The sequence below is a fragment of the Rana temporaria genome, chromosome 2 (genome assembly GCF_905171775.1).
Source record: "Rana temporaria chromosome 2, aRanTem1.1, whole genome shotgun sequence".
NCBI lineage: Eukaryota > Metazoa > Chordata > Amphibia > Anura > Ranidae > Rana > Rana temporaria.
The window spans coordinates 210,536,994-210,640,980 of record NC_053490.1 but is presented as its reverse complement, the minus strand read 5'-3'; the positions used below and the strand labels follow the sequence as shown (position 1 = coordinate 210,640,980).

Below are 103,987 nucleotides of genomic sequence, written 5' to 3'. Positions count from 1 at the left end.
CGTTTGCAGTGCATTTTTCTATACGTTTTTTGGACTTGGCTTTCTTGGCTTAAAGGGGCACAGTGCAGTGCCTTTGAAGCGCGTTTGTATCGCGTTCCCTGCATTTTCGGTGCAGAAAAATGCAGCATGCTCTACCTTTTTTTAACTGCTCTAAACTGCACTACAATGATGGGAACTATGGGCCAGATTCACAAAAGAGATACGACGGCGTATCTCCTGATATGCCGTCGTATCTCTGTGTTATGGCTGTCCTAACTATGCGACTGATTCATAGAATCAGTTACGCATAGCTAGCCCTAAGATCCGACAGGTGTAATTGAATTACACTGTCGGATCTTAAGGATGCAATTCTAGGCCGGCCGCTAGGTGGCGAGGCCATTGCGGCCGGCGTAGAATATGCAAATGAATACTTACGGCGATCCCCGAATGTCCAAACGGCCCGTCGATCTAACTGTACGTCGTTTCCGTCGAGTTACGCCGCATAAAATTAGGGCGTTTGCCTATAGGATTTCTTTGATTTTGGGCTGTCTATGCAGTTGGAGTTTGCAGTTTGGGCTGTCTATGCAGCCGTTCAAAATGCATCCAAATACGTGAAAGGAACCTAAAGGGGCACGGTATGTGTGAAGCACATTTGTAGCGTGTTCCCTGCTGCAAGCAAGATGTATTTTTCTGCACTACGCATGCACAGAAAGTGCACAAACGCATGTAAATGCACTGTAACGCAGTGCACATAAAAGCCTAAAGACAGAAGTGACCGCAAATGATATGCACGCTTAGGAAAAATACTTTGCAAATGGCTGTAAATATGTGTCAAATGCACTTCACTACACGTGCAAAAATGCACAGTAAGCGCACACTTTCTGGTGTCAATGAGCGCCTAAAGTTTTTTGCAATTGTGTTTATGGAGGTGAGGACACATTCTGAGGTAGCTGATGTACAGGTAGCTGAGAAAGGCTGCCATTTTTCTCATCATTATCACTACCTAAACCCACAGGTGTAAAGCCTAGACTGGCACACAGGGTGCTAGGCAGCAGTGGCAGGTATTCAGGTGTCCATAGGAATAGTTGTGGGAGGGATGGCAGGGACATATATATTTGCTGTAGCCATTCATAGTGACAACACACAGTAGCAGTGAGGAGGGAAGGGAAGGAAAAGTGCGGGAGTGAGGCAGCCGGTGCTCGGGAGGCGGGACAGTGCTGAGGAGAGCAGGACACAACTCTCTGCTTCCCAATACACAGACAGCCAGAGCTTTGACACATAGCACCTTGTATGATACACAGCACCTTGTATGATACACAGAACATCCTCACATCATGGCTGCTAAACACCACGCCGAACACAGGAAAATCTCAGAGCTGCAGACCAAGGTATTCATTTCACTCTCCATTCATTTCATCTGAAAACCTTTTCTGCTTTTATCGCACTGTTTGTCTTATTTGCATGCCCTGGTGGACCTGTTTTGTGAGGTAAGTTTGGGAAGGTGTATGTATAAAGAGCCTCATGAGAAATGTGCATGGTTTATTACAATGTGCAGTGAGTGAGCAGACTGAGGTATGCCATTCATAGTGTACACAGGACCCAGGACTTCCCTGACCGTGTGTGTGGTGAGGCTTCGGTTACCATGGAGACAAGCTTGGCTGGGGCAGCACTTATAGTGTACATAACTAGCTGTTTTCACTTTTCTGACTATGTTTCGTTTTACACCATATATTAAAGGAGTTGTAAAGGAATTTTTTTATTTTTATTTTAAATAACAAACATGTTATACTTACCTTCACTGTGCAGTTCGTTTTGCACACAGTGGCCCTGATCCTGGTCTTCTGGGGTCCCTCGGCGGCTGTCGCGGCTCCTCCCCGCAACAACTACACATATACATGCGAGCAAGCTCGCATGGTGTGTAGCTGTTGCGGGTGCGGTCCCGTGATACAGAGACTGTATCACTCGGCCCCGCCCCCTGGCGACCCGCGTCATTGGATGTGATTGACAGCAGCGCCAGCCAATGGCTACGCTGCTTTCAACCCATCCACTGCGGCCAATCAATGGCCAGGCTTCGACTCGAGGAGGATGATGGGGGCGAGCGCGGGACTTTCGAAGGGTCAGGTAAGTAAAACGGGGGCTCGGGGGGGGGGGGGGCGGCATCATCTGATGTTTTTTCACCTTAATGCATAGAATGCATTAAGGTGATTTTTTTTTTACCTTCACAACCCCTTTAAGGCCATTTTACGTTGGGGGGGGGGGGGGGGGGGGGGGATATATATAGGCAGTTAAGCCGCTGTGCTACTGTACCCAGAATAAGCTCCCAACTGAAAGGTCACATTCCCTATAACATCCCCACTTACCTGAATCGCATGTTGCTTCTCCCTTTCAGCCATCTTTCAGTGTTTAAATTCAGAGCGACTATGCGGGCAGAAACCCCTTCAACTGTAAACTCCACCCCTTTCTCTTTAGGGTCCATATCCTTCTATTAGTGTGCCACCGCTTCTTCTCTGTACGTAAAAAGTGAATAACAAATGCAGTCCTTTACTTTTGGGAGGGCCCCAGCATGAACCCCTGAGTTCTAAGGATGTGACCCCCCCCCCCCCCCCAATTGAAGTACTACAAGTCCCAGCAAGAACCCCTGACATCTAAGGATGTGACCCCCCAAAAGTGAATGACTACAAGTCCCAGCATGAATTCCTTAGATCTAAGGATGGGACTCCCTCCAAAATGAAAGGACTAGATCTCACGGGTTCATGCTGGGACTTGTAGTCCTCCACTAGTTCAGGGGAGGCAGGGGGTGTCACATCCTCAGCTCTGAGGGGCTCATACTGGGACCTGTAGTCCTTTACTTTTGGGATGGAGTCACATCCACCAAATGGGAAGGACTACACGTCCCAGCATCCCAGCAAAGAGTTGTATGGGTCTCTGCAGTGCCCGGCTCCCTCATGACAGACACAATTCCAATCTATCCCTGGCTCCTGGCCTCACCTCAGTTTTGAGAGTTGCTCTCAACTGAGTGACTCCTAGCAGTTCCCTTTCCCCTCCCTTCCCTTCCCTCTGAGCATGCCGTACCACCAGAGAAGATGGAGGAGGTGGGTGGAGCTTAAGCTCTAGGAGCAGAGGAGGACGTTAAATCCTCCTACAGTTTAAATGCTGGGGCCTCGGCTTAAAGCCTCATACACACGATCGGATTATCCGACGGGAATTGTGTGACGACAGGCTGCTGTCGGAAAATCCGACCATTTGTACGCTCCATCGGACAATTGTTGTCGCATTTTCCGCGGGCAAATGTGGTATGGCATGCTTTAAAATTGTCTGCCAACAATTGTGTGTTGTCGGATTTTTTAATTGTGTGTACACAAGGCAGTTGGACAAAACTCCAAAGTACAAAACACGCATGCTCCGAAGCAATGCTCACCATAACACAACATTAGCAGAAGTTGTCCAAAGGGTGGCGCTAAAGAGCTGAAAAAACACGTTGTTTCGTGTTTGTTGGTCAACAATTCTATTCCGTTTGTATGTAATACAAGTTCCTGGCCAATGCCCCTCGGACAAAAGTCCTACGCTTTGTCTGTGAAAATCTGACGTGTGTTTGAGGCTTATCTCTGCATTAGAGCAGGGACGATAAGTCACTGGTTGCTAGACACCAGGCCCTGCAGCCCTAGCAACCAGTGAGCAGTCGAGCCAGTGGTGGAGCAAACTACGGGTCTTGACTGGCCGGGATTAATACTGGCAGTTAGTAAAGCGGCACAGTCTGTGGCGGCCTTTTTTGGGGGCTTCAAAACAGCGGCCCTGTCCGCCCCTGTTTCTTGCAATCCTCGCTAGTGTCCCTTCTGCCTAGCGGACGGTGCCACCCCCTATAAAATTCCGCCCAAGACAAACGCCATGTTTGCCCCGCGGTAGATATGCCCCTGGTGAGAGGAACTCCCACTCAATAGAGCTCAAGTGTGGTGGTGAAATCAAATCACCATAGTTGTAGTCTAATATTTATTTCCTGTAGCCCAAAATGGAAGGTCTGGTACCTCCGTGTGGACCTGGGGTTAGGAAACAATGCAGGAGTCTGTGCAGTGCAGCCATGGTGCGCTAATTACGGTTGCAATGTTCTGCAGGCTTCAAAGCAAAATAATAATAAATACATATTTTTTATTTATTACTATGGGTACATTTATAAAATTTTTGCAAAAGGCGGACTGTGCTTTTAAACATGTCAGAGTGTTTTGGAGAGTATTGAATTAACATTTTCATCATTTTAGTTTTGAGTATGTTTCATTGGGTGTTCTTTACCTATTGTGAAAAAGTTAACATATTGGCCCGGATTCAGGTAGATTTGCCCCTTAGTTACGGAGGCGCAGGGCAGCGTTTTTGCCCTGCGCCCCCGCAAATTTCCTGCGCTACCCGCGATTCACGGAGCAGTAGCTCCGTAAATTGCGTGTGCGCTGTGTAAACTTGCCCTGCGTAAGGGCGCCTAATGTAAATGATCCCGTAGGGGGCTGGAATCATTTAAATTAGGCGCGCTCCCGCGCCGAGCGTAGAGCGCATGCTCCGTCTGGAAACTTTCCCGACGTGCATTGAGGCAAATGACGTTGCAAGGACGTCATTTGCTTCAAAGTGAACGTGAATGGCGTCCGGCGCCATTCACGAATCACTTACTCAAATGACGTAGATTTCAAATTTCGCGACGCGGGAACGACGGGTATTCTTTAGCATTGGCTGCCCCTGCTTTTAGGATGTGCAACCTTACGCGAAACCCGACGTACGCAAACTACGTAAATTGCGTACGCAGTGCTCGCGCAACGTTGTGAATCGGTGTTAGTATGCAATTTGCATACTATACACTGAGCACAACGGGAACGCCACCTAGCGGCCATCGCTAGAATGCAGCCTAAGATATGCGTGGCATAAGAGCCTTATGCCACGCAGATTTTAGGCTGCAGTCGGCGTTACGATGTTCCTGAATCAGGAGCATTCGTAACGCCGGGGCAAGTAAGCAATTGCGCTGTGTAACCTATGGTTACACAGGCGCAATTGCTTCTTGCATCTGGGCCATTGTGCATAAGAAAACTAGGGAAGTGTTAAATTGCAATGGTGAACAGGATCACTGAACATAGTTTTTTTAAATTTGGTGGGAAAAAAAAGTATCTATTTATAAAAAATCCTTGTAGAGATTGGAATATTGAATATGTGTTGCTCATAGATATTGCTGTTTGCCCATCATCATTGCAGTGACATTTTAAGCAAAGCTCAGTATACCAAAGCATCATAGTGTCATACATGTGAAGTTTGTGTTGTGTAACCATGACGTGGGTGGCTTTGTCAGCATGGTTCATAAGGCCCCTTTCACACTGCTGCGTGATTTTGTGGCAACTTTACCACGATTTTGTGGCCGCGATTTCACGGAATGCCTGTGTAAATATAGGTCTATGGACCTCAACTCCTTTCAAAGTCAGACCAAAGTAGTACAGGGACTATTTTAAAAGTCATTGCGACTTAAAGCGGAGCTCCACCCTAAAGTGTAACTCACGCTGATCGGAACCCTCCCCCCTCCGGTGTCACATTTGACACCTTTCAGGGGGAGGGGGGTGCAGATACCTGTCTAAAGACAGGTATTTGCACCCACTTCCGGCCACAACAGTCTCGGGCAGACTGCGGGCATGACTCCAGACCTCCTCTGGTCCTCCTCCAGACCCTGCACCTTTTGCTTCCCAGTTCTGCCCCCAGCTTCTTCACGACAGCAGCACAAGGTCTGGGGAGGTGCACTGTGATGTAAGGGAGGGTGACTCCTGATGGTGGTGGGGGCTCTTGACATCTGATGTAAAGGGAGGTGGGGTGCACTGGACATCGTGCTTATAATTATTATGAGAATAATACACTTCTATGCCAGGTAAAAAGGGGGGTCACACACAGCTGGTATCATGAGTTATTACTAAAACCAGTAATAATCAAATGAGGCAATTATTTAATATGATACATTTTATATAATACAGAGTAAATACTTTGTAGAGCCACCATTCGCTGCAATTACAGCTGCAAGTCTTTGCACATGTAGAGAGTGACATTTTTGCCCATTCTTCTTTGCAAAATATCTCAAGCTCTGTCAGATTGGATGGAGAATGTCTGTGAACAGCAATTTTCAACTATTGCCACAGATTCTCAATTGGATTTAGATTCTGTACTTCGGGCCATTCTAACACATGAATATGCTTTGATCTAAACCATTCCATTGTAGCTCTGGCTGTATATTTAGGGTCATTGTCCTGCTGGAAGGTGAACCTTCTCCCTAGTCTCAAGTCTTTTGCAGACTCTGAAGCCTCATACACACGACCGAGAAACTCGACGGGCGAAACACATCGAGTTCCTCGTCGAGTTCCTTGTTAGGCTTGTCGAAGAACTCGACAAGCTTGCTTTGCGTACACACAGTCAAGCCAAAATCTCCTCGTTCTCAAACACGGGGACATACAACAAATACAACGGCAGGGGAAGTTCGATTCCACTGACACAACTCTTGGGGCTGCTTTTGCTAATTTCATGTGTTTGCGTGTTAAATAAAAGTTTGGTAAGAGACGATTTGCACTTTTCAGTCTGTTTCAGCTTTAAAAATGTGTTATCTCCATTACAAACGCTACTTTTACTCCCGTCTCATACTTTAATCTGAGCAAGCGCGGGTTTCTTAGCATACAGACGTCCGAGTTTCTCATTGGAAACCAGCCCGACGAGGAACTTGACGAGCCAAATCAGACTCCTGTCGAGAAAATAGAGAACATGCTCTCTTTTTGGCTCGTCGAGGTTCTCGACAGTTTCCTCGACGAAAATGTACACACGACCGGTTTCCTCGGCAAAAAATATCTCCCAGCAAGGTTCTTGATGGTTTTTGCCGAGGAACTCGGTCGTGTGTACGAGGCTTGACAAGTTTTCTTCTAAGATTGCCCTGTATTTGACTCCATCCATCTTCCCATCAACTATAACCAGCTTCCCTGTCCCTGCTGAAGAAAAGCATCCCCACAACATGATGCTGCCACCACCATGTTTAGGGTGGGGATGGTGTGTTCAAAGTGATGTGCAGTGTTGGTTTTCTGCCACACATAACGTTTTGCTTTTATGCCATAAAGCAAATTTTTGTCTCATCTGACCAGAGCACTTTCTTCCACATGCTTGCTGTGTCCCCCACAAGGTTTCTCGCAAACTGGACTTCTTATGGCTTTCTTTCAACAATGGCTTTCGTCTTGCCACTCTCCCATGAAGGCCAGATTTGTGGAGTGCACGACTAATAGTTGTCCTGTGGACAGATTCTCCCACCTGAGTTGTGAATCTCTGCAGCTCCTTCAGAGTTACCATGGGCCTCTTGGCTGCATCTCTGAATAACCATGTCTGGCTGCATCTCTGATTAACTGGTTCGGCTATCCTAACTGGACATCATATAACATCTTTCAGGATAACAGCCGGCGTGCGCCCCGTGCAGGCGCTGCGATTGGTGGTACGGAATGTCGGTCTGATACCGATTTTGGTAAAGAGCCTCTGACGGAGGCTCTTTACTGCATGATCAGCTGTGTCCGAGCACAGCTGATCACAGTGTAAACCGGAAAAGTCGTTTATCGGCTTTACCTAACTTGCGTCTGACAGACGCGAGTAGAGGAGAGCTGATTGGCTGCTCTCCTGACAGCGCAGCCCCCCTGCAGATGCCCACCCAGGACCACCAGGGATGCTGATCATGCATGGCCACCAGGTATGCCACCCTGGACCACCAGGGATGTCAAAATTGTGGCTGGCCCCTTTCCACCCAAACTCCATGCTGTGGAGTACTGACGCTCCCCGCTCAACACTATAACTGTTGGGACCTATGTCACTTTTGTGCACCCTTTGATGAGCCACATTATTATACCCTCTTACCTCTCCTACCTCATTGACAACTTAATTTCTGTTCACGCCCAGGACAGTTTGACCTCGCAGATGTCTCACTTTTGGATGGAAAGAGCCCTGTTTCACTTTGGTCAGTTGGTGGACACCAGAACTAGAATATTACGGACCTTCCAGGACCTGAAGGATGCCTATGACTGCAGGACACCTATGACTAGGCAGGCTTTCTTTAGTTATTTACAAATAAGGCATTTTGCACAGTCCTTAGCGACTAACCCCTAATTTTCCCGTCTAAAGGACATTGAAAAAATCTGCTTGGAGAGTCCGTCCTTTAAGGATATGATTTCTTGTATTTACCAGCTTCTAATTACGTATCTATCATCGCCTGGGCCTTGTCTTGCCTAAGTTGGAGTAGGTCTTGGGTGAGAAGCTACTTCTGAAAACGTGGCAACTTATTTGGTCACAGGTGTCCAAGGGCTCGATCTGTAATGTGTGTAAAGAGAACCAATATAAGTTTCTCTATCAGTTATTCATAATAGATTATATCCAACTCTTGGTGGAACACCCAAAAAGGTTGGCACCTCATCCCAGATAATTAGATAAGTCAAGTAGGAAAGAGAAAGGGATTTTAACGGTGCTTTACAGATAATAATGAGAACCATTAGTTGAAAAAAAGTTATACAAATTTTAATAAGAATCTATTTCTAATTCTTATTAAAATGTATATAACTTTTTTTCAACTAATGATTCTCATTATTATATGTAAAGCACCGTTAAAATCCCTTTCTCTTTCCCACTTGACCTTTCTCTATCAGTGGTACCAAACCCCAGACTTGCTCCATTCCATATATCCTTCTGCCGATCGCTGGTGCTGCCACTGTAATAAAGACATAGGTACATTATATCACATTTACTGGTCTTGCCCATTGAGCATCCCCTATTGGCAGATCATTTATTCCCTCCTCGTTTCCATCTTTGGGTACTGGGTGCCTTTCAATCCTAAAACCTTTCTCCTGGGTCTCCTACCAGCTTCCTTTCCTAAATTGTCTAAAAAACTCCATACACACATGCTGACTGCTGCACGATGCTTGGTTGCTCCTAAATGGAAGAAACAGGAGCCTCCCATTCTGTTTGATTTGCACTCCAGGATCCGAGACTTGAAGAGGATGGAATACCTGACTGCTTCGTTAACTGACTCCCTCATAACTGGGTATGGGAATTGTGGGATCTTTTGGAAGCTCCCCCAACTTTACGTTTCCCTAAAATAGTGACACGGTATGTGGATGGTGACTTTGGTGGGGTCCTGCTCCTGACAGGTGGATGTTCTCTACTACCCTCTCTCCTTTCTCTCTCTTCTTCTTCTTGCTCTTCTGTATCTGTTTGCTTTTTACTATTGTGCTCAATACAGTGCATTTTGCTGCTTGGTTATGCATGACAGGGTGGCTGGGACTTTGTTGAGATACTGCTGCTTTGAGCAGCCATTACCAGGCTTGATGTTAATGAATGTTATATTTATCTTTGGGATCCATTACTTTTACTGTGCTTTCCCATTGAATACTTTGCAAGTTGGCATTTTTTGGGCTTTTGTCAAACTAATTGTCTTATTCCTTTCTGTTTTTACTATTGCAAAATAATAAAAATAGACAGACGAGTATTATATATTGTGCTAATGTATAACAAGCTTAATGCTACACTACCGTATATACTCGAGTATAAGCTGAGTTTTTCAGCACATTTTTTTGTACTGAAAATGCCCCCCTCGGCTTTTACTCGAGTTAAGTTTTTGCGCCTGATCTCCCGGACTTTGGGGACCCCTGGACCCCAAACTTGGCACACATGCAGCCCCACTCTTCCTCTACAAGTGTGCAAAGTTTGTTGTCCGGAGGACCTACGGCCAGGGAGCACCGATTTTTCAAATCCAGGCACCCCTCCCATGTTAAACAGTCAATGCTCCAGTGACTTTGGGGACCCGGTACCAACCGGTCGTAGGTTCCCTGGACCTGAAACTTAGCACGCATGTAGCTCCATTTCTCCGCTACACATGTGCAAAGTTTGTTGTCTGGAGGACCTATGACTGGGGAGCATTTTTCCAAGCTTGGCACTCCTTCCATAGACTCCCATGTTAAACATCAGTCTAGTCATGGACACAGTGAGGCACGGACACCGTGAGGCATGCACATGGACACAGTGAGGTATGCAGATGGACACCCTAGGCTTATACTCGAGTCAATATGTTTTCCCAGTTTTTTGTGGTAAAATTAGGTGCCTCTGCTTATAGTCGGGTCGGCTTATACTCGAGTATACGGTAAAATTGTATTCATAGATTAACACAAAGCATATCTACCTTGAGATCTTTTGATCTTCCTTATATGGAAATTGCTTGTACTGTAATTATTTTGGCATATGTTGACTCTTTTTGTACCTAATAAAAATAGTTTGTAAACAAATTAATAAAAATTGTCAGTTTTAAAAAAAAAGAAAAATAGAGACTAGGGCCGAAACAAATCGATCATGAAAATAGTTGTCAACTATTTTCATAATCGATTAATCGGCCAGTTGATTAGTTGGCCTGCATATAGTATGCATTATTTGTTTACATATCAGGAAATACAGCACAGCACACATACAGCTCAGTACACATACATGTCACTAAGTGCCTGAGAATTTGTGAATGTGAAAATGTGAGGAGCAATGCCTCATTGGACATGTAGTCCTGGGCAGGAAGTGAGTGGTTCTAAAGGCAGACGTTTTTTTACCTTGCTATAGCAGGCGCTCTATACTATAATTTGCAGCTTGCTATTGAGGCACTCTGAAGGCAGGAGGAGCCAGAAGCATCGGTGAGGGACCCCAGAAGTGGAGGATCTGGGCTGCTCTGTGCAAAACCATTACACAGATCAGGTAAGTATAACAAGTTTGTTAAAAAAAAAATCACTTTAAAGTGGAGGTTCACCCGGAAATGAAAATTCTTAACCTTAGATTGATGCTCATTTTGTCTAGGGGAATCGGGTAGTTTTTTGAAAATCGGAGCCGTACTTACCGTTTTCGAGATGCATCTTCTCCGCCGCTTCCAGGTATGGGCTGCGGGGCTGGGCGTTCCTAATTGATTGACAGGCTTCTATCGCGTCACGATTTTCCGAAAGTAGCCAGACGTCGGTGCGCAGGCGCCGTATAGTGCCGCACCGACGTTCGGCTTCTTTCGGCTACTCGTGACGCGATAGATGTGACCGTCGGAAGCCTGTCAATCAAGTAGGAACGCCCAGTCCCGAAGACCATACCCGGGAGCGGTGGAGAAGATGCATCTCTAAAACGGTAAGTACGGCTTCGATTTTAAAAAAACTACCCGATTCCCCTTGACAAAATGAGCATCAATCTAAGGTTAAAATTTTTTTTTTAGGGTGAACTCCCGCTTTAAAGACTCTGTGCAGGGAAGATCAGCATCTGAATCCAGAGAAAGTGGAGGTAATAGAAGGCATTACAATTACTGTAGTTGGTTATTTATATTTACCACTGCATATGGATATTTAAGAATAAATTGCCCTTTTTTTTATTTACATATTAACTAAATTGTACACCACACTTTTTTTTCAGATTATCCGATTAGTCGATTAATCGAAACAATAATTGGCCAACTAATCGATTATGAAAATAATCGTTAGTTGCAGCCCTAATAGAGACAGATCTGTCTTTAAACCACCAATGAGGTCCCCCCACACATTCATTCCTCATCCTTACGCTACCTGGCTATATTTTATGTGTCATTATAAGTAACAATTGTCCCCCTGCATGTGTCCTGTTCACAGCAGCCAAGAAAAAATCTAGGCATTTTGGGATGCGTTTTTAAAGCTTGTCAAACTTGTCAAAAGCTTATATGGCTTTCGGGGAGCATTTTTATCTCACCTTTAACACGAGTTAAACACGACACAAACTCAACTGACAACTTGCAATATCTCCATTGGTGTGTTTATTACACGTTAGTATTTTGAGCAAATGTGAACAAGGCCTTATTTTCTTCAATTAATACTACCACAATTTTAGTGCTTTCAGATTTGAATGCATAAGTCCTCATGCTCATATTCAAAATTCATTCACAATTTTTTTTCTCACCCCTCCCCTAACAAAGTGCCCCTGGGCTGTCCTTCTCCCCCTCCCTGCATGTACCATTTATAAAGGCAATAGACTTATATTTTTGGTACAAATTATTTTTTAATACAGAACTACAAAAACAAACACATTTGTAAAAGTTCACATAGGATCAGTTAGAAAAAAAAAAAGAATCACAAAAAAGGATACTCATAGGAACCATCTCTATCATCCTTAAAGTGATGCCACAAAATTCTCATCTTGCATCATGGAAAGACCTTTTCTGCCTTCAAGTGAGTGAGTGAGAAACTTATATAGCGCAACACATGCAAACTGAATCGCCTCTGGGCGCTTAGTATCCCTTTTCTGAGTGAGACTTTTGCCCTCAGAAGAGATGGGTTTTGATTTTTCCTCTGGAGGCCAAGTGTTTCACCTCCAATCGGATGCTGGTTGGTAAAGCGTTCCATAGTCTGGGTCCTTGGACTGCAAATCTCCGTTCTCCTTTGGACTTGTATCTGGCTTTGGGTATCTGGAGTAGATTTTGGTTGGTGGATAGCAGAACGCGATTGGGGTTGTGAGCTTTTAGTTTTTCACATAGATATTGTGGGGCATTTCCTTGAACGCACTTATGCGTTAGACAGAGTGCCCTGAAAGTGATTCTGTCTTTTACTGGCAACCAATGAAGCGATCTCAGTGAAGGTGAGATTGATTCCCATGTTTTTTTTCCAGTCACCAGTCGAGCGGCCGTATTTTGAACGACTTGCAGACAAGCGATTTGGTATTTAGGGAGTCCAAGATACAGGGCATTTGCATAGTCAAGTCTGGAGTTGATAATTGTTCCCACCACGACTGCTATGTCTTCTTTTGGGATGAAGGGAATGAGTCTGTGTAGTAGGCGCAGCAGATGGTGCGATCCGCTGACTACTGACCCTATTTGTGCATCCATTGTCATGTAGGTGTCGAAAATCACCCCGAGACTTTTGACTTTGGTGCTAGGGGTGATGGTTTTACCCAGAATGGGCGGGGGTGTCCATGTTGTTGCGGGATGATTCTTTAGATTGGCGTAAAACAGGAGAAGTTCTGTTTTCGAGCCGTTGAGTTTAAGATAACTCTTGGTCATTCAAGTGGTGTTTATGCATGTAATGTCTTGTTTCTTGTAGGTTGATGAACTTCAGAATACTAACCAAGGCCTAAAAGAGCACATTCTGCACTTAACAGAAAATAAGGTGGTTGTGAACAGTCAGGTAGATACCCTGACCAGGAAAAATGAACAGCTCTGCAAAGAACTCACAGAGATAGACAAGATGGCAGAGCAGCTGGAGAAAGAGAAGGAACAGACTTTAGAAGCTGCAGAAGAAGAACTGGAGAAAGTAATGGTGGGTGTTTTAAAAATACATATACTTTTAAATGCTCTGTTTTCATTAAATATTTTTCACATGGGGCATATCTGTACCTCTGTGGGCAGTCAGATGTAAATCTTCTTTTTAACCCGTCAGCCATCCGATTCGCAAGACTGATGGGGAACGGATCTGTCTGTTCTTAGCATACAGGTGTCAGACACATATCCGTTAACACCCACCACTCCATAGAGGGCAAGGCAAAGGTTTCCACTAATACACTGTCAGGTGTCTTGTCTGCCATCATCCCGGATATATAGCACAAAAATGTGTATCCCCCATACTAAACTGGGACTATATCGGCAAGCAGTACACCACAGACATATATGATAAAATATACATCAGTTTATTCTTAAAATTGTTTTTAAATTATTGCCAAAAAATGAAAACAAAGCAGCGTAAACATACACTCCGTAAAAAAAACAGCTTATTATACAGACATCTCATTGTTGGTTGACAAACGTTTAATGTTTGCTGTTTCCACCCGATGCGTTTCCGTTCTCTGACCCTTCCTCAGGGATTTAGATTAGGCTCCATGTACACAGGACGTTTTTACAACTGCTCCTAAATGATTAAACTTGACAGATAGTAACTCACGTTTAAAACATCCGTTTTGCCACGTTTACATGCCTCATTTAGCGGTGTTTTGGCGCGTTTGCGCTTAGAAGCGTTTTTTTTAAATGACAAAAAACGCCTATATACGAAACGCAGCTAAATGCAGGTTACCACATTTAGCCACGTTTTGTCACGTTTGGCATCCGAAACGTGGAAATCTTCTGCGTCTGAACCCATTTTTTGGCTTTCAAAGGAACTCCTGACAGGCAGACTCAATCGGTTTGCCTGTGGGAAAGAGGTCTAATATATCAAAATATGGAAGTATTTTGCCTAATGATTAGTGACAGAAGTATATCTTTCTACATTTATATTGTTCTTGAAGACACTCTGTCACTTTCCTACTCAGGGCAGTGTAAGGCCCCGTACACACGACCGAGTTTCTCGGCAAAAACCAGCAAGAAACTTGCTGGGAGATATTTTTTTGCCGAGGAAACCGGTCGTGTGTACATTTTCGTCGAGAAACTCGATGAGCCAAAAAGAGAGCATGTTCTCTATTTCCTTGACGGGAATGGGGAAAATTGGCTTGTCGAGTTCCTCGACAGCCTAACAAGGAACTCGACGAGGAAAACGATGTGTTTCACCCGTTGAGTTCCTCGGTCGTGTGTACGAGGCTTCAGGATTTTTTTGTAAGCCACTGCTGTGTTGCAGCCCTGAGACCAGACTGTGCAAACTGTTTTGAAGCATTGTTAATTTTTTTTCTTACAAGAGAATCTGTCATTTTTCCCTAAAAGGGCACATTGGTAGTGTGTGTTAAGTGTAAAAGGAGGTGTACTTTAACATGAATCCATCACCAGATAACGTAAAATGATGTGAACATCAAAGCAGCTACCATGTGGCACCTGAACATAAAGTCCATATTTACATAGAGACCAACTCCATAGTCCCTTATGTGACATTGCTAAGACCTGATATTGCACCTTGGGATCTGGGGTGGAAGTTGCCTCTTTCCCAAAACTAGATTGTTGCTAGCTATGTAAATTTGTGTGGCTGTGCAGATGCCCCCCCCAGCACCTCCTTATACTTATCTAAGCCTAATCTAGATTCAGCGATGTGCATGAGAGCAGCTACTGCTCTCTTCCTCCTTATTGGCTCAGAGACAACAGCGAGAGCAATTGTCTCCTGCTGCTGTCCATCACAGCTGGTGGGGGTGCGACTGAGCCTTACTTTAGGTGTCTATGGACACACTGAGTAATCTCGGGATCAAACCAGCATAAATTCCCCCATAGCAAGTGGCTTGCTATGATGGCCACTCAGCAGGTGGGAGGAGCCAGGAGCACCAGCAAGGGACCCAAGAAGAGGAGGATTAGGCTGCTCTGTGCAAAACCACACATAGCACATACGTAAAACATGTTTGTTATTGAAAAAAAAAAATAACGGTTTACAATCACTTTAACTTTTTTGCTTTCAGATAGATAAATGGTAATAGATTAGCTCAGATACTGAAGGCATGCTAATTTTTTTTTTGAGAAGTGTTATACTTCTTCAGCACATCATAACTCCCTGCCATATGACACTGCACACCTGTGATTGCCACACACAACATGTCATACAGGCAAGATAGTCCAAGGAGCCCTGTGAGAATAATGCAGAACCTTGCCCAGCAATTTTTTGCAGTGCTTGGACTGGTTACAAGTGTACTTTTAATATCAATGAACATTGAAAAGTATAGCTATACTTATTGTACTGCAATACGGGATGCATTAAAACATTTACTTACTGCAGTAGGTGTTCCAACCAGCCATTACATTGTGCCCAGTCCTAAAAGGGTAAACATGGCAATTTTTAAACACGTTATGGCAATTTAATTACTATTATGCATAACATTTCATCTAATATTTTAAGACCAGGACACTCACATTTCACATCAATAATATATCTTACCAACGTGTGTAGCTGTTCCTGCTACTAATAATTACAGTATTCACCTGTGTTGTCAAACATTATTCTATATTTATTTTACTTTATTCACTGTTTATTTCTATGTAATCAATTGTCTTGTGTTATGTCACTAAAAAGTCATTAAATGTAGTAAGAGTGTATATTAAATCTGTATTAAATGGTGAAAAGAGATCTGTTCTTTAACCAAGTTTTTTTTTCTCAAGTTTTCATTAAACTGCTTAAAACATTTTTTTGTGCTTTCAGGTTGAAGTTAGAAGAAAACAAAAAACAATTGACAGCTTAAATCTCACAATCAAAAATCTAAAATCAGTGAGTAAAATGTTTGTCTAGTTGTATCTATGAGACTGATTTAGTAAAAAAGTTGAGATTGTTTACACAAAAAAGTGAAAATTCACTTCAGTTATGCAATCAAGTGCTGATGAAACAATAGTTACTTTCTACATGATTGGATAATTGTAATTATTCACTCTTTTTTTGTGTGTGTGTGAAAATCCTCAAGTCCTTTAGGCTTCATGTACACTGCTACTGATAAACGGAAGTTTAGTAGCGGTTGGGTGTTTTTTTCATTTGCCCCTGAACACTACTCTGTTATCTTAGTCGTTCCTAGACAGTTGAGTTTGGAAGCATTTTTTGGAAAGCAAAAAAAATGCGTTCAGGACGGATGTTCAGAGGCATTTGTAACGCCAAATGGCTGTAAAATTTTCTAAACAGGGTAACTCGTGTTTAGCTGCGTTTCGTTTACAGGGGTTTTTCATTTTTGACTATTTGGGAAAAAAAATAAAACATTTTTTCAAACGCTTCCTCAGCAAGTGAGCCAACGAGGAGAGAGCGGGGGACGGGGCCAAGTCACGCTTCGTGTGAATGGGCAATGTCCATTCACAGAAGTGTGGCTTGGTAGCGAGCCTGCTTGAGTGCCCCCATGGCTTGCCAGTGGGAGACCAAAAAATAAGAGGATCGAGGCTGCTCTACTTATTTTTTCATTTTAACCTTTAGAACCACTTTAAGATATTTTTTGGGGACACCGAATATAGCAAAGTTCCATGCAAACTAAAAAACAGAAAAAAAATCACATAACCTATCAGAGATGTGACCAGGCTCTTCTCCATTTACAGCATTGTACAGAGTAAACTCCATGGGATGCTAATGGCCTCCACACTGTTAACACTGCATTTTTATGACTGGCAGGTAGTATGCAGAGTGCAGTGTGGAGTAAACTTTTGGTAGAAAGCCCACGGCAAGGGGTCAGCTGTCCAAAGTGACATTTAAACTGAGAAACCAGTACTACAAGGCAAAAGTGCTATTTGTTGAACTTGCTGAATTTGATTTTGAAAGGACTCCGCCTTTAGTGAGTGCAGGAAACTCTTAATAATAGTTCCGAAGCCTAATATTTTTGTGTTAATAGAGCATTTGACGTTATACACTGTATTTTTGTTTTCAAAACAGGATGCTAACGTTACTAAAGAACATTTAGAAAAAGTAGAAGCTGAACTCGAAGAAAGGAAACAAGAGAACAAAGCTGTAAATGCCCTATTAAATCAGCTGCAGGACGACAACAGCAGATTAAGCAAAAAAGTAGAAAGACTTGAGAAAACAGGTATTTTTTCAGTCACTTTATTAAACACAACATTCATGAAAAGACCTTTGTGTACATTATGTAAGCCCTAACAATATACGTACTCCCTTTTTGTCGATCAAATATGCCATTGAAAGAGTTTTGTTATCTATGATAACCAAGAAAAAGTCAGTTGGACCTGCCAAAAGTTTTGTGAACTGATGTCTTCCTGTGATCTTTGCTTTGTTGCATTCTTATCGGTGCAACATCGGTGCCTGACCTCACAAATGCGCTTCTGAAAAAATGGTCAAACATTCCCAAAGACACACTCCTAAACCTTGTGGGCAGACTTACCATGTCTAGGTGTGGCCTAAATAATCAATAAGTCATGTAAAGCACACTACTGTTCACCAATGAAAGTAGAGAGAAGAAGCAATGTGTACATTTCAAGGTAATCTAGAATGAGCTTGCAGAAGACTAAGAACTTTTTCCTCACTTCCATTTAATGGTGCTAGTCCCTCAGCCAGTCTTAAGCCAATTGCATAATACTAGCACTGTCACTTGTAAGCAAAAAAAGTGAAAAGGGAAGAGTAAGGGCTTGTGTACAGATGCGTTGCTCTTTGAAGAGCGATCTGCAATGGATATCTTTTCAGAGAGTGGTGCAAGTGTGACTGATTCAGGAGGTAATACTGTTTTTTTTTTTTTTCACGCCCAAATATGCTTTTTGAATGAAATACATTTGGCTCGCAGTAGAGGAGTGCCCCCATGTCACATTTGGTAATGGTGATGCCCACCGAACAAAACGACAAAGAGAATTTTTTTAGGTTAAAGTAAAGCATTGCGGCTAATTCATGTGTACACTCCTGTCCAGTTGCCTTTGCAGCTTAAGGGGGTAACAGTAAAAAAACGCAACTCAACCATCTTTTTTTACCAAGAAAAACAATTTCAACTGGAATTAGGTTTTAACATTATACAGTGTATATACATAGTAAACAAAATACAGACTATTCGTCTAAACAAAATTAATACAATTGACTCTAAATTATTGTAGTTTTCCTTTAAAGACATTTATTACACTAAATAGTGTATTATATAACTTTTTATATATTTTTTTATATTAATATAACCGTTTGATTATAATTTTATTTCCTAATTTAATAGAAAAGAAGAACATTTTTGTAACTGAAAAGAATAAGGCATCATCTCCCTCTAAACTGGACTCATTTGTTAAAAGCCTTGAGGAAGAAAGAGATCATTACAAGAGGGAAGCAGAGCATTTGAGGAAAATGCTTAGAGGTCGTAGTAGCAGTCCTAAACGCAGTCCCTCTCGGGTGAGTAAAAACCTGTTAAAAAAAAAAAATCTGTTACATGAACGTAGAAAGTATCCTTTTATCTGGTCACATTATTAGAGTACTTGATCATCTTTATTCTTGTTTTATCTTCAGTCTTGTTTAGTGGTCATACTTATTTCAGTATCTGGATCTTAAGTGTAATATTGAGTGCTACTTTATGTGAAGGCCTGGTAACATTTGCATTTTTACTTCCCATGAGGAAATGTGAGAATCAGCATCAGTTTTCTATAGTTTTACAGAAAAACAGCAAAGGCTTATGCAGACTTGGTATGTTAGGCAAAGTTAGAACCAGCACAAGGTTAATATCAAATGTGGTCTTAGGCTGGATTCACACCTAGGCACTTTTAGTGCTTTTTGCATTTTGCAGATTTGCACTACAGTATATTTAACGTGGTTTCCTATGGAACACGTTCTGTAGTGCAAGATGCAAAAAACACTAAAAATGCCATAGGTGTGAATCCAGCCTTAGTAGGTTATCTAGTGAATTATGACATTAGCAGAGGACAGCATACTGCCCATTTTCAAAGAAAATATGTTGCATTTAATGCATGTTTTACTTACAAAAGTGATTTTAAAGTTCTGAGAAAATTATTCTTTGGAAAGTGCAGTGAGATATGCCAGTGACAATTTAGAGGTAACATCCATATTACACGGAAAAGAAAACGTGGGGTGGTAGTTGGCATTTTGACGCAGGCTCAGTGTTAATATTGCATGAGATATGAGATATTGGTGAGATCCGTCAGCATAAAGTGATCTTATGGTGTCGTCTGCCTGGGTCAAACCCAGTGTGGGTCTCCTTTCCAAACCCTAAACTTTTTATTGGAATTATTGTGGACTTTAGAATTTAGCTTCTCCACAGCAGTGTAAATTATAGTATGGAGCTTTTTTTTTTACCTGAATAGTTTATTATGACAAACAGTACCGTAGGCGTTGGATCTATTGTGAAAAGCTTGATAGTCCAGAATTCTAGCCATTCTCGTTCTCATAACATCACAACAGGGAGGAGAAATGCAAAAGGCTTGATACAATAAAGCAGATAAAGCAGATAAGGAATATGAAAATTCACTTATTATTGAAGATATTTTGTTATTAATAATCTGACTCTTCTGTATGTATTTTGAAAAATAAACACTTCCAGCGTGATTCACTGTACATTTAGTATGAGCAGACATACAAAAAATAAAAAATAATAATACTTCTTCAGCATTTTCCAAACTAAGATTAGATGTGTAATGTCATTATATTCTTTTTCAGCAAAAGGTTGTTCAGGAAAGAGATGACCTCCAGGACATGCTAGCAAAGTATGAACGACACATGGCGGAAATCCAGGCTAATGTCAAAGTGCTGACATCAGAGCGAGACAAAAGCAATGCTCTTTATGAGAAGGTAACTTTTTAAAATCAAATTTTTGGCATTTGATCATTGTTCATTTATCAGGTGATTGCGATATCAAAATGAAGGAACAATCATGGGAATTCAGTGAAGCTCTAATGACACTTTCCTGACGGTAGTCCTCTTTAGAACTGCCTGCAACTAATTCCGGGAAGCATAGAATCCGGTGCAGCTGTGCAGGGTAGCCAATCTAAATTCAGCTTGTTTATTTAAGCTTTGGCAATAAAACATGGAAGCTGATTGCTTTCTATATAGAGCTGCATCACATTTTGCACTCTCCAGTTTTAGTAAATCCCCCCTATACTCTAAATACAGGTCCGTATGGGCACTCCTCTAATTGATTTATGTACCTGTCTGTAACAGGTACATGAATTGGCCACATGAACCATCAATTTCGCTGCAGCAGGCTGAATTCTAAGGGGTGTTTAGGAAACCCTTTATGTATTCCCTCAAACATTTGTATTGTAGTAAGCAGCAATAATTAGCCAGCAAGACACACAAATGAGCATTTATTACGCAAATTAGCTACAAGTTTAAATGCAAATTAGTTTGTCTAGCAAAGTCTTTGTGACACTGTGCCTATAATCCTGGTCAGACAAATGAGACAGATTTGCACTGACGATAAGACATATTTTCAATCAATAATTAAAATGCACAATTAAAAAAAGTGGTCAGGACAAGCTTTATTCTTTGGCCATGCCACTTTAGAACAGCAGAAAGAGGAATTTATGAATGGAGCTGCCTAATTTTAATGAATCTGTCTCGCTGCTCTTGTTTAGCACTGCCCTACTTAGCAACAGAATTAATAAATGCACCCCACAGTACTGTATATAGCAGCATAGTTGCCAGCCACCACTTTTTTTTACATAATAGGTTGTCAGTACAATACAAAGGAGGTTATTTACAAAAGGCAAATCCACTTTGCACTACACGTGCAGTTGCTGTACATCTAAGGGGAACATGCAAGGAAAATAAAAAACAGCATTTAAGCTTGGATATGATTGGATGATAAAATCAGAAGAACTTCCCCTCATTTGAGATCTTCCCCTCAGATCTACAGTGACTGCACTTACAAGTGCACTTGCAGTGCAAAGTGGATTTGCCTTTCGGAAATAACCCCCAAAGTGTCAGGCCCCGTACACACGACCAGTTTCCTCGGCAGAATTCAGCTTCCGACCGAGTTTCTGGTTGAATTCTGCCGAGAAACCCGGCCGTGTGTACACTTTCGGCCGAGGAAGCCGACGAGGAGCTCGGCGAGGAAATAGAGAACATGTTCTCTATTTCCTTGTTGTTCTATGGGAGCTCTCGTCCCGCCGAGCTCCTCGGCGGCTTCAGTGCTGAACTGGCCGAGGAACTCGATGTGTTTGGCACGTCGAGTTCCTCGGCCGTGTGTACGAGGCCTAACTGGATGAACAGTGTGTGACAGAACTGAAACTGTGAGCGAAAGACTGGGTAATGATATTGTTAATGTGTTTATGACACAGTTGTATTTAGAGCAAACTCTCTAAAGTACAAAATAAATCTTTAAATTAGAATTGCTCCCACGCCCTGATATAGGTGCTTTAAATATTCTTCAGAGTATGATACATTTGTGGTTGGTTCTTGGAAAGTATGATGCTGAAATATATTTCCCTAACTAACTTGAAATTTAAAAAGAAATAAAATGACAGCATGATGGTAGTTAGTGCACATGTTTTAGGATGCATGTAAAATACATATTGTATTTTATAACGCCATACTAATCAGAGGGATCAAAATTTGGTCTTTCAGACCAACCTTAAAACTATTTGCTAAAGTTGAGACAAAAGATGCAGACACCCTTATCCAGGGCCGTCTTTAATATTGATTGGACCATGGGCATACATTTTCTTGTCCCCCCCCCCCCCCCCCCCCCCCACCCCCCCCCCCCCCCTGTATGCAAATTTGCTCTCCACCCCAACGTTCCAAAAAACAAACAAACGCACACATAGACTTATGTATTGGATTGTATTGCAACTGTACTTTCTGCCATCATGTTGTAAAGGGCTGCACAATCTGTGCTATATAAATCCAGAGGAGTCCAGGATGATGAGGGTTTTGCGGTAAGGGAGTCCAGGATGATTTGGGGGGGGGGAGTCCAGGATGATGGGGGAGCGATAGGGGAGTCCAGGATAGTTGGGGGGGGGGGGGGGGGGTAGAGGAGTCTAGGATGATTGGGGGGGGGGAGAGGTTGGGGAGTTCAGGATGATTGGGTGAGGGTAGAGACAGGGGAGTCCAGGATGATTGGGGGGGAGATAGGGGAGTTCCGGATGATTGGGGGGGGGGGGTAGGGGAGTTCAGGATGATTGGGTGGAAGGAGAGGGATAGGGGAGTCCAGGATGATTGGGGGGGGGGAGATAGGAGAGTCCAGGATGATGGGGGAGGGGGGGTGGAGGAGTCCAGGAAGATGGGGGGGAAAAGGAGCACTCCAGGATGATGGGGGGGCGGGGGAATAGATAGAGGAGTCCAGGATGATGGGGGGAGGGAGGAGATAGAGGAGTCCAGGATGATGGGGGGAGGGAGGAGATAGAGGAGTTCAGGATGATGGGGGGGGAGGAATGAGGAGTTCAGGATGACACACGGCTTGGGAGCATGTACTGTACAGTACTGAGGTGTTTGTATCATACAGGGCACAGAAAAGATCAGCACAAGGGACAGTACTTGCATATCGCCCCCGAAAGTAACCATTTATTGGTCACCTTTGCACAAATCTTTCTTTGCTTACCTCTGCACCCCCAATCCACAGTTCACCTCTGTACCCCCCGTCCACCTCTTTACCACTCCCCCATCCAAAGTTCACCTCCGTATCCCCCATCCACCGCTCACCTCTGTACCACCCATCCACAGCTCACTCCTGTACCCTCCATCCACAGCTCCCCTCTGTACGCCCCCATCCACAGCTCACCTCTGTACCCCCCCCATCCACCGCTCACCTCTGTACCCCCCTATGCATAGCTCACCTCTGTACCACCCATCCACAGCTCACTCCTCTACCCCCCTATCCCCAGCTCCCCTCTGTACCCCCCATTCACAGCTCACCTCTGTACCCTCCATTCACCTCTGTACCCACCCATCCACCACCCACCTCTGTACCAGCTTACACAACATGCCCCCTACACAACTCTCACCTCATTTCACAAATTCACCTTTTCCCTTCACTACACCTCCAACCCCATTCTCTCCATCCTCCCCCCTTTCTCTCCACCGTTCTTTCTCACGTGTTTGCAGAAGCTTCACGGTGGTGCAACACAGTGCAGTCTCCGCCTATCAGACCTGTAGCCCACAGCCAGAACACCTCACTCAACTGTGTGCTACACAGGTCTGTCAGGCGGGGGTGTGGTCGGAAGGAACATGGAGAGCCGTTCTGCCTCCTTCCCTGTCCTGCAGCTTCTGACTGAGGGAGAAGTGGGATGAGCAGGCTCTAGCACATGCAGCCCGCAGCTGTGCCACTTTCCTCTCATAATGAGGCTGCTTGGGAGAAGGGGTAAATCAGCTGTACCCACTACTTCAGGAAAACTGCGGGCAGCTCAACTGCTTTGGGCCCCACAACAATGATAGGGCCCAGCTGCACCTTTTGCCCCGCGTTAAAGACAGCTCTGCTGTACTTTCTTATTCTTCTGTTATGTGACATGAAAAATTATAGTCTACACACCATTATAGTTTGCCCCGTAAAGTTAAACAGTTAAATGTTAAGGGGTGCTGCTCTGGAAAATAATGAACTCTTTGCATTTGTATTATTTAAAGTTATATAACCTGTAAATTGTACAGACTAGGTAATAAAGTCGGTGGTTTACACATTTTAAACATCATTACCTTACAGAAAAATAAATGCAAGGTGATCATAACTAGACCAGTGAACTGCTAATAGTGTTCATGAGTGGAAGTTGCTGAAAGACCCCAATAATATCCATTAACACAAAGAATGTGCTGGGGCTGCTAATTAGTTCTGTTTGCTCCTTAAGCAGTTCACACCAGAACACGGATCAGGAAAGCATTGTTCCGTACATGTTTACCACACCATATTCGAAACCCCCTGCAGTTTCAATTTGCAGTGGGTTTCAATATTAATTTAATGACTCCCCAAACGCAGGTCGCAAATGCAGTGCATTTCCCTTCACCGGATCGCATGGTACAGTAGAACCATGTGATGCAGTTCCTGTGCGTTTTATATAGTAGTACATGCACTACTTTTGGTGCAGTCTGGCACGATTTCAGCCCAAATAAATGGCCTGAAATTGCACTGCATCGCATGGGAATCACACAGGAACGCACAGCATGTTTCAATGTGAGTCATGGTCAGAACCAGCCTTAAGAGAAACCAGTGACGCCCTGTTTGTTTCATCTGAGTTTACAAATTAAAGCCAATACATGAATAAAGTATACAGAGAAAAGAGCAAAGCTTGAATGCAAATGTGGATTGCAATATGTTGGACGTACCTCGCGTGAGTTGCATGTAAGGGTTGGAGAACATATTAGCAACATTCGACGTGGCATTAAAACTCATAGTGTTTCTAAGCACTTTAGAGAATGCCATGGCAGAGATCCCAAAGATCTTAAATTTTGGGGCATTGAAAAGGTCACCAAACATTGGAGAGGAGGACATTACATACGACAGCTTAGCCGTCGTGAATCTTTTTGGATTTATGAAACCAAGGTTTCGGCTCCACTAGGCCTCAATGTCGAATTCGACCTTAATTGTTTTATTTCTAATCGCTAATTTTGTATTTTGTATCATTCAGTATTTGGGGAATATTTTTAATTTTTAAATACATTTTAGCATTTTTATCTTTTTTAATATTAATATTTAATGTTATATATCTTTATCTTTTACATTTTCATATGACTAGATTCTGTGTGTATATTATTGTAATGTTATATATACTTATTGCAGACTTGTTCTGTGTGTATATTATTGTAATATTATATATACTTATTGCAGACTTGTTCTGTATAAAAAAGGGATTAAGATTTTTAATTTTCCTTTCATATAAATGTTTTTAATACGTTGTAAACTATACTGGATTTATCTGCTAAGTTTAGTGGTATCCTTTATTGTAATGGTGAGGCGATCGTGGTTGACGTCACGTTTAAAATAATTTTTAAATTATTTTTTTCCATATTCATAAACCTGCCGGTCCTTCTTTAATTAGGTGGACCGTTTTCTTCCCGTGCTTTGTGCTTTTGCATATTAGTTGCCTTTCTATTAATTGGCCACTAGATGGCGCGGGTTAGCAGGAATTGGTGTGTTGCGATGGCAACCATACACTATATATGACGCCGCGGGACGTTCACGTTAGCCTCTCTACCCCACGCTGAGGAAGTTCCGCCCATAGGAACGTAACGCGTACGAGGGGGAGGAGCTTCGTGACGTCACCCGCGCTCGCCGACCCAACGCTGACGTGTGAGCTGTGTTAGATCCGGAAGCCCTGGAGCTCCGTGCTGTGCTGCCACGCTCTACACTCGGCTCTGAGTGTTATTTAATGTGAGTTCATTTTGATTTATATTGTTCATTAAATCCAGTTTTAAGACAGAGAGCACTAGTTTGTCCCCTTTCTGTTTTATATAAATTCTCCATGGTCTCTGGGAGTGCTGAGCCGTTTTTGCTGCCTGCTGCCTGCTGTACATCTTTATAACTTGGAAGTGTCCTGTGCTTGCCTTGGAGGTTTTCAAAAAGCTTTGTGACCTAGCCATGGTCGAATGGCTGAGGTGAGGGGCCATCTGTAGTTAGTGGTGGAGGAACCTTTCCTGTTGATCACCGTTTCTGATGTTCATCACTAATAGTCACTTCATTATTTGGAGCACTTTTGGATTTTTCACTGATGCACTTTATGGACTTTTCTTTGTGTCATTATCAGAATCTTTATATTTGATCACTTTTGATGTTATTTAAATTTTATGTCTTTGCGCTGCACTTTATTACCATTGATCACTATTGGGATTTTGTATTTGAATTTATCCATCAGTGCTGGCTTGCAATTTTTTAGGTTTATTTAGTTTTAATTTTTCCAGCGCTGAATTCCTTTACTAATTTTGGTATCACTCTTAATTCATTTATATTCACGCCGCAGGAATGGATGTTTTCTCTTATCTGGAGAACCGGGAGATTGTTCTCACCGATGTATTCTCCAAAATCAGTACCACCTCAGATTCAGGAGACCTGATTCTTCCTTTTAAGAAGTTAGGTCATCTTTTTGAAAAAAAGATAAAAACCTGGTGGGACATTGTGACCTTTGAACAATATCTAGAGACTAAAATTATCCCCAGAAGATTAAGGTGGGATTTACCACCAAATGATGGTCTGGTGGATGACGAGTCTAACCTAGAATGGTTCAATTTCTTTACAACTAAAGGTTTTGAGTTAATCAAATTTTTACTTTCCCGCAAGCAGCGGAAAAAGAAATGGCTTGAAAGCCAGATTAAGGTTATCTCTGACCATGTAGAGCAATTTAAGGATGCTCCAGAATTTTTGCGCCTCTCCGGTGAATTGAAAACCAAACTTGTAAAATGGGACAAGGAAATTCAGGAGAAAAAGCGTAAGAAATTCTTACGGGATGTGGAAGATTTTGGAGCACCTAATGTTTACAAATGGCAGCTTTTGAACTCTCAGACTTCTGATCAAGTTCAGTCTTTGCCTATGGATACCCTAGAACCAGTATCTACCCCTGGGGTACAGAATCCACAGAGTTTTTGGGTTCCCAGTACTACTCACACTGAGACCCCAACAGGTTCGGTAACACCTACAGGGAGAGGATCTGGTAAGACTAGGGGAAGGGGGAAGAATAGGAATGGTAAGGGTAGAGGGGGCCACCTGGCTGAAAAATCTGCCCACACCTCAGCTTCTCGAGAGACCCCCCCCTGGAGGACTGTGTCCAACAGAGGGAGGGGTCAACCTAGGGGGAGAGGGGGTTTTTCATATGGTTCTCACCCAAAACCATCTTCTACACTACCTACGTATAACTATTATGCACCCCTACAAAATTATTGGGAGGGACCTCCCCCTCCCACTAATCAACATCATTTTTTAGGACAGGGGAGGACCCCTTGGAGGGGACCTCCGCCCTGCCCACCAGCATGGACTGGCGAATGGATGGAACCTCCGCCCATCCCTTACCCTCCTCCTTCAGTTTATGCACCCCCCACAATGGGACAGTCTCGACCAAAACGAAAAAACCAAGAGGAGTCAGAGGGGGGAGACGAATCCAAAAGGCCAAGGTCATGATTGGTACCGGGATTTTCAATCTTAGTGGGGTGACCCTTACTGGAGATGAAATGAGGGTTTTGGACAAAGGTCTGAAATTCGCACCAATACGTAATTTAAATAAATTCGAAACATATGTGAACGTCCAGAAATATGTGAGGAATTTAAATTTAAAAAAATACTTTCTCTCTAATCCTATGGAAAGGACTCTCGCTATGGCTTCTAAGCATTCGGGTTTGAGAAATAAGTCTGTTTTTAATCCCCATAATACTGACACCAAACATCTGGAAGTCTTTCGGAATTTGGTATGTAAAGATCTTGATAATCTTAGGATCAGAAAAGTGAGAGATTCTCAGTGTATCCAAAGAGGTATAGTCTCGTTGGAACAACGTAATAATATTGTAATCCGCCCCGCTGATAAGGGGGGTGGTTTGGTGGTCCTCAGCAAGGCCTATTATTTTGAGGAGATGTGTAGGTTGCTGGGTGACCATGACACGTATCTTTTGTTACGTAGTGACCCAATGGTTAAATATAAAAATGAGCTTCATTTTTTGATTAAGGGAGGTAAGGATTCGGGTATTTTGAACAAAAAGGAGGCGGCCTATTTAGACCCTTTCCATTGTCGGACCCCGATAATTTATTTCCTTCCTAAATTGCATAAAGACGCAGAACGACCTCCTGGCCGTCCAATTGTAAATGGAATTGATTCCGTTACGTCCCGTTTGGGACAATACCTGGATGTCTTTTTGCAGCCTTTGGTACATAAGTTACCTGCTTATCTTCGGGATACAAAGCAAATTATTCAGATCCTGAACTCTATCCCTTGTACAGAGAGTACTATATTGGTAACTGCCGATGTAGGCTCTTTGTATACCATAATTGGGCACGATGCAGCTTTGGCGTCAGTGGCATGGGCATTGGAGTCCACTGATTTGAATCCTGAACATATTAGTTTTCTTTTAGACAGTTTGAGATTTTGTCTATTGAAGAATTATTTTTGGTTCAATAAGGATTTCTTCCTACAGCAGCGAGGAGTTGCGATGGGAGCTCGTTTTGCTCCCAGTGTGGCCAATTTATTTATGGCCCACTGGGAGCGGGATGTAGTCTTCCACGATACACCGCCTCAGCTCCTCTGCTATCGCAGATATATAGACGATTTAGTGATGGTTTGGGAGGGTGATATGCCCTCATTGGAGACCTTTATGGCTAAACTAAACTCCAATGACAAAGGTATTGTCCTAACTTGGACAGTTTCCCCTGAACAGGTAATTTTCCTAGATCTTGAGATCTTTAAATCTGGATCTAAGTTGGCTACTAGAAATCACTTTAAGGCTGTTGATCGAAATGGGTATATCCCTTTAACTAGCTGCCATCATAAATTGTGGCTATGCAATATTCCTCGTGGCCAGTTCGTCAGACTTCGTAGGAATTGTACTTTGGATTCCGATTATGCTGTACAGTCTGAGGAATTGGCCACTAGATTTGTATCTAAAGGCTATTCCAGGTCCTCCGTGATTCAGGAGATGGAGAGGGTCAAAAACCTAGATAGGAATCTGATTATTATGGATAAACCTCCGACGGCTGAAATAGATAGATCTAATTACAAAATGTTGTTGGATTATAACATCCAACACAAAAAGTTTGAAAGGATTGTGGCCAAGCACTGGCCTGTCTTAAAGGGAGATGTGGTCCTAGGTCCGGTTCTTCCAGAACGTCCACAGTTTGTGTACAGGAAGGCCCCTTCACTTAGGGATCGGTTGGCTCCAGGGGTGATAGATCCACCAGTCATCCCGAGACCCAAACTTTTTAATTTCTTATCTGGTTTCTATGCCTGTGGCAGATGCGCAACTTGTAAACATGCCAAACGTAATATCAAGAAACGTAAGTCCTTTATTTCCAATATTACCGGAATGGAATATCCAATCAAGCAATTAATTACCTGCTCGACTACGGGCGTGGTTTATATGCTTGAATGCAAATGTGGATTGCAATATGTTGGACGTACCTCGCGTGAGTTGCATGTAAGGGTTGGAGAACATATTAGCAACATTCGACGTGGCATTAAAACTCATAGTGTTTCTAAGCACTTTAGAGAATGCCATGGCAGAGATCCCAAAGATCTTAAATTTTGGGGCATTGAAAAGGTCACCAAACATTGGAGAGGAGGACATTACATACGACAGCTTAGCCGTCGTGAATCTTTTTGGATTTATGAAACCAAGGTTTCGGCTCCACTAGGCCTCAATGTCGAATTCGACCTTAATTGTTTTATTTCTAATCGCTAATTTTGTATTTTGTATCATTCAGTATTTGGGGAATATTTTTAATTTTTAAATAAATTTTAGCATTTTTATCTTTTTTAATATTAATATTTAATGTTATATATCTTTATCTTTTACATTTTCATATGACTAGATTCTGTGTGTATATTATTGTAATGTTATATATACTTATTGCAGACTTGTTCTGTGTGTATATTATTGTAATATTATATATACTTATTGCAGACTTGTTCTGTATAAAAAGGGATTAAGATTTTTAATTTTCCTTTCATATAAATGTTTTTAATACGTTGTAAACTATACTGGATTTATCTGCTAAGTTTAGTGGTATCCTTTATTGTAATGGTGAGGCGATCGTGGTTGACGTCACGTTTAAAATAATTTTTAAATTATTTTTTTCCATATTCATAAACCTGCCGGTCCTTCTTTAATTAGGTGGACCGTTTTCTTCCCGTGCTTTGTGCTTTTGCATATTAGTTGCCTTTCTATTAATTGGCCACTAGATGGCGCGGGTTAGCAGGAATTGGTGTGTTGCGATGGCAACCATACACTATATATGACGCCGCGGGACGTTCACGTTAGCCTCTCTACCCCACGCTGAGGAAGTTCCGCCCATAGGAACATAACGCGTACGAGGGGGAGGAGCTTCGTGACGTCACCCGCGCTCGCCGACCCAACGCTGACGTGTGAGCTGTGTTAGATCCGGAAGCCCTGGAGCTCCGTGCTGTGCTGCCACGCTCTACACTCGGCTCTGAGTGTTATTTAATGTGAGTTCATTTTGATTTATATTGTTCATTAAATCCAGTTTTAAGACAGAGAGCACTAGTTTGTCCCCTTTCTGTTTTATATAAATTCTCCATGGTCTCTGGGAGTGCTGAGCCGTTTTTGCTGCCTGCTGCCTGCTGTACATCTTTATAACTTGGAAGTGTCCTGTGCTTGCCTTGGAGGTTTTCAAAAAGCTTTGTGACCTAGCCATGGTCGAATGGCTGAGGTGAGGGGCCATCTGTAGTTAGTGGTGGAGGAACCTTTCCTGTTGATCACCGTTTCTGATGTTCATCACTAATAGTCACTTCATTATTTGGAGCACTTTTGGATTTTTCACTGATGCACTTTATGGACTTTTCTTTGTGTCATTATCAGAATCTTTATATTTGATCACTTTTGATGTTATTTAAATTTTATGTCTTTGCGCTGCACTTTATTACCATTGAGCCCAAATAAATGGCCTGAAATTGCACTGCATCGCATGGGAATCACACAGGAACGCACAGCATGTTTCAATGTGAGTCATGGTCAGAACCAGCCTTAAGAGAAACCAGTGACGCCCTGTTTGTTTCATCTGAGTTTACAAATTAAAGCCAATACATGAATAAAGTATACAGAGAAAAGAGCAAAAGATACAGAGAAAATATGTTTTATTTATTAAGAAAGCATAAAGTACAACAATTGTAAACCACAGCAACTAGGATTAGTGTTTAGTTTGGTATAATAAGGCTGGTAACTTTTCAAGGGCCTTTAACAATACTAATTTATATAATATATGTTGTTCATTTGTTAGGCTCAACAAGAAATTACTCAGCTTCGAAGAGAGCTCATGAGGTCTCCAAAGACACCCAAAGCCAGCTTAACTGCTCAAACTATTCTGCGACGTGTGGAGGCTGAACGTGACAGCGCCATTTCCGATTTGCGCCGAATGACTACAGAGCGAGATAGCCTAAGAGAGAGGATGAAGGTAAGCAGTGGAATGTGTATATATACTATTTAGTATACAGTATTGGCTTTAAATATATATGCCAGGAAAAAAAAGCAATACAATAATATTGAGCATATACATTTTGTATGTATATATTTATATTTCCTCTGCATATAAATTCAGGAAGTAACAATCACAGGATTTTGAAAAATTTGCCGCCCTCTGATTGCTTCACATCGGTTGAACTTTGCTGCAGGTGCGAATAATTGTGTCCATGGCATGTAAACAACCCCTGTCCGCTGCCTATTGCAGCTTAAGTCTAAACGAAGCCTAAAAAAAAACCATTGGTTTTACAGCTGCACAAACACCCCTGATAATTTCATAGTTTGTTGGACAGCTTGGTGTACTTATACGGGTGAATACTTGCATGCTGCTACAAGGGGATGCACAGGTGTTGCATGAATTCCCATGCCAGAGGTCCTATAGATGTCCCTTGGTACAAGCTCCATGGACACTGTGTCCCAAAAGACATCTATGGGAATTCTGTCATTAGGATGCATGCAACACATGTGCATCCTCATGCTGGCAAAATGCAGTTCTGCACAGGGCATGCAAGTATTCGCCCCTGTGAGGCCTAATTGTGGGATTAAAAAAAAAAAGACATGTGACATAAAAAGAGTAATTTATTGAATACTCTCAATAAAAGTTTTAACACTACGCAATACAGTATCTTTTCACACTGGCACAATAGCATTCTATATAAAGGTGATTAATAACATACTACCTGGGACTAGAATTTAAAGTGGTTGTAAACCTCAGACATGAAATATGAACTAAGCTTTTCCCTCTGTAGTGTATTCTTATATCAAATAAGAGCACTAATACCCGATTAACAACTTTGCAGTTTGCATATTCCAGCTGCATTTTGCATTTTTCAATACACATTTTTGATCCATTGAAGTCTATGAAACCAAAAACCAGAAAAAGTCCCTGGCCCTTTGCATAAAATGTACAGATGTGGATTACATCCATAGGAAACCATGTTAAATGGACTGTAGTGTGTTTCTGCAAAACTGAAAACGCAATAAAAAATGCATAGGTGTGAACCAGGCCTAAGTGTAATTTCCGTCTGCTGCTTCGTCTCTCTGAAATCAGCATGAATCACTTCTGACAATTTTTCCTGACACCAAGAGAAAAAAGGTGACGGGGAGCCTGCAAACAGTTTGCTGAAGACAAGCAGACTAAGGACATTGATTACTGGAACCATGTCCTGTATTCTGATGAGACTAAGATAAACTTATTTGGTTCAGATGGTGTCAAGAGGACAGCGGCAACCTGTGAAGCTCTGGTGAACTCCATGCCCAAGAGGGTTAAGGCAGTGCTGGAAAATAATGGTGGCCACACAAAATATTGACACGTTGGGCCCAATTTGGACATTAATTTAGACATTAATGGCTGTGTGTTGAGTTATTTTGAGGGGACATCAAGTTTACAGTGTTATACAAGCTGTACACTCACTACTTTACATTTTAGCAAAGTGTCATTTCTTCAGAGTCGGTTCACACTAGGGCGACACGACTTCCAGTGCGACTTTCAGAGGCGACTCCGACACGACTTGAGCATGAACCACAGGGCGATCTGGGGCGATTTACAACATGACTTGAAGTTGTCTCCAGGACAGGAGACTTTCCAGTGGCCAATCAAATAACAATCAGCTCTGGGAGAGGGAGGGGGAGGGAGGGGGGCAGGAGAGGTTTGCCTGAGAAATGTATGTTATCTTCCTGGAAAGTCGCTTCAGTTAAGACAGTGATCAGACTTGGATCAGACTTGGAGGCGACTTCCATTGAAATCAATGGGTACAAATCGCCTACAAGTCGGATTGAAGTAGTACAGGAACTTCTTTTGAAGTCGGAGCGACTCAAGTCGTGTGTATTAACACCGCTCCCATTCACTTGCATTGTTTTTCTCGACAGCGCGACTTGAGACGACTTGAGGCGACTTCAAGTTGGATCCCAAGTCGCCCCAGTGTGAACCGGCTCTCAGTGTTGTCACATGAAAAGATATAATAAAATATTTTCAAAAATGTAAGGGGTGTACTCACTCTTGTGAGATACTGTATGTATGGGTTTACAACCACTTTAAAGTGTTTCTTTTTACTTTTAATGCATTGCCTGCATTAAAGTGGTAGTAAACTCTGTTAAGGCGTCGTACACACGACCGAGGAACTCGTCGTAAATGAAACAATGTTTTCCTCGACGAGTTCCTTGTTAGGCTTGTCGAGGAACTCGACAAGCTTGCTTTGCGTACACACTGTTAAGACAAAATTTCCTCATTCTCAATGGCAGGGGAAGTTAGATTCCACTGGCACAACCCTTGGGGCTGCTTTTGGTAATCTCATGTTACTGCGTGTTAAGTAAAAGTTTGGTGAGAGACAATTTGCACTTTTCAGTCTGTTACAGAGTGAAAAATGTGTTATCTCCATTACAAACGCTACTTTTACCGAAGGTGCGCTCCCATCTCATACTTTATTCTGAGCATGCGCGGGTTTCTTGGCATACACACGATCGTGTTTCTCGTCGAAAACCAGCCCGACGAGGAAATTGAGACTCTCGTCGAGGAAAAAGAGAACTTGTTCTCTTTTTTCCTCGTCGAGTTCCTCGACAGTTTCATCGATGAAAAACGTACACACGACCGGTTTCCTCTGCAAAAAAGCTCTCCCACCAAGTTTCTTGATGGATTCTATCGAGGAAAACGGTCGTGTGTATGAGGCCTCACACCACTTGTACCTACAGGTAAGGCCTCGTACACACGACCGGTTTCCTCGGCAGAATCCATCAAGAAACTTGGTGGGAGATTTTTTTTGCCGAGGAAACCGGTCGTGTGTACATTTTTCAGCAAGGAAACTGTCGAGGAACTCGACGAGCCAAAAAGAGAGCATGTTCTCTTTTTCCTCGACGGGAATGGAGAAAATTGGTTTGTCGAGTTCCTCGACAAGCCTAACAAGAACTTGGCGAGGAAAACAATGTGTTTCGCCCGCCGAGTTCCTCGGTCATGTGTACGAGGCCTAAGCCTATAAGAAGGCTTACCTGTAGGTATGGTCAATATCTCCTAAACTTGCACAGTTTAGGAGATATTCAGAGTGCATGCCACTGGTGACATCACCGGTGCATTCACTGTGATGGACCTTCGGAGCCCATGCCAGAAATGGCAGCTCCCGCCGCATGAATGGGAGTGATGTCATTGGGCCCCCCGGCCACTCATGTAGCCAGAGGCCATGCACCCAGAAGGAAGATGAGGGAGATGTCAGCCCTCTCAGCCGTGACATCACGGCGCTGGAGGACTGTTCTAAGATAAGTCTCTCATAATGTGCTGTGCGATGCATACTACCACATTATGCCATTGCCTTTTAGGGATTTTTTTCCCCCAGCAGCTGGAGGTTTACTACAGCTTTAAGAAAAAACCTTCCACTAGCTGTTCTCCCCACCCACTTCCCTAAATACTTACCTGAGCCCTTTCTCAATCCAGTGCTGTGTGCATCTGCAGCAGCAGTGTTCTCTCTTCCTGGCCTCATAGGACAGATTGAGAGCAGTAGGAAACATTTGCTCCTGCTGCTGTCAATCAAGTTCAGTGAGGAGACAGCGGGAGGTCGGTCATAGCTGCACTGTGTGTGTTTATTGATGCAAACAGCTTGGCTCAAAGCATGCAGAGGAGATGAAGCGGAAGGGCGCCACAGGGGGAGTCCCAGAAGAGGAGGTGAGGGGTCGCTCTGTGCAATATCTTTGCACAGAGCAGGTAAATATTAAACCCTTTTTTATTTTAGGGAAAAAAAAATTAAGCCTTTACAATTACTTTAAGGGCCTCAAAGGGAATAACGGATTAATTTATAGACTGACACAGATACTTGCAGGCATTACAAAGTCCCTGAACTTCCGCAGAACTGTCATCTGTTTAAGTCAGGTTCACTAAAAACAATATGAAAAAATAACTGGTCAGCTTTGATAGTGAAAGTTTTTTTTTCTATTCTTTTCTTTTAGATTTCTCAAGAGACTGCTATCAATGAAAGAGCCCACTTAGAACAAAGAACAGAGGAACTGGAATCAACATTTCATGTAGTAAGTGCAAAATATTTCCTATTGTTCATCACATTTTTCTTTGGATTTAACTCCGTGATTTTACTCTTTTTTGTTTTGCATTTTTTTAAATAATTTATTTACTTTAGATTCTTTACTGGGTCGCTTTGCAGGCGCTATAACTGCTGTCTCCAGTGTGAAAGCCCTGAGGACTTTCACACTGGAATGGTGTGCTATCAGGACGGTAAAAAAAAGTCCTGCTAGCAGCATCTTTGGAGCGGTGTGTATACCGCTCCTGACTATTGAAATCAATGGGGCACCGTGGCTATACCACCGGCAAAGCGCCTTTGCAGAGGCGCTTTGCGGTGGTTTTACCCCTTTCTCGTGCGCTGGCGGGGGTAAAAGCGCCCCACTAGTGACCAAATAGCGCAGCGAAATTGACGGTAAAGCGCCGCTAAAAATAGCAGCCCTTTACTGCCGACGCCACCTCCGCCCCAGTGTGAAAGGGGCCTAATACATAACACATTCAGGGGGAGAAGGGAGGGGGATAGTCTGGATTGCTGTAGTCTGTATTCTCTGCTGAATTTTGTATAATATGTACCACACCTTTCTGTACCCTGTGCTGTGCCTTATATTGTTCAAACTACACAACACTGTGCACAACACTATTACATTTTTTGTGCTATGCTTTATTTTACATATTCCATATTACTCCACACTGTAGAGTGTACCTCACATTGTATATTCCATGCTGGTTTTAGTATTATCAGTTATGTGAGCCACTACAAAGTCTCAATGACTTCAAATTCCACAGGTAAAGGAATGAGCTCTGTTATGTTGCTCTAAATGTATTTATCAATGTTGAATGTCTCACTAATCATCCCCTACATTAAGCACTGCCTAATATTTACCCCTCAACTATATGAACACTTACCCCTAAAGAAGTTTGCGCCCATTAACCCTAATCTAACCCTTAATCTCTCCATTAAGCCCCCTTAAGGGGATTCTGTCCATAAATATTTTTTTATTGACTTGCAACATGCTTCTGAACTTACTAGGACATTAAGAGCCCTTTCACACTGGGGCGGTGGGGGCGTCAGTGGTAAAGCGTTGCTATTTTTAGTGGCGCATTACCATCATTTTCACTGGGCTGTTCTGCTGCTAGCAGGCGGAAAAAGGGTTTAGACCACCTGCAAAGTGCCTCTGCAGCAGCGCTTTGCTGGCGGTTCGGCAGCGCTGCCCATTGTTTTCAATAATGGGCAGGGCGCTTTAGGAGCGGTGTATTCACCACTCCTACAGTGCCTCAAAGATGCGGCTAGCAGGACTTTTTTTTACCGCCCTGCCAGCGCACCGCTCCTGTGTGAACTTTTGCACATAAAATCTTATAAGATGATTGTTGTTAAATGCAATGATCTGGCAAAGGGCTTTATTTAACTTACCTTACCTATTCACCCTTTTTTGCTGATGAAATGAGACTCTGTTGTCGCAGTACTATGTTTTCTTAATTTCCAGACTAATAAAAAGGATTTTTTTATTTAATTTGTACAAACTATATATTTTGCTTGGTGTATGCTCTTGAAAAAAATTGATACAGCAATAGTGGTTTACTTAATGTCCTTTAATATAGATGGAAAGTGAACGAGTGGAGCAGAAGTCTAAGCTTTCTTTGATGAAGGACGCATTATTCACTGTGGAAAATGAACTGAAATCAATTACTAGAAGAGCAGCAGATTTGGAAAATGAATTGAGGCAGCAAAAATCTGAGTGTGATACTTTAAGGTAGATTAATTTTAATTATTTTTTCCTTTTTATGTTATAGAAATAAATATGTATAAAAATGTAGCACATCGTTGCAGTACATTTCTACATCATATGGCCTCGTACACACGGCCGAGGAACTCGACGTGCCAAACACATCGAGTTCCTCGGCCAGTTCAGCACTGAAGCCGCCGAGGAGCTCGGCGGGATGAGAGCTCCCATAGAACAACGAGGAAATAGAGAACATGTTCTCTATTTCCTCGTCGAGCTCCTCGTCGGCTTCCTCGGCCGAAAGTGTACACACGGCCAGTTTCCTCGGCAGAATACAGCCAGAAACTCGGTCGGAAGCTGAATTCTGCCGAGGAAACTGGTCGTGTGTACGGGGCCATAGAATGTTTTATTTCTCCACTGAGCATGCTCAATAGCATACTCAGGGTAACATTTTTCTTTTATTATTAGTTGGTCACATATGTGCAGTTTATTGTCTCTTTTTTTTTTTTAAGAAGAGTTTATGAAGCAAGAATACACAATAAACATAATACCAAAAACAGATGTGATCCAACAAACGATCTGAAAGAATAGACACTTCACCATAATCAATCCAGCAGTGTAATTACACAATGATACTAAGTAATAAAGGACAAAAACAGGGTTGAGGAAGTTGAGATAATTGCAGCAGCACCTCAGCCCCGGCTTGGAAGTTCAAGGCACCTTGAGAAAGTGGGGTGTTGGTGCCAGTTAACCCAGAACTCTATCTATAGCCAAGTCAACAGGAGATAGGTCGGGGACTGCTAGCCAGACTCCCCACAACTTCTCAAACTTTCCCGGACATCCTCTTGAAAAATATTTTTTTCTAGTTGGAGGGTGTCACCCATATAAGTAACTCATTCCTTAATATTTTGGGGGTATCAGATTTTCACTATTGTAGGATAAGTCTCCTGGCCTGAAAAAAAGGCCTTATTAATAGCAACTTTTTGTAATTCAGTTAGATCAAGGGAATCTAGTATACCCAGAATACAGTAGTTGGGCTTTGCAGGGCTGGTAATGTGAAAGACCTTGTCAAGTGTGTCTATTCTCTTAGACCCTAAGCCTAGGTTCACATTTGTAAGAACACAGACATCGCATGCGATTCGCACCCGCACTGCGGAGCCGATCGCATGCGATGTCTGTGCAATACGAGTTCAGCCATACAGTTGTATAATTGAACTGGCATTGAATTCGCACAAAAAAGGTGCAGGTAGTTTTTTCCCCCCACACTGAAATCGGAACTCCTGCTTGCTGCATCTTTGACATGCTTTCAGAAAATTCACCTAACATAAGGCTTCACAGTACAACATTCAAAACACGTGTGAAATGCATCAAAAGCAACTGCAACAAATGCCGCCGCTAATTGAGAAGCGGGGGGGGGGGGGCCCTTATACAAAAATGAATAAAAAAAATATATATATATATATATATACACACAAAAAGGGGGGTAGCCCTTTAATAAAAATATATATTAAAAAAAATCCTGTTAAAAAGTTCCTGCAACAACCTGGATTCACAAATTAAATTGTCAGTATAATTAGTCACAAAGGTGGAATTCTCATACACAGAGCCTACAATATATATTATTTCATCATGCATTAGTATTGGCAACTTTGTGGACCTGATGTTTTAGATATTTTTTGTGGATAAATAGTTTTATACAAATATGGATATATTTACAGAATATTTGTTTTTGCAGATTATTGAATAACAAAACAGAGCTCTCCCTAGAAGAGACTCAAAGACGACTTTCAATGAAACTAACTGAACTAGAAAATGCCCAAGACAAATATGTGCGACTTGAAGGAACAATTGGTATGTTTTATCATTAAAAAACTAAGTGGAAATGCTTGCTAAATAATTTATAATAACCCATATAAACAATTTTTGAACAGATTTTACTGTTTCTGAAAAATGAATCCTCCATTGGAATGGCTTATTTTCATTATCAACCACATTGCTAAATAAATGTGTAGTTAAAGTGTTACTAAAGGCAGGACCCTACATTCACTATATCTGGTTTCCCACAGTACACAGAACATGGACATGCAATAGTTTTAGTAAATATAAACTGCTAAATATCTTTTCTCATCAGCAGTTTGAGCAGTCTTGTGACTTCTATCAGTGTCTAGTTAAAGCTCATAGGAATAGTTTTCATACTACTCTCACTGTCCTATGAGAATGCAGGACCCCTGGCCCTCTGTCTGGACAGCGCCGATTGGTCCTGTGATGATCACATGCACCCTCCCAAGAAAAAAAAATATCTAGCAATACACACTGAGCATGTGCAGCTTGTCCCTTACCCACTGTACCATCTGGAGATGAGTACGGGACAGTGAAAGAAGGTGAGGATCAGAGGAGACAGGATCAAACAGCCTTTTTACACAATGCAGAGAATTAACCCCTTAGGTTCCACAGTGAGTATAACAAGCATGATTTACTGCATATACAGACTGAATTTACTGTTGTGGGTTTAGTAACACTTTAAGTATTCTAGACTCAAACACTGCAATGTACCCAAATGTATTTATGCAAATGAAAAACAATCCCCTCTTTTTTCATTTTTCACATACCATGTGTGTATTTATGTACAAAATGGGTGTTTGTATGGGAATACATTGATACATTTTTCCTTTGAAAGCCACAAGCAGACACTTTGTGGATGTATTTATATATTTCGCATAGCAGTTTGCCAAGTGAAAGTGCATTTATTTAGTGTAAATGGGGCAAAAAATAACAAATGTTATTAGGCTATTTCCTGTGCTTGATAAGTGTTTTTCATTGATTTAACCACTTGCCGCAACCCGCCAATGACAGATTGACGTCGGCAAAGTGGTTGTAGAATCCTGACTGGACGTCATATGACGTCCTCAGGATTCTATGCCGCTGCGCGCCCCCGGGGGCGCGCATCGCGGCGATCGTTGTTGCGGGGTGTCAGTCTGACACCCTGCAACACCGATCTCGGTAAAGAGTCTCTCACGGAGACTCTTTACCACGTGATCAGCCGTGACGAATCACGGCTGATCACGATGTAAACAGGAAGAGCCGTTGATGGCTCTTCCTCACTCGCGTCTGACAGACGCGAGTAGAGGAGAGCCGATCGGCGGCTCTCCTGACAGGGGGGGTTCGCGCTGATTGTTTATCAGCGCAGCCCCCCCTCGGATCGCCACATGGACCACCAGGGATGCCCACCCTGGACCACCAGGGAAGGGCAGATGAAAAAAAAAAAAAAGCTGAAAAAAAAAAAAAAGGCTGTAAAAAAAAAGAAAAAGCATTTAAAAAAAAAAAGATGCCAATCAGTGCCCACAAATGGGCACTGATTGGCAACATAGGTAAATCAGTGTCGCCCCAGTGTCCATCAGTGCCACCCCACATTGTCCATCAGTGCCACTCTACAGTGTCCATCAGTGCCACCCCACAGTGCCCATCCATGCCCAGTGCCCACCTATCAGTGCCCAATCTGTGCCACCCATAAGTAGCCATCAGTGCCGCCCATGAGTGCCCATCTGTGCCGCCTAAGAGTGCCCAGTGCCGCTCATGAGTGCCCATCAGTGCCGCCCATGAGTGCCCATCAGTGCCGCCTATGTGTGCCCATCAGTGCCGCCTATGTGTGCCCATCAGTGCCGCCTATGTGTGCCCATCAGTGCCGCCTATGTGTGCCCATCAGTGCCGCATACAAGCGCAGCCAATCAGTGCCACCTCATCTGTGCCCGTCAGTACTACCTCATCAATGTCCATCAGTGCCATCTCATCGGTGCCCATCAGTGCCGCCATATCAGTGCCCGTAATTGAAAGAGAAAACTTACTTATTTACAAAAAAAATAACAGAAAAAAATAAAACCGTATTTTTTTTTCAAAATTTTCAGTCTTTTTTTAGTTGTTGCGCAAAAAAAAAAATCGCAGAGGTGATCAAATACCACCAAAAGACAGCTCTATTTGTGGGGAAAAAAGGACGCCAATTTTGTTTGGGTACAGTGTAGCATGACCGCGCAATTGCCATTCAAAGTGCGACAGTGCTGAAAGCTGAAAATTGGCTTGGGCGGGAAGGTGTATACGTGCCCTGTATGGAAGTGGTTAAAACTGAAAATATAGCATGTGACCTCTAGATGGCGCTAAATATTATATGGATTTCCTATCATACTTATTGCCATCTAGTGGCCAAATCCGGTATTTTTTATTTTAAATCACAGAAAAACATTTAACAGTGGCTGTTCTGCCGCCATTAAAATCATGTTTTGTTATTTTGAAATTCCAAGACTCCAGGCACAGCGATCACTTGCATTTGTGCATTTGCGATTAGCTGCGTTTACATTCGGCTGCATTGGAACATTCTTGCCATTTCTGATGTGCTTCTTGTTGTTTTTCTTTCCTTGTTGCCGCTGCTATCTGCAGGTGAAATAATACGCTGTGATTACCTGCAGTTATGTGCAGATAGCTGCAATAAATCGATCCTGGACGCAGTAAAAAAAAATTTTTCTAACCACACCAAGCAGCATGTAACAAAACCATTGCTAAATGCAGTGTGTGAATAGGGCCAAAGGAAAGCATTGTCTGAGTTTAGCTGGGGTAGATAACTTGATTTAGCCGCAGCTAAAAGCTGAATTCAATCCGCCCGTGTGAAAGGGGCCTTATAATGCACATGAAATAGCATAATAACATTTGTTTAACCTAATCTGTCAGTGATACACTCCTTTTGTGTTTGTGTCACTGACAGTTAAGGTTACTACTGACGATCAAGGACCAAGTAGAGTTGTTCCTGATAATGTGATCACTATGAAAACTCAATTGCAACAAATGAAAAATGAAGAGATAAGAATGGGTCCTGAGAGTTTACCTGCAGGCTAGGGGCCTGAAGAGGCAACTGTATTGTGATAGTATGCATGAATAGCACCGCTCATAAGCCTCCTGTGTAATGTCTTGTATGCTTCTCCTCTGCTCCGGGTGCTGGTCTTGTAAGAAGCACATCCTGCTCCAATCCTCCACACAAGTAAACAAACGTAGGCCTCGTACACACGTCCGAGAATCACGTAAGGAAAAACCCGTCGTTTTCCCTGACGAGATTCTTGGCAAGAAACTCTTGCCGCCGTAGTGTACTGACTGTCATTTCAAAAGAACCGCCGTTCTCTTGAAAGGAAAGAACGCGGTGATGTCATCGCGTATGACGAGCATGCACTCGTCACATTCGATGCCGTCGTCGCCATCTTGCTTCACCCTACCTATGCCGTGGAAGCTACCGCGCATGCGTCAAAGTCATTTCGAGCATGCTCGGGTTTCCACGGCGACAGGTAAGTATACACACTCTCGGGTTTCTCGTCGGGAAACAGGCCGACAAGAATCTCGACGAGAAAAAAAAAGCAAGTTCTCTTTTTTTCTCTTTGAGATTCTGGCCAGATTTCCAGATGAGAAACCTGAATGCCTCGTACACACGAACAGTAATCTTGGCAAGAAGAAGTTTTCTTGCTGGTTTTTGCCGAGAAACCCGGTCGTGTGTACGAGGCCTCACTTCTGTTATTGCTAACCAGGTCAAACAGTGAAGATACTGGCTTCAGCCACAGGCCCTGCCCGTTGGTCACGCCGCTCTGAGAATTTCACCCAGATTAGATTTATGCCCCGTACACACGATCATAAAGGCACAGATCAATCCGCGCTACTCCCAAAAAGTACAATTGAAATAATGTTGAATTGTAAATAGTGATAAAAAAATAAAAAGTGAAGTGCTGCACTCAAAAATATAGGAACCTAATATTGGGCTCCAGAAGACATATGGAAACAAAAAATACAAGTGCGCTACTATCATAGCATCAAAGCCATTTATGGCCACCAATAGAGGTTGCTTGAAGGTCGGCTTAGAGATCTATCAATAAAGCAGACTCTATGACTAATGCCACGTACCATTTTCTGACAACAAAACCGTGGATTTTTTCAAACAGAATTTTTTCAAAAAATCTTATACTCTTCATAAACACTTGTTCACTAGGAACAAGTGTTTATGAAGAGTATAATATTTTTCGTAAATCAGCTGCTTTGCGATAGGACTTATTGCACCTACTGCTTTACAACACTTGTGGTCATTTGTCACACAGAGACTTTTTTATTTGTATTTATATTTATATTTATATTTTCATTTATTTCACCAACTCAACTTTTTGATGCATTCCATTCACTATGCACATTGGTCAACAATGGCTTTGATGCTATGATAGTAGCGCACTTGTATTTTTTGTTTCCACCGGTACACACGATCGGAATTTCCAACAAGAAATGTTCGATGTGAGCTTTTGGTCGGAAATTCCGACCGTGTGTGGGCCCCATTGGACATTTTCTGTCAAAATTTCCGACAGCAAAAATTTGAGAGCCGGTTCTCAAATTTTCCAACGTATTTTCGTCTGTATGCAATTCCGATGCACAAAAATCCTACACATGCTCGGAATCATTAAACTTCATTTTTCTCGGCTCGTCGTAGTGTTGTACGTCACCACGTTCTTGACGTTCGGAATTTCCGACAACATTTGTGTGACCGCGTGTAGGCAACAAAAGTTTGAGCCAAAATTCTGTTTGAAAAAATCCACAGTTTTGTTGTCAGAAAATGGTACGTGGCATTAGTCATAGAGTCTTCTTTATTGATAGATCTCTAAGCCGACCTTCAAGCAACCTCTATTGGTGGCCATAAACAGACCAACAATACCAGGTTATGGGCCCAAATTTAAATATGCATGAAGTGGCAGTTGGCCTTAACCTGGTCATACCACTGCTTTAATAAGTAAAAAAAAAATAAGTACAATGGTGTATGCTTTACAAATGTGTATTGTGCTCTGCTCACTTCAGGGCTCAATATCTCGCCTCCTCACTACTGCTTTATCCCTTAAAATATTAATACACTGCACTGCAACCCCATGCATTTCACATGGTTGCAGGGTGGTTATGGTTCAGCCACATTTTCTTAAATGGGTTACATAAGATGGTGGTACCACCTGTGAAAAACGACACACCATTCAACTTGTTCCTGCTGCAGCATGTGTACCTCCCTGTATATGTACCTCATTGTATGCCCTAGTTTCGGCCGGAGAGCAGTTAATCCATGGCTCAACCACCTGCTCCTACTGCCCCGGCCTTCTGTGTGAATGAGCCCTTAGGCTAGGTTCACACTATTGCGAATTGGATGTGGTTTTCACTGCATCCAATTTGCATGTCAGGAGATTGTGACGGGCTCTCTATGGAGTCGGTTCACACATTTCTGTAGTGGCTGCGGTACTAATTGCACAGGAGTCCTGTGTGTCTTCTGGTCCATTTCAGGCCTGAATTCAGACCAAAGTTTGGGTAATTATATGTAGCATGGTTGCTGGAAAAATTAACAGTAAATGCATCCAGCTTCTTTTACAAATTAGACTTCTCTTCTTTTATAATGCAAGTACACAAATGTTGCACAGTAGTCGATTTTTTTTATTTTTATTGATACAGCTTCATCTCTGCATACTATTTCTTATCTCTTTACTGTATTTATCATTCATAGATAAACAATCAAGCCAAGATGTCATCCAACAAGAAGAAATAGCAATACTCCGGAGAACAGTATCTGAGCTGGAAAAGGAGAAGGACAGTTTAGTTTGCAGTGTGGATCAGAAAACCGGAAAGATTTCCACACTTGAAGATAATATTTCTCTAAAGGTAAATGAATATCTGTACTGTATTTTTTTGGTAATCAGTCAGCAATGCACTGTAATTATTTAAATTCTTACTTTTGTTTTCATCTGTTGAGAGACATAAGAAATATTTTACCTTAGGCTTATACTGCCTCCTACAGGGGGATTGACAAACAAACTGTAAGCCAGCCCAGGATAACCCCTCCTACTACCAGCATGCTACAGTTTTTTGCTAGTATCCTAGGCTTTTCTCCAACTCTTCTGTCTTAACATACTAACCTATTTTTTGCTAGCACTTTTTTTCCTCTGCAATTTTTTTCCTCAATCAAGACTCCTCTCTACTTCATTGCTAGAGCATATCTCTTCATTTTCAGCGAGCTCTATACAGTAGTCCTCAGCTTGGGCTTAGGAATATCGTGTCTGTACTAGACTTGACAGTGCGGGACAAGCCTATAAGTGACCTCTGGGAACTGAGTTCCACATGCTTGTTCTAGTCTCTGTTCTGATAAAAGTTAGCTTCCAAGTCCAGAGCCGCTTGCATTGTTTTAGCAATTGCCCCATTTCTGAAGACTCAGTTAGGTTTATTTACTAAAGGCAAATAGGCTGCAGTTGCACTCTGCAAGAACAGTTGCGCCAGAGCTTAGTAAATCAGCAGAAGCTGTGTTGACTTCCATCCAATCACATGCAAGCAAAAATGCTGTTTTTTCTATTTTCCTTGCAGGTGATTGGGTATTCTTTGCAAAGTGAAGCTTTGCCTCATTTACTAAACTCTGGAGCAACTGCACTTTGCAAAGTGCACAAGGGTTATTTACTAAAAGCAAATCCACTGTGTACTTGCAAGTGCAGTCGCTGTAGATCTGAGGGGGACATGCAAGGAAAATAAAAAACAAATTATTGGATGATAAAATCAGCAGAGATTCCCCTCATTTCAGATCTTCCCCTCAGATCTACAGAAATTGCACTTGTAGTGCAGAGTGGATTTGCCTTTAGTAAATCAACCCCCAGTGAGTAGGCCGGGCTGAACACTTAGAGTCAGGGGTGTACCTAGAGCATTTTCCACCCTATATTTGGCCCCCGTCTCTATAATCACCATCAGTGCCCCTTTTTACTCTCTGCCTCCCTGGCACAGTCCTACGTTTGGCATAAACAGATAACTAATACTATTAGCAATGTGTTTAGGTTTAAATAAGAGATTGCAGACATACTACAGGAGAGGGTTAAAGACTGAGGACATGATACAGGAGATGGTCAGAGACTGAGGGCATGATACAAGAGATGGTCAGAGACTGCAGACCTGATACAGTGCTTTGAAAAAGTATTCATATCGCTTGAAATTTTCCAAATTTTGTCATGTTACAACCAAAAACGTAAATGTATTTGATTGGGATTTTATGTGATAGGCCAACACAAAGTGGCACATAAATGTGAAAGGAAAAATTAAACTGTTTGGCCTGAAAGCAAAATGCTATGAGTGGGGGAAAACGAACACTGTACATCACCCTGAACACACCATCCCCACCGTGAAACATGGTGGTGGCATCATCTTGTTATGGGGATGCTTTTCTTCAGCAGGGACAGGGAAGCTGGTCACAGTTGATGAGAAGATGAATGGAGCCAAATACAGGGCAATCTTATAAGAAAACTTGTTAGAGTCTGCAAAAGAATTGAGACTTGGGGGGAGGTTCACCTTCCGGCAGGATTACGACGCTAAACATACAGTCAGAGCTACAATGAAATGGTTTAGTTTAAAGCATATTCATGTGTTAGAATGGCCCAGTCATAGTCCAGACCTAAATCCAATCGCGATTCTGTGGCAAGACTTGAAAATTGCTGTTCACAGATGCTCTCCATCCAATCTGACAGAGCTTGAGCTATTTTGCAAAGAAGAATGGGCAAAAATTTCATTTTCTAGATGTGCAAAACTGGTAGAGACATACCCCAAAAAGGGCTGAAGCTGTAATTGCAGCGAAAGGTGGTTCTACAAAGTATTGTCTCAAGGGGTGCTGAATACAAATGCACGCCTTACTTTTCACATATTTATATGTAAAAAGTTTGAAAATCATTTATCATTTTTCTTACAATTCACTTTGTGTTAGTCTATAGCATAAAATGCCAATAAAATACTTTTATGTTGTAACATGACAAAATGTGGAAAATTTAAAGTGGTATGAATATCTTTTCAGGGCACTGTAGTCAGAGACTGAAGACATGATACAGGAGATGGTCAGAGACTGCAGACATGATACAAGAGATGGTCAGAGACTGTGAAGAGATGGTCAGAGATTGCCATTCCACCGTTCAGGCAGCCCAGGTGCAGTGTACAGCCTGTCATTGACATGAATGATTGTATGCTGCTGTACTCATGTTTATGATTACACCACTGTATAAAGGAATACAGCAGCATACAATGACAGGCTGTACACTGCACCTGGGCTGCAATTACACTGAATGGGCAGTTGGTGCACAAGAGTCTTGGCTTGTTTCTAGAGTGGGAAACCATGGTCCAGATTCACAGCCAGCGGGCGCAACGTAACTTTTCTGATTTAAGTTACACTGCCGCAAATTACACAAGTTAGTGCCCGATCCACAAAGCACTTACCTGGAAATTTGCGGCGGTGTATCCTAAATCAGTCCGGCGCAAGGCGGGCCAATTCAAATGGGGCGAGTCCCATTTAAATTAGGCGCGCTTCCGCGCCGGACGTACTGCGCATGCTCCCGACGCTATTTTCCCGACGTGCCTTGCGCGAAGTTACGATGCGCCGAGGTTTTGTGAATCGCAACGGGTAAAAAAAAGTTGCGTCGGGAAAAAAATTTGACAGCGACGCGGAAAAGATGGGTACACTTTTACATGGTGTACTAACTTTACACTTTGTAAAAGGTACCCTATCTTTGCGACGGCAAACTAACACTTACGGCGACTTAACAAAGGGAAAAAGCTTTGTGGATCTCTGTAAGTGCTAATTTGCATACCCGACGCTGGATTACGACGAGAAATGCCCCCAGCGGCGGCCGCGGTACTGCATCCTAAGATCCGACAGTGTAAAACAATTACACATGCCGGATCTTAGGGATATCTATGCGTAACTGATTCTATGAATCAGCCACATAGATAGAAACAGGGATACGATGGCGTATCAGCAGATACGCCTGCGTATCCCTTTTGTGAATCTGGCCCCATGTTAGCAGAATAACACTTTAGGGTTTTTTTTTTTTCCAATTTATTCAGCTTGTATTGTGACACCAGCAATGTTTATATCAAAGATAAGGCAAGCAGATGGGTGGATGGACAGAGCACACATACATCTGGCATTCTTTTCCCCCTATCAGGGTCTCTGTAAGAGCCACGAATTGAGCTGGCAGAAAGGAATGCAGGTGCTCTGTCTGTCATATGGAGGAGTTTTAACAAAAGCCTTGCTGGTGTCAGAATACAGCCAGGATGGTCTTGTTTTCTGGAGCTACTCTGCTAACATCAATTATGCCACACTGCAGAAACCAGCATGTGCTCTTCATGCTGGCAGAAGGTGTTGCGCGCTCTCTCTCTCTCTCTCAGCCTGCCGGGTCTAGTTAAAGATCATCGGCTTATGCGGCCCTCAAAAAACAAACAAACACTGTGACAAATGGAAGAAAGGGTATGTGAATCTTGGGGGTGTTGTGGGGGAGCTTAAAGAAGTTTTGGGGATGCTCCTATCTTTCACCGCCCCTGCTGACAGCCCCCCCTAATGTGTGGCACCCGGGCTGGACCACCTTTGCCCCTCCGTTGGTACGCCACTGCTTAGAGCCACCTCATTTACATAGGCTGCTGGGCAACTTTATTTTTTGTTCCGACAGATTATTTTTCTTTATTATTTTTTTTTTGTTTTTATTGAACAATTTACATTTGGAACATAGTTCTGCAATTTACAAGGCAATACTGGAGAAATGCATAAAACAAAGAAATGTGGCTTATACACATGTAGGCACAGCAGATCAAAAAACGTGTTCAGATTGAACACTGGACTCAGTAACTATCAATGATTGGAAATCCTTATGTCCACGCTATTCATGGGTTCCCACAGATTTTTACCATTGAAAGGGTTAATGCTGTGGGATTGCACACTGGCATCATCTGTTGTCTGGAGTGTCACATGCACATGCTCAGACAGAGCTTGAGGAAGCATTGGCTTTCAAAAAGGCTCATGGAACTTCGATCTTTGATCTGTTCCTGCTGCTTGCCTACAGTGACTTTGGTCACCTCTATATATCTGACCCTCATCTGCTCCAAGCAGTCTTCATTTTGTAAGTACCTGAGGCTTCGCCTCTTACCCAACCTGTGTGTTGCCCGGCTTTCAAACCACTGGCCTTGGAAACTGTCTAATTCTGAGTCACTCCAGTCCTTGACTTTGAAGCTTACCCCTGAGGACTTGCAGTGTACTGCTATTATTTCCAGATTTTAACTCTTATTGATGCGGTGCACATCACTCTAAAATAGGAAGATCAGCCTTTTGTTTTTACCAATGCTGTCTCTAGTCTTTGAACCTTTAAAGCTACTCTGGTTGCAGATACTTTCCCTTTGCACCCTGTCAAGGTGGACTCAACTAAATATTTGAGTGCTTTTTATCATTTCAGCATTAAACAACTGTCTCCCAGATTGCCAATATTGCCATCTGGTCTTCTGGTCGTGTGTTCCACAGAGTGGATTGTTCGGTTCCTCTGATGCCAGCTTTGGGCGTTGGATCCTTTAGGCAGCACTTTGAGTTGCAGGTAGTCCTAGGTTCTTTATTGTGTTTTCTTGGGCTTGTTAGTATTTGTTTGCAGTATTGTCCACCCCTCAGTTGGACTGCTTTTGGACATCCTGAAGGTGAAAGACTTCCTGTATCCATCAAAGGACAAAGAAGAAAATAAGATTTTTTGCTGTAAAATCCTTTTTCTATACTTAAAAATCATGCCCCTGGCACTTCTTTGCTACTAAAGGTTTGCTGGGCTGACCTACACTTTCTTTTTTATAATCATGTCTAAGGTCATGACCTACACTTTTTTGTTTGCCAGTATCCAGTCCTTCTGTGGGTGAGATTATAACCTGAAAATTAAATACTTTCTGTGTCCCTTAATGGACTCTAAAAAAAGGATTTTATTGGAAGTATAAAAATCCTGATATTTTAATCCTACAGTACTGGACATAGGATGTGTAGTCATAGACCATGGCTTATATGCTACTACCTTCAGGTTATTGAACAATAGCAAAAGCTTTGCTAACAGCTCTCCACTGTGCACCCTCAAATAACCCCACTTACTCTGTGGGACTTACTTCTGTCAAGATTCACCCTCTCATTGTCTCAGGGCTCACTGTCAGTTTCCGGATTTCTTGTCCTCTATGCATACCTTGGCAATATTACTATTTCAATTTGCCTATCTACCGATTTAGTCTTTATTTAAATATGTTGTAGTAACCTTGGGTGTATTTAATAAGCAGCCATGCAGCTTATAAAGACTACAGACAATTTGTAGTAATAAGAACAGACAGAATCAGAATGGTTGTTGTTTCTGATCCAATATAGTTGTATCAATAGTTCCTTCTGAGACGCATCATTTCAATAAATTGGAGAGGGAGCATATGAACAATATACAAAAAAAAACACAGAGACAATAAAAATATCAACGAACCATAAAATTTGTAGCCAATAAGAAGTTTTGTTTTTTTGTAATGTAACTACAGTAACATACTATATACTGATTTATTTTGCTTTGGGAATACTTCAGGATACCCATTGCTTAATTCTATTAAACTTGATCCCTCTAGAATTCAGTCTGGAGTCATTCAGTAGTTACTTACCCTGTACAATATTAATCTTTTATTTATTTCTTAGGAAAGCACTATACAACGTATGCTCAGGGAAATGGAAGATTCTACACGGTAAGCTTCCGTTTACATGTTTGTTTTGCTTTTTTGCTGCATGCTTCAGACGGGTTTTTTTGTCATAAAATCTGTAATATACTATTTGTATAAAGTCTGAGCATAAAAAAAGTTGATGGATTTTATATAAAATTATTGCTCAGTCCGCAGTTTGATATGTTGCAGAAGTACAATTCAAATGTGAATATAGGTCTATACAGACTATATTCCAAGTAGCAAACACATTTGTCTATTCAAAATAATAAGTTAATAAGGTATTTTATGATGTATTTAAAAAAAATTTAATCTCCTCTTCAAATCCTTGATTAGAAAAAAATGCAATGATTGCGATATGCAATGAATCTGCCTTGCAGGATACAGGTCTTATGATAACACTCTCCGTAATTATTGAGCCCCCACTGCAAGCATTTACTTCCTTTGTGCAGGTTGGAGGACAGTGGATAAAAAGTAGATTTTTTTTTATTTATTATTCCCTAGAGACTAGAAGCAATAATGCCTCATTAATTATGACACACCCAACATCTGACAATCTAACACAATAAATCAGAATAATTGGCACATGAGTGGTATATTAACTTTAAGCCTCATTCACATGGGCATACCGATCTGTACACCTGTGTAAAAAGATGTTAGGGGTAGGTAACCTTACAGAGATGGAGAACTGCAGTGGACAAAAAAAAAAAATATTACAAGAGAGTGCAGGGTTTGAAAGTGCACTACGCTCAGAATGCAGGGTTCAAAAGTGTGTTAAGCTCAGAATGCAAGGATCAGGAGTGCGTTGCACTCAGAATGCAGGGATTGGATTGGGGGGGGGGTGATGTGAAGGATGGTAGAGGACACTTTTATCGGGGTGGCCCTGTCCATAGCAGTACCCACTGCCCCCTTCACAACACACACACTAGTACCCCCTTCTCTCCCATAGCAGTGTCCACTGTCCCTTTTACATTACACACACACAGTAGTGTCCTTTTCCCTTCCCTCCCATTGCAGTATTTCATTGCATCCGATTCCTACCTGTGCACACGAGACTGAGAAGCAGCACAGTTCTGGGCAGAAGGCGGAGGAGCTGGCTGAGTGACTCATCATATTAACATGCTGGTGATTGGTTGCTTAGGACCTAGCAACCAATCACCTGCCGGTTAACTAGAAAAGTCAACTTGGCCAGCTCCTCTGCCCACCCTGCGTCCTGGGCTGTGCTGCCTCTCGCTCCCCGTTTACTGATGACAGCGGCAGAGGAGGGGAGGGGGGAAGAAGGCACGGCGCATAAGGGTGATTGCGAAGACCGGCAGCTAGCAGTAGGAGGCGGGGGTCGGCGGTGCAGACCTGTTCCCGATCTACCTGTCACCTACCAGCAATCGACAGGTAGCCTGTGATTCACAGGTTGCCAACCCCTGGTATATAACAAATGTACTGGTTACTGTATTTATAAACATTATGGATTCTGTGTGAGATATACAGATTAGTATTTTTTATTAATATTATTATACAGGATTTGTATAGCACCAACAGTTTGCGCAGTGCTTTACAATGTTAGGGCAGACAGTACAGTTACAATACAATTCAATGCAGGAGGAATCAGAGGGCCCTGCTCGTTAGAGCTTACAATCTAAAAGTAACACACTTGCTTATATTTTCAAGATAGACAGTCAGTGTCTTATCTTGTTGAAGGGTCTCATTTTTTTCATGTATCATGATCTATGTGATTCATTTTTTAGTTTCAGACAAAGTCCAGACATTTAACAGATCTTAGCAGTATCGGTAATTTTCTTTGTGACTGTACTGACATGTAGTAAAAGATTAAATTGGGCTAGACGTGTAATATCAGGAGGGTGTTTGTTGAGAAGCTCTATCATGGGATCTGGAGGGATAATAGTGCCTACGAGGTTGGATAAATATCAAAGATATTGGTCCAAAATGTACTAATAGGTGGGCAGGTCCATTATTTATGCAGGTGAGTTCCTAGATACCTGCAGCTCCTGAAGTATGTGGGTGTGTAATTTGGGATAATAAGGGGGGTCTAACAGCTTTAAAACTCAAAGTATAACCTGTAATTTCCTTTAACATTCATTCTGCTTTGGTTTCACTACAGGTTTTTACTGAAATTAGTAGCTTTGTATTTTCTTTTACCTAAGACCAATATGCTAGGTCAGTGATGGCGAACCTTTTTGAACCCGAGTGCCCAAACTAAAATAAATAAGTTAGTTTTGTGTTGTAAAGTGCCAACACAGCAATTCGCGAGAGAGGAGGGGCTGAGCGAAAAGGGTGTGTGTGAGAGTAAGAGAGAGATGGGGGTGTGTGAGAGAGAAAGAGAGATGGGGGTGTGTGAGGGAGAAAGAGAGATGGGGGTGTGTGAGAGAGCAAGAGAGATGGGGGTGTGTGAGAGAGCAAAAGAGATGGGGGTGTGTGAGAGAGCAAGAGAGATGGGGGTGTGTGAGAGAGAAATAGAGATGGGGGTGTGTGAGAGAGAAAGAGAGATGGGGGTGTGTGAGAGAGAAGGAGATGGGGGTGTGTGTGAGAGAAAGAGAGATGGGGGTGTGTGAGAGAGAAAGAGAGATGGGGGTGTGTGAGAGAGAAAGAGAGATGGGGGTGTGTGAGAGAGAAGGAGATGGGGGTGTGTGTGAGAGAAAGAGAGATGGGGGTGTGTGAGAGAGAAAGAGAGATGGGGGTGTGTGAGAGAGAGAAAGAGAGATGGGGGTGTGTGTAAGAGAGAAAGAGAGATGGGGGTGTGTGTGAGAGAGAAAAAGAGATGGGGGGTGTGTGAGAGAGAAAGAGAGATGGGGGTGTGTGTGAGAGAGAAAGAAAGATGGGGGTGTGTGAGAAAGGGAGAGAGAGAAAGAGAGGGGTTGTGTGAGAAAGAGAGGGGTTGTGTGAGAGAGAAAGAGAGGGGTTGTGTGAGAGAGAAAGAGAGGGGTTGTGACAGAAAGAGAGGGGTTGTGACAGAAAGAGAGGGGTTGTGTGAGAGAGAAAGAGAGGGGTTGTGACAGAAAGAGAGGGGTTGTGACAGAAAGAGAGGGGTTGTGTGAGAGAGAAAGAGAGGGGTTGTGTGAGAAAGAGAGGGGTTGTGTGAGAAAGAGAGAGAAAGGGAGGGGTTGTGAGAGAGAAAGAGAGGGGATGTGAGAGAGAAAGAGAGGGGTTGTGAGAGAGAGGGGTTGTGAGAGAGAGGGGTTGTGAGAGAGAAATAGAGGGGTTGTGAGAGAGAAAGAGAGGGGTTGTGAGAGAAAGAGAGGGGTTGTGTGAGAAAGAGAGGGGTTGTGTGAGAAAGAGAGAGAGATAGAGAGGGGTCGTGAGAGAGAAAGAGAGGGGTTGTGTGTGTGTGTGTGTGAGAGAGAGAGAAGTTGTGAGAGAGAGAGAAAGAAGGGGGTTGTGAGAGAGAGGGGGTAGTGTGTGAGAGAGAAAGAGAGGGGTTGTGTGTGTGTGTGTGTGTGTGTGTGTGAGAGAGAGAGAGAGAGAGAGGTTGTGAGAGAGAAAGAAGGGGGTTGTGAGAGAGAGGGGGTAGTGTGAGAGAGAGAGGGGGAGTGTGTGAGATAGGGGGGGGACAGAGAGATGCTGAGAGAGGCGGGAGCTGAGAGAGAGGGGGAACAGGGTGAGAGGGGTGTTAGACAGAGGGAAGGGGACAGAGAGAGAGGGACTGAAAAAGAGGGGGGCTAAGAGAGAAGGAGGGGGCTGAGAGGAGAGAGAGACCTCTATTTCTGTCCTTTTCTGCCATCCCTGCTCTGCCTCCCTGCCCATCTTTGTCTGTATCTAGTCAGTGTTTAATTGTGCCCGGTACCTGTCTCCGTCTTTGATGCGGGAGAGCTCTCTGTTCTATTCCCTCACAGCCTGCGCCTCTCGCCTGTCCTCGTCTTCAGGGCCCACAGTCCGCCTGCGCCCCTCTTCAGCCATCAAGTAAGCGGTGAAGCTCTTCTCTCTGTCCCATGCTCTCAGGCCTGTAACCTTCCATGCAGAGCCTGCGAGGCTGCCCACTCACTCATTCGGGCAGATCGTTCCCTGCACCTCGCCGCTGCTTGTTTCTCTCTGTCCCATGCTCTCAGGCCTGTAACCTTCCGCACAGAGGCCACCCACTCACTCACTTGGGCGGATCATTTCCTGTACTTCGCCGCTAATTACTTCTCTCCCTCCTATGCTCTCAGGGCTGTAACCTTCCGCTCGGAGGCTGCGGGCCGCCCATTCACTCGGGCACTCGTTTTCCTGCACCTCACTGCTGCTTGCTGGCACTCCACATCGCGAACCTGATCCCCCTCTCGCATGCCCACAGAGATGGCTCTACGTGCCAGCTGTGGCACGCATGCCACGCGTTCGCCATCACTGTGCTAAGTTATTGGCAGACAGACAGTGAAACTCCTGCTGTTGTGGAGCTACAAGTCCTAGCATGGCTTGTCTGACAAAATGTACTATATAAGGTCAACCAGAGGTTTGGCAGGCCAAACTGATTTCAGATTTTTGATAGCTGTCTGTTAATTAAAATACCTGTAATTGACTATAGACTATGCCTGTGTGTTACATACACACCCACCTGTAAAATTAATCATAATTCGAATATTTACTGTACACTGAGATATCTACATACAGTAGCAATTTAGAGGTATGTGCTCAAAACTGGGTAAGTGTGAAAAACCTGTTGGCAAATTTCCTGATAGAGGTCAGGTATAGCATAACTGCACGTAGTTTTCTGTCTTGTTGGTTCTCATTTATGAGGATTTTTTTTTCTCTTAACAACTACAAATGCTAGCTTTGAGAACTAGTAATGTCGCTCTGACAACTCTTACAATGTTAATCAGAAAAGAGATCTAAAAAAGTTGCACTTTTACAACAATGATCTTGCCTTGACTATCTTAGGAATTTCTATAACAGCCTTTATCAACCTTTTTACACAAAGGAATCCTTGAAATCATTTTTAGGCCTTAGGATACCCCATATAGGTTGGATATGGGGGATAGATTTATGGACTTTAATTCAATTTTTTTATTGTTTTTACTGGTAATGGTGGCAATCTGTGCGACATTGCGGCGGACAAATCTGACCCCGGTGACACTTTTTGAGGACCAGTGACATTATTACAGTGATCAGTGCTAAAAAAATACACTGATCAATGTATAAATGACACTTGCAGGGAAGGGGTTAACACTAGGGTGCGATCAAGGGCTTAATTGTGTTCCCTGGGTGTGTTCTAACTGTCTGGGGGATGGGCTCACCGGGATAACACAGATCGCTGTTCCTGATTACTAGGAACAGCAGATCTCCATGTTGTCTTCTGTCAGAACAGGGTTCCGCATTAATTACATCCCCATTCTGCCTCTTTGTGAAGCAATCACGAGTGTCCAGCAGCCTTTGGGTCTGCCGGCCACATGCATTGACTTGTCCTTCTTGCCGTGGGCGCGTCCACACTATCTATTGCATGAAACGATGTACAGGTACTTTGTTTTGCGCAATAGAGCCGACTTGTCGCAGTTTATGTACTCTGGCTCTGGATGGAAGAATGTGACCCTTACACCCACCCAGTTAACAGTCCATGTTTACTTATCTGAGAGACAAGAGGAGAGGCTCCACTGGAGCCGTGCCTGGAACTGTGTAGACACCATCAGGTGGGAGGTCAGCTAGCTCAATGTTTAAAGAACCCCTAACAACCTTTGGAGGAAACCTGGCTGAGATTGACTGTTCTATACAATGCTTTTTTGCTGTAACTCTTCAAAATAATTATATTTCTGTTTTTTGTTTAGGCAATCCTCAAAGACTATAAGCAGCCATGAACAGGAAATCCACCGCCTGCGTCGGCAGCTGGATGAGATTAGTGATGAATTGTCTCGCACTGGAAGGGAGAGGGAAGTTGTTGTTCAAGAAAATTGTGGTCTGCATGACCAGCTATCCAAGTGCAAAGTGGAAATACAGGTAGAAAATAGATCAGGCTTTTTATTCTCCTACAAAGAGGTGTGACTACATTCAATTTATTGCATATCAAATTATTATACACATAATTGTTTTCTCAAATACATTTGACAGAATCATCATAGGTCTACTATGTTGTTCTAGAGCAACAGTACTCTGGTCTAACCACTTTCTGTGGGGGCACTGATATGGGCTCACTCCCAAGCCTTGCTGTCTGCTTCTAATGACACAAATAGCGGGACTCTGCCTCATTCCCACTCCCTTGTCACTGGCTTTGATTGACAGCAGCAGGAGCCAAGGACTCCCTCTGCCTCAGCAAAACCAGTGAGACCAGGGCATAGCGCTGGATCAAATGTGGGCTCAGGTAAGTAAAATGAGGGGTGAGGGGAACACTGATGCCTAAATATTTTTTACCTTAACGCAAGGAATGCATTAATGTAAAAAATATTTTGGGTTCAGGACCACTAGCCTTCTGTGGCCTAGGGAGTCTGGCCATCCCTTTGTTTTCGGTTTCTCCTTTACTCCTGTTTAGGCTGTGAGTCCTTTGTTGGGTAATAGTTTGTTCTGTTTCATCTCCTGGTTGGATCCAGTAGACTAATTTCATGTTATGTTTAGGGTGGCTCCTCACTGGTTTGATCACTCTGACCTTGTGGCATCACATTTGGTTCCTATTGAGTTTAAACAAATACAAAAAGTCCATATAGGCCTCATCAGACATAACGAAAAAACAGGGATTTTTGGAAATATATTTAGTCAAATTGTCTTTTTTTTTTTTTTCTAGCTTCAAGCATTTGTCCTTTGGGTGACTCCTGTGCTGCTGAGATGCACACAGTCCCCAGTTGGTATTCATGTTTGGCGTTTGCCACATCACACAGTCCCCAGTTGGTATTCATGTTGGGCATTTGCTGCATCACACAGTCCCCAGTTGGTATTCATGTTGGGCGTTTGCCGCATCCCTGGCCCCCCTTCTCAGTTTGGGCTGCTTTTGAACATCCTGCCAGTTTATGAGATCCTGTGTCCCTCAATGGACAAAGAATCATAAATTCATTTTCTCGAAGTCCATTTAGAGACACAGATCCCAATCCTGTGTTTATGATCATGCTCTTGGTACTGCTTTGCTACAAAACAAAGGCCTGCTGGGAGTGGAAGGGGTTATCCAAGGCTTGCACAGCAACTTTTTTCTTGTTTGCCAATTTCCCAGTAGGTGGCAGTATTACACAAGCCCATGTGACTTCCTTTGCCCTTCAGTGGACTCGTACACAATTGTCGGCCAACAAACACGAACGTAGTGACGTCCTATGTGAAATGTCAGCTCTTGAGCGCCACCCTTTGGGCACCTTCTGCTAATGTCGTGTTTGGTGACCATTGATTCCGAGCATGCGTGTTTGTACTTTAGACTTTTGTGTGACGGACTTGTGTACACGACACGATAGGAAAATCTGAGAACAGACCGCTGTTCGCGGAAAATGTATTAACCTGCCTTCCAACATTTGTCGGCGAAAAGTTGGACAACAATTGTCTGATGGAGCATACAAATGGTTGGATTTTAGGACAACAGTCTGTCATTACACAATTCCCATCGGAAAATCCGATCGTGTAGTACGAGGCTTAAAGCGGGGGTTCACCCTATTAATAAAAAAAAAAAAAAAATGTTTTCTTCTAGCATAACATGAGGCATAGTAGCGCGAGCTACAGTATGCCTGTCTTTATTTTTTTAGTCCGGTACTCACAGTGTAATCGTAGAGACAAGATTATGACCCCCCTCGGGGAATGGGCATTCCTATGGAGAGGCAGCATGATTGACGGCCGGCTCTGGCACGTCACGCTTCTCCGGAAATACCCGAAATAGGACTTGGCGCTTCACGGCGCCTGCGCATAGTCTGTGCGCAGGCGCCGTGAAGAGCCGAGACCTGTTCCGGCTGTCTTCGGGGAGCGTGACGTGCCAGAGCCGGCCGTCAATCACCTTCCCTCTCCATAGGAACGCCCATTCCCCGCGGGGAGTCGGATAAAAAAATAAAGACAGGCATACTGTAGCTTGCGCTACTATGCCTCATTTTATGCTAAAAACATGTTAATAAGGGTGAACCACCGCTTTAAGAAAAGGATTTTATGGTGAGTACAAAAACCTATTGCTTCTTCTTTTTTTATATATATTTATGCTTTCTGGGGATCTTTGTGTTTTTTGTTCTTTTTGCTTTATATGCTTCGAAAATATATATTAAAATTATACATTATGTAAAGTCTGGTTGTGTGTGTTTGAGATGGTACTAGAGCACAGGTCTGTGATGAAACCTGTTAAATGATTGTTTATACTGTATTTACCAGGACAATAATCTTAAATTGCGACTATCAGTCACAAAGGAAATTGTAAGTGGTATTGAATAACTTACAGGAGAAACTGTGTTAACCATCTGGACATCAGTTCAAGCATATACTCAGAAAACAGGCGCACAACATAGAAGCCTGTGTATTGAAACAAATTCACGCAAACTTGATAACATTTCCAGACTGCATCTAACCACATGTACTGTAACTGTACACATTTATGAGTAGTTCCAGATCGATCACATCACTGACTTTGTAAATGTCCTGTGGTGATTGGTGGATTAAAAATTAAATTCATGGGTTCAAACCTAATAGAAAAGGGCCAGACTTTGGTTAATGGACTTTATTATACTTTGCTGTATGATTGTTATTGGTCATTTTTTGTTTGATTTTTTTTTTAAATACTAGTGCATGTTTATGCAAGTGAGAGCTGAGAACCTTTTGCCCTGGGGGGCAAGCATACCCAATTAGCCCTTACATAGAATGCTAAAACAAAAGTCTCAAAGTATACAATATTGCCAAACTGTTGGTGAGAATGTTGAAAGATTGGTTTTCCTAAAGGACATGGCTTTTCGTGACATCTCCTTTCACATATTCCATTAACTTCCTTTGTCACTCGGCATTTAGTCACATGACATCTCAGTGCTGCTAAGGAGATTGGTACTGGAAAACTTCTCTCAGCCAGGGACTATGATTGAAGGTCTGATTGGGATAATATGATGCTCACCATGTGCCACTGACTGTCTCATCATGATCAGTGGTATCTCCACTCAGGGACACCAGCCAACATATCTTAACCAGTTGCCTACCTTCGGTGTCTTACACGTGTCCATAAAACCACCTCCTCTGTACGCAAGGCATCTCCTGTACATCCAGGGGACTGCCTGGAGTTTCCTATCTCCCCTGCTCCTTCCCATGCATAGCCCCGTGACCTGGTGTCTGTAGAAAGATGTGCTCCCAACCCTATGACTGGGAGCCAGTCCTCAGCCTTCCTCATTGAATGATCACTCTGGCAGCCAATCACAGTGAGCATTCAGTGTAACATTGTAAACCAAAACAAAAGTAATACACTAGCCATCTTATCTCATCAGTTCCCTGTCAGACAGTAATGGGAGCTGCAGATAACACAGAGGAATGTTTATTGTGTGGTCCGATTTCAGCCAGATTTTTGGGCTGAATTTGGACCTGAAACAGACCAAAAGACGCACAGGGCTCCTGTGCAAATCTCACCGGTGCCGCTGCGGAGATATGTGAACCGGCTCTATAGAGAGCCGGTCACAATCTCCTGCTGTGTGAATTGGATGTGGAAAAACCTGCATTCAATTCGCACTAGTGTGAACCCAGCTTTAGTAGATCATAGGGGAGACATGTCACCAAAAATATCATCACATAGGGGACTTTTTTTGTCCCCATGTGATGAAAAAGAATATACACAAGCACAAGCGTAAACGCACTTGCCGGGAGGTGTCCATGCGTGGAAACGTCAATTGCAAAACACATATTACATATCGCCACGCACACCAGAGGGAAAGAAATAAGTCTAACACCAGACCTCCTCCGTAACACTAAACTGGTACCTATAGGGGGTGTTTAAAGCGACGCCTATAGAAAATATAGGGTACTGAGGTTTGACACCATTTTACGGGCGCACAAAAATGTAAGGTTTGGCATGTTGGGTATCTATTTACTTGTGCAACCTTGTCTTTTGTATTTTGTATATTACCTTTGCGGTAATATTGTGTGACATAAAAAATGTCACACAAACTACCACTATTTTATTCTCTAGGCCCGCTTTCAGATAATATATAATGTTTGGGGGTTTTGTGTAATCTTAGGCCTAAAATTATGTTTTAAACATATGTGCAAAAAAAAAAAGAAAAAAGGGCTCTGGCAGCAAAAGGGTTAAGAATGTTTAGGAGTTGTTCAACTTTTTAGAGTTGAACCTCTGGTGTGTGTGCTTTGTGGAGGAAAGATTGAGTAAATTCATTGTGAATTCCAGTTAACACCACAATGATCGATATACTGCAACTTCATTGCATTGTTTCATGTTTTCTAGACATTTACCCATAAACTAAAAGACTCTCAAAATGAACTTCAGGACGTGAAGTTAAAACTGCAGGGAGCTAGGACAGATTTTGCCCGACTTGAAACTTCAGTGAATTCCAAAGTAAGTTTATTGCTTTTAATTTATTTTGCCAAATATATTATATTGTTATCTTTTTAAGCACTTTGATATTGGGTGATTTCAGTCATAAGCCAAACAGCTAATAAACAGATCAATTTCTCAATTTCTAGGTATTTTGTTTCATGATTTCCTTATCTGAAAACAGGAACATTGTAAAAAAAATCTTCAAAGCAAAGTGTTGGGCCTATCTACAGTATTATGCGCACTCTGGTACTGTTGTTAACGCATGTTATGTGTGTAATCTTGCCCACACCATACCCTTTTGTGTATGTGAGTTGTGGTATGTGACAGTTTATTTTCAATGGCATCCAAACATCCATAGGCAAACTAAACAAATGCATTTGCCCCCAGCCCACTACATATGTAAAAAAAGAATGCATGTGTGGTTTTGTGGTGTCTTGTAAAAAAAAAAAAGACAGCTGTGTTACTTGGCCTGTGGATACACATTGAGCACTTATTGAAAATAGATAGGCAATGTAATATGCAATGACAAGGTTTTTTGGTTTATTTGCAAAAAACTTTAAAACACACATTTATGCTTAAAGGGGTGGTTCCCCCGAAATTCATTTTTTAAAAACAATCCTTTCTCCCGCTTAGTACATGTACAATAATGTACTCACCCGTCCCAGAAATCTAGGCGCCAGCATTCTTAATTCATCAGAAAGTAAACTTTATAAAATACAGCGATGGACATTTCCATCTTAGCTCCTGGCATTCTGAAGCCCTATGCTGGAAAGAAATAGACACGCCCAGCCCCACTCAGACAGACCAGGAAGTGCCTGCTTCACAGACCATAAAGAAAGGTAAACAAACGTTTTAAAATTTTTTGTTTGGCGAACGGTTTTTAGGCCAACTATGCCCTTGTGTTTAAGGTTAAGTTGTTAGATAGGTGGAACCTCCAGCAGCGGCGGTGCGTCCATAAAGGGTGCACGGGCGCCGCCCCCTCTCGCCTGTCACCTCTCTCTCACCATAGATAGACTCATGCATTGCATAAATCTATCTATGGTCCCTGCTGCCAACTCCTTTTCAGGTGTCCAGCCCCTTGTCGGGCGCCGGGTACCTGAATTACAGCTGCAGGGTATTTTTTGGAAGCACCTGATTAGAGCCATAAGCTCTAATTAGCGTCCAAAACGGTGAACACTGGCCCACCTCTCAGCCAATTAGGTAGTCGGGTCTGTTACCTGTCAGCTGATTGGCTTAAACGACAGGCGCTGTGATTGGACGCCGCCTATCAGGTGTCCAATTATAGGAGAGAGCAGGCATGAGAAGACATAGAGGACGCCGTCATCCGCTGCCCACCCGAGACAGGGTAAGTGCCGGGCGGGCGGAGGGCACAGTGGCAGTATTTGGGGCACAAGATCTTTTTGTGTCAGATTGATCGAGATGAACAGTGCTACAAAACAAATCTTTTTCTGCTTTTTTTTCTGGCAGTTAGCTAAATACGCCCTGCAAACCTGTCCATCAACATAGACAAACCTGCTCTTCAGTTGACTAAAGACGCCCCGCAAGCGTCCATGAAAAATAGCAGAATTTTTTTTGCAGCACTTCCCATCTTTTAAAAATTCACCTCCATCTTTGAAGCACTGCCCATTATTTAAAATTCCGCCCCCAGCATGTACAAATCTGCCACCTCATCATCATGAACACGCCTCGGCAGCACAACGCTCAATCTGACACAAACATTTCTTCCGTCGGCTATTGTGCGCAGGCGCCGTCTCCCGTCACAACAGCTGATTGTGAAATCAACTGTTGTGCTGTTCCATGTGGCGCATGCGAAGCTCGTCACGGGCACTATCCGATAGAACACTGGCACTCAATGGCGTCCTTGACAACCATCTAGGGCAGTGTTTCTCAATTCCAGTCCTCAGGCCCCCCCAACAGGTCAGGTTTTCAGGATTTCCCTCAGATGAAAAGGCTGTGGTGATTACTAAGGCAGTGAAACTGATCAAATCACCTGTGCAAAATAATGGAAATCCTGAAAACCTGACCTGTTGGGGGGGCCTGAGGACTGAAATTGAGAAACACTGATCTAGGGTGACATGTCTTGAGCATGGACAGACCAGCTCCAGGCCAAGATGGCACCAACCCACGTTGATTCTTCAAGAGCAGGAACAGTTTCCCCATAGTGTTTAACTATATAAAAACACTATAATTGATTAAAATAAACAGTTTAAACTCACATTTACAGATGCACTATTCTTGGTGCACACAGGTGATTCGCTTGAGTGGTTGGGGTCAATTTCCCCTGGAAACTCACTAAAACATCCACAGATCTTCGGCCCTGTGTCCCCAGTGGCTCACTCTCTGCTTCCCGATCGTATGCAATGACATCACAGGCTCCGCCCAACGCGTTTTGTCACTGCACACGTGACTTTATCAAGAGGTGTGAGTCTGGTGCCATTGCATAGTTATTTATAGGTATCACAGCCAATTAGAAACTGCTTGTGGTGGCCATTTTGTTGTAGTCTGTCACGGCCATTGTATTAGAGGTCATCTATATCTTTGTTAAGTAGATGTTACTCCACGAGTAGCGAGGAATACCGTATAAGGGATCAGAAACCCTTGTACCGACAGTGGAAAAGCAAATTGCTGGATTGATACCCCTAAGGGGAAGACATTACCTGACCCTTGTGTGGGTCTCCCTGGGAGGTGAGCGCATAGTGTAGGCATGTCCAAAGTCTGGCCCGCGTGCCAAATGCGGCCCCCCTGTTGATTTAATATGGCCCCCCTGGGGATCTGGATATATATGTATTGTTTGTGGCCCCAGGGCCACAAAAGATATATACCGTATTTATCAGTGCTGCCTTGGAGGGGACAGAAAGGGGGCAGAACGAGCGCCGTCAGATTACATGAAGAGAATCTCCTGTTTACTCAGCAGCGTCTCTATTGGAAATCCCGTCTCCTGGGATGCCATTGGATGACTGTTCTGTCTATCATAGGAGGCGGGACTTTGTATTAAAGAGGCCACAGAGTAAACAAGAGATTCTCCTGTTTGTAATCTGTCGGCACTTGTCCCGCCCCCCTCCCTCTGCCCTCCAAGGCTGCAGATGGGCATTGATCAGGCTGCACTGATGGCAATGGTAAGGCTGCATTTATGGCACATGTGAAGATGCATTTATGGCACATGTGAGGCTGCATTTATGGCACATGTGAGGCTGCATTTGTTGCAGTGGTAAGCCTGCACTGATTGCAATGGTTAGGCTGCATTCATGGCAATGGTGAGGCTGCATTCATGGCAATGGTGAGGCTGCATTCATGGCAACGGTGAGGCTGCATTCATGGCAACGGTGAGGCTGCATTCATGGCAATGGTGAGGCTTCATTCATGGCAATGGTGAGGCTTAATTCATGGCAATGGTGAGGCTGCATTCATGGCAATGGTGAGGTTGCATTCATGGCAATGGTAAGCCTGTGTGTGTTATACGCCGATAAATACGGTATATCCAAATAACACGCCAAGCTCATCCTTGGTCCTGAGCAGCGCCACAAAAGAAATATATACAGTATATCCAAATAAAACGCCCAAACTCATCACTTCACTACACACAGCCACAAAGGCAAGAAAATTCTTGTTGGGCCGTGTATTAGAGCTCGGACAAACACACTTAGATCGATTTTTAATCGTTAAAAGAATGTCAGGCAAAATAGTCGGCCCTCTTTGAAAAAAGTTTGGACACCCCTGGCATAGTGTGACTGGTGGAGGGCACTTTGGTGGTGCGCACAGCAGTTATTATTATCACTGGACTTTCACTATTGGATAACTAGACACTTGCACAGTGCATATACTGTAGATGAGAGCACTAATAGGATGGATTTGATGAATCGCCATATCAAGCTTATTATTTGCTTTAACTGCTACTATGTTACCTTATGGACACTGTGATTACTTTGTGTTTCAATGTTTTTATTGAAATTTTATATGTATAAAGATACAATATATCAATATCAGATATTATAATAAAATAAAAATACAAACATATATTCTTTCAATTGTCTTGGTTGTATCATGAAGTCATCATATTAGGTTATAACTCTGACTAAAGATATAACTTTAACTCTATATATGGTCTAGAGCAGTGGTCATCAACCCTGTCCTCAGGGCCCACTAACAGGCCAGGTTTGCAAGATAACTGAAATACATCACAGGTGATACCATTTGCTGCTCAGTGATTGCAGTATTCTAGTCTGCATCTCCACAAGGTAATACATAAAACCTGGCCTGTTAGTGGGCCCTGAGGACAGGGTTGATGACCACTGGTCTAAAGGACCAATTTGGTAATAATGTATTAAATTCTAAAGTGAAAATAAATTAAACAAATAAATTAATTAATTAATAGAATGAATTAAAAGAAAAAGGGGGAGAGAAAGAGAATAAAAAAAATGGGGGGTGAGGGGAAGGGTACTCTCCTATTTAAAAGAGGAATAATCAGAATCAGAACAAAATATTAAGTAGATAGATAATTAATCCAGGGTTCCTAGACTGAATTAAACCAGTCTAGCTTATCATCCTTAAGAGCAGATAAATGTTCATTAACCATTATCCAAGATAGCTTTTAATAGGTAAAATGGAATGACAGGGGATTTCCAGGATTTAGCAATAGTAACTCTTGCAGCGACAAATATGAAAGTAATCAATCTTTTCATTTCTTTTGATGTTCCCTCCACCTGGCGGCCTAGGAGTGCATTAATTGGTGATTTGATGAGATTCACTAGTGTTAGTGAATATATAAAATTATATGTTCGTATCCAGAATCTTCTTACTTTCTGACAAGTCCACCAAATATGGTACATGGTTCCTTCTGTGTTACAACCCCTAAAACAGTTTGGGGATGCACCTTGGATATATGAAGCTACACGTGTTGGAATCAAGTACCATCTCAATAAGACTTTATAATTTGCTTCTATCAAGGAGGTGTTTATAATTGATTTAGAAGCATTGCACGCTAATTTACTCCATTCTTCTATTTCCATTGAGATATCAATATCCTGTTCCCATTTTTGCATATAATATAGTTTTTGAGGGTTCAGGGAGAGGATACCATAAATCAAAGAAATATAGTTTGAGTATTTATTTATAGATCTACTAAGAATCCCTATGGAAGGGGATGTTTTTAAATCAGAAATGTGGTCTAATTTTGCTAAAAAATTATTTATAAGAGTGTAGCGATGAAATTCTGTATCAGGTAGGTTAAATCACTCTTTCAAGGTAGATTTGGACAGAGCACCATTATGGTCACATAGGTCTGCAATTCTTAATAAACCCTTATTAGTCCACCATGAAAAATCCTGTGAACGTAAACCTGGGGTGAGGGATTATTGAGTAATGGTGCCATAGGTGTATGTGACGATTTAAGTTTATACGATTTTGCTAATCTATCCCATAGTTGAAGGGAAAAAGATAATGATGGGCATAAAATATTCGGCCTATCTCTCCCTTTCAGCCACATTAGGTGACTTACGTCTGGATTTAAAGAGGATTCTAACGACATCCATAGAGCTTGCTTTGTATGGAAACAAAGTAATTGGGATAGTTGTGTTGCTTGAAAATATTTCAGTAAATTAGGCATACCTAAACCACCTCTAATTTTTGGAGTATATAAGGTTTGTTTGTTTACTCTCGATTTCTTGTTACCCCATATGTAAGTAATTAATTTGGCTTGAAATTTTTGCAAATCTTTGTTTATTATTGATATTGGAAGGCATCTGAAAAAGTATAATATTTTCGGTAGGACTATCATTTTGACTGAGTAGAGTCTACCAAACCACGATGGTGGGTTATTATACCAACATTGAAGGTTTTCTAACAATTTACTATAAAGAGGAGTGTAATTATGTTTGTAACGTGTGGTAAGAGTAGGTGTCAAGTGGATACCTAAGTAGGGCAATGTTTTATTTTTCCAATCGAAGGGGAAAGAATTACGTAAAGAATGAACAACTGTTTGTTGTAAAGAGATGTTAAGAACTTGCGTCTTAGAATGGTTTACCTGTAGTCCAGTGAAAGACATGAAATGGTGTAGTACTACATTTAGATTTAGTAAAGATGTAACAGGGGAGGAAAGGAGTAGTAGGATATCATCGGCGAATAGTGCACATTTGTGTTCGCGATCTCCACAGGAAACTCCCATTATATCTGGGTGTTCTCTAATTTTGATGGCCAATGGTTCTAATGCTAATATAAATAACAATGGAGAAAGGGGGCAGCCCTGACGGGTACCTTTGCCTATAGCTATGTTATGGGATTTATAACCTTTCACTACTACTTTAGCAGTTGGGGTATTATAAATCATTCTAAGTGTCGATATGAAGTTTGAGCCAAATCCGTATTTTTCTAATATGAAGAATAGCTATTCCCAGGATCAAATGCTTTATGTAGGTCTAAGGACATCAATAACACTCCCCTTCGTCCACCCCCGTCCCATCCGGAGTTTAAAGCAGAAATAATATCGATGATGCGTCTAGTCTGGTCCGGGGCCTGTCGATTGGGTATGAAACCGGCTTGATCTGGGTGAATATATTCAGATATGAATAAGTTCATACGAGTGGCTAAGATTTTTGTCAACAGTTTAAAGTCAACATTTATTAGTGAAATCGGACGGTAATTTGTGCAGTCACTATGGTCTTTATTTGGTTTAGGAATTACATGAATATAGGCTGCGTTCTCATGAAGTGGGAGAGGTGAACCCTTTCTCAATTCATTATAGAATTTGCAGAGATGTGGGGCTAAAATATCAGAATGTTTTCGATAATAGTGACTAGAAAAACCGTCAGGTCCTGGGGATTTGGATGGATTTCGCGATTTAATAGCTGAAATTATTTCACAGGTAGTAAACTCTTCCTCCATCAGATCTGAATGTTTATTGGATAAGGTGGGGAGGTGTAAAGTATGTAAGACATTTTCTGCTTTTGTTCTATCAATTTTTTTTGGAGCTTCATATAATTTAGAATAAAAATTATAAAATTCTTGTAAAATAAGTTGGGGGTTTTAAGTTATTTGACCATTTTGTAATCGCAATTTGGGAGGTGCAGGGTTAAATAACCTAGTGGTTAATTTTCTAGCTAATAGTCTGTTTGGTTTGTCGGTCATAGTGTAGTATTTATGTTAAGTCCAACTAATATATTTTTCTGCTCTTGTAGTTAGACTCAAATTCAGTGTTGTTCTGGCCGCATCAATTTTAGTTCTAATATCAATATGTGGGTTTTTCTTTTGTTCCCGTGTAAGATGAAGAAGTTCTTTCACTTGTTGAGCTATAGTTACATCTCGTTCTCGTTTAACCTTAGAGGCTAATTGAATACATTTTCCCCTAATATTTGCTTTATGAGCTGCCCAAATTATTGCTGGAGAGGAAATTGATGAGGAATTATTGTGAAAATATTCCTCAATGGCTTGCTCGATTTTTTTTACAATAATAGTGTCGTTTAGTAATGATTCGTTCAATCTCCATGAAGATGGATGTGATTTGGACCAGAGATTCGTTAAGGTTATTAGGACTGAGGAGTGGTCTGACCATGCTATTGGGAGTATTTTATAAGATGAGATGTATGGGAGTAAGGGGGACAGCGTAAATAAATGGTCTATTCTTAAATAAGTTTTATGGGCATGGGAATAAAACGTAAAGTCTCTAGTCATAGGGTGAGTATCTCTCCAAATTTCAATAAGGTCATAACTATGTAGTAATTTTGCTAGTGTATTACTTTGATTGTTTTTTAGTACACATAGATATCTTTTAGGTTCCCAGAAAGGGGCTTTAAAAGATATTGTATTGGTCTTAGCAGATTGTAATTTATACAGTATATTAGTCATTATTTTGCACAGATGTTATCTATATCTATTTTAAAATAGAAGGCGCATTTCAATGATTTGAAAAGTTACATAGGATTTAAAGGGGAATAATTTGAATGAATTTTTGTCCTGCTGAAAAGGTGTGTTCTAGAGCTGCAAACGGGCGCCAGTGTGAAAAGGCCCTAAAGGGCACACGTGCATGCTGTCCTTAAAATTGCCAGTCACATAAACACATGGCTTTTGCTTTAGAAAAAAGATATTACTGCTATTAATTAATCCTTATAATACTGATCCCACTGGGGACTTTTTAGGTATTTATGTTCCGCTTGTAGAAGGCTGGACTGTAAAACAGTTGTTCTTCAACTATAAACCATATCTCCTTTCTTAATTATCTATCCGTGCAGGAAAAAGAAAGCAGAGACCTTCTTGAAAATTTTCGTAAATCCTCATCACAGGCAGAAATATGGGAGAATAAGTTTTACCAGCTTGAAAAGGAATTTAGTTCTGTCAAATTAGACCTTCTTAATGCAGAATCTGAGCGACGGAAATTTAAAGAGAGAGTCGATTCCTTAGGAATGGAAGTTGAACAGGTAAGAAGCATATGATAGCATATGATATTTAGTTTTTGTTATTCACAATGTAACTTGTTAAATGTTTTTTTTTTTGCCTCACGAAGGTGGAAGTTTAGTTTTCCTTGTGCATTCCTTGGAACTAGCTCACTTGTTAAAGTTTAACGCTGAAATTTAGGTATGGCAGTTTTAAAATAGTTACCGTAGCCCATCTTGGACCAATTTAAGTGTATATGTGCCATACCTGTTGAATTTCCATGGTGTAGTTATACCTCATCCTTATTTGAGGATTTGGTAGAGGAGGATTCACAGCCTACGGACATAACTCCAAAACCTAAGGACACCATCTCAGTCCTTATTAACGCAGTCCAGACATGCCTAGGTTTGGCATGCATCGGTTACACCTATAGGCCCAGATTCACAAAGGAGATACGACGGAGTATCTCAGATACGCCGTCGTATCTCTCAGAGTATCTATGCGACTGATTCATAGAACCAGTTACGCATAGATATCCCTAAGACCCGACAGGTGTAATTGTTTTACACTGTCGGATCTTAGGATGCAGTACCGCGGCCGCCCTTCGAGGGGAGTTCGCGTCGTAAACCAGCGTCGGGTATGCAACTTAGGAGTTACGGCGATCCACAAAGTTTTTTCGCGTTCGCTACGTTGCCGCTAGTCTAGTTTACCGTCGCAAAGTTAGTCATCGTTTTTGGTGCCTTCACTTTACACAGCACACGTATGTGCTGTATAAAGTATGGCCGTCGTTCCCGCGTCGAAATTTAAAAATTCACGTCGTTTGCGTAAGACGTCTGGGAATACGGAAGTACGCTACGCACGTCACCGATCAAAAAAATTATGTCACTTCGCGCAAAGCACGGCGGGAAATTCAAAAGGGAGCATGCGCAGTAGGTCCGGCGCGGGAGCGCGCCTAAATTTAATGGCACACGCCCCTTTGAATTACGCGGGCTTACGCCGGAGGCCGCCGGCGTAGGTTTTCATTGCAAGTGCTTTGTGAATCAGGCACTTGCGATGAAAACTTGCGGTGGTGTAACGTATCTACGATACGTTACGCCGCCGCAGTTCTACGTGAATCTGGCCCAAAGTGACTAACCTGGGTTCTCTGAAGAGCCCTTAACTTGTAAAGTTTTTTTCAATGCAATTTCTATTTTGATCCTGGTCCTGTATGGTGATTGACATAACCTGCAAAAGGTTGCTCTCATTTCATGTCTTATCAAATTTCTGACTGTCCCTGTTAAGGACATCGCTGCATTTAAAGACCCAGTAAATAAAAGGCTAAAGGCCTTTTTTAAAGCCTTATTCTCCCTCCAGGTCCTGCAAACTGCCATTGTGACTATATTCATCTGCCAGACCTTAGATAATTAGTCCAAATTTATGTCCCAGGAATGCCTGTACAACTTGTTTATGGAAGACACCAGAGGAAAAAAATTCCTTTTTGCAGCAGTAATAGAAGGAAAATTCTCTATCTGGGAAACACTCACAATGAGAAAGCACCCACTTCTGGGTGGATGTCTGTTAGCCTTTTCAGCCATCTTGTCCCAGAACATTTGAGACGCTTGGATCCAGAACATTGTATCCATGGTCTACAGACTGAAAATTTGATCTTTCACCCTACTTTATGTCGTCAAAAGTTGCTAACATCCCTGCAAAGACTGACATACCTTCTTGCTGCTCTAGCACAGCTCCTCTCTCAAGAAGACATCACCACTGTCCAAGAAAAGGAATAGTCTTAAGGTTTGTATTCTAAGATTGCTTCTAAAAGTAGACAGTGGCATCTATCCAATAATGTATATAAAGGTCCCCAACACCTTCTTCCAGGTACAAAAATTTTGCATGGAATCTTGCTGTGGGAACTAAACAGTACCAATTTGTTCCCCTTCCCTTTAGCCTGTCTGCTGCACCTTTACTTTAATGGCATCCTCATAGTGGGATATCTGGATGACCTGTCAACTGAGAAACTGTGGACCCTACAGAGATTTTGGTGAATCCTAAATCCCAAGAAATCATTGCTGTGTACGGTTATCCCTTGGAGTATCTGGGCTTAATCTTAGACACAGTCCTCTCAAAGGTTGTGCACAAACTCTAGTCTTTCTACTCCAACATTCAGGCTCTCCAGGAGCCATCAAACCCTCCATCTTTTGAGGCAGTTTCATATATACAATATCTCACAAAAGTAGTGATTGTACAGCTTGTAAACTTGTACAACTGTAAATTTGCTGTCCTCTCAAAATAACTCAACACACAGCCATTAATGTCTAAACCCCTGGCATAAAAGTGAGTAAACCCCTTAGCGAAAATGTACAAATTGGGCACAATTAACCATTTTCCCTTCCTGGTGTCATGTGACTCATTAGTGTTACAAGATCTCAGGTATGAATTGGGAGCAGGTGTGTTAAATTTGGTGTTATCGCTCTCATTTTCTCATACTGGTCACTGAAAGTTCAACATGGCAAAGAACTCTCTGAGGATCTGAAAAAAAAAATACTTTTTGCTCTACATAAAGATGGCCTAGGCTATAAGAAGATTGCCAAGACACTGAAACTGAGCTGCAGCACAGTGTCCAAGACCATACAACAGTTTAACAGGACAGGTTTGACTCAGAACAGGCCTCGACCAAAAGGGTTGGTCTTTGGGAAATAAACATATGAGTGCTGCCAGCATTGCTATAGAGGTTGAAGATGGTGTCAAGCATGTGTGGCAGCAACCAGGTGAGGAGTACAAAGACAAGCGTGTCTTGCCTAAAGTCAAGCATGGTGATGGGAGTGTCATGGTCTGGGGCTGCATAAGTGTTTCCGCCACTGGGGAGCTACAGTTCATTGAGGGAAACATGAATGCCAACATGTACTGTGACATACTGAAGCAGAGCATGATCCCCTCCTTTCAGGGACTTGGCCACAGGGCAGTATTCCAACATAACGACCCCAAACACACCTCCAAGACGACCACTGCCTTGCTAAAGAAGCTGAGGGTAAAGGTGATGGACTGGCCAAGCATGTCTCCAGACCTAAACCCCATTGAGCATCTGTGGGCATCCTCAAACGGAAGGTGGAGGAGCACAAGGTCTCTAACATCCACCATCTCCGTGATGTCGTCATGGAGGAGCAGAAGAGGACTCCAGTGGCAACCTTTGAACCTCTGGTGAACTCCATGCCCAAGAGGGTTAAGGCAGTGCTGGAAAATAATGGTGGCCACACAAAATATTGACACTTTGGGCCCAATTTGGACATTCTCACTTAGGTGTGTACTCACATTAAATTTACACTGTTATACAAGCTGTACACTCACTACTTTACATTGTAACAAAGTGCAATTTCTTTTGTGTTGTCACATGAAAAGGTATAATAGAATATTTCCAAAAATGTGAAAGTTTTAATCAAGACCATTACAACTCTACATTCTGGCAGTGTGGGGCAAGAGACGGCAGTCTCTGGATTATCCCATTCACCTGACCAGCAGGACTGGGCTTGCCCTGGAGTGGAGGATCACAAGATTGGTGCTGGAACTAAGAAAATGTGTCCTCCCAATGGTTTGGAAGGTGCTTAGGATGGATTCCAGCCTATCAAGCTGGGGGAGAGTCCCAGGTACCCTCTCAGTAAAGAGGACTTGGACACTGGAAGAAGCTAGGCTCCCGAACAATATTCTGTAACCCAGGGGGATTTTTTTATCTGTTTAAGACTGGACCTCTTGTACTGCAAGGTCACTGGACCAGAATTCAATCAGATAATGCCACAGCAGTGGCTTACATCAGGGAGGCACCAGAAGTCTCCCAGCTCAAAGAGAAGCATATCTGTTTTGGGCAGAACATCACATTCCAGACCTTCACATCCCAGTTATGTAAAACTGGCAGGCAGACAGGCTTAGTCAGTCATTAATGGTTGGACTCCGGAGAATAGTTTCTTCACCCTGAGGTGTTTCCAGTCCTCTGTCCCAGATAGGGGATGCCAGATGGTGACTTCCCAGCTTCCAGGTTCAACAACAAACTCAGCAGTTTTTTTTTTCCAGATCCACAGATCCTCTAGCTTTTGCAGTGGATGCTCTGGTGACTCCTCAGAATCGAGATGGAGGGCAATCCAGTGATTCTCATCACACCAAACTCACCCAGTATGACTTGGTACTCAAACCTCAGCAGAGTGTCTGTGGACCCTCCCAGATATTCTCAATCTTCTTTTCAGTCGGTTTGCCATTCAGTCACTGTTTTTATTAACTTGGCTGTGGAAGCCCAGATCCTAAAGGAGAAATGAATCATAGTTATTCATCTCTACACATTTAAAAGCTAAGAAAATAGACTTTATGCAAAGTCTTCCATCACACTTGACAAACATTATTCTCTTAGGCCTCATACACACGACCGTTTTCCTCGATAGAATCCATCAAGAAACTTGGTGGCAGAGCTTTTTTGCCGAGGAAATCGGTCGTGTGTACGTTTTTCATCGAGGAAACTGTCGAGGAACTCGTCGAGGAAAAATGAGAACAAGTTCTCTTTTTCCTCAACGGGAGTCTCAATTTCATCGTCGTATTCCTCGTCGGGCTGATGCTAAGAAACCCACGCATGCTCAGAATAAAGTATGAGAAGGGAGCGCACCTTCGGTAAAAGTAGCGTTTGTAATGGAGATAACCCTTTTTTCACGCTGTAACAGACTGAAAAGTGCAAATCGTCTCTTACCAAACTTTTACTTAACACGCAGTAACATGAGATTAGCAAAAGCAGCCCCATGGGTTGTGCCAGTGGAATCGAACTTCCCCTGCCATTGTATGTGTTGTACGTCACCGCGTTTGAGAACGAGGAGATTTTGTCTTGACGTGTGTACGCAAAGCAAGCTTGTCAAGTTCCTCGACAAGCCTAACAAGGAACTCGTCGAGGAAAACGATGTATCTTTTCCGACGAGTTCCTCGGTCGTGTGTACGAGGCCAACGCGTGAGACTAAATGTGAAATTTTATCCCAGGAAGTTCTCTGTGGAAAGAATAATGTATTTTCCCCAGTCCGGTCTGGATAAGCATTTGGCTTTGAGTACTATCAAGGTTCAGATCTCTATTATGGTCTTTGTAAAGGTTGTCGTTCATGTCCACCTGTCTGTTCCTCAGTTACTCTGTGGGATCTCAACCAGTTTCTATTGGCTCCACGACTACTCTTTAACCTATTAGGGATATTCCAGTGTCTAGCCTTATCCGCAAGGTTGCCTTCCTCGTTGCCTTCAGTTCTGTGAGTCTCTAACTTGCCGACCTTAAAGTGGTTCTAAAGGCAGAAGGTTTTTATCTTAATGCATTCTATGCATTAAGATAAAAAACCTTCTGTGTGCAGCAGCCCCCCGAATAATCAACTGAGCCCCATCTTAATCCATCGATGTTGCCAGCTGACCGGGCTCTCTCCCTCATTGTGTGAGACAGTAGCAGGCACCATTGGCTTTCGTTGCTGTCAATCAAGGTCAGTGAGCCAATGAGCATAGAGCAGGTAAGTATAACATGTTTGTTATTTTTAAACAAACAAAAAAAACATGGATTCTTCCTTTCCCCTAACCAGAACATTTTTTCTGCAATCTCTCTGTCCTGCTCCTAACATCCTAAGGATATTTTGCTTAGTCTGCATGTGGTATGCATTGTTTGAATTTCATGCTCAGCTACAGCAGCTTCTGGCAGTCTAACTCTCTGTAATTCCAGGGTACAGCCTACTACACCTTCCAGTATTGCTAGATAGATTAGACAGCTCATCATTCAAACTCATGACCTAGAAGGCTAGGCCCCAGTTTCTTGGTCAAAGTGCACTCCACTAGACTGTTTAGCACATGGGTTTTTCAGCAACAAGCATGTGTTTCTCAGATTTGCAAGACTGCCACCTGGTCTTCTGTTTACATGTTCGTTACATTTTCAGACCTGCTGCTGTCAAGTTACCTCTGTTAACCTGTTTAGTTTTGTGGACCTTTTGCCCACCCCTAAAGATAAGATTTTTGACTTCATGTAAAATCGTTTTCTTGACACAGGTCCCTCCCCTCTGTTCTTATGATCCACTCTTATCATTGCTTGCTAACAAAAATGAGGGATGCCCATAATGGTAGGGGCTATGCGGGAAAGTCCTTTGTTTTGCCAATGTTCTATCTCTTGAAGGCAGCAGCATAACTTAAAGCGGAGTTCCACCCAAAAGTGAAACTTCCGCTTTAAGGACTTCTGACCCCCTGACATGCCACATTTAGCTTGTCATTTTTTTTGGGGGGGGGGTACCTCGTTTTGACAGGTACCCAGCTCCCACTTTCGCTCAGGGCACCGCGGCGCCATGAGAGGAAGTTTTCCTCTCCCCTCCCTCCCTGCAATCTTCTGGAACAGGTCCCAGAAGATTGCCCGGCCATTCAGGACGTACAGCGCGGCTCACATATGTGCAATATGCACCTGGCTGTGAACCTGCAAGCTGTCACAGCTGGGTGCCAACACTTGCAACACAGCGCCGAGGAGAGGGAGAGAAGCAAGGCTTTGGGCGGCCGTATCGCTGGACCGTGGGACAGGTGAGTATGTTTTTATTAAAAGGCAGCAGCTACACTTTTTGTAGCTGCTGACTTTTAATAAACACAGAAACGGCTGGAATTTCTCTTTAATGTACCTGAATTTTGTGCTCCAAAATGTACATTAAGGGTCCTTTCAGACGTCCTTTCAGTTTGTCCTGTCCGCTCCGTCGGCTCAGCAGGAATCCCCGTCTGCATGGAAGAAAAATACGGTTTTCTTCCATCCGAAAACCGGATCCCGACGGACGCGGACGCTATCGGATGCTCCATCCGCTAACGGACGCGTTCCCATAGGGATTTATTACAAGTCCGTTAACGGACTTGTAATGAACGGACAGGCGGAACGGACATGTGAAAGGGGCCTAAGTCAAAAATCCTGTTTTTATGCCAGCTATTAAATGTGCTGTTTTGAAATAGATTGGTTTCTAGAGAATTTGCTGCCCAAAAAAATCACTCTCAATTCAGGTACACTATTGTTTATTAGTCTTTGTGTGTAAAATCTACTTTTATTTACAATGTCAGAAAAGGGTAGTAGACATTTCACATAATGTAATAAGTTGCACATTTGATACAGCTTTTCAAAACAGAAATAAGAAATATAGGATACCATAGAATGGCCTTATTATAGGGTTAGGACAAAGAAAGGATTTGAAGGTGGATGATCCCACCAAAACTTCTTAGGGTAAATGAGGAAAAGGGGAGGGAATCTAGTAGGAAAAGAGATATAGGTAGAATAAATAGGAAATAAATATTTACAGCGGACACACTTCCCCCTATAGTGCTAGAAGGTTTTGATCTTGGGAAGAAACCTGGAGCTCTAGGGCTTCCAGATGCACAGGATTGTATCAATTTTGGCAGTCAATTTGTCTTAAATCTTTTTGTGCCACATGATGGAATTCATTCTTGACATAGTTCAGCCAGGGAGAGGGTAGGCGATTTCCAGGCCTTAGCGACTATATGCTTATCTGCTATCAGAATGTGGAGAAATAGTTTGAATTTTTTTTTGGGAAGACCTGGAGGTTTAAGATTTAAGCGAGCACGTTGCGCTAAGAAAAGATTCGAAGAGTCTAATAGTTCAAAGTTCATCTAAAACACTTGCTCTCAAAATTGCAATGTTGCTGGACAGGTCCACCATTTGTGAAGAAGGTTCCCATTTGACCACACCAACTAAAATACTGTGGTTGTTACCCCACTTACAATCAGAAGTGCCTACCACAAATATGATCCAAGTGCTAACGAAAAAAGCTTTCAGAAGCAGATTTCACTACTATATTACTATAATAGCAAAGTCTTTTTGTGGAAAGTATGTGGACCAAAGTACACAAAGGAGCTATGATTACCACCATTCATGCACATTTATTTTGTCTGGCAAATGAGATGACACTTCTAAATATTTGTTTTGTGTGTGATATATATACTGTATATACGTGTGTGTAAATTTTTATTTATACATATTTTGTTTTTCATCATCAGCATATTACCTCAGAGCAGTCCTACAAATCTCAATTAAGCAACATAACCAAATCAGCAGCAAGAATGGAGGAAGAGCTGCGGCAGGTCAAAGCAGAAAAGGCTTCAGCCCTCAATGACCTAGCCACTACACGAGAGCTTTGTGTTAAATTAGATTCTGGGAAAGAGTTTATAAACCGTCAGCTCCATGCCAAAACCCAAGATGTGGAGAAGGTATGTTACCCTGTAGAATATAAATGAAAATATGTGCGGGCAAGGCACAGGTTCCTATTAAGGCCAACGTTTTGTATATATAAGCAATGGTCCTAGTAAAAGCAACCTCTGTTTCAATAGTTTTAGAAGTCGTGTGCAATCTGTGGTAGTTATAGGCTTTAGTAGGAAAATCAACACAGAAATATGGTTTTAATTAGAAGTAGTGGACATGCAAGTATTGAATGCAGTTCAATGGAGATATTTGACATGTTCATCATTGTATTTTTATGCATTCAATTGCTCTTGATGGGCAACCACTGTAGACAAAAGAAGGCAACAAAATGGCTTTTTGTTGGTTTCTTCTATGGGGTTTTCAGGCAGAAAGTCAGCTGTATGTCTGAAAAAATATTGCTTTCCACTATGCCTTTTTTGTTCCAATGGTTTCAGACTTTTTAGGTTACATTCCTGTGATTGCAGCTTATAAATTCAAGTAGAAATCCCAACTATTTTCATGTGGCTGGTTTACAACTAAGCACCACATAGCACATTTAAAAAAAATACATGCAGTATTTCTGTGTTTTAACACACATTAACCACTTACCCCCCGGACCATATTGCTGCCCAAAGACCAGAGTACTTTTTGCGATTCGGGACTGCGTCGCTTTAACTGACAATTGTGCGGTCGTGCGACGTGGCTCCCAAACAAAATTGGCGTCCTTTTTTTCCCACAAATAGAGCTTACTTTTGGTGGTATTTGATCACCTCTGCGGTTTTTAGTTTTTGCGCTATAAACAAAAATAGAGAGCCAATTTTGAAAAAAATGAATATTTTTTACATTTTGCTATAATAAATATTCCCCAAAAATATATAAAAAAACATTTTTTTTCAGTTTAGGCTGATACGTTTTCTTCTACATATTTTTCGTAAAAAAAAAATCGCAATAAGCGTTTATTGATTGGTTTGCGCAAAAGTTATAGCGTTTACAAAATAGGGGGTATTTTTATTTCATTTTTATTATATTTTTTTTACTAGTAATGGCGGCGATCAGCGATTTTTTTTTCGGTATTGCGACATTATGGCGGACACTTCGGACACTTTTGACACATTTTTGGGACCATTGGCATTTTTATAGCGATCAGTGCTATAAAAATGCATTGGATTACTATAAAAATGCCACTGGCAGTGAAGGGGTTAACACTAGGGGGTGGGGAAGGGGTTAAGTATGCCTGGGTGTGTTCCTACTGTGGGGGGGGGGGTGGCCTCACTAGGGGCAACACTGATCCTCGGTTCATACATTGTATGAACCGAAGATCAGCATTTCCCCTGCTGACAGGACCGGGAGCTGTGTGTTTACACACACAGCTCCCGGTCCCCGCTCTGTAACGAGCGATCGCGTGTGCCCGGCGGCGATCGCGCCTGCCGGGCACGGGAGTCGGGGGCGCGCGCCCCTAGTGGCGGCTGGGAGAGAGGACGTCATATTACGTGCTCTCGCCCAGCAGAGCCACCTTGTGGACGTATATCGATGGTGCGCGGTCGGCAAGTGGTTAAGCAAAATCTTTTAAATAAACAATAAGCACATATCCAAGCATAATGCTTTTCTACGTGTTAATAGGTATACATATTTTGTTTTTGAGAAGTGACAATTTCTATTGTTATTAGTATTTCAAGATAAAACAAAGAAGGTACGAGACATTCAGATTGGTAAAAGACAAAAAGTGGCAGTATACAGATTATAAAATAAACAAGCACCGATAGGGTAATTGGACCACAAAACAAGATACAAAATATATTATCACCTAACAAAGTGGTGGCATAATAAGATCAACAAACTGGCTTCCAGTAGAATAAAGAAAAATTACGTTAGCTCAACTAGATCCTATCTGCGCTAAGGTGTGCACCCAGATGTCAAAATGCACTATACTATACACAAAGGAAAGATAAAAGAGTGTAAGAGGGAGAAAGGAAAAAAGAAAAGGAAGAGGAGGTTAATGTAGAGTATCCACCTGTGTCAGAGCTCTACCCATATCAGAAGCCACCATCCAAGCATGCCGTTACACTGCCAGGAATATGTCAGACTGGAGGAGCTTCTAAAAGGTCCCATTGTTCCCAATGGGCATACAGTGAGTCTATTAAGGAGGCAGTCAGGTGTTCCATCTGCTTTACATCTCGTGTCCTAGAGTGCAATTCAAACAAAGAGGGGGGTTCCAATTTCTTCCATGTTCAGAGCAACCAAGCATCATGCTGCAGTCAGCACCTGCGCAAGTTTTTTTTTAGACAATTTAGAGAAGAAATTAGCTAGGAGACTGTTTTGCTTTCGTCTATCTATTAAAGGTTCTTTGGGTAAAACCAAGGAAGCTTAGACTTCTGTAGTGTATCAATGCTTTACTAAACAGAAAAGCTACACATACAACTGTTGGATACACAATTCAACACAATTAATAGCTAACAAAATATGCCTACAACATGCACAAGCTCATTATCCTTTCTAGAAAAATATAAGCATGTATAATATATAGAGATATATATATATCTTGTAACATGGGGGACCATTAGCTCTCGTGGTAGATGCTTTTGTCAGTGATTCAAGCCAGTCAGGAACTGTATTTTAGGGCATGGTAGCCCATTTTTATTAAAAAGACAAATAAAAGTCTGTAACATAACATTTTCCCACGCAGGGTTCTTCTCCAGCAAATACACACAATGGAAAATTCTAGCCCACCTGGCTCTCTTTACTTCTGCTCTTTATCCTGGTCACACAGACCACAGGATTCTTCAATGTGGACGGCTTCACTTTAGCGCCCACAGCTCTGCTCTGGCCTTAGTCCTCAGGATGTTTCACTGCTTCTTGCAGTCACACATGTTCTGGCTGCCTTGAAGCCCCTCTGACTCCTGGAGACCTCCTGTCTCTCTGGGTGTGCCATGGGGTATTCCCATACTCTCATTATAAGGGCTGTGCTCACCTGAGCACACACCCTGCTGGTCAGTTACAAAATCTGGACACAGGGTTGGAGATCCCGTCCCACCCAAGACACCATGGAATCTCCAAAGTAACAGAGCCCCATGACGGAATACCAAAACCTCGAAAAAGCAGTTTTCTCCAGTCTACATCTATGCTCTGCCGTCTTGCACCAAGCAAATGTGCACACCATGTGTCCCACAAACTACCAATTTTACAGTGACAGCATCTCCTACTGTCACTATATATAATATAACATAACAAGTTACTTAACTTAGGGGTCAAGATGTAATGCCCTTTATCATTCTTTTCCCAGAATCCAACTCAAAACGTCTTCAAAGTTCTCGAGCTTCCTGCACATGTCTTGCCTCTTCGTCCTTCCAAACACACTTCTTTGTCTCTCCACATGCTTGTATCAAAACATAATCTCCTCCCCCCAACTTCTTGCTGCATACTTCCTCTCTACCAGTCCAACTGGTACATTTACATATCAATGGAGAGAGCATTAGCTTGTAACAACACATGCCTTAAAATCTAACTCCATATTATTGCAATAAAGTCACTATAGCCATGGCAACACAGGGACCCAGGAGGAAGGCTTTGGGATTGAAAGGAACACAGGGTTCAAAGAGTAGGGAGTGGACCATCTGCCTGTAATGGACAATTATTGGGCAGGACCAATAGATGTGGTGCAATGTGTCTGGATCTTGCTTGCATCACCAGCAATGGCGGTCAGCAGACAGATATATGGAGTGGAGCAGGTCTGTGATTTGGTACCAATGATAGAGACTGTATACTGATTTTCCTTGTACAAGGTACAGCCAGAGCTCTTGGATGCCTGTGGCCAAATAATTTGCCCATGTCTTTGAAGACAGCTCCTCCCCCAAGGCCTGTTCCCATTTTTGCATATAGGCATGCAGAGGTGATGTAAGGTCAGTAACAAGAAGTTTATATATGCAGAAGATCATGCCCTTAGAGGATGGGTCTTCAATAAAAAAATTCTAAAACTCTGTCAAATTAGAAAATTGTAGGTTGGGCGTAAAAGATTGAGCATAATGTCGTATTTGTAGATAACTAAAGAAAGCTTGCCTTGGTAGGGCGTAAACATCCTGTAAATCCTGGAAGGTCCACAATATTCTAGTTCTAACATCCACCAACTGGCCAAAATGAAACAAGACCTTTTCCATCCAAAAGCAAGACCTCTGGTCAAACTATGTGGGACATTAGACATAAACAGAAAGGAAGTTTCTAGGGAAATGTTGAAGGTAAGTGGGTAGAGCAGCTTGGCACACTGCCAAAGCATACGCAGGAGCAATATAGGTCAATCAGGGGATCATTACTCCAGTTCAGATGGACAAGAGTCGGCCATAGTTTCTTGACCTCTGTTCAGCGATTGTAAGCATGGCGGGTATACCAAGAGGCGAGAGAGTGTAGCTGGGTTGCCAAGTAATACGTTTGGGAATGCAAGGCTGCCTTGATGCTGGGGAGTGTAAAGAACGGATTTGGGCGTACATATTTTTAAGAGAATATTGCTTATTTTATTAACTGGTCTATGGAAATTATGTAATCTGTTCATAATTAAGGTTATCTACAAATGAATGATCCGCGTTTAAATTTTGTATGGGCACTTCAATGCTGACAGCATCTGATAGGATGTAGTCACTGTTCGGCCAACAATTTTCCACCTGGTTCCTTTGATTGTTCACTCAAAGTTTGTCAGTGGTGCCATCAAGTCCATCCAAACAGGAATCCCCCGAAATTCCAGATGTGTATAGCCAGCTAAGTCACATGGTTTCTGTCTACATTATTACTTCAGAGTCTATTGTTTTTGGTTAGCAGTAAGAAAATATGCTCTTGTGTACGATCTATATACAGATAATTAAAGCTATAAAAGTCCCAGACCTGGAATAAAAATGTAACAAGCAAAGTCAGAGCAAAGTCAAAACTTTTTGTTTGCATGCATGTTCCAGATCAGAAGCCTTTAGACCAGTAAAGCAATATTTATACCAAACCTAGAGTTTTTACATGGGTAGGTCAGCTGTGGTAGCCTACATATGCTCTGATGACATGTTCCTTTGCTGCATTAACACACAATGATAAGATTGGTCACATTAAAGTGAAACTCCAGGCATACAACTAAATACTCGGTTGAAATACGTATGAAAACATTTTTGTTATACAACTCTGTCACATACGACATCCAGGTATAGGATTTCATTTATCTGAACTGCAATAAAACACCAAGATTCTGGTCCTGCACTTTTCCTGTTCTTTGCTTCGACAATGATGGAGATAGGCACACTAGAACGTGTACAACAGAGCACTGATTGGTGCAGGGTGTTGTTGTGCCCTATTCAAGTCTAAATGCTGCTTTACATTAGACTATAAGAATATAAAGATATAAACATATCCAGGTATGTAAAAACATTTTTAAATAAAAGCATAAGTAAGATAGATTTGCCATAGGTTGATTTCCCTGGCTTATATATCTAATATCTAACAAATAGAATACCTTCCAGGTGTATCAGACAACAGGTATGCAAAGTATTACAGTTTGTTTTCTTTGAACAGCAGCTACAAACTGAAAGGGTAGGTTCACACTTTGCTGCTGGGGTACATTGTGTCAACAGATGTACATTAATGCACTTTTTTTTGATTTGTTAATGTGTGCTGCATTATGCAGACCATTGAAAATTAAAGGGCTGGCAGTGTACCTCAAAGAGCCTAAAAACAGACCTACACCTATTCAGAGTGCTGCACTGAATGTTTTTGTGTTGCATTGTGCTGCAGTCCATATCCGTTGGCAATATGCATTAGGGAGCTATTCAGAATGAATGACTTTCCATTGCACAAACTCAAGTAGCATTAATTTGGGGTGACATTAATCTGCTTGTTACCACAACACAGTAGTTTGAACTGAGCCTATGACATTGAAAACCGTATGTTTTTTTTTTTTATTAAATATGCCTCAAATGTATTTAGCTAATTCAATTGGGCTTTAAAAGGAACTTAAAGAATATATAAATGTGTGAATAGAAAGGTGTTTTTTTGTTTTGTTTTTTATTGCAGAAGAGACATACTATGTTTCTTCTTCAATTAAAGATTCATACATTCACCCTCACAAGCTCCTTGCATTCTACACTGAGCTGTACAGCTTAGTATACAGTCCCGGCGCATTCCAGGATGAATAAATTCCTGTGTGTATGCCTGGTAGTTATGTTAACCCAGCCAGGCCAATCAAGATGATTTGAAGGTCAAGAAGATGTTGGCACTGGCGAGGGACTGTGTGGAGTAGAGGTGAGTATAGTTCTGCTTTAAGTAAACCTATCATCCTGTTCATACACTGACCTCTCCTGTGCCAGTATCCTGTTTGCCCAAGACTAATCTTTGCTAAGAGATACCAGTGCCAGAATCTGCTACTTCATTTTAAAGTTTATTTTTTATAATATCTTATGGTAAGACAGACCAAAGGTAACTGATAAGCCCTTTCTCTAGTACTTCTAAAGTACAGAAGGTATTTAAATGCCATCATTTCCAATGCAAATGCAAAAACCAGGGAATGTATTGCTTACCTTAAGATTCTGGGCAGAGTACTGCAAATAATTACTTTATGGCAAACTGCATCCAGTACTGCTGGGGAGAAGTGTAGCTGTATCCTAAATATACAGTCATTTATTACCATTTGCATAGGCAGTTAAAGAATGCTTTACAGACTATGAGCAGTGCGTACATGGCTGGCCTGAGACAGGGCATGAAAGTTTTCCCTAGAATGACAAGTCGTCTGCCCATTTCTTTATGCATGTAATTTGCCCCATGGATTTAAACAGTAGGGGGCAGATCCACAAAAGGATTACGCCGGCGTATCTACTGATATGCCGGCGTAATTTTAAATTTCCCGCGTCGTATCTTTGTTTTGTATCCACAAAACAAGATACGACGGCATCTGGGCTCGATCCGACAGGCATACGTCTTAGTATGCCGTCGGATCTAAGCTAATTTTTCGGCGGCCGCTAGGTGGCGTTCCCGTCGAAATCCGCGTTGAGTATGCAAATTAGCTATTTACGGCGATCCTCGAACGTACGTCGGCCTGGCGCATTTTTTTCCGTCGTTTGCGTTCGCCTTTTTCCGGCGTATAGTTAAAGCTGCTATATGGTGGCGTACTCAATGTTAAGTATGGCTGTCGTTCCCGCGTACAATTTTGAATTTTTTACGTCGTTTGCGTAAGTCGTTCGCGAATAGGAATTTGCGTAGAATGACGTCACCGTCATAAGCATTGGCTTGTTCCGGTTAAATTTAGAGAATGCGCACTGGGATACCCCCAGGGACGGCGCATGCGTAGTTAAAAAAAACGTTGTTTACGTCGGGTCACGACGTATTTACATAAAACACGCCCCCATTACATCCATTTGAATTCCGCGCCCTTACGCCGCAGGAGATACACTATGCCGCCGTAACTTATGGTGCAAATTCGTTGAGGATTCAAAGCAAAACCAAGTAAGTTCCAGCGGCGTAGTGTATCTTAGATACGCTACGCCCGGCGCATTAATGCGCCGTTGTACGAGGATCTACCCCTAGATGTGTGGTTTAATACGTCTCTCTGCCAGGTTGCTCTGAGAAATTTTAAAAAGTTGGAAAGGCAATGAAATCATTTTCATCAGAAGTGCAAATTGTCAGGATGTTAGTTCAGGGATGGAATCAGGATGTTTCTGCCTAGTCTAAGATGTACCTGTTTGGGGCAGTACTGTAAAGTGGAGTCCTATGATTGATAGATCAAATGGCTTCATGTCTTGACAAATCAGGTCATCACAGAGCTAACAATAAATAATTACCTAAAAAAGTAATTCCATATTCTTTGAGCAAACCAAACTAAATGATAGTTTAAAAAAAATACTTTGCATTATTTATGCCGGGGGGGGGGATTTATGAAAACTAAAGCAGACAAAATCTGGAAAGGCTGTGCATGGCAACCAATAAGCTTCTATCTTCAAATTGTTCAATTAAGCTTTGAAACAATAGAGACTTTACAGACAGCTGGGCGACGCTCGGGTTCTAGACCATCTAAGTCTATACTTTTTTCATCTCTCCTTTCAATTAAGTATAGCATAAGATCTTGCTTCCTTTATGTTGATGTGGGCTTTCGTGTCCGGATTTACTTCATACATTGTACGCCATAATACTGTTGTGAACCTGTACTGTTGGTTTATATGACAATAAAACTTTTGTGAAAGAAACAATAGAAGCTGGTTGGTTGCCATGAATAGCTGAAATAGTTTTGATACATTTTCCCCTCACAGTATTTTGTAGCATTTTCAGGCAGCTAACTCCAATACAGTGTATTAAGTTGAATATTCCATTTTACGAAGTTAAGCAGGATACCATGGACGAACACAGCTCCTTTAGTCTTGACAAGTGGGTTATGTTTTGTCTATTATCATCTCCTATAGAACAGATACATAACCCACAAGTCAAGATTTAAGAAGCTGTGTCCATCCATGGACTACAGAGAAAAGGATTTTACGGTGAGTACAAAAAATCCTATTTTCTCTTTTCGTCCATGGACGGACACAGTTCCTTAAATCTTGACTTGTGGGTTGTGTTCCTGTTCTATAGGAGAGGATAATAGATGGAACATAACCCACTTGTCAAGACTAAAGGAGCTGTGTCCATCCATGGACTTCAGAGAAAAGGATTTTACGGTGAGTACAAAAATCCTATTATTTCAGTTGGTGAAAGGAATAAATGTACAATGATATAATTATCTTTTTTACCCACTTTCTTTTAGTTACAGAATGAATTGGAATCTACTTTCTCTGAAATAGAACACCTAAGAAAGCAACTTTCCAGTGAAAGAATCTCTGTTAAGAACTTGGAGGCTATAATGGTCTCCAGCCAAGAGAAAGAATTTCAGTCTCAAGTACGGGTCCAGGACCTGGAGTCAGAGCTGGAGCTGCTTGGAGATAAGTTGATGCTGGCAGAAACGAAACTGTAAGTAAACAGGCAACCCATTTGCACAATTAGACTGATTAATTAAAACTGCAGAAGAGAGAATTAGCCCAAAATTGTTATTATAATTCAGCGTTAACTTTTTTTCCCCGAAATATAGAATAATATTGTGGATGTTGCACTATGAGCTAATTTTTTATTTATTTTTTGGTTCATGTTCTTTTTTCCAATTTGCACCAGTGTATATGTAAAGATTCATAATGGGCAGCGCCATGCAATTTGTTTTCTGTGCGCTGCGCTAATGATAGCCAACAAGCCTGAAACATAAATAAGTATTTTCACACCGTTATTCATCAATCTCAGTTTCTGAAGACCAAATGGTTGTAGCAGTGGACAATGAGAAGCTAGTGCTGCAAAGATATATAAATGTCAGCAAATTTCCAATTTATCTTTGTCAACTAGTTAAGGATAGCACATCTACTCCCTGTAGGGATCTTGCCTGGCATGTCCTGGGGAGGTGTACGTTAGGCAAAGAAATTGGATCTTTTTCAAAAAGTTCAACTTTTTATATGTTTACACTTGTATCTATGTCTGTAAACATATGGAAAAAAATATTTATCAACTGTATGTTAATACATATGTTATATATTATATTAGAAAAAGGACAGTAGAAGCCAATGTATATTGTGTCACATGGTTATGACTTGGAGAATTCAGGGTGTGGGAAAGTGTCTTTGTTTAGGAAGGTTATTCTCTCTATTTTCCATTGTGGGACACATGTTAGAAAAAGAAACCTAGGGTTATTTTGCTGCCTACAGAAGAAATGGAGACAGTACAGATATAAAACTGAAGGCCAGGTCTCCCACCTCACACCTGCTCAGTTTCACTAACTGAGTCCTTTAGCTGGAAATGAGAACAGGATTTTATGGGGAGCATAGTTCTATTTCTTTACCTTTCAGTACACCAGGTGTGTTGGGGAACATAAGGTTATGAGGCCATCATGAGAAGATTGGACATTGGCAAAGCTTCATAACCCCACCCTCCCTCCACCTCCCCACTTCCAGCAAGCCTTAATTTTTTGTCTAGTGTCCTTAGGAGACAGACTGAGAGAAACAAATTATTTTTCTTTTTATGAATGATTCTGACTTGGACGGAACTTCATGTACCAGCCTTACTGTATATGTGGTCCATTTTACTGTGGTGAAAAAATGGTAGATGGACTTCCTCAGTTGTCAACGTCTGTATGTGAACCTCCTGGTTTCCATATTCAACAACAAACTGGAAAGGATGCCCTAATCCAGTGATGGCGAACCTGTGGCACGCGTGCCACAGCTGGCACGCCAAGCCCTCTCTGTGGGCACTCAGCAGGCTCCCAGGATAGGAGAGGGAATCCCCCAGCAATGCAGTTATTTTCCCTCGTGCGGGCGCGGAGTAGCCGGCTCCCTTTCTATCATTAATGCGATCGGGCAGTGGGACGGCAGATGTTTGTAAAGCCCTCCCTGCATACACTAAAGCAGCCCAATGGAAATAACACAGAGGGAGTGTCTGCTGTAAGCAGCGCGCAATGCCTCTGAATAGCCAGGAAGAGAAGAATGATCCTCCCTTCCTGGACTTGGGCAGCCAATAGGAGAGCGGCCTCCTGTGCAGGCCGGGCCTCCAGCACTGAAGCATGGCAATATGGAGGACTTTGGCTGAACACATACACAGGTAGGACAGTGCTATGGGTGAGGGAGGGAGAGGTGAGGGCTCGCAGAGGACACTGCTGTGTATGTGGGGGGGATGTGAAGGGGGCAGAGGACAATGCTTTGTTGGGAAGGGCCCTGTGTTCTGAGCGTCCCATCCCTGTATTCTGAGAATCCCATGCCTGATCCATCCCATCCCTGTATTCTGAGAATCCCATCTCTGATCCATCCCATCCCTGTATTCTGAGAATCCCATCTCTGATCCATCCCATCCCTGTATTCTGAGAATCCCATCCCTGTATTCTGAGAATCCCATCCCTGTATTCTGAGAATCCCATGCCTGATCCATCCCATCCCTGTATTCTGAGCATCCTATCTCTGATCCATCCCATCCCTGTATTCTGAGAATCCCGTGCCTGATCCATCCCATCCCTGTATTCTGAGAATCCCATGCCTGATCCATCCCATCCCTGTATTCTGAGAATCCCATCTCTGATCCATCCCATCCCTGTATTTTGAGAATCCCATCTCTGATCCATCCCATCCCTGTATTCTGAGAATCCCATCTCTGATCCATCCCATCCCTGTATTCTGAGAATCCCATTCCTGTATTCTGAGAATCCCATGCCTGATCCATCCCATCCCTGTATTCTGAGCATCCTATCTCTGATCCATCCCATCCCTGTATTCTGAGAATCCCATGCCTGATCCATCCCATCCCTGTATTCTGAGAATCCCATGCCTGATCCATCCCATCCCTGTATTCTGAGAATCCCATGCCTGATCCATCCCATCCCTGTATTCTGAGAATCCCATCTCTGATCCATCCCATCCCTGTATTCTGAGAATCCCATCCCTGTATTCTGAGAATCCCATCCCTGATCCATCCCATCCCTGTATTCTGAGCATCCTATCTCTGATCCATCCCATCCCTGTATTCTTAGAATCCCATACCTGATCCATCCCATCCCTGTATTTTGAGCATCCCATCTCTGATCCATCCCATCCCTGTATTTTGAGCACAATGCACTCCTTTGAAAAAGCACAAAGGTTTTTTATCTGGACACAATGGTAAGGTTGTTGGTCCCTTAGGGCTCATTCAAAGGGATGATCAGTCCTATCCTCCTGTACAGAGCCGCTGGTAGATTTATTCCATGTTGGCACTTTGAAAAAATTTAATTGGTTTTGTGTCGCGGTTTGGGCACTCGGGCTCAAAAAGGTTCGCCATCACTGCCCTAATCAATCTGTGGGATCAGTTAAGCTTGATCTATCCATTTCCTCCTTCCTTGTCTGCTCTGCTGGATAGAGACTGAAGGCATTGGGGTTATTTTTAATGAACTGGTCTAGGTGGATGTGGTACACTGACCTCATCAGACTTATGGCAGATTCTCTTTGGGCCCTTTTGAATCATCCAGATCTTCTGTCCTAGGGGCTGGTTTACCATCCTGATTCATGGTTGCTGGTTTTTATGGAGGGGCTGTTGAAACGCAGGTCCTAAAGCACAAGTGCCTGTCCTCTTCAGTTATTCATATACTTTTGAAGACTGGAAAGTTTCCCTTTATTAAGGTCTAGCCTTGCACATGGTGCAAGGCTAGACATTTCCAACACAGAAAGTACTATATGGCAGTGGTTATCAACCCTGTCCTCAGGGCCCACTAACAGGCCAGATTTGCAAGATAACTGAAATACATCACAGGTGATATCATTTGCTGCTCAGTGATTTCAGTTTTCTAGTCTGCATCTCCCCAAGGTAATACATAAAATCTGGCCTGTTAGTGGTCCCTGAGGACCGGGTTGATGACCACTGCTCTATGGGATAAATACTGTAGTTTCTATAATCATGTCTAGATCAATATTTTTACCACTAACACCTACACTCAGATTCACAAAGTACATTTATACACTATCACGCCCCTGAAGACATCACTATATGACGAAACATGTAGGGTAGAGTCTACATGATGTAACATCATCACGCTGTGTTGTTTTTGGATACGGTTTTTGATATTTGTGATATGTATATTGGCGTATTAACTAATGTAAGTGCAATACTTTATTTCAATACATTTTATCCCTTAATACTACACTATGAAGCTGCTTATTTCTGTATTCTCTATGAGCGGAACATTTATTTACAATTTTAAAATGTGGTCATTTGATGAGAAATTCCATTTGAATGTCTATTATGAGAGTATTATAAGTATCCTGCTGAGTATCCAGCACGGCCTGTTTAAGTGGATGGTGGTTCAAAAGTGCTGTTTGACAGCTCAATTTAAAAGGGTCGATATCTTCTGGTAAGGAGCTTATGTTACTATCGGTGCATCTGGGTGAATATTCCTGCACATAAGATTCTTTGGTCTCTTTATGGTTTGGAGCAGTTCACACCTTTATTCTTACATTTTTCACATTGTAGGACTTCCGATAGACTGGTTTCTATATATTTGACAAATTTTGCTCACTTAGTGGATCCTACGGATGTTTTTTGAACTATATGTATTTTATGTTTATTGGAAGGTCACTCATTTATTATTGGTTTAGTGCTGAACTTGTATACAGAGTCTGGATCCATGTTTAGCCTTGAGTACCAATAAGTGGCAGATTTCTGCCCTAGAGATCCTTTTCCAAAGACTGCATGCTTTCCACTCCATAGTAAAAGCTTTCATTTATTTAATTTCATTTTTCCCCTCTATTCCCCAATATTGTCATGGGATCTTAACCTGGTTCTTTCAACTCTCTAGAACCCAACCTTTGAGCCTGCCAGGGAAATTCTCTTTACGAATATACCTGACAAGGTTGCCTTTCTTGTAGTTATCACCTCAGCATGCCGTATCTCAGAGTTGGCAGCCTTAACCTGTATGGATCTCTTTTTTGTACTGCATAGGAACAAAACTGTGTTAAGGTCAAACATCTCCTTTCTTCCCAAGGTGGTTTCTTTTTATAACCTTAACCAGGACATTGTTCTCTTTATGTTCTGTTTCTTGCCTCCCATGGAGGTGTCCCGCCACTGTCTGGATGTGCTGTGTGCTTTTCAAGTCTACCTCTCAGCTGCAACTTCATTTAGACAAACCAACTCTCTTTTTATAATTTCTGAGGGAACCTGCATCTTGTTCCACTATCTCCATGTGTATTGGAAAACCCATGGACTTTACATTCAAGCCCATGGACTTTACTAATCCACCAAAAGAGGGTCAGGGGGGAAAATAACAATAAGGCACTCACATTGGCCCACATCCGAAGTATAGGTTCAAAAAGAAAAAAGTTGTACTACATTGGGTAGCGACATGGCGGACTTTAAAGGGCAATCACAGGGACGTATATCGTTATAAAAATAAAGTTTAATTACAAAATAGTACATATACAAATAAATTTCATATAAAAAATGTTATCAAGAGAGAGAACATAGATACATATTTGAGCAATAGAACGTCTCGCCATTAGGCGAGACGTTCTATTGCTCAAATATGTATCTATGTTCTCTCTCTTGATAACATTTTTTATATGAAATTTATTTGTATATGTACTATTTTGTAATTAAACTTTATTTTTATAACGATATACGTCCCTGTGATTGCCCTTTAAAGTCCGCCATGTCGCTACCCAATGTAGTACAACTTTTTTCTTTTTACTAATCCACCCTTATACAATCCAAAACCAAAAGACTAACCCTAACACAAATTTTTTGCCAAGCTGATGTGATCTTCAAAAGGATGCATGGCTAAGCTTTTGGCATATGCTGACGATGTCTTATTCCACCTCTCAGACCCCCTGATCTCATTGCCTAACCTGATGAAGCACTTTGGTTCACTCTCCAATTTTAAAATACATTACACAAAGTCTGAACTTCTACCCATCTGCCTGCCCCCCTCTTAACTAAGAGTCTCCGGGCTGCCTTCCCTTTTGCCTGGGCTAAATTGTCCCTGCGTTACTTGGGTGTGCAGCTCACGGACCGCTTCGACACCTTGTACATGGCCAACTACCACCCGCTGCTTACGGTGGTTAAAAAAGACCTCTCACAATGGATGCAGACTGCCTTCACAATGTTGGGACGAGTAAACATCATAAAAATGAATATATTGCCACATGTACTCTTCTATTTACAAATGCTACCGATAGCCCTACTCAGGCTCTTCTTTGACCGATTGTCCAGCATACTGTCCGAGTTTGTATGGAACACACGGAAACCCAGAATAACCCTAAGGGTGCTGAGGTGCCCAAAACGTGAAGGTGGCCTGGGTATCCCAGATATAAGACGCTACTACGGGGCCATAGTCCTCCAGAGGATAACTCAACTGGCATTTCCATACTCACTCAAAACTCTGGGTTTCCCTGGAGAAATGCCTGGTGGGCAGGAATTTATCCTATGCACCATGGCTACTCTGGGAACATAGGGGGCTGTCGGCAACAACCTCCCCACTGACAGCCCAGGTGCTCTCAGTTTGGGACCGGACCAACTTGCTCCTGAAAATCGTCCCCACTGGCCCCACTGGGTGGGTTCCTGTGGTTCCCTCCAGGCGAACAGATGGCATTTTTTGGGCCTTGGGTGGATGATGGAAATGCCAGCTGTGGCAAGCTTATGAAAGATGGTAAGCTCCTGAGCTTTGACACCCTGCAGGCCAGGCACCAAGGTTCACAAATTAACTTTTGGAGGTATAGACAGTTACACCACTTCTTTGAGAAACATGGACGCTCAATTAGAGGTCCTTCCTCCCTCAACTCATTTGAGCACCTCTTCGTCAATGAAGAACCTATCCCTCACATGGTGTCAGAATTATACCGACTTCTGTGCTCTGCCACCCACCAACCCAAACCTGCATATATTCGAAGGTGGGAAAGAGACTTAGGGCAGGAATTCACTGATTCGCAACTGACTCACCTGTACTACCTTACCCACTCGTTCTCTATAGACTCTAAAGTGCAGGAAACAAACTATAAAATAATGTCCCGCTGGTACCGGGTACCAGTGGATGTGGCACGCATATATCCCTCTGGATCGGAGCTATGCTGGCGAGACTTAGGGCAGGAATTCACTGATTCGCAACTGACTCACCTGTACTACCTTATCCACTCGTTCTCTATAGACTCTAAAGTGCAGGAAACAAACTATAAGATAATGTCCCGCTGGTACCGGGTACCAGTGGATGTGGCACGCATATATCCCTCTGGATCGGAGCTATGCTGGCGAGGCTGCGGACACAGAGGTACACTTGTCCACATATGGTGGGAATGTCCCCCAACCAAGCCTTATTGGGAAGATATCAAGGACCAAATAAAAAGCATAACGGGGATAGATGTTCCTTTCTCTACGGTGCACGTCCTCCTGCATGTCCCCCCGATCCCACTCAGTCAATATAGGAAAAGCGTGCTGCCCCATTTATTAAATGCGGCTAGATGCCTGCTTCCAATCAATTGGAAGTAATCCAGAGTTCCTACTCGGAAGGAGTGGGTCAGCGGGGTGAGTGCAGTCTGAGTGCAGTCTGAACACCCTGGAATGACTACGTCACAGATCCTAGATGTGTGCTATCTAGCCTTATTGGAACTGGCAGAACCTTCTCTTAAAAATCACAGGCTGTCAAGAGCTTAGAGGACAGGGAGCTATCCTCTGACATATTGCGACTATTGGAGTTCACCTGGACTTATGGCTACACTTGAGAATGGTGTGCTTGGCGCGGCCGTGAATAGGGCTTCCTACAGAAATGCAGGTACGCTCAGATCACCCCTTTCTTTCCCCCCTCTCTTCCCTTTCTCTTTTTCTCTCTTCTTTGCCTACTTTCTTTCCCGTTTCTTTTTTATATATATTTTGAAGTTGTATGCATTTATTCTTTATTATATTAATGCCGGTTTAAGGATTGACTGATACGCTGTCGGTTGATATAATTATCAAAAGCCTCTGCGCTCGTGGGATAGGCCTCCTTTACAGGGGGCACTGGGTGTCCCTGCCTACAAGATACTGCTTTTACTGTTGTACTTTATTTCTTTGTTCAACCTGTTTATTTGTTGCCTAAGGCAAACTGTTGGACGTGTCTTGTTTTATGTTTTCCTTTTACAAAAATAAAGATTATACAAAAAAAAAAAAGGATGCGTGGCAAGATATTATTGAGCCACATTTCACCTCGGTTATATGGTATCTTCTAATTCAGTTAAAATATTTGCACCAACTACAGTATACTATACACCTTCTACCTTCCAAAAGTCATCACTCCTGTGATGGCGAAGGTGAACAGATATAGCTAGGCCACGCTTGGCAATGTTCTAGCAACATCCTGGGAGTTTTCCAGTCAGGCTTTATGGGGTATGTACAGTAAATGACATACTCTGGTGACAAGGGCATTATTTAATTTTGCTCAAAATTGTACAGCTTATTTACATCTACAGACATCCCTTATCTGTATAGACAGTTTTTGGGCAAAAGTGAACGAATTCTTTAATGGCTAGACGTGCAAAATACTATTTGGAAATGTGATGATTAACGAGTTTCATGCCAATTAACCTTTTTCACTATTTACACAGTGGTTTACATGGAATTGATTTATCAATAAGGTTTTACTATCACATGGCTAGTTTCAGGAAACACTATGGTAAAACAATGTATGCTTGCCAGAAATTATTCAGGTTGAAATTACTGGGTGTGTCAGGGAAAATAATGAGCCTTTGTTACATTGCAGCTGGTTAAGTTTCAACCTTTAGGTTGGCTATAAATAGATTTATTTAAAGCCTTCTACACACAGGCTTCAGCATGTATTAGAAGAGTATGTACAACAAGCTTTTACAAAGCCTTTAAAACAGGGGTGTCCAACCTTCTGATCTTCCTGGGCCACATTGGAAGAAGGGGAATGGTCTTGGGCCACACATAAACTACACTAACAATAAAGATAACTGATGAGTAGAAAAAGTTAGACAGATCACAATTGAATGATCACTAATATTGGTAATGTACCTATCTGAGTAATAAAACATAAAATTTGTGCAATATTTGACACTGTTTTTGATAAAGTAACGCATCAATATCTGGTTCGATGGATGTAGTAGCAATTCTCAATGAATTTTCAAGGTGCTCCTCAGATATTTTGATTCTTATTTTGCCCTTCGTGTGTTTCATCCTTGAAGATTATTGCTCACAAATATAGTTGCTGAGGAAAATGGATTACATGAATAAGGCTTGAGTGTGAAGAGTGGGATATTTTTATTTGAGAAGATATAACGTATAAAAGTTCAGTAAAGAGACACTCAATTTTTTTTTCTTTGCCCGCCTATGTCCACTAAGTGTAAACGCATTTTTACAAAAAATTCCCCAAAAATCTACTTTTTAAATAAGTTTATGATTTTGTGTTGGGCCACATTTATCGCCGCTTTGGGCCATATGCGGTTTGTGGGCCGCAAGTTGGTCACCCCAGCTTTAAAAATAAAAAACGATCAGCTTTAATTTGGAGATGTTAAACATATATACTAATGGGAGCTCTGGCTGTCACTTTACACAAGCTGTCAGGGGCTGTAGCAGGCTTTCAAGAAATTCTGCTGTAGCTTCTAAAACCTTTCAATGATTAAACTTTATGATCAGTTAATAAAGCTTAAAGGGTCACTAAAGGATTTTTTTTTTTAGCTAAATAGCTTCCTTTACCTTACTGCAGTCCTGGTTTCATGTCCTCATTGTTAGCTTTTGCTCTGATGTTGCTGTAATTCCTCTCTGTTCTGGACACTTCCTGGTTGTCTGTTTCCTGATCACCACAGTACTGGGAGATTTCTCACTGTGGTGACTAATCAAGGAGGTGTGATTACTGTAAAACGAAACTGGATTGGTGCTGAGGGGTTTTAGACAAAGCATCGCTGCCCTCTATTGGCTCTCTGGCTCTGTACATCAGAGAACCAGGAAACAACAGCAAAAAACAAACTAAACTGTAGGTAAATTATATGATTGTTTTTTATCTATTTTTAATCATTTTTAAAAGACATCAGTTAACTATTATGTCTCTATACCCTGTAAACAGTAATTTCAGCAAAAATTTTTTTTTCCTTTAGACCCCTTTCACATTGAGGCGTTTTTCATGCGGTACAGCGCTAAATATAGCGCTGCTATACCGCATTAAAAAATCTGCATAGCTGCTTGATCACTTTGATATGATAGGAGATTGGCAGCTGTAAAAAACAATACTTTAAGACACACTTCTACCAAATATGTTGTCATAAATGTGCGCATCTTCCAGTGCAATCCCCCACTTCTTGGGTTAAAGATGCCACATAAATGTAAATGAGTGGAGTGGGAGGAAAGTCAGGATATTTGTGCACTGTTGCCACCAATATGTCTTGTTCGCACACTATAAAGCCAGTTTCCTGTGTAAAAACCTTTGTCATCTAGGTTTAGTGGAGGCAGTGATATCTGACATAATGGACCATCCGACAGAGCGTCCAGATGCTATAAAATCAGATGTAACATGTTTATCCTAATATTGAAAATTGCAAGATAAAGCAGCCTTTTGCTGTTTAAGAAATGGTCTTAAATAAGGTTTACCTATTTTCCGTAAAATAACAATGATGAAATTTCATTTCAGAGGAAATCATATTCGGGAAGCGGGACAACTGAAAAACAAGATAGCTCAACAAGAAGCTGAGTTGGAAATAACCAAAAATCAGCTATCTACAGAACGCTTTGAAAGGCAAGTGTATGTGTACTTGTAGTTTATCACTTATTCTAACTTATATAACTTTAACTTACATGGGAGTTCGGCTACAAACATATAATAACTCTAATGCCCCATACACACGATCGGGATTCCTGTCGTTAAAAAGTCCGCCGGGAATCCCGGGGGACGACGACCGAGAACCAGCTCAGTCACTTTCCCTGTGTACTCACCAGAGGTTTTCCCGTTGGGAAAACTGCGGTGAGAGCTTTGGCCGGGAATGCCGGCTGTGTGTATGCTCCATCGCAGTGTTTCCAATAGGGAAACTGCCAGGAAAAAGACCGCCGGAAATCACGGCAGGAAAAAAGAGAACATGTTCACATGCCGAAAACTGCCATGGAGCAAACACACGCCCAGTTTTCCCGGCCAAAAGCTATCATGGAAAACTGGTCGTGTGTATGAGGCATAAGAGATGAAAATGGAGCATGTGATTAGAAAACACTCAGGATCCTATTTAAAGAGCTATAGCATGGTTGGGCATTTTGTTTCTGCTGTCTTTGCCAAGATGTCACTTTGTGCTTGAGCGATTTGATGAGCAGGGCCCTCTGATCCCTCCTGTATCAAGTTGTATTGTATTTGTACTGTCTGTCCATACATTGTAAAGCGCTGCGCAAACTGTTGGTGCTTATTAAATCCTGTATAAAAATAATAATGTTTTTCTGCTAATCTGGAAATCTGATGTTTGGACCTGTTTATGGGCAAATGCAAGAGGAGAAAGTTTATAGGTTTTAAAGCAAAGCTAAACCCATCAATTTAACAGTTTCCCACATGCTGTGAATGACAGCTGTCACAGTTGCTTGTGTTCTCAACTGAAATGGCTGGTATCATAAATGATCAAATGTACAGCACCATGGCAACTGTAGATCAAACATAGGCTAAGATGGCAGCTTCTTTGGCTTTAATAGATAAGAGAGTTTAGTTCCTCTTTAAATATTTACTTTTATTTTTAGACACATTTTATGCCGCATACACACAACCATTTTTAATGACAAGAAAAATAAAAAAATTTAAATTGGTCGTGAAAAACGGTCGTGTGTAGGCTCCAGAGCATTTTTCTCAATGAGAAAAATGGGCGTTAAAAATTTAGAACCTACTCTATTTTTTCTCGTCGTTTTTCACGTCGTGAAAAACGGTCGTGTCTGCGCTTTAACGAGGGGGAAAAAACCTGCATGCTCAGAAGCAAGTTATGAGACAGGGAAATTAGCATAAGCCGCCCAAAGGGTGGCGCCATTCGAATGAAACTTCCCCTTTATAGCGCCGTCGTACGTGTTGTATGTCACAGTGCTTTGCTCTAGCATTTACATTTCACGAACGTGTGTATGCAAGGCAGGCTTGAGAGGAATCACGGCGAGAAAAACTCTGAGAAAAGGATTTTACTATAAATCTTTGAAAAGACCCTAAAGGGTAAGCAGCAAAATAACCATCAAATGATAAATGATTTTCAATATTTTATTGTCAAAAAAGTTCAAAATACAGATTATTTCAAGAAATTTTTAAATATGAGCTCTGGTTGGAATATAGAACAACAAACAATATCCATCAATGATAAAAAATGCATATTTGCAAAGATGTCAATACATTATATTTGTACATATGAGTACCCCAATGGATTTCGACCCCTACAATTGTGGTCTTCATCAGGAGGATTTTGTTACTCTAAAGAACATGTCAAAAAATAGTTATTTACTACTTATTCACCTGTATAAACATTATCAAAATTATCTGTGAATCTCTGGATGACTGCCGATGGACGCAGAGGAGAAGGATGGGGTATAAAGTAAGTGCTGCTGTTAGATTCCCCGGACCATATGTCACCCATACTACAACATATTACACCAAATAAGTATATCTTTGACTAACATTATTAATAGTATTCATTAATATTCATTATCATTTTTTCAACTAAGATATGATCTTCATCTTCACAATCACTTGTGAGTTTTATTCTCATGTCTGTTGAGGCATCGGTCACTTTATCACAGTTCACTCCATTATAGGGGTGCTCTTATAACGTCTTGGTAAATATATTTTTTACTTTTTTTATTTCATTCCTTTTTTCAAATAATCTTGCATCAACCAACATGAAGGGGTCTGTCTATCATTGGTCATTTCGTGCGCCACTCTTCACTATTTTGTTGTTTTTAGCATTAGTGTTTATAATTTTTATTTCATTTTTTATCATTCACAACGCACCTTTACTTACTTTGATCTACACATCTCACGAATATTAGAATTATTTAATTCGATTTTTCACATTTAACTTTTATTTTCAATTTTATTTAAGAATAAATATCATAGTATCATACCAGGGATTCCATTTTAATAACCCCAAAATAGATTAAGCAAAAAATCAAGTTGGCAATCAATACCAATATGACATTTTAAAATAATTAGCTGGGTTTGACAGGGTCTGGTTCTAATAAGCAGCACAAAAAAAAACTATTCCCCACTCATTAAATTAAATTGTATATTACAGGTGCCCTGTCTATTTTCTCCTTCCCCTCTTTGGGGTCTGGATACACGTGACTCCCTGTAAGCCCTGTGTATTGAGGGCCTGTCTAAGGGGTGCGGGGGGGTGGGGCCCACACAAAGTCCTCTGGATCACTGAATGCATCTGGTTTTAAATTCTGGTTGGGTGTTGCACACCATCTCCATCAGTTAAATGGTAAATATATTTGCACTTTGAATGAAGATATATACTATTAACAGTGTTCACATATAATTTTGGTAATGTTTATACAGGTAAATTAGTAGTAAAAAACTATTTTTTTACATGTTCTTTAGAGTAACAAAATCCTCCTGATGAAGACCACAAATGTAGGGGTCAAATGCATTGGGGTACTTATATGTAATGTACAAATATAATGTATTGACATCTTTGCAAATGTGCATTTTTTATCATTGATGGATATTGTTTGCTATTCTATATTCCAGTCAGAGCTCATATTTTTACATTTATTGACATAATCTGTATTTTGCACTTTTTGGAAAATAAAATATTGAAAATCATTTTTCATTTAATGGTTATTTTGCTGCTAAAAAGCCCCTTTGGGAACCCTTCCATTTTTTTAATCTAGTTTCGGAGTGTACAGCCTTTCGACTCGCATTTATGTGCTTTTCCATGTTAGACTCTAAAATTACAACCCTAATTCCCAAAGAATTGGGGTTCTGTGTAAAATCTACATAACAACAGAATGGAATGATCTGAAAATCTAATAAACCCATCTTTTATTCACAATAGCAAACTGTTCTAACTGAGAAAATCTACAATTTTAAGAAAAAAATAAGGTAATTTTGAAAGCTGATGACAGCAACACGTCTCATAAAAGTTGGGATGGGGCCATGCTTACCACAGTGTAGTACAGTGTCTCAACTTTTTTGGAGTTGGGGTTGTATTTTTTTTTCATACATTATGGTATTTTCTATTTTAAATTTTAATTATTGAAAGTTGATGATTATTTTGTATAGGGAGCTTGCTGTCAAAGAGCTGCGCCGTCAAAACTTCCAAACACCAAACACTTCAAGGATTTCACCTGAAAGGCTATTCCGATCTCCAGAGCGCCGATCCAGGTCTCCAGAAAAATCATTTGACAGGTAAATGGCCTCATTACGCCAAAAAAAAGGAATGGCTGATTTAACTTGCTTTAGATTGCATCTGACCCTTTATAAAACACTGAGTTAAAATCTGTGGGTTTGTTTATACAGAATACACCATTAATAAATTGTACTAATGCTAACCTGCGATTTATTTCCTCAAAAGCTGTGGGGAGATTTGACAAAAAAAACATACAGGTGACTGTAGATGTGAGAAATTGGTTTGGATCTAATGTTTATGATGCAGTTGGTATTTCTATATTAGAAGATATCTGAGGTAATGTGCTATATCATCAAAAGGGCATTTTTCCATGCTTGGATACCTTTCATGGGCATTGATCAAGCATTTTTCATGCTTTTTCAATGCTTCAAAAACACAACAAATACATGTCATAAATTCTATAGGAGCATTAATGAGCATTGCTTCATTATTCCTAATCAACACACCTGTGAACAAGCCCTTATTGTGCAGGGAATTGTGGGTGAGGAATTCTCTGCTGACATCATTCATTCACTACAGTTACTCATTGCCATGGTGCACTTGTTTATACGTGTACTATACTGTATATCTGATTGGTTGAGAGAATGTGTTCATTTTATGATATTCTTCTAAATAAGAGACAGTCATTACATTTGCATCAAATCTGTTCTGGTAGATGTCAAAATTAAAAATACATAAAATGTAGGCTGTGAATTTTAATTGTGTTTCCAAATGGTTCCCCCCGAGTGGCCTGTTTAGTTTTTCCAGCATATTTTTCCCTGGAGGTATTTATATTGTTTAATTAATTACATTATTTCTTGCAGGAATCTTCTGTTTAAAGATTATTAAGCAACGACTCCTGGTCATCGTAGGAAAGAACATGGGAACACCAGTTAAATAATAAATACACTGTTATCTTTCAATCACCTTGTGTTTTCATGTGTTTGCATCTTAACTAATACTTTCCCATATGTGCAAACATCCCACCACTCTCTGTGCACACTGGAATCAAGCAACCGGCTTTCATCCACGACGCTTGTTGAATACTGCACTGTGCTCAGTATACATGATTTCTCTGTGAAATATCAGCCTCAAGCTGATATAGACCTGGACTTTAATTTCTGGAATCACTGTCCTTGTTTATTCACTTTTCTCCCCTATATGGGTACCCCCACCTGAAATCTGAATACGATGTTGGGGTTTTCATACATATACCTGGTACAGTTCTCTAGTCTGCCTATGTGTGTGTATAGATCTATGATCTGACATTAGGGCACATCATCTTTAGGGCCGATTCACACTGCTGTGAATTCTATTGCGAATTTGATCCGTTGCGATTGCTCAAATTCGCAAGTCATTTTACTAACATAGTTTTCCATGAGTGCCGTTCACATCAATGCGTGGCGAATCTAAGCTGTGTTAAAAAAGGGTCCTGTGCGAGTTTGATCCGTGTGCGATGCAAATTCAGCTCTATAGACTGGCATTCCCTGAAATCGACGTAAAATCGCGCAATTTTGAAGTCGCAATAGTGTGAACCGCCCCTAACACATAGGACTGCAGTGAAATAGTTTCATTCTACACATTCTTATAATACACAGAATACAAGTCTGCTTGGGTGCTGCATACACTTTAGGTGAAGTCTGCTACTATGAAACCTTCTATGGGCTGTGTTTCCCCATGAATTTGTAATGTTAATTGTCCTCTCGAGTTCAAAATACAAATTTTATCTTGTTAGTTTACTTTGGCCAATATGGCATATATCTTTACAGCCGGTTCACACACAGGCGGCACGACTTTAGGGGCGACTCGGCAAGGCGACTTGAGAGGCAACTTGCAAAATGACTTCAGTATTGAAGTCAATGCAAGTCGCCCCCAAAGTCGTACAGGAACCTTTTTCTAAGTCGGAGCGACTTGCGTCGCTCCTATTAGAACGGTTCCATTGACTACTGTGGACCCAGAGTTGTCAGGCGGCTGAGTCGCCTGACAGGTCGCCCCTGTGTGAACCGGCTCTTAATGTGTGTTAGTTAGATGTGTGTTTTATTTGTTTTAGATTTTTTCACATTATTTTCTACACAATCTTAACCGACATCGTATTTAGCTGTGCGAATTAAATTATTTTTGTATATTTTTTAATGTATTTTAAAACAACTGTTTTATCTACAATGTATTTTACCTAATATTTATTGTCTGGAAATAAATACAAACTGTGCAATCAGACCTAGATAACATATTCTAGTATATGCTGTAGTTTAAATTATGTGCAAAGCATAAGGAGTAGATTTGAAGGAGTGGTAACAGGCTATGGGAATTTCAAAGCCAAAGGAGAGTTAAAGAACAGCTGAGGAGCACTTCCCATTCTCTGGGACAAGAAGTGAGGAGCAGCACTCCAACACAGGAGCACAGAAAACAGTAAAATGACTTTCATTGCTAGAATAGAAAAAGTTAAAATTTAAAACCTATTTCTTATTTTTATTATGGGGACGGGAAGTAGGGGGATATCTCCCCAACAGGGAAGCTGGAAACAGGCAATGAAAACCTGAAAGTGATTTCAACCTTTCCCCAATTTATGAAAAACAAATAAATCCGCTAGAGTTCTGCTTTAAAGTGCTCTTGCTTTTTTTCATGAGTAAGATCAGTTTGACCCCTCTACAGTTTATATGTAAGTCTTTTGAGCTTTGTGTTAGATTGTACTGAAAATGGTGAAGTTTTGTATGGATCATATATTTTTGTATTCAATAAAATGTTTTTAATAAAATCTGTGTTATGACTTTTTTTAATCACAATTTTCAGGCTCTTCTGGGTATATTTTCTGGCTCTTACACAGCATGCTGTGGTTGCTACTGTCTCTCCCTATTGTATTAAAGGACACATACTACTGTAGTGAAGAAGGAGAGAGTGAAAGGAACCACAGTGCGCCGCAGGGAACCAGGCCAGAAGTGTGTTGGATGCTTTAAGATTCTTAAGCCACCAAAGATTAAAAACTGTGAAATTCAAACTGCCCACCAATAGGATAAAATAAGACTTCTTTAGCAGAGCTTTTTTCAGAAATTAAAGTGGTTGTAAAGGTTATGCATGAAGGTAAAAAAACCTTTACTGTGCAGCACCCCCCTTAGCCCCCAATACTTACCTAAACCCGATCTCGATATGAGGCTCTCCCGGATCTCTTCTTCCTGATTGGCTGAGATGCAGCAGCAGGAGCCATTGGCTCCGCTGTTGTCAATCACAGCTAGTGAGGCGGGGGCAATGCTGAGCCGCATTTTGTGTCTTAGACCCCTTTCACACTGGGGCGGTTTGCAGGCGCTATTGTGCTAAAAATAGCACCTGCAAACCGACCTGAAACAGCGGCGGCTGTTTCTCCAGTGTGAAAGCCCTCGGGCTTTCACACTGGAGCAGTGCACTAGCAGGACCGCTCCAAAAGTCCTGCTAGCAGCATCTGTGGAGCGGTGTGTTTCTTCCCATTGAAAGCCATGGCAAACCGCGGCTATACTGCCGCAATGCGCCTCTGCAGAGGCGCATTGCAGGCGGTATTAACCCCTTTTCGGACGCTAGCGGGGGG

General features: G+C 42.0%; 1 protein-coding gene across 2 annotated transcripts; it reads left to right on the top strand.

Annotated features, from left to right (window-relative positions):
- The first annotated feature begins 1,156 nt into the window (after positions 1-1,156).
- On the top strand, positions 1,157-101,329 carry TSGA10 (testis specific 10). 2 transcript variants are annotated; one of them, XM_040336342.1, is made up of 20 exons: positions 1,157-1,367; positions 13,071-13,286; positions 16,065-16,130; positions 17,265-17,415; positions 18,535-18,704; positions 19,980-20,111; positions 31,174-31,347; positions 35,343-35,420; positions 37,006-37,157; positions 38,863-38,978; positions 44,674-44,828; positions 50,647-50,693; positions 56,411-56,579; positions 60,958-61,068; positions 69,270-69,455; positions 77,416-77,625; positions 86,343-86,545; positions 96,729-96,839; positions 100,326-100,451; positions 101,256-101,329. In XM_040336342.1, the coding sequence occupies exons 1-20, from the start codon at positions 1,314-1,316 to the stop codon at positions 101,278-101,280; spliced, it is 2,652 nt and encodes an 883-aa protein (XP_040192276.1). In that variant the 5' UTR covers positions 1,157-1,313; the 3' UTR covers positions 101,281-101,329. The 2 variants fall into 2 exon arrangements, with proteins under 2 accessions (XP_040192276.1, XP_040192277.1); XM_040336343.1 differs by having other exon boundaries at positions 1,158-1,367; positions 96,729-96,833.
- The last annotated feature ends 2,658 nt before the right edge of the window (positions 101,330-103,987 follow it).

Bases quoted from the DNA above. Each gene is read 5' to 3' on its own strand.
- TSGA10 (XM_040336342.1), top strand. From the start codon at position 1,314: ATGGCTGCTAAACACCACGCCGAACACAGGAAAATCTCAGAGCTGCAG. The intron at 50,694-56,410 runs GTAAGCTTCCGT...TTTTTTGTTTAG, and splicing joins GAAATGGAAGATTCTACACG to GCAATCCTCAAAGACTATAA. The intron at 100,452-101,255 runs GTAAATGGCCTC...TATTTCTTGCAG, and splicing joins CCAGAAAAATCATTTGACAG to GAATCTTCTGTTTAAAGATT.